Raw genomic sequence first — 123,651 nt, 5'->3', positions numbered from 1 at the left:
CAGCAGGCTGTGTGCTGGCTCAGCGAGGGGACAGTGTCCCTGATTTCACGGCAGATTGAAGGAAGCGTGCTCCCCTGTTTGAATGGGAAGAGGGAGGAGAGGCTGAGGCAGTAGGTCACAGCAGGGAGCCTATTAAACACTATCCAATGGCACCACAGGACCTCCCTTTATCCCCCAGGAGCAATGGGGATTATTAACCTGTGATCTAGGGGATTGTTCAGACATAGTGGGGAAGTTACTGGAGGAATGTGCACAAAACGTTGCTCCATAGTGCAATTCTTGAGTAGTGAGCTATTTTCATATGGTGCAGATTATTTCTGGTCCAAATGAATCATACCCACCAAGCCAAGAAGATGACATGAGTTATGTCAGTTATGTCTGTCTGTGTGTGTAAGTACGAGTGTTTCCTATCACTGAAGAGGGATCTCTCTTCCTGTGCTGATGGGAAGTTGTTTCAAGCGCTTTCTACCAAAACATTTTCATTGGCTGCAGAGCTTGTGTTCACCACAAACAACCTCTCCCAGCCAGCCTCAGTGTTTCCTCAGCTGGTGGATAACCTCCAATGCCTCACGCATCTCTTCTCTGCCATCCATTTCCCGCTCTCCATCTCCTCCTTTCCCCCATTTCAACACTTGAAAAGATGGCCAACATGTTAGCCTATACGCTGGCTCGCTCTGTTCCATGATCTCAGGCTGAAGGAAATTAAATGAATATGAAATTAAAGGCATTCCTACCTAATCAAGCACATCAAGCAAATTTATATTTTAACTTTGATCCAGCAAGTGCTAGATTACATTAAGACATGCAAAGCTTAGGGTATAGTATCGTCAACAGCAGCCTCCAATTATATGTATGCATTTGTTAAATATCAACAAATAGTGGAGTTAAGGACAAATTAGGTGCCAGTAATTTCTTTATTGCATATTATATATTTTTTAAATAGATCCACTTTAATAGATACAGTATGTGGCATATTGAACAGGATCAACCGACAGTCACCTAACGTGTATATAGTATGGGCTTAGAATGTTGGATATGTCCTGTGGCGAACAGTTAAAGACAGGTCTGACCTTAGAGGGGTGAGGTCATGTGTTCTTTACTGCTAACGATAGAGCGGCTCACATCTGTACAGCAGGTTTATTTACCACCCACCTCTGACAGCCTATCATGTAGGCAGCTAGATGTTGATTTACTCCAACTGAATGGGAGCTGACTATTCAAAGGGATATCTGTATCAGTACAGTAATCTCTCAGCCTTTATTCTACTTCAATAGTATCAGGTCACTGATCAACTCCTGGCTCCATGTTCCAAGGCTGACAAGAATGACAGCTTAATTATCACAGTTTTCCTCAAAACGCCTCGATCAACTGATCAAATGGATCAAAACTGATTGACTTTTGTTTGCACTGACAATAGAATATGCTATATGTCTCTCATATGAATAAGACTGGGAGTATATCTAAGACCAACACCATACAACATCCTCCAGGTGTCTCAATTCACCTTGTGGTCCAATGCTGAAGACCCCCCTCAGATTAAAAGTGGCCATACTAACACATAGCTCAATGATTCCTACCGTTATTGTTTTTGTCTCACTACTCGGTTATGAGTAGGAATCAGCTACGTGGCGCCGTGAGGAGGGAAGAGAGAGAAAGGCGAGAGAAGGAATGGGGTGACTGGTGGTACTTTGAAGTTCGGCGTTCTCTGAAAAGGGTAGAAATCACCTGCCATAAAGAGGTCCAGAGACATGAGTAAGCACTGAGCTATTTGTTCTGGTGCCCGTGTGGTTATGGGTCTCCAGGGAGGGCTCGCCCTGCCGCCCTGGCCTTTGTGAGATCACATCAGTGTGGATCAAGCAAGCAGGGGTCCAGCCGGAGGTGGAACTAATGACTTCATGTGTTCACAGACACTTCAGAGAGCCAGATGCTTGGGGGGGGGGGGGGACGACACCCTGGAGTTTTCACACCACGTCCCCCAGAGAGGAGAGGGGGGCGTGGTCAGGCCTCTGACATGCACATACTGTAGTCACATACAAATCTGTGTATACACACACACACCCCCATGGACACACTCTCACGCACACGTACACATTCAGAGACACCGATCCTTTGTTGCGTCTATGAGGAGAATGTTTCCACTGTTTCCAGACAGTTTGTCATTGATGTGGAACATACTCTAATAAATAGGATTCTGGCCCACATCTATCTATTCGATATGATCTGCCTGTCCCAGTAAAAGTCACGTACAGGTTCCGGTGCTCATGGTCTGCAGTCTTATTGATGCTGTCCTGACCTCAAGGATCTGACATCTTATTTAAAGTGGTTAATGATTCCCATCTTTCAGTGTGTTACAGCTGTCATACCGGTAATCCTCCATTGGAAGGATCACTCCAAGGGTAGTCAATGTCTGGACACTTTGACCTATGATTCTCTTGAGGAAAGTCCATTTAAAGTGGTCAATATTATCAAAATAGTGCATGACTTCTCCTTGATATAGGAGTAAACAGTGACTCAATGATCTACTCAATTTGGTCTTCGGCTGTTGGAAATATCATAATACCTGGGCTGGGTGCTTGTGAGGTGTTGTGATGGCTTAGATATAATATGAAACATGCAGCTTAAATGAATGCCCAAACCAGATAGGAGGCCAATACTGGGTCTCACAGCACTGTGATGTATTTATTGGGTGTGAAGTATTAATTCTGCTTTCATGCAGTTCTTTGTCCACAAAATACATTGCCTATTAATTTCAAACAAGGCCAGTTTTTCACATATTAGCCTTTAGTTGAATGTTGTTATTTGGGGCTTGGGTCCAATAAGCGGCGGCTTACGAGAAATACGTGTTAATAGAAACCTTGTAAACTCTAAACAGAAGCGTGAATAACACTCAGTCTTTAAGCACTGGGTTTGGTCACACTGTTACAGACACTGTAAAATATAAACGATGGAGGAAAACAAGGTGTCGTGACTGGAGGGCCAATGAAGGAGTCCAACCTCTTCCTTTTGAGACAATTGCTTCCTGATAGGCATTCAGCAGTGATGCAGTATGTTGTGATGTTGTGAGAACGGCTCTGTGGGTGACCACAGCACAGAGTTGGAATGTGACTGTCACTAATCCCCATGTTACTCCAAACCAGACCGGAAGGCTGGCAGAGACCAGAGAACACAGATAGTGACACCACCCTTTCCTTTTCTCTGTATTACATCCTGGTTCTGAAAGGATCAAAGAGGAGAGGTATCACATACATCCTCAGTCAGCCCAAGAGGGTGATTCTCATTGGAGCCTGGCCACCTCCAAGATGTAGGAAGGGGGTGAGCACCAGTGGAGGCTGGTGACTTGAAAATTGAGGAGGATCCGAGACGCACGGTATAGGTGCGGAACGCACGGAGACGACAAAGAGTGTTTCAAAAATCGTCAAAGACGAATTATTTTAACCTAAAGCATTTAATAAAGACATTTATAGTACAATATTATGGGGAATGGGAATGAGAGGGCTACATACAGTGTTGGAAAGGGACCACAGCAGTGATTGAATGAGAGTATGAGGCATGAGTTGAGGTGTTCAGAGGCTTGACTTCAGTGCAGGACAGGATTTGACTGGGAAGACAAAAAGCAATAACACAACACACTACACAGTTAGACAAAAATGCTAAGAATGAGTTCAAATAAAATGTTATTTGTCACATGCTCCAAATACAACAGGTATAGACCTTACAGTGAAATGCTTACTTACAAGCCCTATGGGACTATAAATACATAATGTTACCAATTATTTTACCCTGACCAAATGGACAGTGCACATACTGTAGGCAGCTGTTCTTACTAGTAGCCTAGAGTTGATCAGACTGAAAAATTGTCTCGTTTTCATCCCATGCAGCATGTCAGATCTCGCATGTTTAGGTGTTGCCTAGGCTGCTGCAACATTTATGGAATTTGTTTTTGCTTGTGTCTGTCTGGAGTGATTATGTGTTATCATCTTTGCTAAATACCGGAGGAAAGTGGAAAGCCTACTTGAGCGCGCGCGAAAAAATGCGCTGCGTCAACCTCTCTTTAATCTAACTTTTAATGGATGATACGATGGAAGCTATCAAATCATTCTGGATAGATTTCGACATCCCAGAAAAGACAGTCGAAAGTTCCATATGTTCAGCAAGTAAAGCATCGTAACGTGCAACTACCGCTGCAAGCTCCTTGTAGTTGCCATTGTTAGCGGAACTTTCCTTCTCGTCGTATCCTCTAAAAGCCTATATTTGCATGCCCAAAAACGCAGCGGTGTTGATAAGCCGCTTGAGAACATCCCTGTTTCTTCTTACTTTCTCGGTGTGTTGCGCTGTTTGAATACGCAGACCTTCGTCAAGATCAATGCGGCTTTTTCCCAGAAGCTAAAATCTGATGTGTGCTTTTGTGTGCTCCCTGCTTTTGTTTAGCCGTTTAGCTGAACGATAGATGTCCTGGAGACGACTGTACCGCCCTTTCGCACAAGGATCAGACTTTCCATTAACAGGCAAGGCCAGCAATACAGGCTGCTTTATGAAAGTCTCCCTGTTAACCAGCTATAATTTTGTTACCAATTGGTATTGAACGCCCTCGCCTTTTCATCGTTCTTCATGAAACTGATCGCAGGCAGAGGTCGACCCTTGGTTTTAATTCGCACCTTTTCCGTGTACCCCAGAGAATGAAAGGGGTTCGTCAACAAAATTGTCGGTAGTGTTGGCGGCGAAAACTGCACACTCGAGCTGGTAGCTTCTGATACTTGCTACTGAAGTTAGCAAGGCAAATTGAAATAAATTGCACTAACTGGGCACAAAAATAAAGTTCTAAAATCAAGAAAACAATTTATAACCTACCTCCTCCATCTCCTATAATTTCAAGAAACTAATTTGAATTGAATAATATCCCCAAAAATGCTGAACTATCACTTTTCAATCTCTATCCAATAATTTCCCCAACTCTCCAAGCTTCTCACACATAGAACCCCACCCCATAATGCTCTGCAACACAACCCCAATACAACATACTAGGTTCATTCTCTGATCCTAATCCTATGATTGGATTGGCATGTGAGTTCATATTGCAAAAGCTTTGATTGGTTGGAGGTCGTCATAATTACCATGTAGGTCTGTGGAAGGGCGTGAGGCCTACGAGCCTCCTAGATTTTGTATTGAAGTCAATGTACCCAGAGGAGGACAGAAGCTAGCTGTCCTCCGGCTACACCATGATGCTACCCCAGAAAGTGCTGTTGAAGTTACAATAGACCTTCATTGCAAAACAGTTTGTTTTAATCAAGTATTTGGTGACATGAATATATTGAGTATAGTTTTATCTAAAAATGTTAACTTTTTAATGTTTCACAATTTAAATTTTTATGAAATTTCACTGAGGAAGATGGTCCTCCCCTTCCTCCTCTGAGGAGCCTCCACTGGTGAGCACTAATGAATTATCTGAGTCATAAAGGATAGCTGGCTGCTAGATGTAATCACAGACTTAAAGGGAAAAATAATGTAAGTGATCAAAAGAGCAAAACTAGGCTTTAATGGTTATCACTTAGTTACTAACAATGAGGTGAGAATGAGTCAGGAACAGCCCAGGAGACTGACCCTGAAACACAGCCTCTGCATGTAACCCAGCAAAACACACACACCGTCAATTGGCTGAGTCATCACTTGCCCTCACTATAATGCAGTATGAAAATGTGTCTAAAGCATGTTAGAAAACACTCAAACACTCCACACCAACTCCTATGACATCACAATCCCATTCTGAATCATGTCTCTGCACTTACGTTTTTTTTTTTAAATGTCCTTATTTGCATCTTTTTGTTGTTGTTAACAGTATCATTCAAACATGGATTTAAGGCACAGTGGAACATTTTTTCAAAAAGTTTGTGCAGTCTTTATTCAGAATGGGATTCTGATGTACACTCTTAGAAAAAAGGTGCATTGTAAAACCTTAACGGGTTCTTCAGCTGTCCTCCGAGGAGAACCCATTGAATAACCCTTTTGGTTCCAAGTCAAACCCTGTAGGGTTCCATGTAGAACCCTTTCTACAGAGGGTTCTACATGGAACCCAGAAGGGTTTTAACTGGAACCAAAAAGGGTTCTGTTATGGGGACAGCTGAAGAACCCTTTTGGAAACCTTTTTTAAGAGTGTAATATGAGTTGGTGTGGAGTGTTTTCTAATGTGTCAGACATATTTACATATTCCATTATAATGAATGGAAAGTCAGCAAAATGTGACAATTGTTTATTTAACATAAATAAGGCCACATGTAAAAATGGGTGAACTTTCCCTTTAGACTTTGAGTTTCTGCATTTCAATCTCAATGTTATGATCAAAAGTAGTTTTCCATTTAGCGGGAGTTGTTTTACCAGACACAGGGTAATAATATGATGCAGTGACTCAGGTGGAGACAACTAGACACAGCTTATTAAGATGCTGAAAGATTCACACCACCCTCTGTGTGATTAGCTGTATATTGGGCTGAGATGCACTGCCACACTCCGTTAGTGGAGCCGTGCCATCAGAGAGATTCAGTTCATCAGCTTGCCTCTAAATTCAAATGTTCTGGATGTTGAGTGCTTGTTATTGAGTGCTTGTTATTTTCTCAACAAAACAAATAGAATACCTGTTGATTTACGTGCAGTGTACAGTAAACAGAAAATATACTGCATGGCTTTCTCCATCGTTTGTGTGCGGGCTGGCATGCGCGTGTGGCAGGTGTCGCACAGTGTCACCCCATGCAGAACCATTGAACTGAAAGGGTTTCAGAGCTGTGGTCTTTCACGAGGATGGACGGGCTGGTATCTTTAAGCCGACAAAGGCGGCCATTTCCCAGGCATGTTTATCACACTCTGTCCTCCATCACAATGGAAAGAAGGAGCTGTGTTCAGATGGGAGCCATCAGTCTACATCCCGCTCTCTGTCAGGCATCTCAAACATGACCAGCACTGGGTGGGACCAGGAATCATTGTGTTGGTTTCCTGACCCTCCCATGGCATTGTAATGACAGGGATTGCCACGACCACAGCTGGCACCACAGGCATTTCCCTGCATGAGAAGGGATGCTGGCGATCATTGGAGCAAGGCAATAGGCATTTGAGCCATTTGTAAAGATTCCATAACCTTTAACTATTGTAAACTCAGCAAAAAAAGAAACGTCCCTTTTTCAGGACCCTGTCTTTCAAATATAATTCATAAAAATAAAAAAAAACTTCACAGATCTTCATTGTTCATGCTTGTTCAATGAACCATAAACAATGAATGAACATGCACCTGTGGAACGGTCATTAAGACACTAACAGCTTATAGACGGTAGACAATTAAGTTCACAGTTATGAAAACTTAGGACACTAAAGAAGCCTTTCTACTGACTCTGAAAAACAACAAAAGAAAGATGCTCAGGGTCCCTGCTTATCTGCGTGAACGTGCCTTGGGCATGCTGCAAGGAGGCATGAGGACAGCAGATGTGGCCAGGGCAATACATTGCAATGTCCGTACTGTGAGACGCCTAAGACAGGGCGGACAGCTGATCGTCCTCTCAGTGGCAGACCACATGTAGCAACACCTGCACAGGATCGGTACATCCGAACATCATACCTGCGGGACAGGTACAGGATGGCAACAACAACTGCCCGAGTTACACCAGGAACGCACAATCCCGCCATCAGTTGTGTGTCATGAACAAAGTAGATGTCCTAACCGACTTGCCAAAACTATAGTTTGTTAACAAGAAATGTATGGAGTGGTTGAAAAACGAGTTAATGACTCCAACCTAAGTGTATGTAAACTTCAACTTTGTGTGTGGATGGATATATATATATATAAAACAGGGATGTAACCCAAACAAAAGAGCGAGGTGTAAACCTCCAAATAATACACGGGACCCGTAATAACAAGTGAGCAATAACACGTCGCACGAAAGCCGATACAACAGAGCATAGGTACTCACAAGACCAACGGCCATGGGACAATTATCGACAAAGACAATGGGGAACAGAGGGGACATATATACACATACTAATCAGGGGGAATGGGAACCAGGTGTGCTTAAGGAGACAAGACAGTCCGGGGTTGGTGGTAATGAATCCAGTTCAGTGACTCCTAGAAGACCAGTGACTTAGACCTCCGGAGCTGGTGAACGGAATGAGCAGCAAGACGGGGGATCCGTGACAGCAACAACTTGTTTTAAATAGGCTATGTCACACTTACAGGCACCATAGTTTCTCCCCATGGGCATATAATGTTAAAACATTGCAAACTATGGATGGTTTACGCACATCCAAACTTTTCACAGTAGCTGGACACAGATCCAATATAAATAGAAAGGGAGAATGTCCACTCACCATTATACTGCTCCCAAATAGGCCTATGTTTTATGAACATAATCAGAACCATTTTGCAGATCAGATCGCATTCACACATCTCCAGAAGTTGCAGTGCAAGCGAGCCACGGATATTGTCACCATAATAACAGTAAGGTGAATAAAATGTAATGATATCATAAAATCGCCAGTTTAGAAAAGACACGCATTGCTGTTGAACCAGCCTTCGTTATAGTAGGTCTAAGGGACGTCTTGGGTTTTAAACATATGAAACGGAAGACAAGACAATTGTAACAGGTTACATATAAATTCTTAGTACCAGGTTCACCGGTGAACGTCACCTTTATTTAACTAGGCAAATCAGTTAAGAACAGATTCTTATTTACAATGACGACCTACCGGGGAACAGTGGGTTAACGGCCTTGTTCAGAACACAGAATTATATCTTGTCAGCTCGGGGATTCGATCCAGCAACTTTTCAGTTACTGGGCCAATGCTCTAACCACTAAGCTACTTGCCGCACCAGGTTCTCATCTTTCATTTCATGATGGGCATGGACACGTAGCCTACATCATGGAGGGGGTTTTACGCACGTCCAAAACAGGACCTGCATGGCTAAAGTAATGTGGGCCTGCCTACTGTGCATAGATATAAAGGGAATGTCAGCTCACTGTTATACTCCTCTCAAACTTGATATTTTAATAAAGCTTTGGTGATAAATATGTATTTCCAAGCTGTCTCAGGAGCCAAACCATTTATTGACAGTCTTGACTATTTCGCTATTGCATTGGGCAGACAAAACAAGCATTAATTGAAAGGAGGGGAGGCTATGCTTGGTTTTAATCAAATAAAACAAAATGGGGAATATACAGGCACCAAAAGCACATTGAACTACTGTTGTTCCATGCGCATATGGGCAGTGTGCATCACGGCTGGATAGGCTGCGTTTCCGCTGTCAAAATTCATGCCATAATCAACTGCGTTACCACTAAAACTAGTAAGTTAAATAAAGGTTAAATTACATTATTATTATATTATTATTAAAAAAAAAATTAAACAGCTTTTGGTTGGTCTTAAATATTCACATCAGCGCTACCTGATATTTTACTGTTTCAGGGACCACATTTCCACCCCGCCTAACTGAGCACAAGAGAGCTGATATAAGACAAGTAAATTGCCGAACCTGGTGTTCAGGCTGGAAAATGCCAGTGCGCCAGTTTTTACATGACAAAATTACAAACTAATGTGCATTTGACACAAGCGCTGCCTTAACGGCAGCAAAAATAGATCCCTTAAAGTGCACACATACAGTATCAACTTTTTAAAAATGAATTCACAAATCTGGCAACCAGGCAGATCAAAGTTTCTGATGCCCTGGTAGTCTAAGGTCATTTTCCAGAGACGTGTTTGTTGTGCTCTCAGTAAAGGCAGGGGGCTGGAATTGGCCTTCCCCGTGGCTAAGCCTCCTATCTGACCCAAGCCTTCCTTCTCTGACCCCGTGGAAGATTGCCATCAGAGGTGTTTTTGATGTTGTATTGATGCTTGGCTTTTGATGTCAATGCTGCTTTGATGCCGATGCTGAACTCGTATTGGAACATCACCCAGTGTTCTTGGAGTAGCTGCATTAGAGCTGATGTCCAAAGTGCAGGTGTCTGTTCCTCTTTGATCCTGACTGCTGATGTGTCACCAAGCTGACTCTTCAGCTAAAACGTTTAAGGCCTACCGTCACCACAGAGCTCTACCGTCACCACAGAGCTCTACCGTCACCACAGAGCTCTACCGTCACCACAGAGCTCTGCACTCTTTACTCTATTTCTAAGATAAATCTCTCCCTTACATGAACAATTAATGAAGTACCTGATGCTCTATTTGTTACAGGGACCATGAGGCAGTCAAGTAGTAAAGGAGACTGATTTCCTAGTTTTCCACCGGTTCTGCAGTTACAGTTATGTTCCTTTGTGACTGTTTGATGTCTTCCTGTATTAATCCAACAACAAAAAGGCCTGATTTATTAGCATCCTATGAGCACTTTGCTTTGACTGTGCTTTTAGTAGGAAGGAACTACAGGCAGACAGTAATGGCAACACCAGACCCTTGCCCCTAAAACATACTGCAGCATGGTAAGAGTTTTCTTGGTACAGTTTCTAACATTTTCATTGCATAGTGATTCAATGTGTACAAGGTAATTCTCCACACAGACCATCTTTCCAGATGCTGAGACTGATATCTTCAGCAGTGTCTCAACAATATGTATTGTGACACATTTACTTTATGGAAATCGTAGGGCAGCACTTTTGGAGGCTTACAAGCATGCTAGAAGCACTGAACATACCAAGTCATCATGAGAATATAAGGTTGTCTACCTCGCTCTCATTAAATGTACGCCATGAATCAACCTCAGTATCATCTTCAGGCCTTTCACACCCTATGTACCCAGAGTTGTACAGTGGTTTCTTTTGGCTCCTCGGTGGTGCAACAGCAAAAGGGAAAAAAGGCAAGGGAAAAAGTGATTGTGAAATGTGGGAGCGAGTGTATTTGGCAGGGCTTGGCTTGTTTGCTCAGTAAACCACAGCCCTGTGTTTTGCTGAGGGAAATGCCCACATTGTTGGGCATGGAGACCGTGGTTACAGGCCACCCTGGGACCCAGCCAGGCAGGTCTGGAGAAACAACAAGATGAAGGTCAGCTAATATAGCAGTTAATTCCACTTCCTGGTCCCCATGACACCAAGTGAGGGTTTATTTGAAGATCCCAGACCCCAAAGTCACAGTGCACTTTGTTTAGTCCATGTGTATTTTTCGCCTGAGCCAACACTTGCGGATATTAATGTATTCTGATGAAGAGAGGGGGAAAGAGGGGAATTCTGGGCCAGGAACATTCCAATTTCACCCAATATTTTCTGACCCTCTTCCCTGTTTTATTTCGGAATGCTCACAGCAGAAAAGTTTAGAAAAGTCTGAATGTAATTTTCACGTCAATCAGGTATCTCGAAATAGTGGCAAAAAATTGTTGATAGTTTCTTCCTAGCTTTGTTTGGTCTCCTCTTGGATAGTCTATTTAAACGGTGGAAGAGGAGAACAGCGGTTTACTGTGAGGCAGCTGAAAGGCTTTCCGAGTTGAGCAGATCCTTTCACCACCATTGAGATGTTATTCCACTCATACCTACTTTGGCCCTGACAGTGTGTGTGAATAGACATTAAAAGAGCTAGTTTATGAGCTGATTGTCTTACCCATAATTCACCTCAGGCCTCTGAGAATTGTGAGGGGGTGGCTGAAAAATATTGTATACACCATCCAAAAGCCAAGTGGCTTAATCCTGTATGGAAATGGTCATGAGAAGAAAGAAAACCAACCCTCTCTATGTGCTCTTGGGTACCCAGGCAGGAATGTAGGCCTCTAGTGGGGCTTCTCCAAGATGCATAAGAAAAGCCTTTGTGCTCCAATCTAGTAAGCCAGAAATACAGCTTTTGAACCATAGGCGTTGAAAGAAAGAGAGAAATAGAGAGGGAGATGGGGAGAGAGTGATTAAGTGAGTGAAGGGGGGTCTGAGGGTGTTAGTGTGAAATGCTGAGGGTGTAACACGTTTGGAATCCAATAGGCTATGTGTGTGTGCGTGTGTGTGTGTTTGTGTGTGTCTGGGATGACATCAAGTGCTTCTTTGAGGCCTCCCTCGATTTAGACTCCATTAAGGTGCTTCGTTCTCTGTTTCACAGAGTCCCATTCTCCCATGCTTAAGCCTCACTGTGAATGAAGGGTGTGAACGATTGAGGGATGGAAGAGGGCCTGCAAAATAGAAACCAGAAAGGTTGTGTATGTGTATTATTTCTAAACTATTGACTGATGAATAGACTCGTATTACTATATTGTAGAATTGGAGGCCAGGGCACTGTGTGTCGCAGTATCTTAACCATGTTACTGTATGTGTACGTGACCTGGTGTGCAGAAGTTCATCAAGGAGACAAGACTAGCCAGTCTTATTTTATGTCTGCGAGTTGATATCTATAAAACATTTGCGTAAAATTAAAACAGTCACGTATTTGTGATGGCGTTACAGTGGATAGCAGCCGTTTTACATGCCAGACCAATTCCGTTTTTTGTGTTTTTTTTTAATGCTGATCTTAACTTTCTCTGCCATCCTTTCCTATGACCGAAAACGGCTTCTGGACATCAGCACAGCGGTCACTAACCTTGATTTGGATGAAGATTTCTACTTCAATGAGTCGGCAGCTCTAAACATTCTGCTTACCAGGTACTAATCCCCGGGACTCAAAGGAGGAAGTGGCGGAGAAAAAGAGGCAGGCGAGTCAGCCTCCTAACGAGATTACGTCGCCAAACAAATTGATTGCCATTAGCCTCTGTTCTGTTCACGAATGTACAGTCACTGCAGAACAAAGTCCAGTGTATGGAGTGTTCTGGTCCTAATATTTACATATTTCTTAATTCCGTTCTTTTACTTTTAGATTTGTGTGAATTGTTAGATACTACTGTAAGGGAAGCAACACTGAACCATGCATGAGTGGTACCAGCTGTTCCGGACGACTGTGTGATTTCGCTCTCCGTAGCCGATGTGAGTAAGACCTTTAAACAGGTTAACATTCACAAGGCAGCAGGGCCAGATGGATTACCAGGAACGCATACTCAGAGCAGCTGTCAAATGTCTTCACTGACATTTTCAACCTCTCCCTGACCATGTCTTTAATACCTATATGTTTCAACCAAACCACCATAGTCCCTGAACGCCAAGGTAACCTGTCTAAATGACTATCGCCCCGTAGCACTCACATCTTTAGCCATGAAATTCTTTGAAAGGCTGGTCATGACTCATCAACGCCATTATCTCAGGATGTCAGTGACCTGGCAGTGTGGCGCCAGGACAACAACCTTTCCCTCAAAGTCAGCAAGACAAAGGAGCTGATCGTGGACAACAGAAAATGGATGGCCGAGCATGCCCCCATCCACATCGACCGGTTTGTAGTGGAGCGGGTTAAGAGCTTCAAGTTCCTCTGTGTCCACTTCACTAAAGAATGAACATGGTTCACACCAATGTTCCCTCTAAGCTGTGCGTGGGCGCGCAGCTCCCCTGGGACTGCTGGGCAGAATAAATATCAGCCCATGCAGAGAAGCACGAGATTCTTCTCTCAACTTTCTGGTTTTCCCCTTTAGTTAACACTATCAACTTTTCCCTCTATTGTGGGAATTGCCAGTATTAGCCACTTTCAATGCATACCAATACATCCCGAAACAAAACAAACTATGCAAGAGATTTTCAGAACACACCCGACTAGGATTCTATTACATTGACAGGCACAACTCTACAGACCGGTGCGACCATTGCCATATATGGATCTGTGCCATTCATTTTGAACTGGACCGTTTTTACAGAATGAGTGGTCGCAAGTAGATGTGCTTGTTTTGAGATCAAGGTGAGAGCTGCATGTAGCCATTTGTGCTCATTTGTTCATATTATTTGCTAGTAAGTGAGTTATGAGCCCAGTTATAGTTAATTTACAGTCAGCAATGGGGAGTGGTTGCTTCCAAAAATAACACAAAGCATGTACATTTCTAGCCATCTTTGAAAAGCGAGTCAGGTAAAGAGCATTTTTTCTGTCTTAAAGGGGCAGTGTTGTATTTTGAGACAGGCTTAAATAAGCTAAGTAGCCAATAGGCAGAGGGTAGCATAATTTGTCTGATTCTCTGTAATAATGTTATGGGAATAATAATTAACTTCATTTTGTAAATTGTTTTCTTGCATCAAACAACACATTTTCAGTCACCTCCTTGTCTGAAGGGCAAGTGGATAATCAGGTTAATCTCAAGCCCTGCATGTTTTTTCCAAAAGGAATGTAGGCCTACATTGAACACCACACATTGGCTGCTACGGTAGGCTGAATGATAGAACAGCTATTTCCATGTTAAACTATTATGGGATGCATTTTCTCCATTGTTTTTGATGGTAGGCCACTCTGATAGGCCTACATTATGATCAATAGCCACAGTATGCTACTTGGCCTCTGTTATAACTGTAACTAAGCGGGTACAGCCTCAGTGTTCACAAATGTGCGCTAGAAGTTGCACAGAATTTTCACAACGTTCAAGTTTGCGCTCAGCAGACCTGGAATTTGCTCAGATGCCGACATTTCTTTGAGCGAACATTGGTCCACACACCCCAACACAGTTGTGAAGAAGGCACGACAACGCTTCTTCCTCCTCAGGAGGTTGAAAATATTTTTCATGTGCCCTTAGATCCTCAAAAAGTTCTACAGCTACACCATTGAGAGCATCTTGACTGACTACATCACCGTTTGGTATGGCAACTGATTGACATCCGACGGCAAGGCGCTACAAAGGGTAGTATGTACGACCCAGTACATACTACCCTACTCTATACTACTCTATACCAGGCGGTGTCAGAGGAAGGACCTAAAAATTGTCAAAGACTACATCCACCCGAGTCATAGACTGTTCTCTCTGCTACCGCACGGCAAGCGGTACCGATGCACCAAGTCTGGAACTAACAGGACCCTAAACAGCTTCTACCCCCAAACCACAAGACTGCTAAATAGTTAACCAAACAGCTACCCAGACTATCTACATTAACCCCCTTAAGCACTAACTTTGACTCATCACATACACTGCTGATACTGCGCATTATCTATCCTGTTGCCTGGTCACTTTACCCCTACCTATATGTACATAGCTATCTACCTCAATTTCCTCGTACCCCTGCACATCAACTCGGTACTGGTACCATGTGTATATAACCAAGTAATTGTTAATCATTGTGTATTTATTTCTTGTGTTATTATCTTTCTATTATTTTTCAGTTTTTCTCTCTGCATTGTTGGAAAGGGCCCGCAAGCATTTTATGGTTAGTCTACACCTGTTGTTTGCTAAGCATGTGACAAATACATTTTGATTTGACATTGGTGTTCATCACCATCATAAAGCGATTGGGTCCCTATAGCAGTCTTCATACTGACTGACATGATCCTCTCCTCAGATGTTCTAAAGCAAATAATGCTTGAAAAATAGGTTTGCTGAGGAAACATTGTGTTATATTGTTCTTTATTTGGTTGGCTGTTTGGAAGGGTTTTACGGAGTGTTAAGAAGATGGAGCGGGAGGTTCCAGAAACAAAGGCACTGATTGCATCTACTTTTCAGAGAGAAGGGGATCAGAACCCCATGGCTCTGGTTCTACCTGATTTAAACACACCCTAAAGCTTTCTCTCAAATACAATGTGGAGGCACTCTTCTAAAAAGTTAAATGAAGTCTCTGTTTCACAGAGTCACTTTCCCTCAAGAGAGGAGTGGAGCAGAGGGGGAGAAAGGAAGGGCTTTACTAGTGTCAGATTAACCATGGTGGCGCTACTGCCTGCTGAGGGCCCTGGTTGTATTGGGTCTGAGAGTTTCTCACGGCACCTCTTCTCTCCAGGCTAATCCACTCTCCAAGCCTCAGACCTCCCCTCAGCCCTTCACCATCCACCCAACCCCACAGTATTCTCATCGATGGTTTGCATCTCAAACAGCTTCCGAATGGTGTGCAATGGTGTTGGGTGGTGTAGGTGGGAGGCTGGAGTGTGTATGTGAGTCAGAGTTGTGTGGTAGTTAATATAACAGTGAAGTGGTGCTTCACAAGAGGTGTGAACCAGGAGAATGGGGGTGGGAATCTATTTCTGGATATGATGTGAAAAGTTCAACAGCGATGTGCTCAGACCTTTTTTCTACTACCTTCTAATTTACTAATAGCAGGTGGAGGGGTCCTTTGCTTCATTTAGAACTTTGTTTTCATTTTACCTTCGGACATCACTGTCTCCACAGTAACAGAGAAAGGGGAAGCAGATAGTAATTCTATGCCCCTCAGAAGTTTCAGAGTGAAGCCAGGGAGCAAGGAGTGAAATAGAGATTTCAGAGTTTGAAGCATTTGAATATCTGATTGTGACAAAAAATATTGTCTTAAAACACGGTCCTATGGCACTAAAACAACCGACTGGGAACTGAAAACATGGATGGTCATGTGATGGGAGGTTCCCCCATTTCCTGTCAGTGGCTGTTGTACACCAGTGGGGGGCATAGGGACACTGTCCAGGCCTGTCCTGTCCTGCTGTCAGTTTGGTCCCTGTCAGACGTGCTGGCGGAAGCCTTTGTTTTCTGAGGTGTCTGCAGCCTGTTAACAGGGAAACAATGGCAGGAGTGTGCCTGGCCCTGGGCTGGATGTTTATGGAATGTACAGGGCTAAAGGCGGGAATCCCACCCTGCTGCAGTCTACTGGAGACTGAAATCATTCCTCCTCCCAATATCACTCCACAGCCCTCTCTGTCTGCGTCCTGGTGTAGAGCCATGTGTTGCTCCAGATCCTCCTGTTCTCACACTGAGAGTGAGACTCACACACACCCAGATCCCTTTTCACCTCATTTCCCATCCCTCCCTATTACACAGTGAATAGAGGGAGAGCACATCATAAAACAGTCTGAACTCTTTAGTCTGAAGTGAAAGAGTTGTTTTGGGTGTTCAGGACTGAACTGTGTTTTTGTGGAGGAGGCCTGGAGCTTGGATAGCAAGAACAGTCATCCTGGCAGCCAGCAAAACCAATAGAAACCAATAGCAGCACATAGAGAAAGGAGCAAGAGGCTTGTTGTGCAACTCCAGACACACCACATCTTTTGTGTGTCTGAATGAGCGTTATGAGTTTACACTCATCCATAGTGACCTCATCCTCTGTCTTTCTCTCCTCCATCTTTAAGGCTTGTTAGTTGGGATCTTTTTACGGCCATGTCGGCCAGTCATGTTAGTTGTTGTGGTCCCTTTCACTAATGAAGAGCACAGCCTTTTATAAAGGGGCGGTTGGTTGGATCCTTGGGAGTATTTTGGATTGTGTTTCTCTTGAGTAGGCCTAGCCTATGACCAATCAATCCTACTGTAGTGTTGGTACAAACTCCCTTAACAGACAAAAAACTAACTAAGGACTTGAGTTGGGGATGGGTAATTTGTATGATGGTTAAAGCAGGGCTACTTTTGGCCATGTACACGTTCTTGAGAATTAAGTTTCGGATGTCATCCAATGACTACAATGCCTCCACCTCACAGTTCCATCTGTGTTGCGCATTAACTAAAAGCTTAGTGATATAATCAGCTTAATATCGAGTACTTATTATCTGTGAAGGTTATAGAGTTCAGGGATCTAAAACCAATGATGAGAAGGAATTGCTGAGTTAACTACTTTGTGTTGTTGTAAATGACTGGAGCTCTTGGGTGGTAATGTTTAATAAATGTTGAATACATTTACTCAGTGAACAACTCTTAGTATTGCTGTTTTCTGTAGTCAACCTCTGTGCTGACTGTACTGAAATGACCTCTTTAACTAGGAACTTGGTGCTGTTTAGATTATTATTATATATATTTATTTAACCTTTATTTAACTAGGCAAGTCAGTTAAGAACAAATTCTTGTTTACAATGACGGCCTACACCGGCCAAACCCGGACAACGCTGGGCCAATTGTGCGCCGCCCTATGGGACTCCCAATCATGGCCGGTTGTGATACAGCCTGGATTCAAACCAGGGTCTATAGTGCCTTAGACCGCTGCACCACTCTTAGTGTTTAATTTCATTTTCCCAACTGTAATTCACTGTTATTGCAGGAGGAAACAGACAAAGGCTGATGCAGTCTCATAGGGTAATGACACACTGTGGTCTTATTGGGCCACACCATTTAGCCCATGTCAATCCCAAATGACTCACTGAAGTACAGAACTACCAATGAGACTCAGATGAGATGATGAGAAACAGTTGAAAGTCCACAAGTACTTTTACAGAGCTTTATTTCAGATTTACTAGGCTGTTCAATAGCTACAGACTTTTACTTTTTCATTACAGCCGTCTATTATCCAAAGCAAAGAGTAACCAAAAATAAAAACAGGCAAAAACAAAAGCCACATTGTTTCATGTGTCATTAAATATATTCATTTGTGATAAACATAATATATATTAGTATGCATTACAGGACATTACACAAACTTTTGCAATGGACAGAGCTAAACAACATTTACAAGCCCAAGTATGAACACAAGCAACATTCAGATATATTTTTGTAGCAGATATCTGGTCATGACTGAGTACCATTCTCCAAATGTGTGGAAAACTGGTCTAACTTTACACAGTGGACCCACTGACAGCTTTGATATGTGTAGATCCAGAGATGGATGCACTGGCACAAGAACAGTTGAAATGGATTGCAATAAAAATGTCAATACAAATATGTAAAAAAAAAAAAAATACTAAAAATGTCTGGGTATGTGTGTGTACAGGTGTGCATCTGCTTGCATGTATGTGTGTTATGCATTTCCCAAATCTGTTTGGGAATGTTTATTACAGGTTGTAGATAAGCCTCTCTCTGCTGAAATACACTCCTGCATAACTTGTAAACAAGAGAAATCTGCCTCTTTTTCATTCATTTGTCTACCCATTTCTTAAGCCTATAGTATTTAAAACTCTGGTTAATAACACATGGACATAAATCTAGTAAATGTTTAACAAAAAATAGTAACAAACTATACAGCTATATAACATTTAAACAGCCGGTCACCCCTTTTGTTGAGTACCAAGTAACGCCTTGAAAATGGAATGTCTGCAAGGTTTGAAGTGAGAATCAGATGCTGACAGTGTGTTGATCACACAGCTTGACTCCTGTGATATTTCATCACTCCACAGGTTTTCTTTTACAACATAATGCATGTATCTTTATACAGCACATACATACTGTACATACTGTCATCCACAATTTGGTTAGCTTAGTCAGCTAAGTAGTCAGCATGCATCTACTATTTTAACAAATGTAGGTTCATTTTGATAGGTCTTATCAAACCACATGAGGTGATTCACTGTTGAAGAAATCAGAATGCCCCCCCATGATCAGTCCTTTACCAGCAGAAACAGGTCAATGCTCAGAGGAATGTTCAAGCATTCAAGCAGTACTTTGTATTTTAACAAACGTGAACAGGATAGCAAACCAAATGCATCAATCGATGACACAGAGTCAGTGGACATTAGGTTCCAGGACCAAAGGCAGCACAGTCAATGTGTGATCTCAGTTTGAACAATCATGAATAGACATACATTAGTTCTTTGATGATTTTTCTAAAACCATACAGTATGTTAGTTTGTATCCTGCAAGGTGCCATTAAACACTGAACATATCTTATATGTTCTGAATACTGTTGAATACTAAAGGACTAAACATTAAGTGCACTGTTAACGCATCTATTTTAGTTCTTCTAGTTGAGAACAGAGTGCTGTCTAAATACAATAATATTGTATAATTATATCATGCCTACTGGTACTTTTATTTTGCTGAGGTCACAACCACACTGTCAGGATGGCAAGGAAATGTATCATTTAACAGACTCTTTCCCAATGCTAGTATCTGAGGAGCAACTTCTTCATGGCACTTTCATTTTGATTACATAGTTAGCAGTAATAATGAGGTAACAACCACATGAGGAGCTCTGAAAGAAGAAAGGTAACTGGCAATAGCTGGTTTGTTTTTGTTTTTTTTTCTCCCATTTTTACAAGTATACGCTGAAACCACAGTAAAACCTAGTTTAAATGATCAATTTAACGTGTTAACACTCTTAGCAGTTTACACAGTTTATCTTGACAAGGCCTGGCAAGCAGGAGCCACTCATTAAACATGAGAGAGATTCCCCTTAAGTCATGCCGTGCCACCTCAGCTTGCTAGAAAAAACTTTACACAATATATATATGTATATATATATACTGCTCAAAAAAATAAAGGGAACACTTAAACAACACATCCTAGATCTGAATGAAAGAAATAATCTTATTAAATACTTTTTTCTTTACATAGTTGAATGTGCTGACAACAAAATCACACAAAAATAATCAATGGAAATCCAATTTATCAACCCATGGAGGTTTGGATTTGGAGTCACACTCAAAAATCACACTCAAAGTCACACTCAAAAATTAAATGTTGGATCAGGCTGATCCAACATTGATGTAATGTCCTTAAAACAAGTCAAAATGAGGCTCAGTAGTGTGTGTGGCCTCCACGTGCCTGTATGACCTCCCTACAACGCCTGGGCATGCTCCTGATGAGGTGGCAGATGGTCTCCTGAGGGATCTCCTCCCAGACCTGGACTAAAGTATCCACCAACTCCTGGACAGTCTGTGGTGCAACGTGGCATTGGTGGCATGATGTCCCAGATGTGCTCAATTGGATTCAGGTCTGGGGAACGGGCGGGCCAGTCCATAGCATCAATGCCTTCCTCTTGCAGGAACTGCTGACACACTCCAGCCACATGAGGTCTAGCATTGTCTTGCATTAGGAGGAACCCAGGGCCAACCGCACCAGCATATGGTCTCACAAGGGGTCTGAGGATCTCATCTCGGTACCTAATGGCAGTCAGGCTACCTCTGGCGAGCACATGGAGGGCTGTGCGGCCCCCCAAAGAAATGCCACCCCACACCATGACTGACCCACCGCCAAACCGGTCATGCTGGAGGATGTTGCAGGCAGCAGAACGTTCTCCACGGCGTCTCCAGACTCTGTTACGTCTGTCACGTGCTCAGTGTGAACCTGCTTTCATCTGTGAAGAGCACAGGGCGCCAGTGGTGAATTTGCCAATCTTGGTGTTCTCTGGCAAATGCCAAACGTCCTGCACGGTGTTGGGCTGTAAGCACAACCCCCACCTGTGGACGTCGGGCCCTCATACCACCCTCATGGAGTCTGTTTCTGACCGTTTGAGCAGACACATGCACATTTGTGGCCTGCTGGAGGTCATTTTGCAGGACTCTGGCAGTGCTTCTCCTGCTCCTCCTTGCACAAAGGCGGAGGTAGCGGTCCTGCTGCTGGGTTGTTGCCCTCCTACGGCCTCCTCCACGACTACTGATGTACTGGCCTGTCTCCTGGTAGCGCCTCCATGCCCTGGACACTACGCTGACAGACACAGCAAACCTTCTTGCCACAGCTCGCATTGATGTGCCATCCTGGATGAGCTGCACTACCTGAGCCACTTGTGTGGGTTGTAGACTCCGTCTCATGCTACCACTAGAGTGAAAGCACTGCCAGCATTCAAAAGTGACCAAAACATCAGCCAGGAAGCATAGGAACTGAGAAGTGGTCTGTGGTCCCCACCTGCACAACCACTCCTTTATTGGGGGTGTCTTGCTAATTGCCTATAATTTCCACCTGTTGTCTATTCCATTTGCACAACAGCATGTGAAATTTATTGTCAATCAGTGTTGCTTCCTAAGTGGACAGTTTGATTTCACAGAAGTGTGATTGACTTGGAGTTACATTGTGTTGTTTAAGTGTTCCCTTTATTTTTTTGAGCAGTGTATATATATATATTAAACACAGAAATGTGATACAGTAGATTTTTTCTGATGTTCTGTAAAAATGAACTGGAAATATAAAAATAACGGTATCATGAATAAAACAAAAAATAAGTAACTTATCTGAAATATTAGGTGCAAACTCTGCAATTCCACAACGAAACAAACCTTGAAGGACAAACAGAACAGCAACTGTAAAAAGAGCTCCTTCACACGAATGTTTCTAAAACTAATATTCTCTTTTTTCTTCCACTCAAAGTAGCAGCAGTCACTTTCTCTCTCTCTCTCTCTCTCTCTCTCTGTTCACTTCACCTCTCCCTCTTTCCTCTCTCCCTCTGGTATTTCCTCTTTCTTTCTCCTCCTCCTGTGTTCCTCAGACTCGAGGTGAGCCCCCTCTCTTTCTCTCCTTTCTGGCTCCTCTTAACACTTGCCCCTCTTGTCGCGCTGTTGGAACTTCCTCAGTCTCCGGCCCCACAGGTCCTTCCAGGGGATGAGCAGGCTACCCTTGTCCGCCACCACGCCACTCTGCCCTGGGGAGTCGTCATCCGTGCCCAGCAGCAGGTATTTCCTGCCAAGCTTGATCTTGGGGCACTTGCAGGCCACGTCCTTGGCACGCACCCACAGGAGCTGGTCGCCGCGCCGGATGCGTTGTTCACCTTGCTTGTAGACGGAGATGATGTTCACGGTAAACTTCCACCACTCCCCTGCCTTGTCTCCTTTGAGGACGTGCACTTGGACAGCTGGATGACCAATGAGAAGAAGGAGTGAAGGGGGAATAAGAAAATGTCACAATAAAGCAAGCAACTCTTCACTATAAGAGATCCAGTTAAAAGTTAATGTACAGTAAAACATAGATCCTTTTAATAAAACACAGGGTAACTAAGCAGGGAATCCTTAGCAGCCTGTGGGTTTCTGTTCCTGGGGTCCAGACTGGTCTGGGGGGGATCCCTCAGCTGTAAATGTCCTGTTTTACTGTAGCTCCAATAACTGCTCCAATGTTTGAGTATGATTCAGGAATTGCTGACCCAGTGGGTGTGAATTGTTCCCCTGGTCGCTCCCCTCCCCTCAGCCATGACCCCTGACCTCTCCTTGTTGTGTTGGCTAGCATGCTCCGTATTACAGCAACAGTTGCCATAGTGCTCCACAGAGTAAAGACAATGGGTGCCCGCTGAGTACATTTGAATGAGCACCTCCCTGAGACTGGCTGTAATGTTTTACTGCTGTGGATGTATCCTTAGAAACGCTTTCCTTTCCTCAACTGACAAGCCTGGAGAAAAATAAGTGGCGGGTATACTGGTTTAAACTCAGAAAGTCCAACAGTGAAAGTGCAGCATTCAACCTTCACTAAGAAAATACCACATCTGTTTGAGGTAAAAGCTCTGAAGCAAAGCCATTCCTGTGCTTTTGATAGAATGGTCTTTCAGCTGTTAAGCAGGACGCTGCACATCTTAAGAACCCTGGGCTAGAGAAACCTGGACCTGGTAGCCATTGAACCTTTCTCCCAAGAATTTGGCCCCTTAGAGCAGACAGAAATACAGACCCCCCCCCCTTACAGCAGCTCCCCTGCATGGATTTCTCTGTCACATAAATCTACCATTACTCCATCACTCTGATTGCAAAAACGCCTCAGTCATCGCAACAAGGGGGAAACAACTGAACTCACTGGGGTAGGAGCTAATCTGTGCTTGAGGTGAAGTGGTTTAGCTGGGAATGTGCTGTTAACCATTGGACTAAAGGAGGGGATGAACCAACCTGAATAGTTTCCACTCACAATTGTTTGAATTGTTTGAATTGTTTGAATTGACCCAATTTGGAAAACAATGTGTGGATGGTGTGAAATGTTTCAAACACACTAATAAATACACACACACACACACACACACACACACACACACACACACACACACACACACACACACACACACACACACACACACACACACACACACACACAAATGCATACATGCACAAGCAGACACATGAGTGCACACATACACACATAGACACACACACACACTTGTGTGTGGACTAATGTTAGAAAAACATAGGTGGCTGAAAATAGCACAGGAAGTATTTTTTTCTCCTTGTCTCTCTCTCTGAATGCCAACGCTCTCTATTGCGAGCTGCATCGATTGTCCCCCATAACAGTCTGGAACGTTCTAAGAGAACAGGAAGGGGGGCCCTGCTAGTGTGAGCAAATTGTACACAATTTCAGAAGAAAGGAGGCCTGTTGGGCTGAGTAGAGCACGCTCTCACAGTCCTGCCATTCATTAACAATGTGTCTCTGGGCTGTAGCCTACTCCTTCACCCAAACACATAAAGGGTGTGTGGGGGGGGGTGGAGTGGGCCACTATTTATCTTCCCAGCCACAGAGAGGCTTCCAGAAGAATCGGGATGTGTTCCGACCTCATGAGCTATCCGGGTTCTGCTCCCAGAGCCCCATCCAAGAGCAGCGTGAGAATCCAGCAGAGATAGCCCTCTTCTCTCTGGGTCGCTCTTACTGACCGACTGGCTAACGAGCTCCCCGGGTGAATGGACCAGACTCAGCTCTCTGCTGTCTGACACCAACGCAGAACCCTCTGTCACTCTATGGGCTGCTCAGGAAATTGGTAGTTCTCTAAGCAGATAGTAAAATACTGTTATACTGCACTGAGATTCCAGCCCATGAGGGGAGCAAAGTATGTAGTACTAATCATGGATGTTAGCTGGAAAGACCAAGCAGCTCAGTCCTCAAACCTCTGCACATTGCTTCAGTCCTGCTCCTCATCCAATGAAGTCCAAAGCGCACATGGGGCTGGTGTTGAATTGAGCTCATGAATGGAGATCTAGGAAACGAAACTTCTGTTTTTCTGTTAGCAGACAATATGGTACATCAGTACTACTTGGACCATCTTAGCAGGGTAGCACAGAGGGAGGGAGTGAGAGGAAGAGGGAGAGAGAGGAAGAGGGAGAAAGAGAGGGGTTTAATAACACAATGGCAGCCAAGCCTCCCGCTGGGTCCCCTCTCTGAGCAGTGTGCTGGGTCTTGACCCACACACCGCCAACAAGGGGGCTCTAATCAAATTAGAGCGTGTTTAATTTCAATACTGAGGCCCCTGTCCCATCTGGTTATCAGCTGAGTGACTGATCTGGGCCCTGCTGCCCCCAGGGTGAGCTCACAGGGACCGCTGGGTGATGGGGCTGTGTGACCCTTCCTTTCACCGCTGGCCCTGAACGTCTGCAAAAGCTCTTTGATTCATTGTCCTCCCCGCTGGAAAGGTGTCAGCCTAGAATATAACCCTTTGTGGCTGCCGTCGCCGTAGCTACGGCCGTGATGGAAAACAAAAATGAATAAACACAACATATTTCTTTCTCTCCGGGGTGGCAATCTGTCAGCGTCGGCCTAATTTACCACCTGTTTGCGCCCTGTGGAATGCTCCGAGCCGGCAGAGTGCACCACTGTGTTTAAACAGGGGGCCTCTTCCCGCGACCCCGGGAGGCCCGCAGCGCCACTCACACAGGGGGGTCGTGACCCCAAAGAACAGAGACACTGTGAACCCCACAAAGGCCCAGGGACAGCCCTGAGAAATGAATTAGATTGAGGCAGAGGAAAATCCCCCTGAGGAATGGTCTCTCCATACAGCCCCAGCTCAGCCACAGGAGAATCATCTGCACTCAGCTGTTTTGATGAACTCTTGAAAAACCAACCTTCTGCTTTTCATGAATCAGTCTTGTGATTTATAGATTTGTCCGTTCTTTTCATGGATGACTAGCAAGATTAAATGAATGAAAATATGGATTCTGATGGCTGTTCAGTTTTCTGGTGAACTGAAACAAGGCGCTCACATTGTTGTCTCTCTGTGTTGCACAAATTTGATTGAGAAAAGAAGAACATTTGGCCATTTATGCATTGAAACTTTGTTAGTCTCTGATGTATCGCTCTGTTTGATTGAGGAACTATGATTGATGATCTGGCTTTTGAACATGTGACAGCTATGAAGGGGAACAGTGTGGCCAATGTGTTTCATTAGAGAACACTGAACTAAGTATTAAAGGGATAGTTCACCCAAATAAAAATATGACACAGTGGTTTCCTTACCCTGTAAGCAGTCTATGGACAAGGTATCACAGCAATCCATGCTTTGGTTTAGTTGACTTGACTTGAATGGGATTTGTGCCACAAATGCTAAAACATTATCATGTGAACAGTGAAAGTAAAAAAGAGTGCCAGGGAAACTACATCAAAGCATGGATTAGAGTCATTCCTTGTCAATAGACTGCTTACAGGGTAAGGAAACCAATATGTAATTTTGTAATATGGGTGAACTATCCCCAAACCCTGATTATAGCAGATACGGTCTTGTATGAACAAATCTATTCTATCAATCAAAGGCTTAACAATTTCAACACCAATTTAATGGGTATAACTACAGAGGAATTGGTGACCAAAATATTCAATATGATATAGGCCTACTGTACAGTTAGGTCTCATGCCAGGAGTCTAAGAGATCTTGCATTGTATTTTATAAAGGAAACTTATGTGGGTATTTGGCTATAGGGAGTACGATCTGTTCTCAAATGCTGGCAGAGTGCTGGATGTGCCTCAGGGTTTGTGCTGCTGCTGCGGTTGGGGAGATTTGTACGGTGGTTAGCAGACATGAATCTGCTGATAGGAGATCTGCACCATAATACTACTGTGATTAATGGAATGGAAAACCCTCAGAGGCGAGGGAATCACTCTCCATATGGAGATATGGAGGCTACACAGTGGGACAGCACAATGAAACACTATATAGGAGGCCTATGATATGATCCATGGACTGTCCCTACTGCTACTACTGTCTCTCTTATATTACCCCCCACCCTTCTCATTCTTTTGGTCTGTTTTTAGATCTAGTGGTGCTGTTTTTTGGTGCTGATTCAGAATATAATGATACAAGTCCAGCATCGTCAATCATCAAACTCAAATGTCCTTTTAGCTTCAAGTTACAGAAGTTATTTCATTTGTGAAACCGTTCTAAAAAAGCAAGCTATGTAATACTTGTATTTGGCTTGAACGTGAATGTTTTCATATTATTCACTTACTGTAATGCTGTGATATCTACAGTGCATGTAATGGCACATTTGATCAGAATTATTTCAGATGCAGATTAACTCCTGTGGAGTCATTGATGACAGAGTATATTTGTTGTGTGATTTGGCAAATTTTATTAATATGGGGCTTGCTGAAAATTCCTAAGGGCCAGCTCCGAGCCAGAGCCTCATGCTCCCAGGGTGCACCAGCCTTTCACCATGGAACAATAAAACTGGACCCCACTGAGGCTGGCGGGCTGAGAGCAGGGATTGCCCTAGACCATGGACAGGGGCCAGAGGGAGATGGACAGGGCTTAGAGGGAGGTGGAAGGGGAGAGGAAATTGTCCGTTAGCTGTAATTGAGAGGGACTGTGAGAGGACGCAGTGGGAGCTTGTTCTGCGGCCCTCTGAAGCTCAGAGCCCTCTCTTTATGAGGTACAACTCCCCTAAGACACACACACACACACACACACTCACACACACACATCCTTCAAGGTGGGACAACAAATCCGAATAGTTCCAGCTAAAGCCTGGCAGAGCGGAGCTTTGCAGCTCTCCAAACCAACAGGGGGGCTGGCTCGTCCCACAACCTATCTCTGAGGACAGTTTCAGCTGGAGTGGAGGAACTGATATGAGCTCAAGATGTAGAGGTAAGAGTTGAATAATCCCTTTGTTTCTCTGCCCAGACACTGATGCCACTGATCTCTATCTTTGGTGATAAAAGAAGAGGCCCTGCGGTGACGATGCCCCCAGCAAACACTCTTCTCTCTGTCCAGCTCCCCCCACCTCCAGTGAATCTCACATAGTAATGAGTGTATGTCAGTGCAGGGATGTTAGGATATGTTAGACAGGTTTTGTGTGGCTAGCTTACAGATGATAGATAATAATATGTATATGTTTTCCATGCTAACTAATCAAGTGTAAGTAGACTGGATTTATTTATTTTATTTTTATTTCACCTTAATTTAACCAGGTAGGCTAGTTGAGAACAAGTTCTCATTTGCAACTGCGACCTGGCCAAGATAAAGCAAAGCAGTGTGACACATACAACAACACAGAGTTACACATGGAATAAACAAACATACAGTCAAAAAACAAAAACAAAAAGTCTATATACAGTGAGTGCAAATGAGGTAAGATAAGGGAGTTAAAGCAATAAATAGGCCATGGTGGCGAAGTAATTACAATATAGCAATTAAACACTGGAATGGTAGATGAAGACACATCTGGATACATCTGTTAATGTGCTTTACACCATCATTGCCCAAACACAGTCGAAAGCTGTCTGGTTTTGTAACACAACCTTCAAGAAATATACATCTTTTTTTAATTCCATCATGTCTTATTTCCCAGAAAGCAGCACTCCTCAGTCTAATACTGGCTGGCCTATCCATCAGCAGGGTCCCCTGGGCTCAGTTCCGAGACCATTTCCCTTTGATGCAATGACTGTAATCCTGGGAGCATGAATAAGCCACAGAGAGGGGCTTGGAAGTGGGCATGCCTGTGATTAATAAATACATCTGACCCTCGACCTCTGGCCGACGCCTGGGCATATAATTCCTGCACAGTGGACTCACCATAGTCTTTCTTGCAGTACTTCTTCATGTTGATCTTCAGCTTGCCCTTGGATGCCTTGCAGTGAGAATCACAGTCTGTGGAAGCGAGTGAAATAATGGGTGGATTAGGTTACAGCACAGCCAACATATCACAAACATCTAGATTTAAATTATTCTCTCCCATGGTTTATGGACTGACCTCAATTATGTTATCTAATAAATGCCTTTTAGGTACATCCAAAGGTCTATACTCTACCCCCACTGTAAGGGATTTAAAGCTTACATCTATTGCCAGGCCATTTTAGTGTATTTATGGTACACTGTCTCATGTTATGCTGTTATGGTGTCCCTGAGGAGCTGGTGGAGGCTTAAGGCTTCCACCAGCAAGGCATGCTTCGGTTCGGCTGGCGCCTAGTAGGCGAACCGAATGAGTGTGCTCACATACTCCCTTATAAGACCTTTGCTTGAAAAATGAGAAAAAGCGGCAATAGTACTGTTTGTCCATCTTGATGCGCCGTAGCCAGTATACACTTCCTCAAAATAGTTTGAATAAATCTAAGAAAACTCAAGAAATCTGTCATTCATTTGACGTTTTTGCCGAGAAGATCTTAGTCACACAATTTTACATCTAACTAAGATGTTTGGTTTAGTATTTCTCAAGTGAACAAAATGTGCATGAAAATGAGTCATCTATCGTTGAATGTCGACAAACACTTCATTGAAGAATCCCTATTGTTGACCAATGACCGACGAAGGGGCGTAGACTTCGGCTACCGAACTTGCAATAGTCTCAAGAAAAAATGTGGTGTGCACGAACAGCCGGAATAAAAACCTTGCCAAAGACAAAAACAAACAAAAACATCACAAAATGTGCACAAAAACTGGTTGAAGTGGATTTAACAGGTGCCATCAATTAAGGATCATGGCTTTCACCTGGATTCACCTGGTCAGCCTATGGTTTTGTACACTCAGTATATATGCACAAACTGTTCGGAACAGTTTAGGATGGGAAGCATGCGGACGCCTTTACACAGATCTTATTGTCAGCTCACTCCCACTCTCTTCCTCCAACCTCTCCACACAGAATCTCTAGGCTGTCAGAGTCCTGGCATCCATTGTGTCAGCACTCAGGGTTGGGAAGGTCACTCACAAAAGGAGGTCACTGAGGGAAATTAGCTAGTAGCCTAACAAAAATTAGCAGGGGCCTAAACAGTATTGAACCCACTTGAGGCAAGAAAGAGAATACTCTCACGTTGGCCGGGGCCAATCTCTCTGTGGCCGATCTCTCTGTGGCCGATCTCTCTGTGGCCGATCTCTCTGTGGCCGATCTCTCTGTGGCCTCTGAGAGGAGCCTGTTACAAACCAGTGGCCAGAAAGAGCTCATAGTTATGATTAATTGCTTTCGGGTCTGGTGCTATCCCTTTGACACCAGGCTGTGTTGACCTGGGCTCGCAGGCGTGCCAAGAGGCTTTATCGATGTCCGCCGACCGTCGTGTTGTCAAGGTGCCAGGCATTTTTATAATGGGGGAGATGGGGCTGGGACGAGAGGCCAAACTGAAAATGGAAATCGTTTGTTCCCACTTTTCCACTGACTGACACAAATTGGAACCAGAACATCTCCTGGTTTTGCTCCCCCTCCCAGTGTAATAAGCCCCATGCTCTTTTATGGGGGGGGGGGGGCTGGTCGGCCAGGGGGAAAGGGGGAGCAGTTGGGAGAGAGGGGACCTTTCAGTTTGCCTGAATATGGACAAACTTCATTATTTCTTCCAGCCCTCTGTCCAGTCCTCCCCTTTCTTTCCCTTTATACTCTGTGTGAATGAGGTTGCCCGGGTAACAGCGGAGCGAGAAAAAAACGCACTCCCCCCAAAAAGGCAGATTGGGGCGGAGGCAGGGGGATGGGGAGAAAGTGCATGTATGTGGAGAAAACATTTCTAGTGAAACGCCTGGCAGCTTTCGGGGTGGTGTAGAAATGAAAAAGGGAAGGGAAATCCCAAAGTAAAATAATTTGACGAGTCTATATCGACCACGCCTGATTTCCATTTAAATGTGGCTAGGGCGGGGGCCCATTTGTCTCCCCCTGGCCCCTGGAGGCCTTCATCGTACCTCCCTTTGATAGCTGGCATTGCCCATTAGCCCAGCAGCACAATCCTAGGACTGGCCATCACACCCACAGCTCTCATTAAGGCCCCGGCCCCCGCTGGGAGGACAAATGTCCCCTTTGTGTGGCCTCTCTAGCGGGGCCACCGCCATTCTCCGGGGTCCCTGGGGACCACACCACTCTTAATTTGGAGGGTGGTGTCTGTGTGGGGTTCCTGACAAGACTCCAAACTCCATTGCAGCTGGTCGCCAACGTATGTAGCAGGTTGACCATTCAGCTCAGTGAAATATGTGGAGCCACACTGTTAGTCCCATGTTAATGATCAAAGTGACAGAACCTATATGTTTTACATGCATGGCAATTTCCAATTTGTAAGTTGCTCTGGATAAGAGTGTCTGCTAAATGACGAAAATGTAAATGTAAATGTAAATGTAAAGGAATACTTCGGGATTTGGGCAATGAGGCCCTTTTTCTACTTCCCCAGAGTCAAATGATGTCTCTGTGTCCAGCAAGAAGGAAGTTAGAGGCAGTTTCGCGAGCCAATGCTAACTAGCATTAGAGCAATGACTGTAAATCTATGTGAATCCGCTGGCATACTAGTATCCATTTAAGTAGAAGTTGGACCAAAAACAAGTTGGCTTAGGCAACAGGTTTTAGAGACCAATACTTTGCTCCAGGTCTCTCTTTTTCTCCTCATACGCGTGCCAGGGGATCTACCTCACAAGCTTGGACTGAGTAGTGACTGAAAATATGAGCTAAATGTTACAGTGTTATGTCATTTCAAATCAGTGTTGCACTATAGCATGCAGACTCAGAGCTGTGCATTTCAACAATAGGGCTGTAAATAAGTGAGCAAGGGAAGGGTTCTCTTCCCTCTCAGCGCAGCGAGAGATGATTGGAAAACAACTGGTGCAAATGAAGCATACAACCAAGATTATGGGCTGGAGGCTGAGTGGGAATACAGAATGGGAGGCCGGGGAGAGAGAGCTGACCAAAAACCTGGATTTAACATCTCCTGACACATAGACATCCACTTAAATACTGCAATTATGAAGGTGACCCTGAAAATACTACAATTATGAAGGTGACCCTGAAAATACTACAATTATGAAGGTGACCCTGAAAATACTACAATTATGAAGGTGACCCTGAAAATACTACAATTATGAAGGTGGCCCTGAACCCAAATAATATGTAGAAATAGAAAAACATAAAAAATAGAAACTGTGGAATGATATGAATTGTGCTCGTACTAAAATACAATACATTTGTTATTTTATGCTTTAGTAATTGCCATACCCTGTGGATACCACATGGCTCAACAGTGTCACAAACTCACCTAAGGGCTCTTCAGAGCTGGTATAGGTGGCGGTGGGCGATGCAACTGGAATCTCTGTAACAGAGAAACCAGTGTACAAACATAATGATATTTCACATCACTACTCAGTTGGACAGCTTCATATGTGGAAAAAAATAGCAAAGTTGTTAGAGCGTCTTAGTTCAATTTCCTGCTCGCCTTCCTTGGGGCTTAAATGAACCTCAGAGCATTGGTGATATACTCTCAGGTATGCCTTAATAGGTTGTCATGTTATTGATTGCTGATTAGGACACAGAGATTGTGCTCGGGATACACATTAATAGCCAGTTTCCCATTTGAGTTTCACTCTCTTGTATTCGTGGCCTGCTGTATTGTAAGGTACAGAGAGCCAGGGCCCCTGGCCTTGTTAAAATTGAAGTTGTCAGGAAGTTTGATATTACAAAAATGTAATATTAAGCTATTAAACCTAAAACATATTAGCTCGAAAATATACGAGAAACCAAATATTTTCAGCTCAATTTTCAAGACCCCCATTTCCTCCATCTTTTTTACACTACATTTGTTACTTTCCCAACGAAATGAAGGAAATCCTATTCCAGTGGATTGATTTTATCGCTGTGGATCCTGGCCAAGCACACTGATTCCTTTTCCACAATGGCTTTGTTGAATTTCCAAATACAACTTTATCGGAAATGTCACCAATTGAAACGGCTGTATAAATGGTGGCCAATTGTAAATGTCTATGTGTCCCAGCCATCCGAGTTATCTTATCTGGTCATGCCAGCTGTGTTGGCGGTGCTAGCCACCCATTAGCCCATCTTGTGTATGAGGTGTCGTTTATTGCCGAGAGGCTGGAATCTGTGGATTGCTGATACTGCCAATAAACATATCAGTCATCATTACCCTGGACTGGCTGGGTGGATTTATAGGGAGATGGGCTGTTAACGGTGCTGCGACTCACAAGGCCATGTTAACCTAGACATTATGCCCTGTTTACTTAAGCTCTGGTCTAACTGTAAAATATCCATCCAAAGTAATAAAGGAACAGGGGGAAATAACAAAATGAAATGAACTCAGGCCATGAATTCCTGCATAACAAGCATGGGTTTTGGTGCGATAGAGTACTTGTCAGCGACTACTCCTATTGATGGGGCCAGTGTTGTTACTAGCTGGGCTATGGTTGGGCTGACTTGTGTGGTCTGTCTGAGGACATTTCTCTTAGTACTGAGGCAAGTCATACTTATGCAGGGGGCGATAGGAGAGCGGCTCTGCTGGTAGCCCTTGGCACAGCGGTTGCAGGTGATGCCGGTCACGCCGTCCTTGCAGGGACACTGGCCGGTGGTTTGGTTGCAGGTCTTGCCGGCTGCGCCAACTGGATGACAATCGCACGCTGTCAGGAGGAAAGAGCAGGAGAAAACACAGATGAGATGACATCAACAAAATGTAGATGAAATCTGTTAGGTCTTCACTAGTATTGGTTTAAAACCAATTAGGCATAAGGCATCCTTTTCAATTCACTCTGCCTCTCGTTCCTCCAATGTTGACTCTCTGAACTTCAAAGTAAGCTTTGAACAAGCTTAAAGTGACTCACAGGCCACCACAGACCACAGATGGGGACTGGGACCTCAAACAAGTTACAATTACTCCCTTTTTACTTAATGATTGTAGGCCTTGCCATCAGGCATGAGTATTGAGGAACAGTACATTACATTATCAAATAATATCATATTTAGAATTCACTGCACAGTTCCTCTGCCTGGTCTGTTAGCACTTTGAGACTGTGTGTGTGTGTGTGTGTGTGTGCGTGTGCGTGTGTGTGTGTGTCTGTGTCTGTGTCTGCGTGCGTGCGTGTGCTTGTGAGACGTGTGTGTGCTTGTGAGCCGTGTGTGTGTGTGACCTGTCTTTGTGTTCTCTCTGTGGAGCGTTGTGATCCACGGAGGGCAGAGCAGAGCCTGTGCGCCTCTCAGATTGAGTTTACAATCTAAAGCTTTTTGGCAAAGAGCTCCTCGCAAATATATCCTGAATAATGTTCCCCATTAATGGGAGAGTGGAACACACTTCAAAGCCGTCTGTTTAAGTTGTTAGTCGGGAGGATCGCACATTAAATGTGAGAATTTAGTTTTGTGCATGTGCTCTGCCAAACGTTTACCATAAAGCCTGTGTTTGAAGTTGAAGCCCAGCTCTCTCCATTAGAGTTGTATGTGTTTTATGTAGCTGAAGAGTCATTTGAAAATAGCTTCAAGTGGTCCGACAGAGGCTGGAGTTGGGTGTTATTAGCTGGGATTCAATGGGTTTCATGAATATTAGAAGTCACTTGTTAAATAAAAAAAACTAAAACTTTTCTGTCCTCTTTCTACTCAATTTGCAGTATAAGTACATTTTGTCAAGTTTGTTTGACACATTTTATTGAGGTATAATAAAATCAGCATACAATAATCCTGCCAAAAAAAACTAAAAAATGAATGAAAAGTCATGTTTCTAATCAAGTCCTCCATCTTTCCCAGACAGAATGTTATTGTGGTTCTTACGTCAGGAATAAAATAAATATGCCCATTAATTTAGAAACAGGATTTTAAACTGTACAGTACATGGACTGAAACTGTAGGCTTGCTCTTGCTTTCTGTTGATTTCATGGGCATTATCTTCTAAAGCATTTCCAAATTACTTTTTAATGCAGGGTGGGGCCCAAGAAAATAATACATGAGGTCACTATTGTCCCTCCCGATGGCATGTGGGTAACATTCATGTGTATTCTAAAGATTTGTGTCTATTTCTTAAGGGGTTAAGGGATTGTATTTGAAAGCCACATTAAAATAACTCTTGTTTTTGTATTTCTTTATATTACTTCTAGAGATGCCACTAACCACACATCACAATAGAGATGCACCACTGTGTCTCCACTCAATCCATCCGCCACCATCTAGTCCTTTTCCTCTGAGCTCAAACCACTGCATCATGCTCTTAATGTTCTGAGAGCTACACTGGGAACCAACTGGAAACATTCATTCATTTCCCTGTGCGTGTGTAGCTGCCTGCGGTGTGTAGCTGCCTGCAGTGTGTAGCTGCCTGCGGTGTGGAGGTAAAGAGTTGCTGAGAGGTTGAGGGGGAGTGTAATTCAGTGGACCGTGTGGCTGCTCCACTGCTGTGGGCTCTCTGGGCCTGGTGAAAGGCTTATACGGCGGAGCAGACGAGAGGACTGGGAATAAAACAAACCGTTAGAGCTGGGGGCCGCCGGGGGTCGCGCTGTGCTCCGAGAGCCATGTTTACACTGCGCTTGATGAGGGATGAAGTCGTTAATCTAGGAAATAAAACATGAGGCATTCCACAACGCTGGTGTTTCGGCCTTTATGGCGGAGGGGTCTATTTTGTAATCTCCACCTTTCAGAGAGTGGTGATCCTCCATTTTGGGGGTTCAGGTTGGAGAATGAAAGCAGACTTCCTCCTGGCTATGTTGGCACAGCATTGTGTTTCCTGTCCAAAAACAACAGAGTGAGATGGTTGGCTGAGTTGAACAATAAATACCATGGGCCCTAACTGATGTCACAAAGCGCTGAGTTTGTCACCTGAGGAGAGCGCAGCAATCAGGCTGTTTGGGTTTGATCCCAGAGTATGGAACAGAGTAAATGTTGGGGCAGAGCTGGAAGCCTTCAGGTTACTGATACAGCCCTCTAGAAAGCCTAAGACAGGTTACTGTATGTGGTTAGCTCATTAGGGAAGGAGAGAACCTCTGTAACACTAACCTGCCCATAGCTTCATCCTCTGCCCTCCCATGACTGAATCCCAAATATAGACTGTAAAAATGTTTGGCCTGGCAGCGTGCAGTGAAACAATGATGCTCCCAACCATTAGTCACTTTCGAGAAGTGCAAAAGATCCATCAAATGTGTTAAGAACAACAGCACAACATGAACTACATTTGCCCTGAACTCCAATTAGGCGTGAACTCTGACAGCCACCACTGTGAAACGACCCCAAAACAGTCTGGGTAAGTGGCTGACTTTTATATATGATGGTGGACTGTGTTGATACATTCACTCTGTGAGACTTGGAATAGTCAGTATAAGTTAAGAGTGAAGGTCCCTTGTGGTCTGCAGTAGGAAATGTAATATGTTGCAGTTCCTGTGACTAATTGGTGGTGTACCAGGCTGAAGGGCACTGGAGAATAGGTACTCCGAGAACCCACTCTGAGCCAATAGGAATCCAGCCACGGCTGTGGTTGGAGACCACAATATGCGGGTCTGCACAGAGTCACTCACTTGTCACTGAAGCGCAAGCTGGGTCCCAGTGTAATACAGCACATTGAGATGTTGTAATCGGACCGGAAAACAAACGACTTGAAACAATATTCTGTCTTTCATACAAGGAGGATATTACACTCTTAGAAAAAAAGGTGCTACTGTATCTAGAACATGAAACGATTTTTCGGCTGTCCCCATAGGAGAACCCTTTTTGGTTCCAAGTAGAACCCTTTCGGTTCCAGGTCAAATCAAATCAAATGTTATTTGTCACATACACATGGTTAGCAGATGTTAATGCGAGTGTAGCGAAATGCTTGTGCTTCTAGTTCCGACCATGCAGTAATATCTAACAAGCAATCTAACAATTTCACAACAACTACCTTATACACACAAGTGTAAAGGAATGAATAAGAATATGTACATAAAATATATATGGATGAGCGATGGCCGAACGGCATAGGCAAGATGCAGTAGATGGTATAGAGTACAGTATATACATATGAGATGAGTAGTGTAGATTATGTAAACATTATATAAAGTGGCATAGTTTAAAGTGACTAGTGATACATTTATTACATCCAATTTTTAATTATTAAAGTGGCTAGAGATTGAGTCAGTATGTTGGCAGCAGCCACTCAATGTTAGTGATGGCTGTTTAACAGTCTGATGGCCTTGAGATAGAAGCTGTTTTTCAGTCTCTCGGTCCCAGCTTTGATGCACCTGTACTGACCTCGCCTTCTGGATGATAGGGGGGGAACAGGCAGTGGCTCGGGTGGTTGATGTCCTTGATGATCTTTTTGGCCTTCCTGTGACATCGGGTGGTGTAGGTGTCCTGGAGAGCAAGGTAGTTTGCCCCCGGTGATACGTTTTGCATATCTCACTACCCTCTGGAGAGCCTTACGGTTGTGGGCGGAGCAGTTGCCGTACCAGGCGGTGATACAGCCCGACAGGATGCTCTCGATTGTGTATCTGTAAAAGTTTGTGAGTGTTTTTGGTGACAAGCCGAATTTCTTCAGCCTCCTGAAGTTAAAGAGGCGCTGTTGCGCCTTCTTCACCACGCTGTCTGTGTGGGTGGACCATTTCAGTTTGTCCGTGATGTGTATGCCGAGGAACTTAAAACTTTCCACCTTCTCCACTACTGTCCCGTCGATGTGGATAGGGGGGTGCTCCCTCTGCTGTTTCCTGAAGTCCACGATCATCTCCTTTGTTTTGTTGACGTTGAGTGTGAGGTTATTTTCCTGACACCACACTCCGAGGGCCCTCACCTCCTCCCTGTAGGCCATCTCGTTGTTGTTGGTAATCAAGCCTACTACTGTAGTGTCGTCTGCAAACTTGATGATTGAGTTGGAGGCGTGCATGGCCACGCAGTCATGGGTGAACAGGGAGTACAGGAGAGGGCTGAGAACGCACCCTTGTGGGGCCCCAGTGTTGAGGATCAGCGGGGTTGAGATGTTGTTTCCTACCCTCACCACCTGGGAGCGGCCCGTCAGGAAGTCCAGGACCCAGTTGCGCAGGGCGGGGTCGAGACCCAGGATCTCGAGCTTAATGACGAGTTTGGAGGGTACTATGGTGTTAAATGCTGGCCTGTAGTTGATGAACAGCATTCTTACATAGGTATTCCTCTTGTCCAGAGGGGTTAGGGCAGTGTGCAGTGGGATTGCGATTGCGTCGTCTGTGGACCTATTGGGGCGGTAAGCAAATTGGAGTGGGTCTAGGGTGTCAGGTAGGGTTAAGGTGATATGATCCTTGACTTGTCTCTCAAAGCACTTCATGATGACGGAGGTGAGTGCTACGGGGCGATAGTCATTTAGTTCAGTTACCTTAGCTTTCTTGGGAACTGGAACAATGGTGGCCCTCTTGAAGCATGTGGGAACAGCAGACTGGGACAAGGATTGATTGAATATGTCCGTAAACACACCAGCCAGCTGGTCTGCGCATGCTCTGAGGACGCGGCTAGGGATGTCGTCTGGGCCTGCAGCCTTGCGAGGGTTAACACGTTTAAATGCTTTACTCACGTTGGCTGCGGTGAAGGAGAGCCTGCAGGTTTTGGTAGCGGGCCGTGTCGTTGGCACTGTATTGTCCTCAAAGCGAGCAAAGAAGTTGTTTAGTTTGTCTGGGAGCAGGACATCGTGGTCCGTGACGGGGCTGGTTTTCTTTTTGTAGTCCGTGATTGACTGTAGACCCTGACACTTATCTCTCATGTCTGAGCCGTTGAATTGTGACTCTACGTTGTCTCTATACTGACGCTTAGCTTGTTTGATTATCTTGCGGAGGGAATAGCTACACTGTTTGTATTCGGTCATGTTTCCGGTCGCCTTGCCCTGATTAAAAGCAGTGGTTCGCGCTTTCAGTTTTGCACGAATGCTGCCATCAATCCACGGTTTCTGGTTGGGGAAGGTTTTAATAGTTGCTGTGGGTACAACATCACCGATGCACTTGCTAATAAACTCGCTCACCGAATCAGCGTATTCATCAATGTTATTGTCCAACGCTATGCGGAACATATCCCAGTCCACGTGATCGAAGCAATCTTGAAGCGTGGAATCAGATTGGTCGGACCAGCGTTGAACAGACCTGAGCACGGGCGTTTCCTGTTTTAGTTTCTGTCTATAGGCTGGGAGCAACAAAATGGAGTCGTGGTCAGATTTTCCGAAAGGAGGGCGGGGCAGGGCTTTGTATGCGTCGCGGAAGTTAGAGTAACAATGGTCCAGGATTCTTTCCGCCCGGGTAGCGCATTCGATATGCTGATAAAATTTAGAGAGTCTTGTTTTCAGATTAGCCTTGTTAAAATCCCAAGCTACAATGAATGCAGCCTTAGGATATGTGGTTTCCAGTTTACATAGAGTCCAATGAAGTTCATTCAGGGCCATCGATGTGTCTGCTTGGGGGGGATGTATACGGCTGTGATTATAATCGAAGAGAATTCTCTTGGTAGATAATGCGGTCGACATTTGATTGTAAGGAATTCTAGGTCAGGTGAGCAAAAGGACTTGAGTTCCTGTATGTTGTTATCATCACACCACATCTCGTTAATCATACGGCATACACCCCCGCCCTTCTTCTTACCAGAGAGATGTTTGTTTCTGTCGGCGCGATGCGTGAAGAAACCAGGTGGCTGTACCGATTCCGACAGCGTGTCTCGAGTGAGCCATGTTTCCGTGAAACAAAGAACGTTACAATATCTGATGTCTCTCTGGAAGGCAACCCTTGCTCGGATTTCATCTACCTTGTTGTCAAGAGACTGGACGTTGGCGAGTAGTAAACTCAGGAGTGGTGCGCGATGTGCCCGTCTACTGAGCCTGACCAGAAGACCGCTTCTTCTGCCCCTCCTGCGGTGCCGTTGTTTTGGGTTGCCGGCTGGGATCCGATACATTGTCCTGGGTGGTGGACCAAACAGAGGATCCACTTTGGGAAAGTCGTATTCCTGGTCGTAATGTTGGCAAGTTGATGTTGCTCTTATATCCAATAGTTCCTCCCGGCTGTATGTAATAAAACTTACGATTTCCTGGAGTAACAATATAAGAAATAATACATAAAAAAACTAAATACTGCATAGTTTCCTGAGAACGCGAAGCGAGGCGGCCATCTCTGTCGGCGCCGGATCAATAACCCTTTCCACAGAGGGTTCTTTCTACCTGTAACCAAAAAGGGTTCTCCTATCGGGATAGCCAAATAACAATTTTTTCTAAGAGTGTAGGATATTGCTGTATTATAACTCTTTGGAAAGACTATAAATCATCCAGTTCAGGGTAATGTGTGATGTTGGTGGATCTGATGCTGAGGTGAAATGGTTGCCTTGTTCAAAGAGACTGTTTGAATCAACTCCTGCACTCCTGAAAATTCCATGGCAGACCTCACTTCTATTGGTAGCCACTCATCTTTTTTTCCAGAGAAATCCTCTGAGTTCTTCCCCTCCCCCGTTACAATTCACAGAAATGTAGGGTGATTCATTATAGCTCTCCAAGTTAAGCAAATAAAGTGTAATAAAATGTGGTCACTAGGGACCGAGTTTTGGGATCCTCCCCTGCTTTAGTGATAAAGATACTCCAACTACATTGTTTCAAAGGCTCTGTCCACAGAAATGCTGTTATTACTGTAACCTGTAACCTCTATTTGAGAGAGATAACTTATGACTTGGACAAGGAACGGAGGTAGAAGTTAAGGCACTTGAGGTAAATGTGCAAAATATGCTTTTTATTAATCCACTCACTCAAACCTGCCTCAGCTTGTGCTGTTGTTTGTGTGATTGCATGTGTGTCTGTGTGTGTGTGTGTGCGCGTGTAAGTGTGTGAGTGACAGGTGCTTGTTTGCTCAGTGCTTCAGAGCCTGGCTTCTCTCCCCACGGTGCAGGGAGACAGAGGGAGTGAAGCTTTTCTCTCCTCACACACTAATCCTGAACAGCATGGACTCAAACATGACTTATGTGTTCACACCTGTGAGTGTGTGTGGGGATGGGGGATGATAGCAAGATCTGTTTCCACTCAACTGTACAGCGGATCAGCTCACACATCACTCAGTTTGTTTTGCTTGTGTTGTCATGGAAATCCCAATAGACTCCAAATACCAGAGTCACACAGGTCAGCAACACTCACACTGGCACAGGTGGGAGCTTTTGTCTTTACAACTATCTTTCACCTGTCTCACATAATAATACATAGTAGTGAAGTAGTGGAAAGTTATACGCAATAAAGTTATCAAAAGATTGTTGGAAGACTTGTTTCTTGCTGATAATTTGTTGAATTTCTAGATATCATGGCAGAACAATTCAACTTGTTTTCCAACAACATACAGAAAGTCCAAAACTGAAGCAGAATATCAACTAGCGTGAGGTTTGGGTGTCATGCAGCCATTTTGAGCAGCACACCCAGCAGACGCCCAGCCCAGCTCAGGTACTGTACCTTTGCAGGCCCTCCTGTGGGAGATGGCCTTGGACATGTCCCGGAAGAAGCCCTCCTTGCAGTAGTGGCAGTGGCGTCCGGCCGTGTTGTGGCGGCAATTGAGACAGACTCCGCCACTCCTCCGCCCAGACAGCTTGTACAGCTCCATGTTGAAACGACAGCGCCGGGCGTGCAGGTTACAGTGGCAGGCTGCAGAAAGATGGAGAGAAGGGGAGAGAAAGAGAGGCAAGGGGGAGAATAACACAGAGGTCAGTGCATTCACATGCTTTTTACACAGGTGTTGAGTAATGAAGACTTTGGCCTCCTTTGGCCTCCACTTAATGAAGACTTTGGCCTCCTGAACCTTAACACGAAAAACCTCCCACCATGCAACCTTGCAGTTCAGCTAGTCTAGTGCTTCATAAGCTGGAACTGAAAACTGATGAACTCAGCAATTTCATTCACATGTACAGTATATCATGGTAGGGTGTTGACAACGTTACTTTCCAATTTCCAAAAAGCTAGTGGAGGGGAACCAAATAACAGCTAGTGAACTGTAGTGTATGGAGACCCTGAGAAGGTTAATGTTACTTTAGTGACATCAGTAGGTCAAAGTCCTCTGGTCAGACATGTCATTTGGAGACAATGAGTTATTAAAACAGATGAATTGGCCAGGCTGTGAGCGATCCAGTTTCTAAGAGTAAAATGGTGTGGTCCGACTCCACGCTCTCATTTCCCCTCCACCTGCTTATAGATTTGACCTCTGACCCCTAGTGACGTCAGGAGAGAGATTTCCTTTCCCACAGATCTCGCAGCCTTTACTAACTCTCTTAGTTGTTTTATTGTCATAACATTATGAGGGATAACTTCCCAATTAAATCGTGTGATTCATTCATCAGTTCATCAGTTCTCTGTGTGTTAGAGCCAGGGTGGACTTTCCACCTCTGCTCTAGTGATATTCTCTTCCAAAGCACTGTGAAAGAACTTCAATTTTTTGGCTTGCATTTCAGCTTTTCTGTTTTAGTCTCATCCAGGCACGTACTGCTGTGATAGGGCTGGAGGAGGAGAAGCCCGCATGGTTTCTTATTTGCGGATAATCTCTCCATCAGTGCACCCTGCCTTAAGGTTATAGCCACAAGATCTGAGCGATAAGGGCACATATGCTACACGTTCATCAGCACTCCCAATCACGTACCAACCAACTTACACCTGCCATTGGGGACCAAGGTTGCCAGGTGGGTGGGATTCAAAGCCGCTTCCTCTAAATTGGGGCTTAAACGCACACAGTCACACACAAACCGAGGTGTTTGGCAGCTGTCATGGGCTTATCACACCTCAAACCCCAGGGCCGATCAGCACACTCAGAGCACACCAGACCCCTGGAGCTTTGAAGCGTGCTCCCTCCCTCCCTCCTTCTCTATCCCCCCTCCCTTCCCTCTCTCCCCCCTTGCTCTTTACCGCCTTCTTATCCCAGATGTCATCTCCACTTTGGGTGGATGTGTGAGTACAAATGTAATGGGATTTTTTTATGAATGGGAAATAGACTGGAATGCTCTTAGTTTTCTAACCAGAGGAAAACATTCTACAGATAAATGCCCAAATAAAGGAAACACCAACATCAAGTGTCAAGGGCATTGAGCCGCCATAACAGATAGATATTCTACAAGTGTCTGGAACTCTATTGGAGGGATGCTACACTATTCTTACACCAGAAAGTCCATCCTTTGTTGTTTTGTTTATGGTGGTGGAAAACGCATCTCAGGCGCCCCTCCAGAATCACCCGCAAGTGTTCAATTGGGTTGACATCTGGTGACTGAGACACACAAACACACACACACACCCTTTAAACCCCCTATGCTCCTTTGAGACCCCTCTTTTAAAGTTGTGTGATTTGTATTGAGAGGAATGCTGCGCTTGTTCAAGGATGAAGAGGAAAGGAATTCCAGTGAATTATTGTTTATCCGGGATCAATTAGTCCCTCAGTCAGTGAAAGCCCATAATGATAGTGGCCCATATTATGAGAGGATGATGTGTGCCAAGCCAAACAAGCCTCTCATCCTCACCCTGTCAGTGATCTGAGAAAAACACAACATCAGTCCCCTGAGCAGATTCATATACTTGTCACATTCTCTCCGAGGTATCCAAATCAAATCAAACTTTATTTATCACATGCGCCGAAAACAACAAGTGTAGACTTTACCGTGAAATGCTTACTTACAAGCCCTTAACCAACAGTGCAGTTCAAGAAAGAGTTAAGAAAATATTTACCAAATAATCAAAAGTAAAAAATTTGAAAAAGTAACACAATAAAATACCAATAACGAGGCTATATACAGGGGGTACCGGTACTGAGTCAGTGTGTGGGGGTACAGGTTAGTTGAAGTAATTTGTACATGTAGGGAGGGGTGAAGTGACTATGCATAGATAATAAACAGCGAGTAGCAGCAGTGTACAAAACAAATGGAGGGGGGGTCATTGTAAATACAGTGAGGGAAAAAAATATTTGATCCCTGCTGATTCTGTACGTTTGCCCAGTGACAAAGAAATGATCAGTCTATAATTTTAATGGTAGGTTTATTTGAACAGTGAGAGACAGAATAACAACAAAAAATCCAGAAAAACACATGTCAAAAATGTTAAAAATTGATTTGCATTTTAATGAGGGAAATAAGTATTTGACCACCTCTCAATCAGAAAGATTTCTGGCTCACAGGTGTCTTTTATACAGGTAACGAGCTGAGATTAGGAGCACACTCTTAAAGGGAGTGCTCCTAATCTCATCTTGTTACCTGTATAAAAGACACCTGTCCACAGAAGCAATCAATCAATCCGATTCCAAACTCTCCACCATGGCCAAGACCAAAGATCTCTCCAAGGATGTCAGGGACAAGATTGAAGACCTACACAAGGCTGGAATGGGCTACAAGACCATCGCCAAGCAGCATGGTGAGAAGGTGACAACAGTTGGTGCGATTATTCGCAAATGGAAGAAACACAAAAGAACTGTCAATCTCCCTCGGCCTGGGACTCCATGCAAGATCTCACCTCGTGGAGTTGCAATGATCATGAGAACGGTGAGGAATCAGCCCAGAACTACACGCGAGGATCTTGTCAATGATCTCAAGGCAGCTGGGACCATAGCTACCAAGAAAACAATTGGTAACACACTATGCCGTGAAGGACTGAAATCCTGCAGCGCCCGCAAGGTCCCCCTGCTCAAGAAAACACATATACATGCCTGTCTGGAGTTGGCCAATAAACATCTGAATGATTCAGAGGACAACTGGGTGAAAGTGTTGTGGTCAGATGAGACCAAAATGGAGCTCTTTGGCATCAACTCAACTCGCCGTGTTTGGAGGAGGAAGAATGCTGCCTATGACCCCAAGAACACCATCCCCACCGTCAAACATGAAACATTATGCTTTGGGGGTATTTTTCTGCTAAGGGGACAGGACAACTTCACCGCATCAAAGGGACAATGGACGGGGCCATGTACCGTCAAATCTTGGGTGAGAACCTCCTTCCGTCAGCCAGGGCATTGAAAATGGGTCGTGGATGGGTATTCCAGCATGACAATGACCCAAAACACACGGCCAAGGCAACAAAGGAGTGGCTCAAGAAGAAGCGCATTAAGGTCCTGGAGTGGCCTAGCCAGTCTCCAGACCTTAATCCCATGGAAAATCTGTGGAGGGAGCTGAATGTTCGAGTTGCCAAACGTCAGCCTCGAAACCTTAATGACTTGGAGAAGATCTGCAAAGAGGAGTGGGACAAAATCCCTCCTGAGATGTGTGCAAACCTGCTGGCCAACTACAAGAAACGTCTGACCTCTGTGATTGCCAACAAGGGTTTTGCCACCAAGTACTAAGTCATGTTTTGCTGAGGGGTCAAATACTTATTTCCCTCATTAAAATGCAAATCATTTTATAACATTTTTGACATGCGTTTTTCTGGATTGTTTTGTTGTTATTCTGTCTCTCACTGTTCAAATAAACCTACCATTAAAATTATAGACTGATCATTTCTTTGTCAGTGGGCAAACGTACAAAATCAGCAGGGGATCAAATACTTTTTTCCCTCACTGTAGTGCAGTAGCCATTTGATGAATTGTTCAGCAGTCTTATGGCTTGGGTGTAGAAGCTATTAAGGAGTCTTTTGGTCCTAGACTTGGTGCTTCGGTACCGCTTGCCGTGTGGTAGCAGAGAAAACAGTCTATGACTTGGGTGACTGGAGTCTATGATAATTAATGTGGGCTTTCCTCTGACACCGCCTATTATACAGATCCTGGATGGCAGGAAGCTTGGCCCCAGTGATTTACTGGGCTGTACGTACTACCCTCTGTAGCTCCTTACGGTCAGATGCCGAGTAGCTGCCTTACCAGGCTGTGATGCAACCAGTCAGGATGCTCTCGATGGTGCAGCTGTAGAAGTTTTTGAGGATCTGGGGACCCATGCCAAATCTTTTCAGTCTCCTATGGGGGAATAGGTTTTGTCGTGCCCTCTTCACCACTGTCTTGGTGTGTTTGGACCATGATAGTTTGTTGGTGATGTGGACACCAAGGACTTGAAACTCTCGACCCGCTTAACTACAGCCCTGTTGATGTTAATGGGGGCCTGTTTGGCCCGCCTTTTCCTGTAGTTCACAATCAGCTCCTTTGTCTTGCTCACGTTGAGGGAGAGGTTGTTGTCCTGGCACCACACTGCCAGTTCTCTGACCTCCTCCCTATAGGCTGTCTCATCGTTGTCGGTGATCAGGCCTACCACTGTTGTGTCGTCAGCAAACTTAATGATAGTGTTGGAGTCTTGTTTGGCCACGCAGTCGTGGGTGAACAAGGAGTACAGGATGGGACTAAGTACACACCCCTGAGGGGCCCCAGTGTTGAGGATCAGCATGGCAGACGTGTTGTTGCCTATCCTTACCACCTGGGGTCGGCCTGTCAGGAAGTCCAGGATCCAGTTGCAGAGGGAGGTGTTTAGTCCCAGGGTCCTTAGCTTAGTGATGAGCTTTGTGGGCACTATGGTCTTGATTGCTGAGCTGTAGTCAATGAACAGCATTCTCACATAGGTGTTCCTTTTGTCCAGGAATGCCGTATTTCCATGACAACACTTGATTTTAATAGGTTGATATTTCTGAGCGCTGGGTTTGGCTGTGCATCAGGTCTAACTGTGAGTGTCTACCACATTGGTTACTGTAAACCTCCCGGTGCGGTGGCTGTGCATCAGGACGAATTGTGAGAAACTACCACATTGGTTACTGTAAACCTCCCAGTGCGGTGGCTGGGCATCAGGTCTAACTGTGAGAGACTACAGACTCAGAGATTGAAGTCTTGTTTATTGAAGTCTGGTTTATTGAAGTCTTGTTTGGCCATGCCCTCAGGAACCTAGTGATTTCCCAATTAGAATAGGTGTATACTTTGCACATGTTTATAGGACATTTTATGAGCTATGCAGTTTGTTAAACAGCATTTGTTTCAATGTGCTGGTAAAACAAATCTTGGCATCATGTGAAGTTACACCAATAAACGGTTTTAGTTGAAATTAGAGAAAAATAAACTTGTGGCCTTTCATTGAAAGTGCTTGTTAAAGAGCCTACATGATGCCTACATGATGCCTACATGATGCCTGCATGATGCCTACATGATGCCTGCATAACACCTGCGTGGTGTGTAGGTGAAGCTTCAGAAAATGAGTCACAAGTATTCATTAACATTCATAAAGCACTTATGAAATCAAAGTGTTCCCACTCATTCCCCCATAAATATCCAAATCGCAATGTAATATATGAAGTCATAGTTAAGTCAAGTAACTATTTAACTTAATCAATAAAAATGACAAGTGACTAATTGCATGCCTGACTTATGAAAGCATAATGAATCAATCGTTATGTTTTATTAAGGATGAGAACCTATAGTATTACAGTATATCAGCATCAATGTGAGGGACATGAAAGTCACTATTTGGCTCATTAAGAATTATAGCAATAGCTTTAAGTGGATGATACAATATGTTGCCATCACAACCGACTGAAAATCACTCCTACATTACTCTTATTAAGTTCTAATACATCATTGTCATAAATATCTGGTTTAATAGAGAAACGCATATATTATACATTTTGGTGCCAAAAACATGCAAAAATCAGCAGACATGCCTCGAAACACTACTTGTAATATGCCTCCATTTCTTTGGGCCAAGGGATTTGTCACTGAATTAAGATCCAACTGTGCATTTGGTCTGTTGATACATACTGCATGACTTTAATGGTACAAACGCCCCTGAACGTCTTCTGTGGGACACTCCCGTTAGATCAGTCACCCTTAAGCTCTCAGCTTCATGCCCCAGACATACTCAACATTTTCCTACAATAAATGTTTCGATTGCACATTGCTGGAGCAGCTGCTATTTTGATGAGGGAGAAAAAACAACAAAGGCCTTTTGGAATGAGCTATCCAGATGATGAATCATTTTACGAGTTTCCGGAATGCTTTTGATGACTTGAGCTGGGGTGAAAAGACAGAAACAGTATAAAAAAAAAATAGAAACGTCTCATATTGGGAGGACTGATTCAGCCAACGGCCCTGATGTACTTCCATAGCAACCCGTCACCTCGGCGTAATGCTAACGAATAAGTAAACAAGCGAGAGTGCAGATAAAGAGCGTATAAAGACTTTGATCTGTCTGAGCAGAGCTGACAGGTTGAGACAGACAACTGTTTGAACACGTGGACTTTCAGCATGTGTGGTCCCATGTGGCTCAGTTGGTAGAGCATGGTGTTTGCAACGCCAGGGTTGTGGGTTTGTTTCCCACGGGGGACCAGTATGGAGAAAAAAATGTATGAAATGTATGCATTCACTACTGTAAGTCGCTCTGGATAAGAGTGTCTGCTAAATGACAAAAATGTAAAATGTTTTTATTGAGACACACATTGGAGGCGGTGAGGGAGGAGGTTTTAACAGGATGCAGTGATGAACGACCCTGGGGCTGGGGTTCATCTGCAGTGGAAGCAGCACCTGTCTCAGTTCCTTCCTCAGCTATAGGAACTGAATGGAAAGTCTGACCTCTCCATGCTGGAAGGCCCAACATCTGCATTGTCCCCCTTAGTGGCCCCTCACACCATACCACTGACACTGGGCATTCAGTAGCTCTCTCTTCTAGAAGGAATGCACACAGGCATTGATGGAAATATTGCTCATCCATGAAGAACATGGAAGAACTGGACAAGAGGGTCTGCCACAGTGACAGTTTCTGGACAGTTCCTGGAAATACTGCATATTGACCAACACAGTTATTTTTCACACTTTACATGGTTGGCTTAAAGGGTAGAGATGATGGAAGCAGATGAGCCCAGGTGGCCTGATTTTACTACAGAGATGTAATCAAACTAAAGTCATTAGGATGGCCAATTAGTGGCAACATTTCTAATCCCTGGGGGGCTATGGCTTGTGCTTGGTTACCATGACAGCACTGAGTGAGACATGATGATCAATCACTCAGTTCACCTTTAACCTTTGAAGACCTGCCAAACCACACAAGAGTGCACTTTGTGCCCTGAGATGGAAGATGGAAGAGATAAGCCAGGCTAATGAAATGTATTTCTGTGTTATGAAATGGTGTTTGATTCTGATGCTTTTCCATTCAACCCAAGGACCCAAGCATCCTCTTATGTCAAAGGGTCAATACGCTTAGCCCATTTTAGTCTTCATAAAGGTAAATGCTGATTTTATCAGTAACTGCTTGCCTTATACCAAGTCAGAGTGTAAGCTTATAGGGAAAACTCCCAAGGATAACCTTCCAGCTTTAAGCTATCACTCTTGCCAAGAGAATACAACACAAAGAATGTTAAAGACCTGCTACTGAAGGTAAACGTAAACTTCAGGAGCCGCTACATGGTAATGAAAAGATTCAGACTGCCAAAACTTTGAGGTATAGTACAACACAAATGTTTAATGTTTATAACACCATGACAGACCCTGATTATGATAGTGTACCATAATGAGAACGTGCACTCTAAATGACTGTACATTGTGTTTTACTGAAAGTCTGAAAAATACTTGTCCTATGTGTCCTGGCTCAAGTGGCCCCAATTTCTATGTTCCAGAAAACTCCTTTATAAAGGCCCTTTGGCCTGGTAATTTCTATGATCCAAAATACTCCTTTATAAAGGCCCTTTGCCCTGGTAATTTCTATGTTCCAGATAACTCCTTTATAAAGGCCCTTTGCCCTGGTAATTTCTATGTTCCAGATAACTCCTTTATAAAGGCCATTTGCCCTGGTAATTTCTATGTTCTAGATAACTCCTTTATAAAGGCCCTTTGCCCTGGTAATTTCTATGTTCCAGATAACTCCTTTATAAAGGCCCTTTGGCCTAGCAGCAAAATGGCAGTGAAGTGAAGTATGTTGAGCAGCACTGTGTGCCTGAGGACTAATAGGATCTCCTTTACGCCACCAACCCCTGTGGCCGTGTTTAGCAACAACAAAGCCTCCCTAATGGGCTCCCATTTCCCACTACTAACGCAGGTTTAATAGCAGTGTGTGTGTTCTCTCCCTGCTCCCCATCTCAGTGGGACACCCTTCCTCTCTCTCCCTGTGGGCTCTCTCTCACACAGAGGCAGTCTGGGAAGGCATCTCCCCTCCGCCTCGCTACGCAGTGATGTCATGGGGAGCGCTCTCTTTTTACGAGCGCAGCTCTGTGATCTCTGGCGGAGATCAATTAGCTGAGCAATCAGGCCTCCCCTGCTTTTGTGTGAGTAACTCCTCGTAAAACAGAGCGGTTGCCTGGCGACCAGGCACGTGGCGTCTCAACAAAAACAGCCACCCAATGTCAGGCCAAGCCATGCTCTAAGAACGAAGGCAGAATTAAACCGTGGGTCTCCTGTTCTGAGCATAACATTAGCTAATCTAATGTAACATTAGCGAATGCTAATGTGTCCAGTTTGATGGGTGGTGACTGGTGCCACTGTCAAAACCAGTTGTTAATTGGTCTAAACGATGCCAGTCTACTGCACACAACATGTCATAACCATGGAGAAGTTGGGGTTGGATCCATGTTGTCTGAGAGTTCATTGGAAGCCTCTCAAAAACCATTGTTGATCTCAATGACCATGTTTGTGTTAGCCATCTTTCCCAAGTACTCCTTTGCTCGTGTTATCAGTTAAAAAGGCATAGCTACTGTATGGTATGCCGCCTTGTCCTTTTCGAATAGCTCAAGTGGAACCACACATCACCTACACATGAACCCACAGAGACTGCTCTGTATCACAACCCTTAACTACAAGAAAAAAGACCTGACACTATGGAACAGCAAAATTGTATAATTGTGCAATCAGTAATAACCAGAGAGCTCTGCTCCCTCCCCTCAACAACTAGTTGTTGTGCCAATGATAATACACCATGTCTTGTGAATAATAATATATAATGAGCAGCATATCTCAGTCCATTTATCCTGTCTGCACAGGGCTGGGAACAGGATGAGAGCAGGCAGGAAAACACCTCAGTGGAAATGAACTCACTATCAAACAGAGCCCAATCAAACTGCTACTCTCCCAATCCACAGACCTGTTCTCATGGCCTCTGGTCTGAATGAGTCACGCTCTATTTAAGCTCTCCAGGTCCCCACAGTCAGGAGTCCTCATCACCTCCGGGGAGCTACTTATGAATGATAAAGGTCACTAAGACTTAGCGTGTGGATTAGATGTTAGCGGCCGCACTAAGGGTAATTGTGTCTTATGTGAACTCCGCTGCTGCCTGGACGGTCAATGTGAGAAAACATTGGACTATAACATTTCCAATTAAAGTTAGTCTTAGTGCTAGAGGCGTCACTACAGACCCTGGTTCGATTCCAGGCTGTATCGCAACCGGGTGTGATTGGGAGTCCCATAGGGCGGTGCACAATTGGCCTAGTGTCATCTGGGTTAGGGTTTGGCCGGGGTAGACCGTCAGTGTAAATAAGAATTTGTTCTTAACTGACTTGCCTAGTTAAATAAAATATAGGTGATGTAATCATCTTATGAACAACTTCTTAATTTCTGGTTTATTTGTCTATATTTTGCCTGCGTAGGTGTTTATTTTCATAACTGTACTGTATTACATCCAGTGTGTAAGTAAAGAAACCAAGTGACAGGGGAGGCTGTTCCTTTCCTTCCCCAGGTTTATTTCTTAGAGTTTATGAGAGAGGTGATGTAAAATCCTTTGCTTACTAAGCTCAATAAGCAAAGTTGACACTCTTCCTGAACTTTCACAATGGTCAGTTGATGAGAGGTACGGTTCAAGTTCTTCTTGATTTACTCTAAATGTGTATAGCAACATCCACTACACCAGCCTTAACGCAGCACAAACAATAAATATATATATATATATATATATATATATATATATATATATATATATATATATATATATATATATATTAGTGAACAGAGGTCACAAGTCAGTCACATAATGTACTGAGGTGTTAGACAGGCAGTTCAACAGATGTGCGGCATTATAGCTCATCCACTCCTCATCTCATCTCTGAGACTTTCCTTCTGACATCCATGCGGTCATGGTCCAGGGAGCGACCCTCTCCTGGTGCAGATGTCATCATCCTTCATTGCCTTCCATTCCTCCCCCCAGGATTTCCCTGTCCTTGGTGGATGTTAACAAGCCTCCACGCTGCTTTATTGGAATGCAGCAGCTCCACAGTGGGGACCTTTCGTCAGTGTAATTTACTGGGCGTGAAAATAACTTCAGTTGGTGGTGAGGTGGGCATGACATAGAGGGGGGCAAAGAAGAGAGGCAAAGAAGGTCCACAACAGCCAATGAAGATCAGGAGATTAATTAATTCTGCACATCCGTGAACACAACATCTACACACAGCCTCTGTCATATCCTGGCTTATAGGTCCCTTTCACCTTTCTTCTTCTTCTTCTTATTCCATGTCCTGAGGCTGGAGGTGTCAGCGATCAGAATGTAAACAGGCTCTGGTGTGGTGAAGTGTGTGGTCAGAGGGGAGTCTCTCATTCATTCAGTCTCCAGATCAGAGGAGATATACTAGAAAGCTTGCAGTGAACATCTCCTGCCCTGGGCACTCTGGGACTTTGGGGGGCTGCGGTGCGGTGGGCCCACTGTCCAATCCTCCCCACAGCGCGGGGAGCATTTTTTTTGCTTTCTGCCACACGCGCCCTCCACACTGTTTCCCCTGTGGTGGAGAACGAGCGAGCAGAAATCCGCTGTGCTGTAAATCATAAACGATGATCCATCGTAACCCTGACATGTTTATTGGGCTTTTCTCCGCTTTTCTCCATGGGCTCATTTATAACCACGCAAACTCCCAATGTTAAAATCTCTCTCAAATATGTTTTATGTTTTCGAATGTGTCAGGCCAGCCATTTTATTTCTCAATAATCAGAGGATCATTAAAGGTCCTTATCCCAGTGGTGTTGGAGGCTTTCCTTTTAGTGGCTTGTTAAGCTTTTTCTATTAATCAAAACAGGTGGAAAGCTCATAATGTGAGATAAATGAGGAAATGTTTGAGCTCTTTTCCCAGCTTGCCTTGGGAAAAGGGACTGAGCAGTTCCATTCTGATGAGAGAAAATAAAATGTTATGGAATAATTGTTAATGATTGTTTTTGTGGAAACACTGAGAAGTCATTGTGAGTTGTGTTATTTCATACTAATTTCACTAAAGTCCCAAAGTTTGTTCTGGTTGCTAGGTGGCTTTCAGGAGATGGAATTGGGCTGGAGAGGAAAAGGCAGGGTTCCTCCTTCTGCACGCCAACGTTTTGTTATCTTAGGGAACCCAATGAACCTACAGTAACTACATCCTGAGCCAGATAGAAAATACACCAATCTAACCTGGACGTTTGAACCGTCTGGTTCCAATCACTGTCAGATACAGTTGAATCCAATACATTTCACATAGACTTACATCACATTGATGTCTGTCATTTCTGTCACTTTCACTTAGGTCAGAATTATCAACTTCTCTCCAGACAAGATATCACAGAACTGTCTGGCTTTTCACAATGACTTATTCAGATCAGACAGTTCCAATATGTGTTTCATTGTAACACTATGTGCTACAGGCTTGTTATGTTGATTTTTCTGTCAGTTGTGAGTGATTGGAGACCAAGACAAACTTAGCGTCATTAAAGAAACTGCTCTTCGGTGAGAAGCCAAACCTAGAATGAAACAATAAAATAAGCTTAAAAGTCAACCAGGGCTTGTTAATGATCTTTGTGGGGGTAATTTAAACTGGAATGCAGTGTATATATGACATGTTAACTTTAAGGGTTTAGTGTAATTTATGCAATTCCCTGAGATACGGAGTGGAAACCCTTCTGAACCTACTGGCCACTGTTTTATTTACTGTTTTCATTGTGATTTGAACATGGACACTGAGGTTGTGGCCTGGAAGTTGCTGTGACCTATAAGGTCATTGAAATGGTCATGTCTCCTTTGAAACATCTCCACCTGTTGATGGGATGGGTCAAGTCCACCATTTTGGGTTTGATATGTGTTGAAGAAATGTGCCCCCAGTGCCCCTGTGACAACAATTTTGGACCCCCTTGTGGCCCCCCTAAATGTGGAGTATGAAATCATTTTTACATAACTAATTTTTGCTATTGTTCTTTTTTTACATCCGTTATTAGACAGTGGCAACGATGATGATTATGAACATGGTCTTTTGCCTGCTAATGCCTGCAATGCAGTGAAGAAAACGATATGACAACAATAACGTCTAATGTAACTGGCCCCTCTAACAGTACAACTGGCCCCAGCTTGGCCCCTCCAGTTGAAATGGTCTAGAACCGCCACTGCACAGCACCACAGCAGGAGGAGGAGGAGGAGGAGTGCGATTGATGAATCCCCAGGTTTTTACTTCTTGCAGCAGATGGAACCCTGGGATATTTACAGTTCTGTGGGGAAGGAGGGGGGTCTGGTAGCCATTGTCCTCAAGCCCTACTGATTATATCCTACTGTTATTTATCCCCCTGGATTTCCCCCTAAATCCACTAAGTGGTTCCTTATTCGGAGAAAGGAATTGGTTGGTCACTGGGGTATGGGAGAAAGACATGTTGTGTCGGGGGTGACTGAAATCAATTTAAAAGTACTGAAGACCCTTGGATAGGCCCAAGCAGAAGTTATTTGGACAAATAAATAAAAGTGGGAACAACTCCATTTCCTTATCACGGCGGTGATTGGGTCTGCTGTTTGTTTGTTTTACAATGTTCTGGAGAGTAGTGGCTTTTAATGAGGAGGATGAGAAGAGTCGCTGAAGTCATTCTGAAAAATGTTTTTTAATGAGGAGGACGAGAAAAGTCGCTGAAGTTCTGGAGAGAAGTGTTTTTTAATGAGGAGGATGAGAAAAGTTGCTGAAGTTGTTCTGGAGAGAAGTGGTTGAGGTGGACGAGAAGAGTCACTGAAGTCGTTCTGGAGAGAAGTGTTTTTTAATGAGGAGGACGAGAAGAGTCGCTGAAGTTGTTCTGAGAAGTGGTTTTTAATGAGGAGGACGAGAAGAGTCGCTGAAGTCGATCTGGAGAGAAGTGGTTTTTAATGAGGAGGACGAGAAGAGTCGCTGAAGTTGTTCTGAGAAGTGGTTTTTATGAGGAGGACGAGAAGAGTCGCTGAAGTTGTTCTGAGAAGTGGATTTTAATGAGGAGGACGAGAAGAGTCGCTGAAGTCGATCTGGAGAGAAGTGGTTTTTAATGAGGAGGACGAGAAGAGTCGCTGAAGTTGTTCTGAGAAGTGGTTTTTATGAGGAGGACGAGAAGAGTCGCTGAAGTTGTTCTGAGAAGTGGTTTTTAATGAGGAGGACGAGAAGAGTCGCTGAAGTCGATCTGGAGAGAAGTGGTTTTTAATGAGGAGGACGAGAAGAGTCGCTGAAGTCTGCACATGTGAACTGAACAGAGATAAGTTTTACAATTAGAAGCTATACGAGCTTTGCTGTATCTGAAGATACATTTTCCAGCTGAAATTATTTGAGTGTTGATACAGCACTAAAATGCAACAGTATGGATCAGTCAAACATTTTTACTTCGACTTGTTGGTCCAGTTTGTTGGTGTAAAAGCAACAGTTGCTGGAAAACTCCTTAGCTCTGACGCAAACGACATGGTGAAAACGAAAAGCCTCCTGCTGACTGTCTCAGATTCTAATGAGTCAAGCCTTCGTTCAGCCATAATAGAGCTAGTTGCCATTTGTTGTTTTTGTCATTTAGTTTAAAAGGCCCTGTATCCACATAACAGCAGAGAGGATGGCATCAGCCAAGAGCCGTTAGCTCGGCTTCTACTGGGAGTTTCACAATGCTGAGGTAATAGGGTAATTGCGATAACCAGCCATGCCATTGCACAGGGAAGTGTGTGTGTGCGTGTGTGGGCAGGGGGTGGTAACGTCCCAGTACTGGCTGTGTTGGGTGGCAGTACAGTGGGGGAGCTGGTGGGGGGTCTGTAGCTGAGTGGTGGTGCGCGGAGCGTGTCATTTCATTGGGCCATTAATCATTCCCAGACTCCCCAGCTCCAGCGCCGCGTAGGGGCTCCATGCGCTCACACTCAAACTAGGTGGTCCTGTCGCCGCTGCCGTGGCAGCCCAGGCGGGCAGAGGGTGACGGAGGTTAAACCCATGTAGGTTAAACACGCAAACACACACACACACACATCAGGTTCCCATGCCTATGTCAACAGATACACCCAAACAACACACACAGATAAACAAACGAATACACATTCATTCCATCACACACGGTTATCAACAGATATAAATATTGCTTATTTGCTTGTTTTGACAGAAGTGGCAATCTCTTCCTTGGCTTCTCTTCAGACACTAGAAGATAATACCATCTAGCAACCAGTGTAACACTATTTAATCCCTCTCCATCCTCCACATCCCCCTGTTCTCTACTTTGGAATTACAAGACTACAGATTTTATTCTGGGGGACAGTTTATATGCAACACAAGATGGATATGTAGTAGACAAGCTCCCAGCTCTACCTGTGTGCTCCCTCTCCTCTGTTGACCATTGAGAACCATTGTATATTTAAGCCTGTATTTATTTAAGCCACCCCCCAGCATCACTAATGTACCTCAGCATTGTTACCCCATAGAGACAATGAGGTCACAGATTAGCAACGTGTGCGGCTGTTCCATTTAGTTGCCAGAGCCACCTGTCTCCGTTTTCACTGTGAGATCTCTGAGTTATACAGTCTCTACAATTTCCTCTTGGCTTGTGATACAGCACCTCAAGCATTCATAATATGACCTGTGATATGTATAACGCAACACTTGTCAGCAGTTATCACGTGTTAGTAACACTAGACAATGCATTGACTGTTTCAGGACCTGAAGAGATGAGGGTGCCCACCCAGATAAACAGCGACTGGATCTGAATGTCCTCTGACACGCTGAAGCAGTGTGAAATAACCCCTCATGGTCCTCTGACACGCTGAAGCAGTGTGAAATGACCCCTCATGGTCCTCTGACACGCTGAAGCAGTGTGAAATGACCCCTCATGGTCCTCTGACACGCTGAAGCAGTGTGAAATGACCCCTCATGGTCCTCTGACACGCTGAAGCAGTGTGAAATGACCCCTCATGGTCCTCTGACACGCTGAAGCAGTGTGAAATGACCCCTCATGGTCCTCTGACACGCTGAAGCAGTGTGAAATGACCCCTCAAGGTCCTCTGACACGCTGAAGCAGTGTGAAATAACCCCTCATGGTCCTCTGACACGCTGAAGCAGTGTGAAATGACCCCTCATGGTCCTCTGACACGTTGAAGCAGTGTGAAATGACCCCTCAAGGTCCTCTGACACGCTGAAGCAGTGTGAAATGACCCCTCATGGTCCTCTGACACGCTGAAGCAGTGTGAAATGACCCCTCATGGTCCTCTGACACGCTGAAGCAGTGTGAAATGACCCCTCATGGTCCTCTGACACGCTGAAGCAGTGTGAAATGACCCCTCATGGTCCTCTGACACGCTGAAGCAGTGTGAAATGACCCCTCATGGTCCTCTGACACGTTGAAGCAGTGTGAAATGACCCCTCATGGTCCTCTGACACGCTGAAGCAGTGTGAAAGGACCCCTCATGGTCCTCTGACACGCTGAAGCAGTGTGAAATGACCCCTCATGGTCCTCTGACACGCTGAAGCAGTGTGAAATGACCCCTCATGGTCCTCTGACACGTTGAAGCAGTGTGAAATGACCCCTCAAGGTCCTCTGACACGCTGAAGCAGTGTGAAATGACCCCTCATGGTCCTCTGACACGCTGAAGCAGTGTGAAATGACCCCTCATGGTCCTCTGACACGCTGAAGCAGTGTGAAATGACCCCTCATGGTCCTCTGACACGCTGAAGCAGTGTGAAATGACCCCTCATGGTCCTCTGACACGCTGAAGCAGTGTGAAATGACCCCTCATGGTCCTCTGACACGCTGAAGCAGTGTGAAATGACCCCTCATGGTCCTCTGACACGCTGAAGCAGTGTGAAATGACCCCTCAAGGTCCTCTGACACGCTGAAGCAGTGTGAAATGACCCCTCAAGGTCCTCTGACGTCAGAGTCAAGAGAAAAGGAATCATAAACCAAAGCTAACATTTCCTTCCAAATGTTGAGGGCCACCTCTCCAAACCGCCGTCCACAACATAGCCATAGAATATTTTCTCTATTGTCTTAAAAGCCAGAGTAAAGCCTCATTGGCTCTACGTTCATGTCTGTCTTGAATTATAAGCTCAACAAAACAAAATCCCCAAAAACATGAAGCATTTGCCCAGAGGACACTGGATTCCACCAGAGCTTGGATTCTGAGATCTCAAAAATATACGTCTTTGTTTTTTAGTCTCTCTGTATACAGTGAAACCTCCCAGCTCACCACAGCCACACAGGCTGATGTGCCAAAAAGACTGTCCTGCAGGCCCACCATATGGAGATACACTGTAGTTTCCACTTCAGTTACAGAACAGAATTAGTCTGGGGATGTTTTGGAATGAGTAACAGCCCAAATGTACTGCTATTCATTACCTTGCTAGCATAGAGGTTCATCGTGTGGACTTTTAGAACTCCTGATATTGACCGCAGATTCTTTCATTTTCTTAAGACTGCAAATTTGATGTTTTTTTTATATACAGTAAGTGTCTCTACAAATGTGCATAGCATAATTTTTCCTTAAAGAATCACAGAGGCCAAACAATGTACATATTTCCCTCCTGGCACTGTACTCCATACTCATGGTTTCACATGGGCCTAATGATATGATTTTAGTCTAAGTGCAGTCTAACTGACCTTCTGTTCCCAGTGGGGTGTTTAAAGGTGTCTGAGTTTTCATCTGTCTGTGAGAGACTCCCAATACTGACCTGGCTGCAACCCACCTGCTTCTGATTAACTGCTCAAAAAGCTCTCCTGCTGCATGTACTTGTTTTCATTTTTGTGTTTTCTTTTATTGGTTATTTTTCTCTTTCATTCAAAAAACATTTATTTTACAGAGATTCATTTTTAGGTCTGCATGGCAAATTTCCTGTTGCTTGGTACCCATAATTGAATGGTGCATTCTTTCAGCCCATGAGACCTTTCTTTGATAGCTGTGTTCACGAATATACACTGTATTCTATGAAAACAAGTAACTATCCATACAAAACAAGTAACTATCCATACAAAACAAGTAACTATCCATACAAAACAAGTAACTATCCATACAAAACAAGTAACTATCCATACAAAACAAGTAACTATCCATACAAAACAAGTAACTATCCATACAAAACAAGTAACTCAATAAAGTGAAAGCATTTCAGTGGTTATTTGCTCCAATATACTTTCACTTAATATGCTACATTCTTTAACCAACAAAATATTTGTTAAAACAGATCAAATAAAGGTTATTAACATAATAGAAATAACAATCATATAAAACTATTCAAAATAGGGATGAATAACTTGAAAAATCAAAACCTACAAACATGTCACCAAATCCAGATTTACCAAACCCCTGGCAGTAGATGATGGCTGCTTGGGGCCGAAGAGTTCCTCTACAAGAACATCTATGACATCATCTTTTCAAGAAGTTCTTTTTCCTGTCACATGGGCTACAAAGGAAGCGGAATGAGACCCAGATGGTGGGCAGCCGCGGCCTCGACCCAGACTGGCAGCCCAGGGGAAGACAGCAGGACTGGAGTCAGCAGAAACAATGTCAATGGTCCTAGTCAGCCACATGGAGAAAGAACAGGCCTGCAGAGAGACTCACTGAGCTGCTGCACACGTAGTGAAGGCCTCGTCAACATGGGGTCAAAGCAGAGGTCTGGGATTTGTTAGAGCCTGTCTCCTCTTCACTTTTTACCAAACAGGTGGGATAGCTCAACCAGGGATATCACAGTTTAAACAACGCTCTGTTCTATAACAGGGTCTTTTGGCTGAACAACCTCTGCAGTAGAACATGAACTTCTACTTTTAAAATGCTCTCTCTAAACTGTTCCCTTTGAGACATAGTGAACGCAATCCAGTGGGCTTTCGGGGTGATTTAAGAGCTCACATAAAGATTCAGCATACTTTGACGCTATTTTTAGTGTTAGTCCAACACAAGTATGTGCTGGACCTCCCGGGAGGAGAGCCTGTGGGATATTGATATAATCACATCCAATTCAACATCCCTGTAGGTGGTAGACATGTCAGTCCAAACCAAGAATGACTTCTGTTTCTGTTCGATAGCTGCCAAATACTTTCAACAGTGTACAAAACATGCTGATAACAATTAGAGGGGAAAAATGATCTTACGAGAGAGTGTGGCTGTTTCATAGGTTTGTCAGAAAGGGAACACAGGTGCATGACATGCATCGTTTATATCCTATTTCAATCTACATGTAAATTCACGTTTGTCCTTTCCTGTAATATGTACTATAAACCAGGAGGTTGGACAGTTTCTTTTCAATTGCTTTCTCTCTCTGGTTCTTTGTGACAGGCTCTTTGTTATGTTGATAGTTTAGGGGGGTTGGACACATGCAGAGATCTGTGTAAGGCAACAGGTCAAACATGGCGGAGGAGCCGGTGGCAAGTGACTGATACTACCCCTCTGCCAGAGAATCCCAGCTCAGAGAGAAAACAAGGCCATGCTGAATTACCAGGCCTTGGCAGGAACTTTCAAACTCTCCCTCTACATCAGTGGGCCAAAAGCCTATAACATACATTAAAGAGGAGAACATGAAATCAATAACTAGGCTTGGATGCACAAATGCTCCACAACTGTAAAAGCCTGGTAAGGTCAAGGCCCCATCTCAATGAAATAATAGCGTTGCATTTAACCTCTGTTCAAAACAAAGTTCAAATTGAACAAGTGCAAAATTACACGTATGAGTGACTAAGGCTACCATTTTCAACTTGCCTCAAAAGCCACTTGGCAGGCAAGTCTTTCCCACAGTTTCCTTCACACCCCATCAGTCAACGAAGTGAGGAGAGTAGGTCTGACGTGAAAGGGTCAATGCTACGCTGTGCATGGTTGGAATACAAAGCAGCTGTGATGAATTTAAGAGATGTGCCTCTTCTGGAAGAGAAAACCTGATGGTCAGGGGAGGAGCCAATTCTCTGTGTGTATTTATCTCCATAATGATAAACCAATCACTGGCCATTGGGGGTGTGGTGGCAACAGATGAAGCTGATCATGGAGATGTATTTTCTCATAGCATCTAAGATGCAAAATGAAAGGCAAATCCAATCAGGAAGATTTGAATTTGGTTTAAATTAACGAACTTGCTTTGCATGCCACATCATTGGATGGGAATGCAATGAGGGGGTAACGGCTGCCAATAAGAATGCATTTCCACTAAATATGATGGCTTCCCTGCATGCAAAGCCATGGGAAATGGATATTGTTTTACTTCCCCAGTGCAGCACCTGCAGTGTAGCCAACGACTCTCCCATATCCACATCTCTCTCTTTCTCTCCACTTCTCTCTTTATACCTCTCTCTCTTCATCTCTCTGTCTCTCCATCACTATCTGTCTTTCTTTCTATCTCTCTCTCTCTGTCTTTAGACTTCTCTCTCTCTCAACTTTCTCTCTCTCCACCTCTCTCTGTCTCTCCATCTCTCCCTTTCTCTCCACTTCTCTCTTTATACCTCTCTCTTCATCTCTCTGTCTCTCCATCACTATCTGTCTTTCTATCTCTCTCTCTCTCTGTCTACACTTCTCTCTCTCAACTTTCTCTCTCTCCACCTCTCTCTGTGTCTCTCCATCTCTCTCTGTCTCTCCATCTCTCTTTCTGTCTCTCCACTTCTCTCTGTCTCTCCACTTCTTTCTCTCTCCACTTCTTTCTCTCTCCACCTCTCTCTCTCCACCTCTCTGTCTATCCACCTCTCTCTGTCTCTCCACTTCACTCTCTGTTTCTCCACCTCTTTCTGTCTCTCCACCTATCTCTCTCTCTCCACCTATCTCTCTGTCTCTCCACTTTTCTCTCTCTCTATGTCTCTGCACTTCTATCTCTCTATGTCTCTGCACTTCTGTCTCTCTCTCTCTCTCTCCACTTCTCTCTCTCCACCTCTCTTTGTGTCTCTCCATCTCTCTGTCTCTCCACTTCTCTCTCTGTCTTTCAACCTCTCTCTCTGTCTTTCTGATAGTACTCAAAGTCAGAGGCCAACCGGAATCCCAGAAAGATCCTTAGCAGCAGCCATTCTGAGCCTCTTTAGCCAGACCACTGAGCTGGGCTGTATCCCAGTGAATTTTAGCCTCCCTCGCCCATTCCACGCAACGAGGTGTCAAGCCACCCTTATTATTCCCTTCCCTTGGACTGCATGCTTATTCTGCCTGTTCTGACGCTTTATCTAATGACACTGCTGACATAGAAAACGAGGTGGTGAAAGGGGCCTCATTCTGACAGCATGATGGATGCCACAAGTGACAACCCTTTGTTTCAGTAAAACACACTGACATGCTGGCCCTGCACAGGCAAAATGCAGAGGGCAAGGGGAACAACTTGTTCACTTGTTCTGTGTCATTGAACAAACCATGGCAGTGTCAGAACTTGTTTCTTTTCCAGGTTTTGGTTCACTGTAGATGAGGTTCGTTCTGTGTGGTACTGTTGATACAAGCACCCAGATCTGTTGAAAAATATACTCTACTGATGGAATTAAACTTAGCTCTGGTTTCAAAGTACCTCATGTTTTGTCCCTTTCTGAGTAGTTGACTTGGCCCAAAGTGGCAGTTTATTCTCTATGTGCCAAAAATGTCAATAAAACCACCTTAATCGCCCATCCAATCTGGTAAAAGCACCTGCTTACGGAAACACAACATGCCTCTGCGGTCTATCTCTGCAGCGGCAATGTTTCCTTCCTATTGAACTGCTACTACAATCGGAAACGCTGCTCAAAACGCAGTTACGCACTTGGGCACCCGCACTTCCTTTGGAGAAATAACTTCCTGCCTTTTCTTTCAGGGATTATTTCTGAGAGTATAATATAAACCTAGTTAAAGCATTTAGACTAAACAGTAATCATGTGTTTTTCATGTCCTCCAAAATGGATAGTATGCCAAGAGGCCCTGTTTATAAATGTATTTACATATGATAATTTTTTTTATTTTTTGGGGGGGGATTTTCATTTTTTGATATCAATATCTAACAATTTTACTCTCCAATGATTTATGTGGTTACATACCTATATCTATGATGTGTTGTTCTAAACAATCCAAACATGTCATTGTCATGGTTGGTGTCAACTCAGTCAATTCATGAGATTAAATACTATTCAATTTATGAATTGAAAATTGTCCATTATTTTTAAAGGAGGATGAAGTTCATAAATTCAGTGATTTAAATGTTAATTAACCCAAGGCTAGTCAAAAGTTGATGAGTATTACAGTGCATTTTGATATGAGTGTAACATATTATATCATAAAACAACGTTTTTAAAAATGTAATTAGGCCAACACATTGTGGTTAAATTTTTTCAAAAATACGTTTTGCATAAATCATTGCAATGTGTAGCTAATCAGCGTTTGGTTTTATGTGGGTAACTGTTTGTAAATAAACTAACTATGCCATTACATTTTTGTATGGTCGTTTGAGTTATAAAAACAAAGTTTGGAACACGGACCAGGCCTCACTTTATTAAATTCAAAGCATTCAATTAAATATTTATTTTTTACATTAACACAATAAGTTGGTTATAGGCTACAACATTTTATATAAATGATGCTGACTTTTTCAAATTGGTTGATATACCTGAATAAAATCCCCTCCTCATAATTACTGTGGTTTTGCCATTTTGATTCGTTATCAAATAGGGCATATTTGAACAGGGTAATTAATTTACTCGTGTAATTTACTAACGCACGGTGCATTAGTTTTATTTGACACAATTAAACGATTTAAATAAAACTAATTAGCCAAAAACAATCGGTGGTTTACAAAGCCTAATTCATATTGGATCAATGTGAGATGCTTAAATTGAATTTAAGAAACGGAATAATGAACAAATCAGGTCTGCGTTAGACTATGCGTAAAATTCGTTTTTCTAGGCATTATAAGAAACATGGGCAATCACACAAAATACTTTAGATCATTATGAGTCTTGCAATTTAGAAAGTACATTTAAATCTTGAAAAAATACGTTATAGCGCAAAGCTTTGGGTTATAAAGGTGAATAGTTGACTTACCAACACATTCGTTTGCCTCTCTTGCGGTTGCGCGCTGCCAAGGACGGTCATAATGGAAAGGTTTGCACCTGTCACACTCCGGCCCCGCGGTGTTGTGCTTGCACTCGCATACCAGGTTTCCTTCCCTATCTTTTACGCACTTTGAAGCGTGGCCGTTGCACTTGCACCGCCCGCCAACCTGCAGGTCTGATACCGCGTAAAAGTAGGAATCTCTAGCCAGCTCCGAGTCGTCCTCGTTCTCATCCCCAAACGTGTGCAGTCGGCTGAACGTAACCTTGATGTCGGTGGCTGTCACCCAGTCCTGCAGCACGGGAGAGTTGTCGAAGTCGTGCGCCGAGGGTCTGCCATCCAAGGTGCTGAACGCAATGAGCCCACCTGTCAGCGGGTGCATGTCCGTGTGAGAGTCTGTGCAAATCGCCTCTTGTTCGTTCTGCTTGGTAATTACAGCCTTATTCTGCTTGATATACATCTTCTTACACTGGGTCGAGTAGAATTGGAAAGGAACCCAGGATTTGCCATAGTCCATGGATTTAAAGATAGCCATAGATTCGGGTCGGGGTGAACAGAACTGCGAGCTCACATAGGTGACCTCAAATTTTTTACCCAAGGACAAAGTGAGCGTGACGTTCTGAGGATACTGGACATAGTTTTCTGACTGCCAGCAGGTGAGGTTATGAGGGTTGTTGAGATCAGTTAAATACGCAGGTGGATGAGTTTTCTTTGGGTCCCCTGAATCGCAGGTGTGGCAATCCCTAGTCCTCTCCTCTCCCTTCTCGGTCACGACGCAGTACCTTGAGGCCGGGGTTCCACAGGTGCTGGAGACGCGCACGTCCTTGCCGAAAGCAGAGTTCACGAAATCTGGGATGCACCTCCGGGGGTTGCCGTTCTCATCATAGCATGGGTCTGGAGGGGACGACTGGGCAGCAAACATACTCATCCCATAACCTCCAAGAGCCCCCTTAACCAGCAGAGAAATGGCCACCGAGGTGACCCAAACCTCTAAAATCCGTATCATTGTAATCCGTGCTCTTTAGTGTCACTTGCGCTGAAATGTAGTCGTAGAAAAAGAGAGACATATTTAAGATGTTTGTTACATAGATTTAGAGGAACATTATCATATCATGCATTACACAATGAATAGCCTATAATATATATATATATATATATAGGTGTGTGACCATCTATATTTAAATGCTATTTAGCCTACATCTGAAAGTATCCATGGTGAAGACAAACAAGCAGAATATTCACACATGTTAATATTAAATCAATAGCATATGTACATTTCTGTGTTTTGTTCTCCACACATAAACAGATGAAACACAAACAGTCATGCACATGTATGTGAATGAAATCATCTTACGAGACAAAGAAAACTCCACAGAGGACACTACCTCGGAACAACTGTTCAACCTGGAAGAGAAGTGTTGTAAAACGTAAGAATTTAGAGGGCAGCCTACTCTCTCTTTACGCACGAAAATATACCGCTAGTTTGGCTTTCTCTGGGTTTCTAGACATACATTGGAAGGAACAGCTCGCTATTAGCTTCCCTGACTCTGTCTTCCACTCAGTCACACCTCTGTCTACCTCTGTCTCTTGTCTGTCCCATTCCCTTTCTGACGCTCTCACTGTTTGAACAGAGAAGTGAGACCCTGTTATCCAGCAGCGCTCGAGGTCATACGGAGATGCTCGCAGAGCTAAAAGAGAGAACAACGACATCCACTGGTGTGTAACAATAAATTATAAATATATCTCAACTCAAATTTATTTGAAATATGTTTGTATTCAGCTTATTACATCATCTTATTAAAACAACAATGATATTAGTTTGTTTTTTCTTATTATTTGAATTATTCAAAGATCACATAGCTGGCAGGACCAATGACTAACTTCAGTGTTCTTCTCAAATTACCACCTGTGCCACAACAGGATAGCAGATGCAGGTATAACTGATAAATAATCATACAAAAAAACGTTTACATTGAATCTCACAAAAGTGCCAATCCAACAGGTTTCATCTCAGCCTTAGCCGTATTATTGAAGTGTTTCTGTAGGATACGTTGGAATCAGATTTGCCTCAAATTTAACGATAGAAGTCCCGCCAAACTTCAGGAAATTACAAGCAAGCAGCGACATCGTGCGGTGGCGGGAAGTACTGTTACGAGAAAGGAACTCATGGTAGTCTATCCTTGAGATATTACTGCTGACTGTCCCCGCGTTTGTTGGCTACTCTGAAGCTCAGTAAAGGCTTGATTGGGAAAACGGAAAATAATGAGCAAAAAGCAAACCAATGTCACATTCCTTTAAATGTTCCACACATTTTCCCACATTGAAAAAGTTTTGTGTCAAATTCTTTCAGACATTAAAACATTAAAGGTAGACTCAGCGAAATGATGTCGCCACAAGCAGCACCGCAGATATGTGGTCATGGCTAGAAGGATTATAACTTTTGTCAAATATTTTTTTTTAGCTAACCTTACCCTTTTCCTAACCTTAACCTAATTATCCTAAACTTTTGCGTAAATTATCCTAACGTGCTATGAAAAGTCAAATCTGAGAAAAGCGGTATGCACTCTCGTTAAAACCCAGATATTGCGAGGAGCGAGATGCAAGACTTCAATCTCCAACAGTCACACACAGCGCATGTGCATGGGTTCGCTTCACGCTGCTCACAACATACTAGCCAGGGCACCAAAACGGCAGAGAAATTGAGCCTCGCACTTCAACGATCTTAGTTGTTGCGGAAATTGACCCACTGCTGGTCATCACTAGTTACCACAGCCACAAAGTCATAATTATGGCTAAAACACCTCCTATTTTAAACCTTACCATAACGTTAACCCTAACCTTAACCACACTGCTAATGTTATGACTAACCCTAACCTTAAATTAAGACCAAAAAGCAAATGTTTGTTTTCATGAATTTGTATGATATAGACAATTTTGACTTGACTGTGCTATCTTGTGGACACCCGCTATGCTGTTGATTTTCTCCATCTACTTCATATGTCATATCGCTGGGTCTAACTTTAAGGCTTCAAATATGCTTTACAGTTTCGGTTGACCAGAAGTTGTCAATGTTATGCAATTTTTCAGACATTATAATCTGTCCAATACTTAGATAGAAGTAGACCTACTTAATAACTTTGACAAGCTGTCAATCTCTTGACAAGATGTCAAATGAGGTAAATGTATTTGAAATGCCCTGCCCTCATACCACCACAATGCCAACTACCTCCTCAACATGGCTTTCATTCAGTTCCTGTTTAGCTACACATGCTCACTTGACTTTGCATTTGGATCATCTATTTTCGTTTGGCCTGTGACAGCACACACAATGAAGGATGTGGTTACTGTATTCGTTTCCCTTCCATTAGTGAGCCACAGCTGTATGGAAAACTCTGGGATATAAAGCACTACTGAATGACACATACCCTTCAGGACAAGATTTAACAATCTTCACTCAAGTGTCTGGTCTACTGCTTTGATGAAATGTCAACAGGTCCTTTTCCTAGAATAATTTAGACACTGTGCAAGAACTTGTTGGTGTGTGTCTTGACTCAAGACTTGGGAAAGGAAAATAATTGAGACTCAAGATTTAAGTTTAAACTGCAGTTGAGTGTGTGTGCAGTGTTGATACCCTCTGTACCCAACAACACTGATCTCACCTCTGATGCAAACCAAGATCAGTCGCTTAGATTTCTTAGAAAACGGGCCCGTTTTGCGTGTGAAATTTCTAAAACTTCCAAAAAATTTTGCTGCAAAGGCAACGTGTTGCTAAAGCCTTCGTTTCCTGTTCCTGTTCCTCTTTCAACATATCATCCACACAATCTGTCAACAACAGTCTTAACCAAGTCACAAAATAATCATTGTGGTGTTGCTTTATGTATTCCAACACACTCAGTTATTTTTGCTCCCAGTACAATGTTGTTGTCCCTGTGTTATGTGGGAGTCCTCCGGCCGGCACCATGGATTACAGGAACAGTGTCACAGGGTGACAATAGGGTGACAGCTGCTTCCTCTGCTGAGGTTGGAAGTCTGGCCAGGGCCAGTACAGTAATGTCAAGTAGAAAATTGTCAGTAGAATAACCTTACGGAAGAGCTCAGAGACTTTCAACGTGGCACCGTCATAGGATGCCACCTTTCCAACAAGTCAGTTAGTCAAATTTCTGCCCAGCTAGAGCTGCCCGGTCAACTGTAAGTGCTGTTATTGTGAAGTGGAAACGTCTAGGAGCAACAATGTCTCAGCCTCGCAGTGGTAGGCCACACAAGCTCATAGAACGGGACCGCTGAGTAGTGAAGCGCGTAGCGCGTAAAAATTGTCTGTCCTTGGTTGCAACACTCACTACTGAGTTCCAAACTGCCTCTAGAAGCAACGTCAGCACAATAACTGTTCGTCGGGAGCTTCATGAAATGGGTTTCCATGGCCGAGCAGCCGCACACAAGCCTAAGATCACCATGCGTAATGCCAAGTGTCGGCCGGAGTGATGTAAAGCTCGCCGCCATTCAACTCTAGAGTAGTGGAAACACGTTCTCTGGCGTTATGAATCACTCTTCACTATCTGGCAGTCCGACTGTAACGTGGGTCGTCTAAAGGAGACCAAGGCGCAGCGTGTATAGTGCTCATTCTTTTCTTTAATGATGAAACACTTAACAAAAACAACAAAACGACCACCAACAGTTCCGTCAGGTAACACATGGAAAACAGGCTGCCTAAGTATGGCTTCCAATCAGAGACAACGATAGACAGCTGCCTCTGATTGGAAACCATACCTGGCCAAAACGTAGAAAACAAAAACATAGAAATAGACATCTAGAAAACCCCACATAGAAACAGAATACCAAAACCACCCAAAACACCCACCTGTCACGCCCTGACCACTCACTATGGAAAATGACCTCTTACAAGGGTCAGGACGTGACACCAACGGACTAATCTGGCTTGGCGGATGGCAGGAGAACGATACCTGGCCCCATGCACTGTGCAAACTGTAAAGTTTGGTGGAGGAGGAAAAATGGTCTGGGGCTGTTTTTCATGGTTCGGGTTAGGCCCCTTAGTGCCAATGAAGGGAAATCTTAATGATACATCATACAATTATATTCTAGGGGAAGGTCCTTTCCAGTATCAGCATGACAATTCCCCCGTGCACAAAGCGAGGTCCATACAGAAATGTTTTTTCGAGATCGGTGTGGAAGAACTTGACTGGCCTGCACAGAGCCCTGACCTCAACCCCATCGAACACCTAATCGCCCAATAGCAGTGCCAGATCTCACTAATGCTCTTGTAGCTGAATGGAAGAAAGTCCCCGCAGCAATGTTCGAACATCTAGTGGAAAGCCTTTGCAAAAGAGTGGAGGCTGTTATAGCAGCAAAGGGGGGACCAACTCTATATTAATGCCCATGATTTTGGAATGAGATGTTCGATGATCATGATCTCAGTATATATACACCTGTTCTGAATGGCCCCAGAGTCTGCAACACCACTAAGCAAGGGGCACCACCAAGCAAGCAGCACCATGAAGATCAAGGAGCTCTCCAAACAGGTCAGGGACAAAGTTGTGGAGAAGTACAGATCAGGGTTGGGTTATAAAAAAATATCAGAAACTTTGAACATCCCACGGAGCACCATTAAATCCATTATTAAAAAAATGTAAGAATATGGCACCACAACAAACCTGCCAAGAGAGGGTCACCCACCAAAACTCATAGAACAGGCAAGAAGGGCATTAATCAGAGAGCAACAAAGAGACCAAAGATAACCCTGAAGGAGCTGCAAAGCTCCACAGCGGAGATTGGAGTATCTGTCCATAGGACCACTTTAAGCCATACACTCCACAGAGTTGGGCTTTACGGAAGAGTGGCCAGAAAAAAGCCATTGCTTAAAGAAAAAAATAAGCAAACACGTTTGGTGTTCGCCAAAAGGCATGTGGGAGACTCCCCAAACATATGGAAGAAGGTACTCTTCAGATGATCAGATGAGACTAAAATTGAGCTTTTTGGCCATCAAGGAAAACACTATGTCTGGCACAAACTCAACACCTCTCATCACCCCGAGAATACCATCCTCACAGTGAAGCGTGGTGGCAGCATCATGCTGTTGGTTTGCTGTTTTTCATCGGCAGGGACTGGGAAACTGGTCAGAATTGAAGGAATGATGGATGGTGCTAAATACAGGGAAATTCTTGAGGGAAACCTGTTTCAGTTTTCCAGAGATTTGAGACTGGGACGGAGGTTCACCTTCCAGCAGGACAATGACCCTAAGCATACTGCTAAACCAACACTCAAGTGGTTTAAGGGGAAACATTTAAATGTCTTGAAATGGCATAGTCAAAGCCCAGACCTCAATCCAATTGAGAATCTGTGGTATGACTTAAAGATTGCTGTACACCAGCAGGAACCCATCCAACTTGAAGGAGCTGGAGCAATTTTGCCTTGAAGAATGGGCAAATCCCAGTGGCTAGATGTGTCAAGCTTATAGAGACATCCCAAGAGACTTGCAGCTGTAATTGCTGCAAAAGGTGGCTCTACAAAGTATTGACTTTGGGGGGGTGAATAGTTATGCACGCTCAAGTTTTCAGTTTTTTTTGTCTTATTTCTTGTTTGTTTCACAATAAAAAATATTTTGCATCTTCAAAGTGGTAGGCATGTTGTGTAATTCAAATGATACAAACCCCCAAAAATCTATTTTAATTCCAGGTTGTAAGGCAACAAAATAGGAAAAATGCCAAGGGGGGTGAATACTTTTGCAAGCCACTGTATATGGCCAAGGGCTGCTCTTACGTACGACGCGTCGCGGAGTGCCTGGATACAGCCCTTAGCCGTGGTATATTGGCCATATACCACAAACCCCCGAGGTGTCTTATTGCTATTATAAATTGGTTACCAATGTAATTAGAGCAGTAAAAGTAAGTGTTTTGTCATACCCATGGTATACAATCTCATATACCACGGCAGTCAGCCAATCAGCATTCAGGGCTGGAACCACCCAGTTTGTAATGTGATATAAGTACTCTACATTTGTACACATCCCCTTAAATAAACTGGTATAAAATATGGACAGCACAGCGTCAATTGTATGTACACAGTGCGATTTTTGGGGATTTGACCACCATTCCTACTGAAAGTGGAGGTAAAGAGAGTATATTTGTCCTACATCGTGTGTTTGTCTGTGTGTTTTGCTGGCCTGTGCATAAACCGCTGGAGTTTAGAGGAACTAGTGAAGAGAGATCCACGAAACTTCATCATCCTGCTGCAGCAGATTCTGAGGAAAACATGGGAGGTATGGCTCTCCATGTAATAAACTGTTCTACATCTGTGTCATTTACTGTAGCTGTAATGTAACTGTAATGTAACTCTAATGTAGCTGTAATGTAATTCTATATTCTGTAGGTTCTAGAGCAGTCCCAGGATGAGCTGGTGGTCCCACTGGCCCTCCTGTTCTCTTCCACTCTTCTGCAGGTGAGCCCAGATACAGTAGACCGCCACACCACAGAAACTCATCATCACCAACCATGACCAGAAACCCACGTGTGGACAGTGTCAGTCCAGTCCAATGTACCGTAGTTCTCAGATGTTCCAGTAATAATCTCTCCTCTGTTTCAGACCCCTCACTTCTCCCCTGACTCTGGAGGGCTGCAGGAGGCCTGTGAGGTGTTCCACTGTTTCCTGTCCTGGCCGGAGCCCTGCTGCAGCGCCAGCCGACACCTGCTTTCCCTCATCCAGCAGGAGCTCAGGGCGCCAGGTATTGAACCCTAGACTCTATACAGCCTTCCTGTTGGTCTGGGTCTCATTTCATCTGTCACTTGTCACTGTCCTGATTCAAGTTCCATTTTCTTCCACATGGAGGCACTATTGTTTAAACCAGGGCTCTCCAACACAACCATCCTGTAGGTTTTTACTCCAACCCTATTCTAGCACACCTGATTCTAATAATCAGCTGGTTGATAAACTGAATCAGGTTAGTCCTGGTTTAAACAATACAAGAGGTAATACCATCCCTTATACTGTATTTCCACCAGGTATCTCATTTCAAAGACTAGTGAGAGAAGAACAGGGCTTGACCACCACCACCAATCACTCCAAAACTATGTAAGTCAACACAGGGCAACAAAGACCATCCGTGATTAAATCATTCAACATCGCTCCAACTTGAAACATTTAAACACAAACCACTGTTCTCCTCTTTGTTGTGTGTGTGCTCATAATGTATGTGTTCATATTATATTGTGTGTGTGTGTGTGTGTGTGTGTGTGTGTGTGTGTGTGTGTGTGTGTGTGTGTGTGTGTGTGTGTGTGTGTGTGTGTGTGTGTGTGTGTGTGTGTGTGTGTGTGTGTGACTGTATTAGGACGGTATTGTTAATGAGCCCAGGCGAGGATGTCCCTCCCGAGCTCCTGTCTGTCTCTGAGCAGCTGAGTGGTGTCTGTCACTCCCAGAGGGACACCTCCATCACCCTGATCAAACATGCCTTCCAGGCTGCCTTGGGGACCAAGTACCCCCTCCAGATACTGCATCATGCATTGCAGGTATGTCCTATTGTATGTGATTCCTAAATGATGTGTTCACAGTGTCACGTCTGCTCTCGCTCTTCCCACCCCTGCGCTTGAGGGCGCCAGGCTGCCCTGCATCACGCACTCCTGCCATTTATTACGCACGCCTGCCTTCCCTCATCACGCACATCAGCGATATTGGACTCACCTGTTTATTACCTCCCCTATATTTGTCAGTTCCCCTGCTCTGTTCCCGGCTGCTGCAGTAATTGTTTTTTGTTTGTGTTACTCATTTGCTGACGCTGTTCCTGTCTCGTTCCATGTCTGTTCCTTATTAAATGTTTGACTCGCCGTACCTGCTTCGTCTCTCCAGCGTCATTCCATGTGACACTTTACCTACTGTCACGTAGGTATTTCTATATGATTATCTGTACTCCAGGGTCATAAATTACCTTTTTCCATTAACCATTTTCCAGCTCCATGGTTTGTTAATGTATTTTGGGTTGTTCATTTTGGATTTATGCATATATGCATGGTGCACCAACACTACTGCAGATAATCTGTGTCATACATATACTGCTAGCAAACAGATTATACAAGATCTGTATTTGTCTAACAGTCAAAAGGAGCAGAGGATCTGGAGCAGCTTATGACAGCAGTAACAGAGGCCCTGGAGACAGCAGCCTCTACACGGGACCCAGACACAGCCAGAGAGAGTCTACTGCAGAGCCTGAAGGGGCTGGTGGAGAGCATTGGCATATCCCCTCCAGGCTGCCATACAGGCCCTGGTGAGACAACTTTACTACATGCTTCATCATAATCTCACCATCTGAGATGTTCCTGGAACAGATAAGCTGGTCAACTTTGGGCAAACAGGACTGACTGGAGATGATTAGAGAGAGACAGATGAGAAAGTCAAATGTTGAGTAATGACTGTGAGAAACTCAGTGTCACATACAATGCTTGATCCTACTTGATCTGATTTAGTCTTGGTTCTTTCTCTTATTATTATGAAATGTCCATTCACTGACGCTGCCCTTAGCCAAATGTCACATATACTCCTGGGATAAGGACAACTTCGGTAATGAGATTTTCCCATTGCTTCTTTCTCCATATCAAGACAGTATATTTCAACCCCATACTGTCAAATCTGTATAGCCTTTGTGTCTGTGGATTGTCAATGATGTAATTCTGTGTATTCAGTGAGTGAGTGAGCTGGACCAGCTCCCAGTCTTTAACCTTTCCAGAGACAAGGAAGAGGAGGATGATGAAGATGAGGAAACAATAAAGAACCGATACACAGACCACCGGATCTCCACTGTGTCCACCTGCTCCAAAGACTCTATGTTCTCCAGCTACTCCCTGTCCTCCATCTTGCCTGTGCCCTCCACCCTATCTGAGTCTTCTGGGGTGGACAGTGACTTCAGCGAGTACTTGGAGACCGATGACAGCCAACCAGAGACCAGGAGAAGACCCAAGTCAAAAGTCCACCTCAGCCAACGTTTCTCCATGCTCTTCAAGTCCAAACGCAGGTCCTCCCTCTGCCGACGCGCACAGAGCATGGGCTCCCGTGGTGATGTCATTAGAGACGGCCCATCTGGGGCGCTGTTCAAGCGCTCCAAGTCCTTGCCTAGACAGGTCCGCCTGCGCCGCCTGCCCCGCAGTTCAGGGGTGCCTGGCCCCACCTCAGATGGACCGTTTCCCCAGAGTCACCACGTGTGTGGTGGCCCATCTTGAGTTGTGAGGAGGGGGATGGGGTGCAGATGTCCACCCTGGTCAGGGTGGTAGTGTTTGGGGGGGACCGGGAGGCAGGGAGGCTGGCCAGGGCCTACACTGACTTACAGCAGAGGGAGAGCAGGTGTCCTCGCCTCACCAGGGCCTACAGGCTGCAGTTCTACGTTGTCCCTGTGAAGAGGGGGAACCTGGGAGGTCCAGGAGGAGTGTCCACAGTGCCTGAGGGGCACCTAGGGAGTCTACTGAAATGCCCAACATCTACGGTGAGAATAGCCAGCTTCTTGGTTCTTCCAGAAGAGGATAAGAGCATTATCTACAGCTGACTTCATAGTTGTGTACAGAAGACAAAAACATTACGACATTCCATTAGATATGACAATGAGGGCATATAATCACTCCCTAACCCTAACTTTGTACAACTTATCTTATCTTTGCTATCACATCCAGAAGTCAAATGGAGTTATACTTGAGGACAGTACCACTGACATCACCCAGTTGATAGGCATGACTGACCCGTGGTACAAACAGAGCGTGCTCAGTCTCCTCAGCCTGTCGTCTGATGTCCTGTGCCAGGTACCACAATTACAACTTCACCTGGGTTCCTTTTCAAACAGACCATCATGTGCCCTTTAATTACCCTAACTGGGGATTGTATTCCTATATGAATATAATTTCCCAGACAACTTCTAAAGAGGATTGTGACTCAGATAACAGCTCCTCTGAGCGCCTTCTCCTCCTGGCAGACCTGGTGCTGTATTACTGTTGAAATGCAGCACAGCCTGTTCTGATACAACTCTACCAGGCTGAGGTGAGCCCGGTCCTACTTTAACTAATACATACAGTACCAGTACCAAAGTTTGACAAACCTACTCATTCAAGGATTTTTCTTTATTTTTACTATTTTCTACATTGGAGAATAATAGTGAAGACATCAAAACTATGAAATAACACATATGGAATCATGTAGTAGCCAAAGAAGTGTTAAACTAATCAAAAGATTCTTCAAAGTAGCCACCCTTTGCCTTGATGACAGCTTTGCACACTCTTGGCATTCTCTCAACCAGCTTCATGAGGTAGTCACCTGGAATGCATTTAAATTAACAGGTGTGCCTTGTTAAAAGTTAATTTGGGAATTACTATCCTTCTTAATGTGTTTAAGCCAATCAGTTGTGTCGTGACAAGGTAGGGGGGTCATACAGAAGATAGCCCTATTTGGTAAAATACCAAGTCCACATTATGGCAAGAACTGAAGGTCAGTCAGTGCGGAAAATTTCAAGAACTTTGAAGGTTTCTTCAAGTGCAGTTGCAAAAACCATCAAGCGCTATGATGAAACTGGCTCTCATGAGGACCGCCACAGGAAAGGAAGACCAAGAGTTACCTCTGCTGCAAAGGATAAGTTCATTATAGTTACCAGCCTCAGAAAATGCAGCCCAGATAAATGCTTCAGAGTTCAAGTAACAGACACATCTCAACATCAACTGTTCAGAAGAGACTGCATGGATCAGGCCTTCATGGTCGAATTGCTGCAAAGAAACCACTACTAAAGGACACCAATAAGATGAAGAGACTTGCTTGGGCCAAGAAACACAAGCAATGGACATTAGACAGGTGCAAATCTGTCTTTTGGTCTGATGAGTACAAATTTGAGGTTTTTGGTTCCAACCGCCTTGTCATTGTGAGACGCAGAGTAGGTGAATGGATTATCTCTGCATGTGTGGTTCCCACCGTGAAGCATGGAGGAGAAGGTGTGATGGTGTAGGGGTGCTTTGCTGGTGACACCTTCAGTGATTTATTTAGAATTCAAGGCACACTTAACCAGAATGGCTATCACAGCATTCTGCAGTGATACGCCATCCCATATGGTTTGCACTTAGTGGGAATACATTTGTTTTTCAACAGGACAATGACCCAACACACCTCCAGGCTGTGTAAGGGCTATTTGACAAAGGAGAGTGATGGATTGCTGCATCAGATGACCTGGCCTCCACAATCACCCGGCCTCAACCCAATTGAGATGGTTTGGGGTGAGTTGGACTGCAGAATGAAGGAAAAGCAGCCAACAAGTGCTCAGCGTATGTGGGAACTCCTTCAAGACTGTTGGAAAAGCATTACAGGTGAAGCTGGTTGAGAGAATGCCAAGAGTTTGCAAAGCTGTCATCAAGGCAAAGGGTGGCTACTCTGAATAATCTAAAATATAACATATATTTTTATTTGTTTAATACTTTTTGGTTACTACATGATTCCATATGTGTTATTTCATAGTTGTGATGTCTTCACTATTATTCTACAATGTATGAAATAGTAAAAAATAAAGAAAAACCCTTAAATGAGTAGGTGTGTCCAAACTTTTGACTGGTACTGTATTTCAACACTGTATTCAGATACACTGTGAAACATTGTAGGATACAAGGAAATTCCATACAGGCATATCTGTCCATACCAGTAAATGGATGATTGAATTCACATGACTGATGTTTTTCACACATACCATTCAAAGTGTATGCCATTCAAAGTACTTTAAATTATGTGTGTCATAGCTGACCCTGGCTGGGGGAGAGAAGAGAGGTGTTTATCCATTCCTTGGAGCTTGGACACACAGCAGGGACACGAGCCGTCCAAGCCATGGGTGAGTTTGCCCACCTCAAACACGCACACATATGCATGCACGTGCACAAAAACACACACACACCACTCTCGAAGGTTATTTAACAGTGTATGTCCTTCTACTGTAATATCTAGTCATGATTGCCTCTGTGTTACAGGTGCAGCTAGCAAAAGGTTTGGGATTGATGGAGATCGTGAGGCCCTGCCATTAGCACTGATGTTGTTTATAACAAGGTAATATTTAGCACTTTTTCAAAAATACTAAGTAATCAACACAATTACAAAATTACTTGAGACATTATTTTCCAACCCTTCCATCATTCTCTTTTAGGTTTGTGTAAGTGGGAGGAGTCAAAGGACAGAAACAGACATGGTTTGCACCTCAATAAACTTGAGGAAAGCCTGCAAGGGACCTGAGCAGCTAGGTATGTGGCTTACCGCAAGCTTTGAAGAAGATTAATTGAGAAAGATTAATACAAAAACAAATGTAATATTTTACACATATGACTAAATATCTTTCTCTTGACATTAACTCCCATGAAATGTTATTTTAATCTTGGTAGTTCCTGTGCAGTTGTTAGAAAATATGACATGAACTACTCAAGATAATGTGTTTGTATCTAGATTCTAAAATGGAGAGTCTACACTTGACAATGACAGAGGTGTTGAAGATAGAGCTCTAAATCCAAGAAAAACTACAATCAGGTGAAGTAGAGACGCATTGCTTGACACCTGGGCATAAGAGACATAAGCGACCACTTAGGGCCCTGCGGCCGCTAGGGGCCCCCCAACCCAGAAAAACTACACACACACACACACACACACACACACACACACACACACACACACACACACACACACACACACACACACACACACACACACACACACACACACACACACAGTACCAGTTAATACAAGTTTGGATACCTACTCATTCCAGGGTTTTTCTTTCTTTTTACTATTTTCTACATTGTAGAATAATAGTGAAGACATCAAAACTATGAAATAACACATGGAATCATGTAGTAACCAAAAAAGTGTTAAACAAATCAAGATATATTTTATATTTGAGGTTCTTCAAAGGAGCCACCCTTTGCCTTGTTGACAGCTTTGCACACTTTTGGCATTCTCTCAACCAGCTTCATGAGGTAGTCACCTGGAATGCATTTCAATTAACAAGTATGCCTTGTTAAAGTTAATTTGTGGAATTTCTTTGCTTAATGCATTTGAGCCAATCAGTTGTTGTGACAAGGTAGGGTTGGTATACAGAAGAATTCAAGTCTCCTCTGAACAGTTGATGGTGAGATGTTTCTGTTACTTGAACTCTTTGAAGCATTTATCTGGGCTGCCTTTTCTGAGGCTGGTAACTTTAATGAACTTATCCTCTGCAGCACAGGTAACTCTGGGCCTTCCTTTCCTGTGGCGGTCCTCATGAGAGACAGTTTCATCATAGCGCTTGATGGTTTTTGCGACTGCACTTTAAGAAACTTGTAAAGTTCTTGAAATGTTTCGCATTGACTAACCTTCATGTCTTAAAGTAATGATGGACTGTCGTTTCTCTTTGCTTATTTGAACTGTTCTTGCTATGATATGGACTTGGTCTGTTACCAAATAGGGCTATCTTCTGTATACCACGCCTACCTTGTCACAACACAACTGATTGGCTCAAATGCATTAAGAAGGAAAGAAATTCCACAAATTAACTTTTAACAAGGCATACCTGTTAATTGAAATGCATTCCAGGTGACTACCTCATGAAGCTGGTTGAGAGAATGCCAAGAGTGTGCAAAGCTGTCAACAAGGCAAAGGGTGGCTCCTTTCTAATAATGATCCACAGGTCGGTGTTACAGAAGCGGAGGGATCTACAGCCTGGAACCTACTGAGACGGCCCACAGCCCGGAACCTACTGAGACGGCCCACAGCCCGGAACCTACTGAGACGGCCCACAGCCCGGAACCTACTGAGACGGCCCACAGCCCGGAGCCTCCAGCGACGCCTCCCAGTCCGGAACCTTCAGCGGCGGCCTGCAGCCCGGATCCTCCAGCGGCGGTCTGCAGCACAGAGCTTCCGGTAATGATCTACAGTCCAATTCTTCTAATAATGATCCACAGGTCGGTGTTACAGAAGCGGAGGGATCTGCGGGCGGAACGGGGGTTACGCCCGGAGCCACCTCCGTTGCTGGAGGATCGGAGGGATAGGAAGGTTCTGGGTTTAGCACCAGAGCCGCCATAGACTATTGTCACCCTCCCTACCCTCCCCTTGCGTTTTTGTAGTTGTTTTGTTGTTTTTTTGTGTGCAGTCGGGGTCTTCACCTTTGGGGGGGGGGGTGTACTGTCACGTCCTGACCCTTGTAAGAGGTCATTTTCTATAGTAGATGTGACAGGGGGTGTTTGGTTGGTTTTCTTGTTTTCTATTTCTAGGTTTTGTGTTCTAGGTTTTCTATTTCTATGTTCTTGTTTTTTGGGTTGATCTCCAATTGGAGGCAGCTGATCCTCGTTGCCTCTGATTGGAGATCATATTAAAGTAGGGGGGTTTTCCTTTTGGGTTTGGGTTGTTAATTTTGAGTAGTGTGTTTTCCTCTCTGTGTCATGTTTTGTTTATTGTATTTCAAGTATGTGGTGTATCGCAACATTTCACTATAAATAAATAAAATGATGTGGAACTACAACCATGCTGCGCGTTGGTCTGATCATTCTGACAGACGTGACAGATTTGTTTAACACTTTTTTGGTTACTACTGGATTCCATGTGTTATTTCATAGTTTTGATGTCTTCATTATTATTCTACAAAGTAGAAAATAGTAAAAACAAAGAGAAACCCTGGAATGAGTAGGTGTGTCCAAACTTAGAATACACAAGGTGCAATACCGAAATTTGGTTTTGCAAAAGCAATTTTTCTCTTGGTACTGTATATCAGTCACTCAGTTTGATTGATAAATTAGTCTAGCCAGCTATCTAAACTTGTAGTAATCATGGTCGAATTCCGACCCTTTACTCAGGGGCCCCCATTGGTTCTGACGGTTCTGACTTAGCATATGTGGACAACTACAAATACCTAGGTGTCTGGCTAGACTATAAACTTTCCTTCCAGACTCATATTAAGCATCTCCAATCCAAAATTAAATCTAGAATCGGCTTCCTATTTCGCAACAAAGCCTCCTTCACTCACGCTGCCAAACATACCCTCGTAAAACTGACTATCCTACTGATCCTCGACTTCGGCGATGTCATTTACAAAATAGCCTCCAACACTCTACTCAGCAAACTGGATGCAGTCAATCGCAGTGCCATCGGTTTTGTCACCAAAGCTCCATATACCACCCACCACTACTAACAAATTGATATTGTTAGTCACTCTATCTCAGATATCATATTAACATGGCATAATTCATGGCAAAATGTGTAGAAATTAGCTTAAAAAAATGACAAATGTTTCTCCACCCTATGGGAAAATGTGTAGAGTTACAGGAAATTAGATCTAAAAATGCCAATTTTTCTTTCCACCACATGGCACAATTTGTAGAATTGCATGAAATTACAGATGTAGGATCTTAATTTGACTCTTGCTGCTGAGAATTGTCCTAACAGCACAGTTCATGGAAATTGAAAAAACATTGACCCACGAACAGTCATGTGTAGTGGCTTACCTTGACTAACTCGTGTCCCTTTCATCCTTGACCTCTCCCCTCAGCATATCTTCAGGTCAGATGTGAAGGTGGACAAAGTTCAGGTGAGTGGTGGCAGTGGGACCACCTTCCCTGCGTGTCTGGACCAGGATGAGAAGATCATCCAAAGTGTCAACAGGTATTGTATCAATTAAACCAACCACAGGCCTGATCATGTGCTGCCAATATACAGTATATTACAGAATTATTTAACATGACATGTTGCTGACCCAATAATTATTCTGTTGTGTAGGTGTGAGGTGTCATTGTGCTGTAAACCAGGCAGCGGTTCTGACTGGAGGTCTCACAGGAGCCGGCCTGGTCAGGTCCAGCCACTGCACCCCTCCTTCTGCTCCCTGCTCTGCCTGCCCATCACCTCCTTCTGTGGCTCTCAACCGTCATAAAACACTGGACTAGGCTACAATGTCCCTCTCCTAAACCACTCAGACATAAACACCCACATGATGTCCTGATAATAATGTATTCCATTTAGCATGAAGCTTTAATCCAAAGCAACATACAGTCATGTGTACATACAGTTGAAGTCGGAAGTTTACATACACCTTAGCCAAATACATTTCAACTCAGTTTTTCACAATTTCTGAAATTTAATCCTAGTAAAAAGGCCCTGTCTTAGGTCAGTTAGGATCACCACTTTATTTTAAGAATGTGAAATGTCAGAATAATTGTAGAGAGAATGATTAATTTCAGCTTTTATTTCTTTTATCACATTCCCAGTGGGTCGAAAGTTTACATACACTCAATTAGTATTTGGTAGCATTGCCTTTAAATTGTTTAACTTGGGTCAAATGTTTTGGGTAGCCTTCCACAAGCTTCCCACAATAAGTTGGGGGAATTTTGGCCCATTCCTCCTGACAGAGCTGGTGTAACTGAGTCAGGTTTGTAGGCCTCCTTGCTCGCACATGCTTTTTAGTTCTGCCCACACATTTTCTATAGGATTGCGGTCAGGGCTTTGTGATGGCCACTCCAATACCTTGACATTGTTGTCCTTAAGCCATTTTGCCACAACTTTGGAAGTATGATTGGGGTCATTGTCCATTTGGAAGACCCATTTGCGACCAAGCTTTATCTTCCTGACTGATGTCATGAAATGTTGCTTCAATATATCCACATAATTTCCTTCCCCATGATGCCATGTATTTTGTGAAGTGCACCAGTCCCTCCTGCAGCAAAGCACCCCCACAACATGATGCTGCAACCCCTGTGCTTCACGGTTGGGATGGTGTTCTTCGGCTTGCAAGCCTCCCCCTTTACCCTCCAAACATAACGATGGTCATTATGGCCAAACAGTTCTATTTTTGTTTCATCAGACCAGAGGACATTTCTCCCAAAAGTACAATCTTTGTCCCAATGTGCAGTTGCAAACTGTAGTCTGTCTTTTTTATGGCAGTTTTGGAGCAGTGGCTTCTTCCTTGCTGAGCGGCCTTTCAGGTTATATAAATATAGGACTCGTTTTACTGTGGATATAGATACTTTTGTACCTGTTTCTTCCGGCATCTTCACAAGGTCCTTTGCTGTTGTTCTGGGATTGATTTGCACTTTTCGCACCAAAGTACGTTCATCTCTAGGAGACAGAATGCGTCTCCTTCCTGAGCAGTATGATGGCTGCGTGGTCCCATGGTGATTATACTTGTGTACTATTGTTTGTACAGATGAACGTGGTACCTTCAGGCATTTGGAAATTGCTCCCAAGGATGAACCAGACTTGTGGAGGTCTACAATTGTTATTCTGAGGTCTTTGCTGATTTCTTTTGATTTTCCCATGATGTCAAGCAAAGAGGCCCTGACATTGAAGGTAGGCCTTGAAATACATCCACAGGTACACCTTCAATTGACTCAAATGATGTCAATTGGCCTATCAGAAGCTTCTAAAGCCATGACAATTTTCTGGAATTTTCCAAGCTGATAAAAGGCACAGTCAACTTAGTGTATGTAAATTTCCGACCCACTGGAATTGTGATACAGTGAAATAATCTGTCTGTAAACAATTGTTGGAAAGATGACTTGTGTCATGCACAAAGTAGATGTCCTAACCGACTTGCCAAAACTATAGTTTGTTAACAAGAAATTTGTGGAGTGGTTGGAAAACAAGTTTTAATGACTCCAACCTAAGTGTATGCAAACTTCCGACTTCAACTGTACATTTTATGTATGGTCCTGGGAATCAAACCCACTACCCTGGCATTACAAGTGCCATGCTCTACCAACTGAGCTACAGAGGAAGTTATATTGTTTGGCTCATCTGGGGTTCTGTGTACTGTAATAGTCAACTCAGTCAAAAATATTTTGGCTGCATTATCTTTTCTCCTGTTTTATTTTTTTGACAACCTTGAGTGGATGCCTTGTGATGCATTGTACTTGTGAGGGTGTCTAGACTAGACAAAGGGGATTTTACTGTTGTGGTGCTGTGAGAAAATGTGTTTCACTCAGGATATTGTACAGTCACCATGGGCTTCCATGGGCATTGCTAGCAGTGCACTGTACATTTTGTCATTCTTATCATGTCTGAAGATTCATTCATTGAAATGTTCTCCATGCCATAAAGTCAACATTTTAATTGTTCAACTATTAATGGCCCTGTAGACTCCTCAGTCCTCATTGACAAGTGTATAACATGAATAAATACATCGATTTATTTAAATAAAGAAATCATATTTAACAGGATTCCATACTGTTGAATTTATTTTAGCTAAGCAATAACATGAAGCAAGTGAACATTGGGTCGCGCGTCAACCTGCCTACATATTACAAAGAAGGTGTGGCCAAATATACAGTTTACGTTTCTGTAGCCTACTCGATTAGCCAGGAGGGCTGACGCGCGACCCACGGACCTAGAGAGGCTACATGATAGAATGTGGTTAATGAATTGTCTTTTTTACCAAACGTCCATCTACGAAAACAACGGTGTACCGTGTAGCTGCTGCTGTTCATCATTCAATTCGTCCACATCCAGTGTCAGCGTACAGTGACAAAATGCAAGGCAGGTGCGTCTCTGTAGGATGGCTACTGTATCATTGTATTATAGGCTATACTGTAATAGTAAAGTGTATTTGTACCACCTGTAAAGCAGACTTTTGCGATAGTGTTGTAATAGTGATTGCTGCAATGTAGAGTTTGCTGTTTTTACATCTAGAACTCTAATACATATATGTTACTTTTAATGATCTCAGTCATAGATCACTGCACATTGATATCAATGTCACTGTTGCTTATGAGCAGTTTTTTGTAAATAGCCTAGGTCAGCAATAGTTTACATGTAGGCTTATGCTGAGCCAGTCAGCTGGGTTCTCTAGGGAGTTTATCACGCTAGGCTTGAACTTTTGAAAGTTCACTTCAGTGACAAATTACTTAAAAGTTATATACAATTAGACTAGGATTGATTGAAAGAAAGCAACTTGAAGTCACCTTTGAAAGTAGGAAACATTGCTAGCGCAACGACAGTGAATGATACTAAACTTGTATCTGGAATTTGGTGGAAGGAGGATTGACTGACTGTAATTTGTCATGCGTTCAGTTTTCACATGTGCATTGTGTCAATTGCATAGAGAACTCAATAGTTCTGAAAATCTTTGTCATAGCAGAAGAGGAAGTCTCGCATTCATCCAGAAATCATTCTGATCTGTGAAGTTAATAAATATCTTCATTATTGGTCTTTCTGCCTTTCAGTTTGTCAGAGATTACTTCTCAGTTTATAACTAGTCGCCATGCTCTCTACACCCACACATTTCTGTAGACAGGAAACAGGTTAATTCTGGCCTCAAAGTGTGATCTGAGGAGGCTTACTGTACTGTACGCTGTGTGTTGATGCGGAACGGCAGCATTAGACCGTTTGAGTTTGTATGAATGTAATAGGGGTTTTCATGTACGTTTGTAAATCAATTCATCTTTATAATTTGTCTATATAGTTTCTCCCAAAGTTTCCCTGTATGTATCGACTTTGGTGTCTGATATGTTAGGTGTCTCTTATCAAGTGAATGATCAGAAAGTCTTCATGTTTTTATGAGTTGAGGAGAAGTCCTCCCACCTTCCGTTCCTTGGTTGTCTTAGAGAGCATTTGGAAAATATTCAGACCCCTTGACTTTTTCCACGTTTTGTTACATTACAGCCTTATTCTAAAATGGATTAAATAGATTTTTCCCTCATCAATCTGCACTCTTATTCAGCCTGTACATTAATGATCTGCCTTCCGTCTGCACTGGGTCTGAAGTTCAAATGTATGCAGATGATACAGTGATATATGTGCATGCAAAGAGCAAACAACAAGCTGCACAAGAACTCACTACTGTAATGGTCCAGGTTACAAAGTGGCTCAGTGACTCGTGTTTGCATCTCAATGTGAAAAAAACTGTTTGCATGTTCTTCACAAAGAGGGCAACAGATGCTACTGAGCCAGATGTCTATGTGTCAGGGGAGAAGATCCAGGTGGTATCTGATTTTAAGTACCTTGGAATCATACTTGATTCCAACCTCTCTTTTAAAAAGCATGTGAAAAAGGTAATTCAAATAACCAAATTCAACCTAGCTAATTTCCGATTTATACGAAATTGTTTGACCACAGAGGTAGCAAGACTGTACTTCAAATCGATGATACTCCCCCACTTAACATACTGCTTGACTAGTTGGACCCAAGCTTGCTATACAACATTAAAACCTATTCAGTCTGTCTACAAACAGGCTCTCAAAATGCTCGATAGGAAGCCCAATAGCCATCATCACTGTTACATCCTCAGAAAGCATGAGCTCCTGAGTTGGGAAAATCTGGTGCAATACACCGACGCATGTCTTGTATTCAAGATCCTAAATGGCCTAGCTCCCCCTCCACTCAGTACTTTTGTTAAACAGAAAATCCAAACATATGGCAGCAGATCCACAAGGTCTGCCATGAGAGGTGACTGTATAGTTCCCTTAAGGAAAAGCACCTTTAGTAAATCCGCTTTCTCTGTGAGAGCTTCCCATGTCTGGAATACACTGCCATCAGACACACATAACTGCACCACATATCACACCTTCACAAAATGCATGAAGACATGGCTAAAGGTCAATCAGATTTGTGAACATAATCCCTAGCTGTGTATTGCCGCTTTCCATGCTGTCTGTTGTCTGTAGCTTGTGAGGTGTGGAAACACTTTGTTTTTATGGATTTTGTCTTGTTGCTTTTTGTTCTATGTTGCTCTGTCTGTATGCTACATCTTGCTTGTCCTATGTTGCTCTGTCTGTATGCTACATCTTGCTTGTCCTATGTTACTCTGCGTGTGCTCACTGTTCTATGATTGTTTATATTGTAATTGTTTTTAATAACCTGCCCAGGGACTGCGGTTGAAAATTAGCCGGCTGGCTAAAACCGGCACTTTTACTGAAACGTTGATTAATGTGCACTGTCCCTGTAAAAATAAAATAAACTCAAACTCAAACATAATACCCCATAATGACAAAGCAAAAAAGTTTTTTTAAAAAGTTTGCAAATGTATTGGAAATGTGAAATATCACATTTACATAAGACCCTTTACTCAGTCATTTGTTGAAGCACCTTTGGCAGCGATTACAGCATCATGTCTTCTTGGGTGTGACCCTACAAGCTTGGCACACCTGTATTTGGGATCCTCTCAAGCTCTGTCAAGTTGGATGGGGAGCGTCGCAGCACAGCTATTTTCAGGTCTTTCCACAAATGTTCAATCGAGTTCAAGTCCGGGCTCTGAGTGGGCCACTCAAAGACATTCAGAGACTTGTCCCAAAGCCACTCCTGCATTGTCTTGGCTGTGTGCAATTTTTGAATAAGGCTGTAACATAACAAAATGTGTAAAAAGTCAAGGTGTCTGAATACTTTCCGAAAGCACTGTAAATCCACAGTATACAGTACATGTGGTGTCATCAACCTCTGCTCCTTTATCTAGGTGGGAGCCCATGATGCTGAAATGTGATGTTTGACCTCCAAATTCTCTTGGGATGAATAAGGAAACAACCCCATGGAACCCTCCAGTAGGTAAACGTTCACTTACTCAGTCTTTGATCTCATACAGTATTTAAATGATTTATATATACTCTTTACTGTTGTTTGTCCCTTTTAATGACTTGGGTAGACTGACGTCTAGTATTAAGAATCCCCACACATAGGACCACTGTGTTTTTAAACAGAGCTGCTATCTTGTCAAAATATGACATTTGATGTTTATAACTCTATTATTGTAGCTGCCAGTATGTCGTCAGCAGTGGAGGCCAGTATGTACAACAGTATCCAGGCCATCCTCAGACAGGCTGCCTCCTCATGCAACAAAGGTACATTATTAGTGCATACAACAATAAAAAGTCAACGATTATCACATTGATCATTATGTGGCATAATTATCTATTATACAATATTAATAGTATTACACAATTTAATAGACTTGAGGACATTATGTGGTCAATTCAGCAGCCTTGTATGACTTCCTGAAGGTATGCTGAGGTGGACTCTTCATAAGAAGGTGGAGACCGATCCATCAAACAGTGTCTCACTGGTCAGGGTTCTGGTCAAAGAGCTAGAGAAGGTTGGTCTGACACTACTAGAGTATTCTGTTCTTGCAGAATGACACATGGCATGCCCTTTCTCTTCAGAAGTACAATTGGCCATTTTAATTGTCAGTTTGATGATGAAAGCTTCCTTCATTTGTTGATTCAGGTGGAGAGGCTTGACTATAAGATGCATGTCATTCCATTGCTTCACACTCTCAACTATGTTATTATTCAGGTCAGATTCATTTATCTTACCTTCATCTGAAATAACCTTGATCAGAGAGTAGCTGTCCTGTATTACTGACGTCTTGTTCACTGTGTTATTTCCACGTACAGTGGGGGAAAAAAGTATTTGATCCCCTGCTGATTTTGTATGTTTGCCCACTGACAAAGAAATTATCAGTCTATAATGTTTTATGTTAGGTTTATTTGAACAGTGAGAGACAGAATAACAACAAAAATATTGAGAAAAACGCATGTCAAAAATGTTATAAATTGATTTGCATTTTAATGAGGGAAATAAATATTTGACCCCCTCTTAATCAGAAAGATTTCTGGCTCCCAGGTGTCTTTTATACAGGTAACGAGCTGAGATTAGGAGCACACTCTTAAAGGGAGTGCTCCTAACCGCAGCTTGTTACCTGTATAAAAGACACCTGTCCACAGAAGCAATAAATCAATCCGATTCCAAACTCTCCACCATGGCCAAGACCAAAGAGCTCTCCAAGGATGTCGGGGACAAGATTGTAGACCTACACAAGGCTGGAATGGGCTACAAGACCATCGCCAAGCAGCTTGGTGAGAAGTTGACAACATTCGGTGCGATTATTCGCAAATGGAAGAAACACAAAAGAACTGTCAATATCCCTCAGCCTGGGGCTCCATGCAAGATCTCACCTCGTTGAGTTGCAATGATCATGAGAATGGTGAGGAATCCGCCCAGAACTACACGGGAGGATCTTGTCAATGATCTTAAGGCAGCTGGGACCATAGTCACCAAGAAAACAATTGGTAACACACTACGCCGTGAAGGACTGAAATCCTGCAGCGCCCGCAAGGTCCCCCTGCTCAAGAATCCATATACATGCCCGTCTGAAGTTTGCCAATGAACATCTGAATGATTCAGAGGACAACTGGTGAAAGTGTTGTGGTCAGATGAGACCAAAATGGAGCTCTTTGGCATCAACTCAACTCGCCATGTTTGGAGGAGGAGGAATGCTGCCTATGACCCCAAGAACACCATCTCCACCGTCAAACATGGAAGTGGAAACATTATGCTTTGGGGGTGTTTTTCTGCTAAGGGGACAGGACAACTTCACCGCATCAAAGGGACGATGGACGGAGCCATGTACTGTCAAATCTTGGGTGAGAACCTCCTTCCCTCAGCCAGGGCATTGAAAATGGGTCGTGGATGGGTATTCCAGCATGACAATGACCCAAAACACAAGAAGAAGAAGCACATTAAGGTCCTGGAGTGGTCTAGCCAGTCTCCAGACCTTAATCCCATAGAAAATCTGTGGAGGGAGCTGAAGGTTCGAGTTGCCAAACGTCAGCCTCGAAACCTTAATGACTTGGGGAAGATCTGCAAAGAGGAGTGGGACAAAATCCCTCCTGAGATGTGTGCAAACCTGGTGGCCAACTACAAGAAACGTCTGACCTCTGTGATTGCCAACAAGGGTTTTGCCACCAAGTACTAAGTCATGTTTTGCAGAGGGGTCAAATACTTATTTCCCTCATTAAAATGCAAATCATTTTATAACATTTTTGACATGTGTTTTTCTGGATTTTTTTGTTGTTATTCTGTCTCTCACTGTTCATATAAACCTACCATTAAAATGATAGACTGATCATTTCTTTGTAAGTTTCTTTGTAAATACAAAATCAGCAGGGGATCAAATACTTTTTTCCCTCACTGTATCATATTTCTGTTGATTTCCTTGTTGATTTCCTGGTTATCTTTATCCTGCTGAGAATAATTATATTGTTCCTTGTTTGTTTTATTTTTGGATGCCCTATTCAAACTATGTGATGTTTGTTTTTACTTTCCAATCAGCTCTGATGTATGTGTCTGATTGTGATGGCTGCTCTTTTTATTCCGGTGTATCGGCAGCAGTCTGGCCACATTCCATGTAACCTGTTTCAGAGAGTGTATGAGTGCTTCAAAAGGCTGCTAACACTTCCAGAGCCCTACAGTACTATCGCACTGAGATACATGAGACGCATAAAGATGGAGCAGATCACACCAGGTACTCATCACTAGCACTTTACATAGTGGCATGTACTGTAGCACAAGCACATTTTAATCATATGAATACAGTATACAGTTCTCCAAACATTTATTTACCTTACACCCTTTGGTCTGCTAAAGCTCCCTCCCCTACAATAACTTCCTCCACAGGAGCTTTGTATCAGAGAAGGGTAATTGCTGAGCGGAGCCTAAGGAACAAACATTTTCCCCAGCAGGAAAAGTGAGTTTAAAACACCCACGAACACATATGCCATCAGAAGATATTTTACACTTCCCACTGAAGTCAGTTTGTAGTCACTAAGCAACAGCTGACTAATTTAATCATGGTCATTTCTCATAAGGTGAGGGTGGGGGTTTGTTTGCTTATGTGTGAGCTTGGGTGTCACTTTCCCTTTCACAAACTGATGCTTGTAAATGAGGACTTTCTCGTCAGCTACTCTGAGATGATGCTGTATCCACAATAGCTGTGCTGACTGGCTGCCCCTCTGACTGTGTCCACTGTAGGGTATTTGTGTTTGCAGACCCGGCTGTGTTCTCAGGGTCCCTGTGGCAGGCGGTGAGGGCAGACCTGGTGCTGGCCAGCCCCCAAAGTGACACACTGGCAAGACGGGTGCTACTGCACACTCTGCAGGCTGGACTGGTGAAGGCCTGTCATGGTCCCATACTGACTCAAGCTCTAGAGGTGAGGGAGGTCAATGGGCTGTGATGATATGAGACGTTTGGATTAATTGATTTCATATCTTGGTATTTGTGTGCATCAGATGGATAATGAAATCACGTGTGTGCCTGCGTGTGCGGGCGTGCATGTGTGTGTGTGCCGCAGGATCTAGGAGAAGATGTGGAGCAGTACTTCCAGGAGGTGGTGTTAGCTGTAGAGCAGAGTATAGAGAACGGCGAGGCCGGCCGTGACCAGTACCAGACCAGGCTACAACACATCTACAATGACATCCTGACCTCTGCTAACCAAGGTGTGTGTAAAGGTAGGATAGGGTTGGGTGGTATCCAGATTTTCCTATCGGCATACCATCCTTATGGTATTACAGGTTTAGTACACAAGGGGGCACCAGAAAACCCATTGGGCGTCTATTACCGTAATGCTAACTAAATTAGCACAAGTCATAGCGAATTTCCATGAAGGCTGCTAACTAAATATGCTAACAAGCGCAAACGAAAATAAACGAATTGCAAAGACACGCAATCCAGCTCATAAAGTTATACATACAGTACCAGTCAAAAGTTTGGCACCTACCTATTCCAGGGATTTTCTTTATTTTTTATTATTTTCTACATTGTAGGATAGTAGTGTAGACATCAGAACTATGAAATAACACATATGGAATCAAGTAATAACCAAAAAAGTGTTAAACCAATCTAAATATATTTTATATTTGAGATTCTTCAAAGTAGCCACCCATTGCCTTGATGAGAGCTTTGCACAATTTTGGCATTCTCTCAACCAGCTTCATGAGGTAGTCACCTGGAATGCATTTAAATTAACAGGTGTGCCTTGTTAAAAGTTCATTTGTGGAATTTCTTTCCTTCTTAATGCATTTGAGCCAATCAGTTGTGTTGTGACAAGGTAGGGTTGGTATACAGAAGATAGTCCTATTTGTTAAAAGACCAAATAGGGCAAGAACAGCTCAAATAAGCAAAGAGAAAAGACAGTCCATAATTACTTGAAGACATGAAGGTCAGTCAATCCGGAAAATGTCAAGAACTTTGAAAGTTTCTTAAAGTGCAGTTGCAAAAACCATCAAGCGCCATGATGAAACTGGCTCTCATGAGGACCGCCACAGGGAAGGAAGACCCAGAGTTACCTCTGCTGCGGAGGATATGCCCAAATAAATGCTTCACAGAGTTCAAGTAACAGACACATCTCAACATCAACTGTTCAGAGGAGACTGCGAGAATCAGGCCTTCATGGTCAAATGCCTGCAAAGAAACCACTACTAAAGGACACCAATAAGATGAAGGGACTTGCTTGGGCCAAGAAACACGAGCAATGGACATTAGACCGGTGGAAATCTGTCCTTTGGTCTGATGAGTACAAATTTGAGAGCTTTGTTTCCAACTGCCGTGTCTTGGTGAGACGCAGAGTAGGTGAACAGATGATCTCTGCATGTGTGGTTCACACCGTGAAGCATGGAGGAGGAGGTGTGATGGTGTGGGGGTGCTTTGCTGGTGACACTGTCAATGATTATTTAGAATTCAAGGCACACTTAACCAGCATGGCTACCACAGCATTCTGCAGCACACCATCCCATCTGGTTTTAATTTAGTGGGACTATCATTTGTTTTTCAACAGGACAATGACCCAACTCACCTCCAAGCTGTGTAAGGGCTATTTGACCAAGAAGGAGAGTGATGGAATGCTGCATCAGATGACCTGGCCTCCACGATCAACCAACCTCAACCCAATTGAGATGGTTTGGGATGAGTTGGACCGCAGAGTGAAGGAAAAGCAGCCAACAAGTGCTTAGCATAGAGTGGCTACTTCGAAGAATCTCAAATTTAAAATATATATCGATTTTTTTTAACACTTCTTTGGTTACTACATGATTCCATATGTGTTATTTCATCGTTTTGATGTCTTCACCTTTATTCTACAATGTAGAAAATAGTAAAAATCAAGAAAAACCCTTGAATGAGTAGGTGTGTCCAAACTTTTGACTAGTACTGTATATAGGTAGGAGCTACCGAATGTCATTTTCGTGAGTTTGGACATTGTACAAGTGAATGTGAATGAGAGACATTGTGTAAATGAACAAAGTTTTGATGCATGCTTGTTTGAAGGAAGAACAGTTCTGGCTCTGGAGCAGACTGTGTCTGTGTGGAGTCTGGAATTGCTAGGGCAATGGGCCTGCCTGCTCTGGTCAGAGAAGTGGGAAGAAGTAGTAGATAGCCAAGAACGTAGAGGAGAAAAAACGCAAAGAAATCACAATAGCATTGGCAGCTGTACAGGTTTCTCAAACATGGCAGAACGCTAACACCATATGATGCCCTGTCACCTTCTTAATTCAGCCACTTACTTAGATAACTAGCAAGTTAAACTTAGGGGTCGTGTTAACAAAGAATTCTGCGTTTTTCACAAAGAAAAGAAAAAACGCATAAGAAATACCTTGATGCATTTTATAAACGCAGATATAAAATGCTTCTTAATGCCATTTCTGCTCGGCATCAGACTAATTTTGTGCTTCAGTTGCACTTCTCCACTTGGATGAGAATTCACAAAAGGGCATTCTATCAGCAGACAGCCTAATGTGTAGCTACCTTTCTCTGGTACTTTTCATTTTAGCCTACATTTCTCAGGTAAAATGCTAGAATAACTTTAAGCAAAACATTAGGAAACGTAGCTGGCTACATTCTTTCTATGATAAGCATTAGAAATATGTTTTAAAAGACCTTGATTTTTCATACGTGACAAATAGGATATTCACTGTTTATTGTGTTATGTTCACTCTCTCTCTGTTCAGACCCAAAGGCCCGTGGCTCTCTTTCTAACACTCCATTGCCCTCTCCAAAGATTCACTTCCACCTGTGGACAAACGAAGAGGAGCTGTGTGAGTCAACATTAGAGAACCTTAGTTTCTAGGGTATTATAAAGACTTGAAAATTCTGTCAAATCAGACTAATAGATAGTGTGGCAATCTTGAATCTTTCATATTTTTCTATAGGGAATGAGCTGGTGAACTTCACCCTAAACGTTTCCACCTCTGAGCGGAACTCTATGTACCAGGAGGAGGAAGAGGAGGATGTTTCTAAGAGGGTTTCCCTCCTGTCTGTTGATAGTGGAATAGAGAAGGACCTGTCTGACATGGAGGAGCGGGAACAGAGGAATCCATTCAATCGGTCAGAGGGTTTCAGAGGGAGAATGAAGCCAGAAGATAAAATGGCTCTGGTACAGGAAAACATCAAGGGGCCCACCAGTAGCACCCCTCTCCCTAAAGAGGAGGGGAACCATACCGCACGCATAGTGATGATGGGAGACGACAGGGTGCTGGGGAGACTGGCCAAGGCCTATCACTCCATCCGGTAGGAAGTACTTCTACTGTTCCTTAATGTCCCTTAATACCTAGTCTCATCCTCATACATGTGAAATTCTGTTTTTATCCAAAGTGACTTACAGTCATGCGTGCATACATTTTTATGTATGGGTAGTGCTGGAAGTTGAACCCACTATCCTGGCGTTGCAAACACCATGCTCTACCAACTGATATACAGAGGACTACTGTACACTGTAATTACACTGTAATTCTGTCATTTAGAAATGTGTGTGAACTGTTTTACAATGTGCATTGCTTTTGTGTGCAGAAAAAGGGAGGCAAATCATCACATCTTGACCAAGAGAGTGAACCTACAGATATACTACATCCCTGTCACTGATGAGTCTATCGTCAATTCACCTGTGAGCAATAATCCAGTCCAAAATCCAATAATACCAATAATGTAAAATAAACATCCATCTCATGCTGCACATGTACAGTAACCGGTATGATTTGCTAGGTTATGGAACCAGTCTTTTCTCTTTTTCAGGAAAGCACATCACAAGTTGGAGACAGGTTGTCTCTAGCCTCGTTCTTAGGAAGGGTCGATCCCTGGTACGAAAGCAACATCAACAGTTTGGGAGCCATGATTCCAAAGCTGGCAGGAACGGTAATGAGTACTAATACATGCATTGTTTTATAAAGTCATCTAATTCTGATCATGATTGTCCAGAAAGATTCATCAAATGGGTTCAAGGATACCTAAATAGAAAGGGGTTTTAAGAGAGAAATAGACATCCAGTCATGTCACAGTGAGACCTAATGCTGTGTCTACTATGTGCCGTTGCAGCAGTCCAGTCACAGCAGGTCATCAGAACCCAATCACTTCCTTGTGGACGTCCTCTCCTACTACCTTCGCTGTGGCCTACAGCCTGTCCACTTCACACTCTACTCTGTCAAGGTCAGCTCCCAGAGATACATCCACATGTCATAGTCCAGTATAACGTAATGATGACGGTTATCATCAGGGGTTAAATTGGGAATTTGGAGGTTGGAAAGCCCTACTTGATGAAGGGGGGGTTGGAGTTGAAGTTAGGGTTAAGGCTGGAGCTAGGGTTAAGTTTGTCGTTGAGGCTAGGTTTAGGGTTGAACCGGGATGTGGACATGAAGCTAGCATTATGGTTAGGGTTGAGGCTAGGTTTAGGGTTGAACTGGGATGTGGACATGGGGCTAGGATTAGGGTTGTGGTTGAGGCTAGGTTAAGGGTTGAACTGGGATATGGACATGAATCTAAGGTTAGGGTTGTGGTTGAGGGTTAGGGTTTAACAAGGATGTGGACATGAAACTAGGGTTAGGGTTGCTGTCATCCTAGGGTACCCAAGCCTTTATCCTAACCTTGGTTTATCATACTTTTATCATACGTTTTATCCTACTTTCTTCTTTGGACCTGTAAATTGCTGGAGTTTGGCTTTCCCTTTGACCCAAGGTCCAAGAGCCCTGCTTCGAGTAGCTCCGGCTCAATTTAACCACTTGTTATTATTAAGATAAAAACAATTTCTCCCCAATTTGAGCATGTTCTTGTTGCCCTATTGTGTTTTTAGATCTCTGTCTCTGGCCAGACTGGCAGCCCTGTGGACGAGGTGTTTGTGTCCCACCTGGATGCTGAGTTCCCGGAGTTTAAAACACTCAGAGAAAATCTACGACAAGGTACTGTTGTCACAACTGTAAATGCAGCATGAACCGTGTTGTCAGGACAGGGACAGAAACTAGATCGTCCTGTTACTGCTTCTGTTGGTGATTGCATAATGTCTCTCTGCAGAGAGATCTAGTAGGCGACGAACCAGGAAGACACATGGAACCTGTGGAGCGGTGGTTTCTATGAATTACAGTAAGGTACTTTCTGAAGGCTTTCTTCCCTATTTGTGTTATAGAGTATTTGATTAGTGGTTAGTGAATGTGTTCATGCTTGGTTAGTGTAGTCACAGTATCATTGTAATAATTTAGGAACAAGTAGTACACATTTAAATGAAAAGTAACAACTATGGAAATATCTAGATATCCTTTAAATCCGTACGGCATAATGTCTTAACTACAGTACCAAATGTGTATGTGTCTCAAATGCTTTCTGCAGGTCTCCTTGAGCAAACAAGAGGTTGTCCAGGGAATGTCAGTCATGACATGTGGAGTGGGCATCAGTGCAATATCACCCAATGAAACAGAAGGTTTGCATTACAACATGCAGTAACTACCTAGCTGTTCTCAATGGCAACTTGGTTTCATTACCTCAAATCAACAATTTGTCTTCCCTACTTTCCCAGGTCTTGATTTCCTCACTGTCAATTTTGACAGTACAAATCCAAAATGCTGCACGGTAAGGATATTTCTGAATGTGTGATAATAAATCATTGAGACCCCAGTAACACCATATGGAAAAGTACTAAAACTCTCAGTCAGGCAACACACTGACACATGTGGTTTCTTGATCTCATCCTCATGTCTCACCTACAAAGTAGATTTTTGATTAAGGCAATTATATATAATGGTAGAGGTTTGATTTGAGCCCATAAATGCAAAGAGGGTATGCATACAGTACTGCAGTTTGGAGTAACATCCCACAATGATTTTTGCTCCTAACCTATCAGGATATTTAATTTGACCATGCTATGTTGACAGGAGATCAGAACCCAAAACATTAAAATCAGAATCCTGGAGGATAAGACTTTCACTGTCTGTCTGGACAAAGACTGTCGCAGGAAATACACACATGTGCAAAGGTCAGAGATCACACTCATCAGCAAAAGAATGCCATGATGCTCTACCATCTCTACTATTGATGAATACTATACAGTAGTTATTTGGTAGTCTTTTACAGATTATTTCCCTGGGCTCAAACTGTAATAACTAAGTAACTAACACTCTTTTACAGCATTGAGATCTCTCCATGTTTGGATCCAGGGTATTGCCTCCAGACAAGTTCCAAGTCCAAGTTCAGTGTGGGAGAGGAGAGGGAAGTGGGGCTGAGCAAATACATGTGCAAGATCCTGCCTCTGCCAATCAACACCTTCACTGGCATCAACCACTGAGGGGATTTGATTATTTAGCCTGGGCTCTGTCCCGGGCGTGAGCCAGGTGCCCCGGTCTGGCCAACGGCGAAGTAAGCTAAAAAATAAAAGTGACGTTGGTTATGCACGTGGAGTAATGAGTAGGATTCACATACAAAATTTTGATAAAAAAGTGTTTTATCTGCCTTCCCAATGAAATCTAGTTTGAAAATTCTAACATATATTTTATGAAAAGATGTTGTATGTATTTTCTATTGTATTTTATTATGATCCCCATTCACTGTTGCAAAAGCAGCAGCTACTTTTCCTGGGTTCCACACAAAACACGAAACATGACATAATACACAACATTAATAGACAAGAACAGCTTAAGCACAGAACTACATAAAAAAAAAAAATTGAATGCACACGTAGCCTACATATCAATACATACACACAAACTATCTAGGTCAAATAGGGGAGAGGTGTTGTGCCGTGAGGGGTTGCTTCATCTGTTTTTTTTAAACCAGGTTTGCTGTTTATTTGAGCAATATAAGATAATGGCTCTATATAATACTGTATGCTTTCTTAAATTTGTTCTGGATTTGGGGACCGTGAAAAGACCCCTGGTGGCATGTCTGGTTGGGTACGTGTGTGTGTCAGTTGTGTGTAAGCTGACGATGCAAACAATTTGGGATTTTCAACACAATGTTTCTTATAAAAAGAAGAAGTGATGCAGTCGGTCTCTCCTTTATATCAGCCCTCTGTGTCACGCCTGCTCCCACTCTTCCCCCCTGGCACTCGAGGGCGCCAGGCTCCCCAGCATTGCGCACTCCTGCCATCATCATTACACACACCTGCCTTTCCCCATCACGAGCATCAGCGATTATTGGACTCAACTGGACTCAATCACCTCTGTCATTACCATCCCTATATTTGTCTGGTTCCCCACTCTGTTCCCTGCTTCTGCATTAATTGTTGTTTGTCTTTGTTTACCCGTGTGCTGACACTGTTCCTGTTCTGTTCCTGATTAAATGTTTGACTCCCCGTACCTGCTTCTCATCTCCAGCGTCGGTCGTTACACTCTGACTACAATAAAGAGCAAGACATGCCGCTCTGTTCTGGGCCATATGTTTTGACCATGACCGTTTACAATCTAAGGTAATGCCAAGTAATTTAGTCTCCTCAACTTGTTCAAAAGCCACACAATTCATTACCAGATTCAGCTGAGGTTTAGAACTTAGGGAATGATTTGTACCAAATACAATGCTCTTAGTTTTAAAGATGTTCAGGACCAGTTTATTATTGACCACCCAACAGACTGCAACTCTGTTTAGGGTTTTAGTGACTTCATTAGCTGTGGTTGCTGATGTGTATATGGTTGAATCATCAGCATGGACACACATGCTTTGCTTAATGCCAGTGGCAGGTCATTGGTAAAAATAGAAAAGAGTGGAGGGCCTAGAGAGCTGCCCTGCGGTACAACACACTTTTACAAGCTCCCTCATGACGCCAGGACAGCGGAGTCAATCACCACCATCCGGAGACACCTGAAACCCCACCTCTTTAAGGAATACCTGGGATAGGATAAAGTAATCCTTCTAACCCACCCCCCCCAAAAAAAGAAAAAAAAAGATATAGATGTACTATTATAAAGTGGTTGTTCCACTGGATATCATAAGGTGAATGCACCAATTTGTAAGTCGCTCTGGATAAGAGCGTCTGCTAAATGACGTAAATGTAAATGATATTAGAGAAGCTTCCATTAAAGAAACCCCTTTGAGTTGTATTAGATAGATTGCTCTGAATCCACAATATGGCAGAGGTTGAAAAGCCATAACACATACGTTTTTTTCAACAACAGGTTATGGTCAATAATATCAAAGGCTGCATGAAATCTAACAGTACAGCTCCCACAATCTTCTTATTATCAATTTTGTTCAACCAATTATCAGTAATTTGTGTCAGTGCAGTACATGTTGAATGCCCTTCTCTATAAGCATGCTGAAAGTCTGTTGTTAATTTGTTTACAGAGAAATAGCATTGTATTTGGTCAAACACATTTTTTTCCCCCCAACAGTTTGCTAAGAGCTGGCAGCAAGTTTATAAGTCTGCTGTTAGAACCAGTAAAGGCCACGTTACCACTCTTGGGTATCTGAATTACCTTGGCTTCCCTCCAAGCCTGAGGACAAAGACTTTCCTCTATGCTCAGATTAAAGAGATGAAAGATTGGAGTGGCTATAGAGTCAGCTACTATCCTCAGTAGCTTTCCATCTAAGTTGTCATTACCAGGAAGTTTGTCATTATTGATCGGTAACAATAATCTTTCCACCTGTCCCACACTAACTTTACAAAATTCAAACTTACAATGCTTTTCTTTCATTCTTTTTTTCTTTTTTATGCATGAATATGATGGCTCACTGTTCATTGTTGGCATTTCCTGCCTAAGTTTGCCCACTTAGCCAATGAAGTAATCATTAAAATAATTGCCAACATTGAATGGTTTTGTGCTGAATAAGTCATCTGATTCAATGAAAAATGGAGTTGAATTTGTCTTTCTGCCCATAATTGCATTTAAAGTCTTCCAAAATGTTTTATATCATTGATCTTGGCTTCATAATACAATTTCTTCTTCTTTTTGATGCGTTTAGTCACATCATTTCTCAGTTTGCAGTAAGTCAGATGTGCAGCCAGACTTATTAGCCACTCCTTTTTCCTCATCTCTTTCAACCATACAGTTTTTTCAATTCTTCATCAATCCATGGAGCCTTAACAGTTCTAACAGTCAGTTTCTTAAGTAACTGTAACGGCTGTCGTTAGAGAAAGACCAAGGTGCAGCGGAGGATGTGTTCATCTTGAATGAATTTTAATACAAAGAGAGAACACTTGACAAAATAAAAGCCGACAGTTCTGTCAGGTACTAACAACGAAACAGAAAGCACTAAACAGAAACGATCACCCACAAAAACCCAAAGGAAAACCAGGCTACTTATGTGTGACTCCCAATCAGCAACAACGAACTACAGCTGTGCCTGATTGGGAGCCACACACACGGCCCAAAACAAAGAAATACAAAAACATAGAAAAATGAACATAGAACGCCCACCCAATGTAACACCCTGGCCTAGCCAAAATAAAGAACAAAAACCCCTCTCCATGGCCAGGGCGTTACATTAACAGGCACATGTTTATCAATAATTGGAAGAAGCAATTTCATAAATTCATCAAGTGCAGCGTCATTAATCACATAAGACCAAAAAATATATTTTACATCATCCACATTAAAGTCACAGTAAAATATTTTGTATGATCTCTTATACACTATTTTAGGCCCAGGTTTTGGAACTTTGGCTTTCCTGGATATACCCACTATATTGTGATCACTGCATCCAATGGGTACAGATACAGGTTTAGAACAAAGTTCTACAGTATTAGTAAAAATGTGATCAATACATGTGGATGATCTTGTTCCTGTAGTGTTTGTAAACACCCTGGTTGTTTGTTTCTGAGTGATGCAACATGTGCCTAGTAGACAACATGACGGAGCAGATTACTGTTCAATTTGAGAATTGCGCTCATTCCCATTCACGTCATGGGCCATAGACAGGTGCACTGTGGTTCAGCTTAATCGATGCCAATGCCTAGTAGTGTGGGTGGGGTTCAACAGGTACAGTACATGTTTTAGAGCTGTCACTCCTGTCTAAAAAGTGCAGAGATATTCTTGAAACACAACTAACTTTTGTAATTTTCTGTAACACAGCATACTGACTGTATAAAGACATGTTTATCAGTTGTATATTTCCTTGCAAATTCCTGATGGACAGTGAATTGTTGATGTGTTGAATGTACTTCATTTGGATTACTTTCTACAGTGCTTGTTTGCAATAAATGTTCTGTTTACACTATGCTATTAAAGGAAGGCACTGTGTTAGTAAACACAGAGGAAGTTACTTCTTACATCTTACCCGATTAAAATGTTTACAATGAATAACATAGTTTTGACTGTGTGGATATTTTGTATTAATAAACTATGAGTTCATTTAATCATGTAGCGCTGGACAAACGCACTACCTGAGCTGTTTATTTTTATTTGACCTGTCTCGCGTAGTTGTCATCCTCACGCCCTGAGGGCGCTGCAGACAAACAGCTTAATGCGTCTGCAGGTGTACGACAACTGCTTTTTCAACTACGGAGAAGTGATATCAGATGGTATGCGCTTGTGACAACTGTCAAGAACCATGTAAGAGACGTAAAAAGTCCGAGACAAAATGACCGAGCACAAAGAATAACCATACGTTAATTAAAGCACTTTCAAAAACCATAAATTGTGTAAAACAGTTTACTGTAAAAGATAACGTGCTTCGGTTGAAACAGGTGCATTGACTAGCCTCTGACACCAGCTGCGCTGAACATTTGATTCATCGTTTTGACGGTAAACCATTGTAGCCTACTGATGTTAGTGGTTGTTTTTGACTATTGAATTAGCTTAGTTTTTTATTGAAGGTTTGATTAGGGGCATATGGCCCATTATATCTTTATTTTCAGTGATTTCAGTAATTCTTCGAATATAGGCATTCGTTAGTTAAATAAAAACAAATATGATTACAGCCTTAATGTTAAATATGATTGCTATGTACCTATTCTTGATTTTAAGCTATATTGCATTATTTACCAGGTATTCAAACATTAACCAAATAGTAAATGTACATGTTAGCTACTGTTTGGAATATGTTTATAAGGATTTCTATACATATTATTTGTATTTATTCACAGTGTGTGCTCTGTATGAAGATAGTCTGCGAGACAGCAAGTTCACTTGGCTGGCAGCCATGAAGAGGAACGAGCAGATCAACATTAAGGGTGCTCTAGCCCTCGCCAGCACCTTCCACTTCCTGTATTCTTGTGCCAGAGCCTGCATCCTCCCCTTCCTCACCCTGTACCTCAGATACCTGGGCCTCACTCCCTCCATGACGGGCCTTCTCATGAGCACCAAGCATCTCATCTCCCTGGTCTGGAGCCCTCTGACCAGCTTTCTGTCCAAACACTACAACAAGAAGAGGGCAGTGATTACAGGGTCTCTGGTCTGTTCAGCAGGGGCAGCCCTCGTCCTCCTGCTCATCCCATCCACAGGCGTCGAGACGCTGACCAGTCACTGCAACATCTCTCACCTCAGTGTGAGCTCCACTGAAGAGCTGAGTGACTATGTGCGTGTTGTTGGCAGTGTAATGCCTACCACCCACACTACCATTGTGTCCCAGTCAGCAACACATGAATCTTCACCTACGGAGACAACCAGTTACACTGTGTCTTCTGCTGTTTCAATGAGCAAAGCCACAACCTACACACTCCAGCTGCAACATTCCAACAATGTGACTACACTCCAGCTGCAACATTCCAACAATGTGACTTCTCAATGGTCACAAGTGAATGTATCTGTGGCCAACCACAGTAAAGGAGGGAAGAGAAATGGCTTAGAGTCCCACCACGGTGCCTCCAACACTTTACCCACAGTGAGGAGGGTTAGCAGGTCAGTAGAAAAGGAGAGGCAGCAGCAGAGGGAGAAGGATGAGGCCAGCTTAGAGTTCCTGGGCAGCCTCAAAGTTATGGACGTCCAACACCAGCTCTTCTTCATGCTCCTCATCGTGGTGTCGATATGGGAGCTGATGGCCGCCCCTCTGGAATGGACCGTGGACGATGGGCTGTATGAGTATTTGGATTTTGTGGATGCCTCTGATCGCTATAGTAGCACAGGAGTGTGGGGGCTGCTTGGGGCAGTGTGTGGGGTGAGTGGTGCAGGACTGCTGGTGAGCCACCTGGACTGCCTCATTGGCTCACACACACCCAGGGGAGCTGTCCACTTCTTCTCCTATGTATCTGTGACAACCCTGTCCGTGCCTGTGGTGGCCTTCCTGCCCCTCTACCTAAACAAGAAGCGTAGTCGCTCCACTGGGCTCTTCAAAGCTTTACAGCTGGTGCGAGGGGACCTACGTGCCCTGCTGTGTGCTGCCACTGCCTTCCTAATGGGGCTGGCGGGGTCTGCGGTGGATGACTTCCTGCTGTGGCAGATGCAGGACCATGGGAGCAGCGAGCTGCACATGGGCCTCTCTTTAGCCGTAGCGTTGCTCTCCCGGGCCGCCTTCCCTCTGCTGAGTGGCCGGGTGTCGAAGCTCCTGAGCCCAGGCAGGGTGCTGCTGGTGGGGACGGCCTGCCTGGCCCTGCAGTGCCTCTACTACTCCTTCCTGTGGGGCCCATGGGCTGCAATACCTGTCCAGGTGCTGAGCTGCTTCAGCAGTGGCGCCCTCTGGTGGGCAGTGCAGGTGCAGTGTGAGGACGTGGTCACGCCAGGCACGCAGAGGAGCGTGAGGAGGGTCTACCAGGCCCTCTCTCTGGACCTGGGGGCAGGGCTGGGCAGCATGGCCGGGGGGTTTGTTGTCCACAGGTTTGGGGTATCTGTGCTATTCAGAGGGGTAGCGGTGATGCTGCTCCTGTGGTGCCTGTTTCTGCCCCTGCTCCAGTGGAAAGCCCCACGCCAACGCAGGATCAACTACTCCCGCCTCCTCGCTGCTGACACCAGTGAAGTGAGTGAATCAGAGTCGGAGCAGGAGACAGACTGGCTGGAGAAAGTCCTGGAGGATGACGAGCAATAATAACATGGGCAGGAGGTTAAATCATTAGACCTAAGGAACAATATGCAACATAATGGAAGGATGACATTATCAATTCTGCTCCTGGACGATTCCACCACCACTTACAGACATGTCACTCTTCATTTAGTCTGCCTTCTTGCTGCTCCACAAACTGCTAAGTGAATCTGTCCCTGGCTGGTTTAATTGAAAACCCAGTATTGCTTTTTAATTATCTTTACTGCAGCTTTATTCATTTAGTGCTAATGCTCTAGCATTCCCCACCTGCCCAGAAGGCATTTAGCATTCTTCAGTTAAACTAAACACGTGGACAGCAAGCCTCACTATTGCACTGGAGGTTGATCCACTGTGAATGCAGAGTGATGATAAACTGTCATTTGCATAAGCTATCAAGAAACTCTGGATAGCAAATAACGGAGAAGAATTAGGTGTGGGCAGGTGACTGTGCGAGTGCTTATGAGTGTTACTACAGTCCACGTTAGGCAGCTTTACTGTCTGTAACATAAGGCCTCTTGAGTGCAGGTGTGGTCTTTGGGCGAGACAAAACCCTGGACTAACAGACTCATCCTGTATGTGTGGTTTAGCCTGCTCTCACATGACAAAGATACTTACTCTCTTGAGTCCACTGTGAAAATGTTGTTTTGTTCAACTGTAGTAGAACTCACCCCTTGGGTCAGTTTCCTAACTAAACATGAAGTGCCTCTTGTGTGGGGGAAGTATTAGAAGCTATCTGTGGTTGGTTGCTGAACTTGTAGGTTAGATGGTGTTTGCTAAACCTGTATTTCAAAGGATGTTTGCCAAACTTGCCACAGGTGCCCATTTTGACCTGACTGTTATTTCAGCATATCAGCCAGAGACACTAATATAGTTTAGCACCTCTCCCTGAAACCTTTGTGTAATTTACAATGCTTGGAGTGGATATAACAATACATTACACACAGTGGTTGATATACATGTCCAATGACTAGTAGTATATCAATAAAAAGATTAGTATTATTGTGCCTTGAAGACATTCTCAAATATTGATGACTGCCATTACAATACCTTTTGTTTATCTAATGTTTATAGTCTGTTTATTGATACATTGTAAGTCAATGCAGTGGACAGTATATGTCAATACCGCATAACAGCATAGTGTCAAACATCAGAAAATGTCTTGTAGTGTTTTTAAACAACACAAGCAGGAAACCCAATGCCTCTTGTGTCAATATCAATACGCCTCTTAATGTAACAAAGCAAAGGTCAGCAGTATGTGGATCTCCTCTTGAATCTTTGTATTTGGCCTTGTCTGTCATGACTCATGACTGGAGAACAGTCAGTTGAGTGATAAGGAGCTGTCAGCCTGAGCAGGCGCCATAAGTAAAATATTTGTTTTCCAACAGTACCAGTCGGTCCCAGACTGTGGTCCTTCTGTTCACGTCCACCTCATACTGTTGACTTACTCACTATCCTGACCTTATCAGCCAGAGATAAAAAAAATAATTTTTGTGGGGGGGGGGGGGGGAATTGTCACCTCATGAAATTGTCTGAACTCTTTTATATTTGTATCTGTCTGTGTACTGTAGACCTATAGGATACTGCTCTCTACTGATGACTTTAGTCTGAAGTCCCTGTGTGTACACAGCTGCTGGATCAGCTTATAGGGTACGTGACGCTGCCCTGGGCTTGGAGTGCTTCCACCTACTGGCCAGAGGCAGTACCTGCGGCCAGCCCAGTCTCTCCAGACCAGACAGAGCTGGCTGACAGCCCCATTCAGTGAACATGGATGATGCTTCCTATACAGCAGCACCATCTGCTCCCTCCTCGCCAGTCAGTCCTCAAGGGCCCTGCAGGATGAAATCATGTCAGCTCCAGCATAAACTCAATCAGGCATGGAAAATGAATGGTGGAAGCTGATATCACATGTGAATGTTATTTTGTTGCTGTGGGGGAATATTGATCCCCTCCATAACCTTACCTTTGCAAGTCACAAGGTGGCGCTTCACGTTATACTTCAGTCATTTGACTCGAGCTGTATCCGTGGTGCTGAAATCACACTGTCTTCTGCAAATACACAGCCGACGTTCAACATGTATTCTCCACGTGGTGATGGTGTTACGTTATGGCCACGTAAATAAATAGGCTGCGCTGTGTAATTACATTTTCAAATAGGCTAAAGTAGGCTAAGGGTATCTATCTGCTACTGATTTATCATTATCAAGCCTGAAGTCGTTCAAACCGAAGAAATGGAAGAAGAGCGAAAATCCCCCAAACAATATGGGTCTTTGGAACGAAGCAAATTGGATGGAAAAGCCGATAAGAAGGGTGAGCCTTTGTAAAATGCTTAATTATATACAGTACATAGCATGGAAAGTTGTATATATGCGGGCTGCCTTTTTTTAATCTATTCTACTGTGAGTTTGTTTTGCATGAGGATAAATTGAGTTTGATATAACGTGGTGCTGAAATCTTAGCGTTTAAGTCTATTTTCTTTACAAAAATCCAATATGTTTTGTGAGTTGGAGACTTTATGAAGATTATATGATACTCAAACTGAGCTCCATCTATACATTGAATACTTGCAGTAATTCAGATTAGATGAACGTGTTGTCATATTCTTCATGGCTATAAGGCTCAAAATGTTACTCTGGTCAATGTGCTGATCATAAAATGAACACTTGACTGGGTTAAGGACACTCATTGGTGAGTGGAATGGAGTAGTGATCTGATATCCTTGTGTAATGTCTGTTTTCTTCTTCTGTACTGGTAGAATCATTTCATGAACATAGACCATGGATAATGTTACTGCATTTAGGAGTAAAAGCCATAACGGGAAGACTCGTGACGAAAGATAGATCGGTCTGAGAGTGAGAATAATTTTCTGAAAAGAACTTGGTGCAACAAGGCATAGAACAGAGCGTGCAGAAGGCAGGGGAGTACACTTTAAAATGACATCTGAAGACTGGGGGCGGCAAGGCGACCTAAAGAGCGACTTTGCTTTGAATTAGTAGGCAAAATGATGGAAATCGAGGGTGTTTGAACTGAGGTTGAGGAAGTATTTTTTTTTTACTTCCTCTTAGTGTTTTTGGTATGCAGAGGGGCTCAGTAGTGTGGACTGGTATCCTAAAAGAAGACGTGACACTGCTGTCCTTACTCATTGTGTTACTCTGTCTGTACAGGTACCGTGTGAGGATATGACTCACCTTCGCCTCTAGCTGTGACTCTTCACAGGTGACACAGGAAGAGACAGTGATGAGTCTCTAAAAAGGCGAACAGGAACGGAGTGTAGCCAGCCACACACAGAGCCCTGGTAAAGCTCTGGTAATCCAAAATGACATTTTGAAATCCAATTGTGAGGAGCAATTTTCACAATAGGGGCAGAATATTGCCTTCGGGGAAAGGCATACACAGCAGGCAACCCACGATCAAAACACAGACGTCAAGCTTGAACTGAGGATTTCTTCCAAATGCGTAATTAGTGAAGATCCATTGAAAAAAAACTATCAGGAGCTGCTAAAACGTAAATGATGATGTGTGTGTTTAATGGCATTAGCCTTGTTATCCCTGGTGATTTGGCCTCTGTTTTCACCTAATGTTGTCTTTTCTGACAAGGTGAAGTAATTAAGAGCCAATTGCAGCACTGTTGGAGGAGTCATAGCTGGTGTGTGAGGAGGCTGCAGGATGAACAGCAGTGATGCGTTACTGGGCTTTCAGTGGGCTGCAGGATTACATAGTGGTGAGGAGTCTACCTGGGCTTTCAGTGGGCTGCAGGATTACATAGTGGTGAGGAGTCTACCTGGGCTTTCTGGGCTGCAGGATGACATAGTGGTGAGGAGTCTACCTGGGCTTTCTGGGCTGCAGGATTACATAGTGGTGAGGAGTCTACCTGGGCTTTCTGGGCTGCAGGATGACATAGTGGTGAGGAGTCTACCTGGGCTTTCTGGGCTGCAGGATGACATAGTGGTGAGGAGTCTACCTGGGCTTTCTGGGCTGCAGGATTACATAGTGGTGAGGAGTACCTGGGCTTTCTGGGCTGCAGGATTACGTAGTGGTGAGGAGTCTACCTGGGCTTTCTGGGCTGCAGGATGACATAGTGGTGAGGAGTCTACCTGGGCTTTCTGGGCTGCAGGATGACATAGTGGTGAGGAGTCTACCTGGGCTTTCAGTGGGCTGCAGGATTACATAGTGGTGAGGAGTCTACCTGGGCTTTCTGGGCTGCAGGATTACGTAGTGGTGAGGAGTCTACCTGGGCTTTCTGGGCTGCAGGATGACATAGTGGTGAGGAGTCTACCTGGGCTTTCATTGGGCTGCAGGATTACGTAGTGGTGAGGAGTCTACCTGGGCTTTCTGGGCTGCAGGATTACGTAGTGGTGAGGAGTCTACCTGGGCTTTCTGGGCTGCAGGATTACGTAGTGGTGAGGAGTCTACCTGGGCTTTCTGGGCTGCAGGATTACATAGTGGTGAGGAGTCTACCTGGGCTTTCTGGGCTGCAGGATTACGTAGTGGTGAGGAGTCTACCTGGGCTTTCTGGGCTGCAGGATTACGTAGTGGTGAGGAGTCTACCTGGGCTTTCAGTGGGCTGTAGGATTACGTAGTGGTGAGGAGTGTACCTGGGCTTTCAGTGGGCTGTAGGATTACGTAGTGGTGAGGAGTCTACCTGGGCGTCTGGAGGTCAGAGGGAGTTGACTCTTCAGGGCAGTTCACTATGGGAGGTGTCTTGAGTTGCCTCATTAAACTAATGTTAACTAAGAACACAATAGCATTGGATCAGAAAAGCCCCTCTGTAACAATAGACTAAAGAAGGACATCTCAGCCTTTAATCCAAAACTGAGATCCGAGTCATTTGTCATCATCAAGCTGCCTCAAATCCCCCTCACCATCATGTTCAATTCTTCCCCTCATCCCCAGCCAGTGTAACACAAGTCTGTAGAGCGTTACACTGAGCAATGGAGGGTTTATTCCAGTTCTCCAACCCATCGTCTGTTGTAGGATGGAACATGTCTAGACCAAATGAAGAGGTGTCTACATGATTATCACTTATTGTAAACTAGTCCTAATTCCAAATGATTTATTGTTGTAGTTGCCCAATATACGTTCATGCACCAGTTAGTTATGCATAGTTTACATATGTATAGTGTTTGACAGTTTTAAGCCATTGCAGGTTGAGATGACTATAATGGAGATGATTATATTCAGTGTGTCATATCATCTTGGGAAACTAGGATCTCCTCACGGATACCAATCACAGCGCTTCACAGACTATGACCAATGAAACAGACCGGCCCCCTCCTGGCACCACTGCCAAATTAGGAAATGTTAATGAGACTGCACGAGTCTCCTCAACTGATGACCTTAACCAGTTCATTATAGATTCTAGAAATGCACTAGTTCATGGGTGTTCAGCATCTCTTTCCTACTATAATTGTCACTGATTCTCAGTCTTCTTTCTCATTGTCTGAGATTATTTCTCATTGTTCATGAAACTCTGACATGTATCAATATCCTGAATTCAACTGTTTAGCGAGAGCTGCCGTCATGCCATCCCAATCTCAGCACCACTGAGTCTCTGCCCAGCCTGGCAGTGTGCCACTCAGAAAGGCACGTTCCCTCCATGCTGTCCCACTGGGGGAGGAAACCCAGGAAGCGTGCTGCACACATGCTGTAATTAAGGCAGGCTGAAGACACACTCACCACCATGCACACACCCACCCACCCACCACTTATGTTGCTGCCATACTTTTTACTATTGTTGTTGTTGTTATTATTTATCCTGGTACCAGTCACTTTCTCATAATCTCTGCCTACATGTACATATCTACCTCAATACTCCAGTATCCCTGTACATTGTACATTTGGTACTGGCACTGACCCTGTATATAGCTTATTTATTTTTTCTCATGTTTTGTTTTAGTTTTTTCTTAGTTATACTATTTTGATATTGAATACTTCACTGTTGGGTAGGGCAAGTTAAGCATTTCACTGTATTTGTGCATGTGACAAATAAAACTTAACTTGAAAAGACAGGAGTTCTGTTCTGGCCTCTCTTCTATGACACGATCATGTTGTGCTGGGATAGGTGGCGCGAGCAGAATAAGCACTCATCTGTTCCCATTTTCCTGCTGATGCACAGTACTATGTCAATTTAGCAGGAGAATAACTTGCTAATACACTACATGACCAAAAGTATGTGGACACCTGCTGGTCGAACATCTCATTCCATTTCATCTCATTAATATGGAGGTGGTCCCCCTTTGTTGCTATAGCAGCCTCCACTCTTCTGGGAAGGCTTTCGACTAGATATTGGAACACTGTTGCAGGGACTTGCTTCCATTCAGCCACAAGAGCATTAGTGAGGTCGGGCACTGATTTTTGGCGATTAGGCCTGTTTGATGGGGTTGAGGTCAGGGCTCTGTGTAGGCCAGTCAAGTTCTTCCACACCTCAACAAACCATTTCTGTATGGACCTCGCTTTGTGCTGAAACAGGAAAGGGCCTTCCCCAAACTGTTGCCATACATTTGAAAGCACAGAATCATCTAGAATGTAGCATTAAGATTTCCCTTCACTGGAACTAAGGGGCTTAGCCGAACCATGAAAAACAGCCACAGACAATTATTCTGCCAAACCCAGTTTTGTCCGTCAGACTGCCAGATGGTGAAATGTGATTCATCACTTCAGAGAACTCGTTTCCACTGTTCCAGAGTCCAATGGCAGCGAGCTTTACACCACTCCAGCCGATGCTTGGCATTGCACATGGTGATCTTAGGCTTGTGTGCGGCTGCTCAGCCGTGAAACCCCATATCATGAAGATCCCAACGAACAGTTATTGTGCTGACGTTGCTTCCAGAGGCAGTTTGGAACTCGGTAGTGAGTGCTGCAACCGAGGACAGACGATTTTTGCGCATTATGAGCTTCAGCACTCGCCGGTCCTGTTCTGTGAGCCTGTGTGGCCTACCACTTCGCGGCTGAGGCGTTGTTGCTCCTAGACGTTTCCACTTCACAATAACAGCACTTATAGTTGACCGGAGCAGCTCTAGCTGGGCAGAAATTTGACGAACTGACTTGTTGGAAAAGTGGCACCCTATGACGGTGCCACGTTGTAAGTCACTGAGCTCTTCAGTATGGGCCATTCTACTGCCAATGTTTGTCTATGGAGATTGTATGGCTGTGTGCTCGATTTTATACACCTGTCAGCAGTGGGTGTGGCTGAAATATCCGAATCCACTAATTTGAAGGTGTGTCCACATACTTTTTTATATACAGTGTATCTTTGTTTTCTTGTTTCTCTTCCAGCAGAGGAAGACATTGTCTCAATGGCGGACTCCACCATCACAATAGATCACATTGAAGGGGAGCTTTTCAGAATCGAGCGGATACGTGATGTTCTAGTACGGAGGGAATCAGAACTAAGATACATGTGAGCATTTTTTAAAATAACTATCCAATCACACCAACACTCAGTTTCTGACATCTTTTGGTGATTTATCAAAGCCCTCTAGTATGAGGTAGAAGAACAGGATACACATTTTGGGCCTTTTCAGTCTCACACATAACATTCATGCCCTGGCTCCTTGTGGAATGGGTTGTGGTTGAACTGTAGTAGGTTTTCACAGGGCTCATTAGAGTTCCACAGTGATCCCCTCGGACTTGGTGACGCTCCACATATGACAGCATCTAGCGATTGTGCATGAAGGGGAATACTGTGTAGAGGACAGCAGCGCTTTGCCTGCTGTCCTATTAGTCTACCAGCTCAGCTCCTACACTTGTCTCATCACTGCACATGGACTTAGTTCTAAAAACAAAGGGTTTTATACTCTTCTCTGTCCGATCCCCTTGGCTGTAATGTTTCTTCTTCATTATTGTGACATGTGCAGGGGAAAGAGGGGAGAGACTCAGAGAAAAGATAATGATGCTGGGTATGGGGAGGTCCAGTTGCTGGGGAGATGTGCACCGATGCGTACAGTAGGCTACATTCTCACTGTTCCTCCTCAAGACCTTTCTGGGTTGGAGCTTACATATAAGAAACCCTTTAATCGAAGTAAAACATCCTATGGGATTTCTGTGAGAATCAGTATGATTACTGAACACTAACCCTACTCTACACTAACAATAATCCCTATTGGCCTGGTAAACAACCACACTTCCGCTCACCGTTAAGTAGATGAGCACAGCGGCACAGAGAGCTTTTCTCACTTCTTACTGTATCTGTGATTCCTTGTCTTTCATCTCCAGGGACAGGAGCATATTGACGCCAGTTGCTGGAGAGCTCAAGGTCTTTTCAAGGCTGACCACAGCTCTAACAGAGAGAAACTGAACAGTGATAGCATAATACCTTTGTTCATGTGGAAAAGTAATTACTGTTAGGTTTCTGATGTGTAAAGTAGCTTGTTTCCTTATCTACTTAGGTGGAAGTGAAATTAAAAACGAACAACATGACATGGTTTACTTATGGAATGAAATGAGAACTCTCATTTGCATGCAGTGCATTAGGTGTATGCAGTTCAGCGTGTATTCTTTAATGCTGTAGGCACCACAAGGTGCTTTATTGTGAAGGTGTAATGCCGGGATGCAGCTTCAGACACAATGACAGGGCAATACAAAGGGAATCCATATTAAAGCACGTACACAATTTCCATGCAAATAAGCTGTGATGCAGCTAATGTATTGGTCACTCCTATGAAGTGGCTTGAAGATGATAACACATTTCCTGTGCTTAAAGGGCTTGGGGGCATGTTTATCTTGGAGTTAATTTTCCTCTTATTGTCTGATGGAAAAGCCCAGTTATCCAGAGCCTCAGTGTCTGACCAGTATTGTTTACTTAAACCTCCCTACCTGAGTCAATTAGTGAAATGAGATCTGATGCAGCTGCAGCTCAGATAGATGGGGAGTGACTCATTCTCAGAGGCCCTGTGGCATCCGAGGTAATTCAGCTAATAAACCCTCAGCCAACAATCATTTCAGTCCACCTGAGAAGAGGAGAAAGCTAATTTAGTTCGCCATTTCCACTGAAGTGGTTTCTGTCTGTAGGATAGGCTAATATGGTTATTGCTATCATGTCTATGTTTACCAAGCTGAAATGGGAAATCGCTTAAATTCTATAGCGTTACATTCTACTATGTATTTGGCCATTTAAATGTACTGTGTTCGAATCACTTGTGGAGTCACAAAATGTTATTTTTAAATAAAAGTCATTATCTCTACACTCATCTAGAGAATCTCTCCCAGTCTCCTAGCTCTGCCTGTCAGATTTTTTTCACTCGGCAGCAATTATTTTTTAATTGCTATAATTCGCTGTCGTTATATTGACCACGTTCTAATAGAGGAGTTATTGCAGAAGCTGAGAGCTTGAGGAAAGTTATGCCTCAGTAGACAGGACAACTCCAGGGTTGTCTGGCACATTGTGGTCCCAGGGGAAGGGTGATCACATCAGAAGGTCCTCTATGTCACAACCCTTATTACTGCCCAGCAGGATCTGTCTGTCTGTCCTTAAGTGTTAACCCTAGTCTAGTGTGGGGTTATACATGCAAGCCACAGTGTCTTCAGAGAGACCACTCAACACTGGAGCCAGCATGATTGTATTTTTAAGACTACAATCTCTCCATCCTCTGTATTGAAGGATTCTGTATGGGTTTCAATTGTTCTGTCAATAAGAGCAATTAGGATTGATTCCTGAGTGTCAGACTAAGTGTGGTACAGGGAGAAGAACAGCCACTGTACTGACAGTCGATACGTGACAGGATCCGATTCTCACCTAGTCCTGGGTTCTCTTCCCCTGGGTCATACTAAACGGCTGTGAAGATAGATTGCCTTTGAAGTATATCAATGTGGTTTATGATTGAGAATGAAATAGATTCCTAATTTTTTTCCCCCTCAGGATGGATGACATTCAGCTTTGCAAGGAAATCACACGGCTGAAAAAAGAACTTCAGAAGCTAGTGTCTGTTTCAGGTAGGCTACCATACCCTCTTAGAACAAAGTGTTCCAAAAAGGTTCTTCGGCTGTCCCAATAAGAGAACCCTTTTTGGTTCCAGGTTTCCCGTTTTGATTTCCAAGTAGAACCCTCTGTGGAAAGGGTTCTACATGGAACACAAAAGGGTTATACCTGTGACCAAAAGGGTTCTATTTGGAACCAAAAAGGGTTCTTCAAAGGGTTCTCCTATGGGGACAGCCAAAGAACCCTTTTGGTTTCTAGATGGCATCTTTTTTGTGTGAGGTGACTCTCTCTGTGTGAGGTGAGGTGTTCAATTCACATTATAGAGAGCACACACACTCGCTGTGCCAGAAAATGAGGGAATATCTGCATCAAAAGGGCTTGTGGTCCAGGTAGTGCTCTAGGAAAGCCAATAATAAAATATTTGCAGGACAGACAAGCAAAAGATTTGGAGCACAACATCCTTATTATCTCAGCTTATCATTTCAATGTTTCAGCCCCAGCCCCCTCTGAATTATCTCACATTTGGTAGGTTAGATCCAGTGGTAATGCTATCCACGCCACTTTCTCAGTATTATTACAGGAACACCATGCACAGTGGTTACAGATCCATCAGCCTAAATTTAATTTGCCTGGTGCTTAATCTTGAACTGGAGCTGTATGAATGCTTAATGATTCCTAACATCTATGACTACTATATGAACTGTCTGTGACTGCTGTATGACCACTCCATGACTATACTGTCTGTATGACTCCAGACACAGACAAATCCAATGAGGACCGGCAGAGGGAGGAGGAACTGCTGCAGCAGATCCACAAGCTGGTGGAGACCAGGGACTTCCTGGTGGATGACGTGGAGTTTGAGAGGCTCAGGTGAGTGCTGCCATGATCTTAAAGGCAAGGAGGGTTGGGCCATCATGTTCTTAAAGGCAAGGGCTACCGTAACTATCCATGTTGCCGAAGTAGCATCTAGTGACTATTAATATTGGTGACTCAGTCATTGTCACCTCTGAGCCATACTGTATCTGAGCCAGTTGGGGAACATTCTTCCATGTCGCTGTCAATGTGAATTAAACCCACGCGATCGATCTGTTGAGGTGGATTTAAAAGGGTATTTTTCACTTCTGTGGTTTATAGAGTCTTGTATTCTCTCTAGAGGCTGAGCGTTGTGTGTTGCTCAGTGTATATTTAGTGTAAATGACAGTGAGTCACACAGAGGAAGCAAGCCCCTTCCACATTGCATTTGTTTACAGCGCTAAATTAGCTGTCTTGCATGTCAGGCATCCCTGCTTATGACTACAAGTCTGAGTGACACTTTTGACAGCTCTCAGAAAGGTGGGTGGTATGTGGGAAGCAGATACTTAATAATTTACAGTAAAGTGATGTTGACAGTAGAAAATCATGAAGAGAAAATGATACATTGTTAAAGTGAATTCACACCATCCACACATGTGAACAAATGTCGGAGGTGTTTGTGTATGCCTCTTTGTCTCTATCCAGTTGTTTGGTTTGTTATTAGTTTATTTTGTCTGTGTGTGTCTGTGTGTGTGTGCATGCTTATGTATGACTGTGTTTTATGGCAACAGTGGCTGTGAAAGATATAGGAAGATTTTACCCTTTGTTAACTGTGCACATACCACTAAATCTCCTTCAACAGGGAGAGAGAGGAGGACAAAGAAATGGCTGATTTCTTGCAGTCTAAATTCCCAAAGACCTCGAAGAAAAAAGGTATGTGCAAATGTGTTACCATAGTGCTGTGTAGTCAAGGTTCAAATATGAAGCTTCCTTTTGTGCAGTTAGTCCAAGACGCATTGAATGAACCAAGTTAAAATATGATAACATTAACAATGCTGATGGTGCTGATGAGGATGATAATGATGTCTCTTTTATTCCCAGACGTCACCTCCAAAGCCCAGCAGACTTCGTCCACTCCCTTCGTCACCAAAACCGGTCTCACCCTTCTGAAGGAGTGCTGCGGCTTCACATGCTCTGTCATGTAGACTCCCTGCCCTGTGGAGAGACAGAGACACTTTGTTGGTTTCTGGATGGGGTTATTTGTGTTGAGCGGGCAGACAGGGCTGTCATACTTCGACTATAACCCTAAACATATGTACAGTGACGGTTGGGACTGTGTTCCCATCAATGAATCTATTGCTGGGTCATTGCACCAATTTAGTGCATTTTGAGAAGTGTAACTTGGTCAAAAAGAAACGTTCGATTTCATCACATTTTTACATTCTGTCATATAAATGACTGAGTCAAGTAGGCTATATATATGACATATATATATAGCCTACTTGACTCAGCCAAGTCCATAAATCAACACATATCTTCTTCATCACCATGGTCAAAATAAGTCTTCTGGTCTGTGACCATGTTTCAATTAACAAACAGAGGTACTATCCTTTGGACAGAGTGAAAATGACAACAGAACGTTTCCATTCTGATACAATCTTTTTATCTGTAGCAAATGTGGGTCAGCTCCTGGAAATGACTTTCTGGCCACCCTTGGATGGTTGGTGTATATTACAAATAAGGAAAGCTGTCTGTAAAACCTGTAGTGTGATTTGACACGGTGAGTGACTACGTTTAAAAGCTCTGCAGCAGGAGAGTCATTGAGCACCAGGTTAATGGCAATTATCTTATTCAAATAGACCCTGTCCAATTAAAGTAATTAGACAGTATTATGTGTTGCTATGACTGCAATTATCCCTCTTTAATGCATTAGAGCTTGACACTTCATTCCCATGGGCATTGTCTACACAGCTATGACTAGCAAACCTCACTCTGTCTCTTGGTGACATTTTACATGGTCACGGCTAACTATGACACTGCTTAACCTTGCTAAAGGCCACTGCTTGCTTGGCTTCCATGCCAGGTGAAAAAAGGAGCTAAAATAGATCCTCCTCTCTGTCATTTGGCCCCTTGGTATCTCCCCTCTGGACTAGCTACTTTACTGTGGTAGCTACCCTGTTATTAGCTGTGTCTGATTCCTGGAAAGTCACCAGAATTACATTCAGCTCTCTGCTTTCACAATTGTAATATTGTTTCAGTTTCAAATGCCATGTTTTGCTTTTTTTGTTCCCCGTTACCTTCTATTATGCTGATTGGTCTGATGGGAATTTCTGTTGTTTGCAATTTGCGATACTTGTACATTTTTGTGACAGTAGAGATAAATGTGTGATAGTGAAAACCATGTACTGTGAACGTGGCTTTGACAAATATCTCAGAGTATCAAGGACAACTTTCCAAGCATAATGGAGATCAGAATTTCTCCCCTTTGAATGAGATAATATGCCTTGAAACCAACTGTCTGCTGCTTATTCTATTACAAAACACTCTTTAACCTGACACCTATCAATGAGCACAGTCTGCTCAATGTAACAGCTCATTCACAATGCTCTGTATGTTTGTTTAATTGTCTACAACGGTTTAATCCAAACTGGGTGGAAAACTGAACATGTATTTTCACACTTATGATCCTAATGGCCATGGGAGTTGATTGTGATTAGGCTACTTGTTATTATGTTTTGTGGCTTAGAATGTCAGAACTTCTGGTTGTAAATATTGTATTGGTTTAGCGTGCTTGTCTAATTAAAGAGTTGTAATGTAGGTTTATTCTATGTAGAATAATAATATGTAATGTAGGTTTATTCTATGTAGAATAATAATATGTAATGTAGGTTTATTCTATGTAGAATAATAATATGTAATGTAGGTTTATTCTATTATTAAACCATTATTATTAAATAACTGTTTAAATCTGGACTGTATTACCACCAAGCCAGGTAAAAGCTTGTGCAAGGATATTGTAAGCTGGTTATAAGGAGCTAAATTGATTTATTTCAAGATCATGTACATCTTTACCCTAATTGAATCTTGTGCTTTCTGTACTCTCATCTCTATGAATCACTACGCTAACAAATGCTTTGTGTTATCAAGTGAGTGTGATAATTAGGCCGTTTTTTTTCCTTCTCTTCCACGCTCACATCTCAGAGACATGGGTGGGCGTCGAGAGCATGGGAAACAAAGACACAGGAGCCAGTGGAGGCTGCTGAGGGGAGAACGGCTCATAATAATGGCCGGAACGGAGCAAATGGAAACCATGTATTTGATACCATTCCACTGATTCAGCTCCAGTTAGTACCACGAGCCGGTCCTCCCCAGTTAAGGTGCCACCAACCTCCTGTGACAGGAGCGTTACTGAACTGTCACCACAAAGCAAATGTAATGCCTGGGGTTTGGGCTTTAACATCTAACCTATTACAAAGAGCATTCTGCCACATGCGTGTGCAACTGTCATGACAAGGGCCCATGATGGGAGCGATGGTGTTGCTCTACACTAGTGAGAACCAAGTGTTTGTATTTTCGCCCCAGAGCACGTTCCTCCTCACATAACCCTAACCCTGCGCTGCGCTGCGCACACAGATGACTCATCCAAGGGACTCAGGGGGAGATGGATTGTGATCCACTGGCTTTTTCTTTCTCTGAAATCCTTCACTCCATAGCAAGTCCACCACTGAGGGACCATCTGCAAAGGAAAGCTGATCCTAACAAATAATAATACACACTGCTTCAGAATGGAAAACTGTCAATTGACAATACAGTAGCCTATACGCTGTTCAAGAGTTTGGTTTACTGGACCTAATGATATGGGTGTTATTTTGCAAGATATTGTTGTGGATTGAAGATACTTGAAGACTCAATAATTTCTGTGGCATTTACCTGACAGCTGAGAAAAAGGCACAGCCGGTTGCAAATTACCAGACTCTGCGTCAGTGAAGACACCTCACTGCATTTCATTTGCAGGCCAAAAAACATAAAATCAAGCAGCTGCACAGAGAGAATTCAGACACATTACTTCCAACCCACCCTAATTGGAAGCTGCTGATTCTCAGCTAGCTCGTTCTCATATGTGGCGTGGGCCGAGACATTAAACAATCCCTGCACAGAAGATAACACGCCTTACCAATTAGGGACCATTTCTGGCAAACACATTTTTCTCTTTTTCTTTCTTCCTCCTGCCCTCCTCTCCCCACCTGGACTTCCCCCCTGGTTGTGAGTTGTTATGACCGAAAAGCTCAAAGCAGGTCCAGACAAATCAATTCCTTGTAAATACAACCCCATAGTCAGGGCTGTATGCTCCCCTGCTGTATGTATTTTGTTCCCTTGACAAATGATTTTGACATTTACACAAGTGAAACTAAATAAGAGATCTCAGTGGGCATGTCAGATATGGAGAGAGATGGCACATTGGGAGGGATCAGGAGGCTGCCCACTGGAAGCTGTTGGTGGAGTGGAGGAATATCTCAGGCCTCTCACAAAGGGCCAGAAGAATAACCCAGCATGCCTTAATAACATGCGTCCTGCTCCAACTGGATGCAGCCACTCTTCACAGTTTTGTTCCCTAGCAACATGTCACCTTGCCTTTCAATGTAATGTTGTTGTTATTGACGAATGTAGAAATGAAGGCTGTGAGATTATTCTTTTTATAATTGAAAGCATGGTGTTAGAGATAGCATGCTGAGGTGAGGTGGTTTAACTTAACAATAGAGGTGTTAGAATCTAAGTCAACATCATATCAAATTCATATGCTTTACAACATTAATCCATTAATAACTTAAGCACTGTGCGTTTAGTGACATTAAAGAAATTAAGTATAGGTTCATAATGGCATCTCAATTATATATAAAGGGCATTTGAATCATGTGGTTTTGCAAATTTGCCTAGGAAGCATAGGTGAACACAAGTTGCAAGAGATGGCCTTTCCAACCTTGCATGTTGCTGCCTGTCTTTCTACTGTATCTCCATTGACCTGTGCCCTGTGACTGTGACTGGTCTAATTGAATTCATTAGTGGAGGATAAGAAAACTGTTGAAGTGTGACAATGGTTGATAAGAGCTGTAAAAGAAAACTTCCATGGAATTGTGTTATCTGACTCAGGGTTGTGGAAGAGTTGATGAGAGTTGAGACCCTTTCTTCTATCACATTCTATGCATTTCTGCAACCTTTTCTTGATCAACTTGAACAGTATTTATATTCTGAAAATAATCTCAACCGGATGATCTAGTGTACAACAGCTAAATAATGATCTTCAATGTATCAAGTTACTGTCGATTATGTCTCAGTTCCCAGTTCAATATGTGATGTGCAAGATCTTGTAAACCATTGGCTCAATAACCGGAGATAGGAGAAATTACATTGGCCAGACTGACTTGCTTCCAAATTGCATGGAATCTGTTTATATTTTCTATTCATCTTTATCACATTGACAGTGATGATGTGACATAATTTTATGTGACATTTCTGTCTATTGGCTCAGAGCTGGGCTCAGTATTGGTGACCACTGGCATTTTGCAGTCCCTGTATTGAACCCATGAGCTTCCTCTGAGAGAAGAAATCATGCTGTGCCAGCGACTGTCTTTCTGCTGTGGATTGGACAGGTCCATGTAGGCTGGCTATTGGTTCACTGCAGTGGTCACCAAGACTTTGCATTGGAACACACTGGTACCCTTCCTTACAAGAAAGACTATTTCTCACACCCATTGTTCAATATAAGATAGCATGGGCCACCATGATTCAAGGGCTTATCACTCCCTAAACATTTTTATACCAACATTGACTAATAAGAATACCCCATTGCATTATGATTATGGTATACAAAGGCCATAATGGTTCATTCTCTCTGTAATCATCCAGATAGTTTTTGTTGGTGTTAATTTCATGGGTACAGATCAGTGGAGGCTGCTGAGGGGAGGACGGCTCATAATAATGGCTGAACAGCAAATGGAATGGCATCAAACACATGGAAACCATGTATTTAATGTATTTGATACCATTCCACTCATTCCACTCGAGTCCTTACCATGAGCGTGTCTGCCTCAATTAAGGTGCCACCAACCTCCTTTGGTACAGTTGAAAAACACTTGGAATCAGATGGACAATTGAATGCCATTGAAATACACATACTGTATGTGGAGCAAAATGTCACAGTGAATGGCCAGTGCCTTTTCAGTCTCTGTGCTGTGGAACCCAGTGATGTCAGAAAGCCCCTGGGTGTGACAGGCCAGCAGCAGAGAAGAGCACAGTGATGGTTACCCTGATTCTCTCTTTACTCCCAGAATCATGAGACCATTAATGAACAAAACAACTATTTCAGGTGCAACACAGCAACTCACATATGATGACCACAGACAGTGACCATCTCTCAAACACTATCTTCTGCATGTTCAATATTCACACTTACACATACAGTTACCGGCTCTAAAACACTCTCGCAACCTCAATGCACCTGCAACCAAATCAGTCACACACAGAAAGATATGACATTTTTATTAGTAATATTATAGCATCATATCTGTGAGGTACAGAACAGTAAAGGCAGAGACGGTGGGAGTAACACCTCAAAAGTGTTTTCATTTCCGTCTCACATGAGTTATTCTGAGTCACTCCTAGCAACTTTGCGGCATAACAAGTCAATTATTGGGCTTTTCTCCTGCATATCTCACCACCCTCTTTAAGGAAGAAAACAACATTTAAGGAATGTCATTTGCAGGTTATTTACTTTAAATGCACAAACTATTCAATATTTTAGCTATGCTATGACATTACAATGCCATAGCATCCACAGTACATATTATTTGTTCTTTTGTTGCACATATTCTCATTACTATCTAAAAATACTGGAATAAAATAATATAGACGTGTCTATAACTCCTTATTATGCACAGTAAATGAAGTAAAATAGCCTATGTGAAATAGAAACCATACCATAACATAACTAGTGACTGACTGACTAGTAAATCTAACATCTCTGCCATAACCCTAACATGTACATGATCTATAATAAAACAGTGCAACCCGGTGGCAGAAAACTGAATTACTTGAAATTGCTGTAAAGCGCAGAGCCGACAATATTGTTACTTTAACGTTTACATGACTCAAAAAAACAATAACACAATTACTGGATTCGGCTATTTCAGCTACACCCGTTGCTGACAGGTGTATAAAATTGAGCACACAGCCACGCAATCTCCATACACAAACATTGACAGTAGAATGGCCTTAAAGAAGAGCTCAGTGACTTTCAACGTGGCACCACCACAGGATGCCACCGTTCCAACAAGTCAGTTTGTTAAATTTCTGCCCTGCTAGAGCTGCCCCGGTCAACTGTAAGTGCTGTTATTGTGAAGTGGAAATGTCTAGGAGCAACAACGGCTCAGCTGCAAAGTGGTAGGCCACACAAGCTCACAGAACAGGACCGCAGTGTTGAAGCGCGTAATGTGTAAAAAGTGTCTGTTCTCGGTTGCAACACTCACTACATAGTTCCAAACTGCCTCTGGAAGCAATGTCAGCACAAGAACTGTTCGTCGGGAGCTTCATGAAATAGGTTTACATGGCCGAGCAGCAGCACATAAGCCTAAGATCATTATGCGCAATGCCAAGCGTTGCCGCCAATGGACTCAGGAGAAGTCGAAACGCGTTCTCTGGAGTGATGAATCACATTTCACGATCTGGCAGTCCGACGGACGAATCTGGGTTTGGTGGGTGCCAGTAGAACGTTACCTGCCCCAATGCATACTGCCAATTGTAAAGTTTGGTGGAGGAGGAATAATGGTCTGGGGCTGTTTTTCATGGTTCAGGCTAGGCCCCTTAGTTCCAGTGAAGGGAAATCTTAACACTACAGGATACAATGATATCCTGGACAATTCTGTGCTTCCAACTTTGTGGCAACAATTTGTGGAATGTTCTTTCCTGTTTCAGCATGACAATGCCCCCATGCACAAAGCGAGGTCCAATGGTTTCTCAAGGTCGGTGTGGAAAAGCTTGACCGGCCTGCACAGAGCCCTGACCTCAACCCATCAAACACCTTTGGAATGAATTGGAACGCCGACTGTGAGCCAGGCCTAATTTCCCAACACCAGTGCCTGACCTCACTAATGCTCTTGTGCCTGAATGGAAGCAAGTTCCAGCAGCAATGTTCCAACATCTAGTGGAAACCCTTAGCAGCAAAGGGGGGAGCAGCAAAGGGGGGAACAACTCCATATTAATGCTCATGATTTTGGAACGAGATGTTCGACGAGCAGATGTCCACATACTTTTGGTCATGTAGTGTAGCTTCATAGTCCACGTATTTTGATGGCTGGGGTAGAATGTGAAGATGGTTTATCGTTTAGTCCATAGCTAAATCGTTTTTTTGTCCCTCTTTGTGCAAATGTTCTGGTGGCCCTATTGTAGGCTACCCTATCATTCTGAATGTATTAATATGGTCTCATTTTATGCAATGTATAAATTCCCAATTAGTAGACAATAAAGTCCAGTGAATGTAACTTTCACTTTAACAGATGACGTAACCTAATTTAATTAAATTTGTGCTGCTTCAGTTTTTTGCGAGAACTCCTCTGCTGTGGAAACGACGGAAGCGCAGTTCTGGATTTTGGTTTGACTGGTAGAAAGAAGGATGGAGTTTCTGACAGGGAACCCGTTTACTACACCGGTGGGTCAGCGAATAGGTAATTGTTACATTTTAACTAATAAAGTAGGTTTATAGTGTTTTGACAGGTGAGTTTGTAGATAGTTTACATTGTTGCATCGGACATGACTCGCTACAAGACATTGGTAGGCTACTGTTGGAAAACAGATATTATCACTCCATAAAACGCCACTAGATATTCCGTAGGCTATCGAAAGTGAAATTGGCGTTATTGGTTATGTATTTAATAAGAAACGAAACTGTGACAATTGCGTGCTTATAGTTAGTTAATTGATCAAGATTGACAGTGCAAGAAGAGATTAGATCATGCTATTACTTGACTGACACTTGCACCGCACAATAATACCCTAGAGGCGGGTTTACAGTGTTTTAATCCTCAATTTAATTGGCCAGTTTGGGTATTGTTGGTGGTCTATAGACCAATCGTTTGGCAAGCTCTGGGTGGGGCGGTTAAAAGTTGTTCCCTTCATTCGTGACCTAATTTTAATAAAGGAGAATTTATTAAAGGTCCAATGCAGCCATTTTTATCTCGATATCAAATCATTTCCGTGTAACCATGCAGTACCTTACTGTGAATGTTTTAAATTAAAGTTGTCTAAAATAAACTAAATGTACTTCTTAGCAAAGAGCAATTTCTCAAGCAATAATTTTGCTAGGAGTGGGAGAAGACAACTGAAAACTAGCTGTTATTTGCGGAGGTTTGGAACACTTTATTATTGCTATATTAACTAATTTACCAGGTAGACCGAAACTACATCCCACCAAAACAGGCAACAATTTCAGGTAGACTTCTCAAACATCTCTTACACTAAAAAGTCATTATCATTTTCACAATAGTACACTGTATTATTTCCACCTAATAGTGTGAAAATATCAAACACAGACAAATCACATTTTTGACTGCACTGGGCCTTTAAGAAATAATGGAATAACGTGCATACTGTAGATGTTTCATAGTGAGTAACATTGCTGATTTAATAATTAATCTGCTTGCCAACTTGATTTTATGTAGACTACAAGTGGCCTACTATTTTATCTTATAAGCTTGAAAACTCCCCCTGTGATGTAATTGTTTTCCATCTATAATCTGCCTATTTTAATGTATATGACCACAATGAGACAGTACAAGTAGGAGAGGTTGTTCTCCTTTCTCAACTGAGCTAAATCCTGTATCTATCCCCTCCCTTTCAGAGGAATGAAGACAGAACATTTAAATTGTTTAATAAGCGTCTGCCAAGGAACCTAATGCTGGTCACATGAACCAGTCAGTTAGATGGAGAAAGAATGAGTTTGACAAACAAACAGGGATTTAACTCGCATGGATGAGTAGAGGCATCAGCAAAGCAGGCTAATAAACAACTATTGAGAGTTGTGTGTTATGAGGCAGAGACCGTTTCACAGTGACTTTGTCTTCCAGATAATTTTATGCAAAATAAAGAGCAGTGTCTCAATTGTTTTTGTTCTCAGAATATGCAACCAGCTCCAGTCTGCAGTCGGAGGACTGGGCCCTCAACATGGACATCTGTGACATCATCAACGAGACAGAGGAGGGGTGTGTATCCTCTGTTGACATAATGGACAGTTTTTTTTCCTTTGACAGCTTACCGTATTGTGCTCTTGTTGTTTAAGTTGATCGTTTACCTACAATGATTACAGGCCTAGAGATGCATACAAAGCAATAAAGAAGAGGATTGTTGGAAACAAGAACTTCAGAGAGGTCATGCTGGCATTGACTGTGAGTGTCACATGCCTCTCTCATTCACCATACTTTTTCCTTTTCTTCATGAACTTGTAACCTAACTTTCTTTCTCTCTCCATCTCTCTTATGTCATGTTGGTTCTCAGGTACTGGAAGCGTGTGCAAAGAACTGTGGCCACAGGTTCCATGTACTAGTCTCAACCAGGGAGTTTGTTGAGGGGGTTCTGGT

General features: G+C 43.4%; 5 protein-coding genes and 1 pseudogene across 15 annotated transcripts in view; 5 read left to right on the top strand and 1 right to left on the bottom strand.

Annotated features, from left to right (window-relative positions):
- Nucleotides 1-22,024: 22,024 nt before the first annotated feature.
- LOC115201771 (netrin-1) lies at nt 22,025-65,169 on the bottom strand. Its single transcript, XM_029765665.1, has 7 exons — nt 64,769-65,169; nt 63,406-64,450; nt 40,832-41,020; nt 32,937-33,086; nt 31,718-31,771; nt 28,302-28,376; nt 22,025-22,412 (listed from the first exon to the last, which is right to left on the bottom strand). The coding sequence occupies exons 2-7, from the start codon at nt 64,418-64,420 to the stop codon at nt 22,093-22,095; spliced, it is 1,803 nt and encodes a 600-aa protein (XP_029621525.1). The 5' UTR covers nt 64,421-64,450; nt 64,769-65,169; the 3' UTR covers nt 22,025-22,092.
- Nucleotides 65,170-67,644: 2,475 nt separating this feature from the next.
- LOC115195363 (phosphoinositide 3-kinase regulatory subunit 5-like) lies at nt 67,645-80,416 on the top strand (annotated as a pseudogene).
- Nucleotides 80,417-82,694: 2,278 nt separating this feature from the next.
- LOC115201737 (phosphoinositide 3-kinase regulatory subunit 6) lies at nt 82,695-95,899 on the top strand. 8 transcript variants are annotated; one of them, XM_029765609.1, is made up of 20 exons: nt 82,696-82,899; nt 85,811-85,899; nt 86,106-86,192; nt 86,352-86,443; nt 86,575-86,643; nt 88,519-88,654; nt 88,807-88,876; nt 89,161-89,338; nt 89,480-89,636; nt 92,130-92,216; nt 92,331-92,688; nt 92,968-93,061; nt 93,190-93,309; nt 93,490-93,600; nt 94,241-94,346; nt 94,459-94,532; nt 94,771-94,861; nt 94,958-95,010; nt 95,313-95,413; nt 95,566-95,899. In XM_029765609.1, the coding sequence occupies exons 2-20, from the start codon at nt 85,863-85,865 to the stop codon at nt 95,720-95,722; spliced, it is 2,178 nt and encodes a 725-aa protein (XP_029621469.1). In that variant the 5' UTR covers nt 82,696-82,899; nt 85,811-85,862; the 3' UTR covers nt 95,723-95,899. The 8 variants fall into 8 exon arrangements, 7 of the variants coding, with proteins under 7 accessions (XP_029621469.1, XP_029621487.1, XP_029621510.1 ...); XM_029765627.1 differs by having other exon boundaries at nt 82,696-82,903; nt 93,493-93,600; XM_029765650.1 differs by having other exon boundaries at nt 82,697-82,899; nt 85,811-85,895.
- A 4,106-nt stretch (nt 95,900-100,005) lies between these two features.
- On the top strand, nt 100,006-102,695 carry LOC115201730 (major facilitator superfamily domain-containing protein 6-like). Its single transcript, XM_029765588.1, has 2 exons — nt 100,006-100,112; nt 100,454-102,695. The coding sequence occupies exon 2, from the start codon at nt 100,510-100,512 to the stop codon at nt 102,325-102,327; it is 1,818 nt and encodes a 605-aa protein (XP_029621448.1). The 5' UTR covers nt 100,006-100,112; nt 100,454-100,509; the 3' UTR covers nt 102,328-102,695.
- Nucleotides 102,696-104,217: 1,522 nt separating this feature from the next.
- LOC115201719 (uncharacterized protein C16orf45 homolog) lies at nt 104,218-115,846 on the top strand. 2 transcript variants are annotated; one of them, XM_029765576.1, is made up of 6 exons: nt 104,218-104,628; nt 109,597-109,717; nt 112,175-112,248; nt 112,990-113,104; nt 113,889-113,959; nt 114,128-115,846. In XM_029765576.1, the coding sequence occupies exons 1-6, from the start codon at nt 104,550-104,552 to the stop codon at nt 114,229-114,231; spliced, it is 564 nt and encodes a 187-aa protein (XP_029621436.1). In that variant the 5' UTR covers nt 104,218-104,549; the 3' UTR covers nt 114,232-115,846. The 2 variants fall into 2 exon arrangements, with proteins under 2 accessions (XP_029621436.1, XP_029621426.1); XM_029765566.1 differs by having other exon boundaries at nt 104,221-104,628; nt 109,594-109,717.
- Nucleotides 115,847-121,620: 5,774 nt separating this feature from the next.
- Nucleotides 121,621-123,651, top strand: part of LOC115201704 (target of Myb protein 1-like) — a 7,494-nt gene continuing 5,463 nt past the window's right edge. For all 3 annotated transcript variants that reach the window (XM_029765554.1, XM_029765544.1, XM_029765537.1), the window contains exons 1-4: nt 121,621-121,743; nt 123,192-123,276; nt 123,381-123,459; nt 123,569-123,651. The exon at nt 123,569-123,651 is cut by the window's right edge and continues 67 nt beyond it. In XM_029765554.1, the coding sequence (XP_029621414.1) occupies nt 121,692-121,743; nt 123,192-123,276; nt 123,381-123,459; nt 123,569-123,651 (299 nt within the window). In that variant the 5' untranslated portion in view covers nt 121,621-121,691. The remainder of the gene's footprint in view (nt 121,744-123,191; nt 123,277-123,380; nt 123,460-123,568) is intronic.

Source organism: Salmo trutta, chromosome 1 (assembly GCF_901001165.1).
Source record: "Salmo trutta chromosome 1, fSalTru1.1, whole genome shotgun sequence".
NCBI lineage: Eukaryota > Metazoa > Chordata > Actinopteri > Salmoniformes > Salmonidae > Salmo > Salmo trutta.
The sequence above is the reverse complement of the archived record's forward strand: the minus strand, read 5'-3'. Positions and strand labels throughout refer to the sequence as shown.

Bases quoted from the DNA above. Each gene is read 5' to 3' on its own strand.
- LOC115201771 (XM_029765665.1), bottom strand. From the start codon at position 64,420: ATGATACGGATTTTAGAGGTTTGGGTCACCTCGGTGGCCATTTCTCTG. The intron at 33,087-40,831 runs GTACAGTACCTG...TCCTCCTGACAG, and splicing joins CCACAGGAGGGCCTGCAAAG to CGTGCGATTGTCATCCAGTT. The intron at 28,377-31,717 runs GTGAGTTTGTGA...TCGCTTCCACAG, and splicing joins CAGCTCTGAAGAGCCCTTAG to ACTGTGATTCTCACTGCAAG.
- LOC115201737 (XM_029765609.1), top strand. From the start codon at position 85,863: ATGAATAAGGAAACAACCCCATGGAACCCTCCAGTAG. The intron at 86,193-86,351 runs GTACATTATTAG...GACTTCCTGAAG, and splicing joins TGCCTCCTCATGCAACAAAG to GTATGCTGAGGTGGACTCTT. The intron at 86,644-88,518 runs GTCAGATTCATT...GTGTATCGGCAG, and splicing joins TCAACTATGTTATTATTCAG to CAGTCTGGCCACATTCCATG.
- LOC115201730 (XM_029765588.1), top strand. From the start codon at position 100,510: ATGAAGAGGAACGAGCAGATCAACATTAAGGGTGCTCTAGCCCTCGCC.
- LOC115201719 (XM_029765566.1), top strand. From the start codon at position 104,550: ATGGAAGAAGAGCGAAAATCCCCCAAACAATATGGGTCTTTGGAACGA. The intron at 109,718-112,174 runs GTGAGCATTTTT...TTTCCCCCTCAG, and splicing joins GAATCAGAACTAAGATACAT to GATGGATGACATTCAGCTTT. The intron at 112,249-112,989 runs GTAGGCTACCAT...GTATGACTCCAG, and splicing joins GAAGCTAGTGTCTGTTTCAG to ACACAGACAAATCCAATGAG.